The sequence below is a fragment of the Hippoglossus hippoglossus genome, chromosome 14 (assembly GCF_009819705.1).
Source record: "Hippoglossus hippoglossus isolate fHipHip1 chromosome 14, fHipHip1.pri, whole genome shotgun sequence".
NCBI classification, from domain to species: domain Eukaryota; kingdom Metazoa; phylum Chordata; class Actinopteri; order Pleuronectiformes; family Pleuronectidae; genus Hippoglossus; species Hippoglossus hippoglossus.
Window position 1 is genome coordinate 22,207,104 of NC_047164.1, and position 144,179 is coordinate 22,351,282.

Genomic DNA, 144,179 nt, shown 5'->3' on the forward strand with positions numbered 1-144,179 from the left:
GTACACCACTGTAAATATTGTAAGTTATAGTATCACTAAAGCTGTAGTATGTCATTTCCTGCACTTACCTATAAATAATACTGTGTTTGCACTTCTGTTTAGATATAAACTGCATTTCATTGGTGTTGTACTGGTACACTGCACAATGACATTAAAGTTAAATCTAATCTTATCTTTAGAGAAGCGGCCAAAACTCCCCCCACTAAAAGGAAGTCCTGCCCTGTACATATGTTCGTGACCTGAATATCTTTGAGTCTCTGGACTGTAGGTTGGACAAAACAAGCAACTTAAACGATTCCCCACCTCTGGTAATTGTGAAGATCACTTAACACTTTCATACAGTTTTTAAGAGCTAATGTCTAATTGAAAACAGTCTTTATTGCATCCTAACCACAGCAGCAGTGGTGCAGTCTCTAAAAGCTTGGGTTTTAAGTTTGAATGATGTAAAAGCTGTTAAGTCTTTTTGTATTTTCGTGTGATAGCACAGATTTCACGAACACCAGAGTTGACAGGGCTGGGGAGAAGGGAGTTTTTTTTAATTTTTTTAAAGCTGTCACAGTTTCTGCTGTCGAGAGAATGAAAAACAATTGACTGGTTGAAAGACAAGATGTTGCATCTTTCTTATTTGTCATCATTCGGCTTGCATTAAATAATTTATTTACCCTGCGTATTATCTTGCACTGGGGAAGACTTACAAGCGGGACAATGCTTCTGAAAGGAGATCATATATAAATCATCTGGTTGCATCAGTAACTTCTCTGATATGAGGTAACATTTGATTGATTTCTTTGGGGAAATCGTGTGAATGAAGCAGCCACAGAGACTATACTACTCAAGAAAAACTGGATTTAGATAATAAATACGAAATGAGGGGAACACAAGCTTGTCTTAAATAGAACGACCACAAATAAGTTGAAATGAATTTGTCATGTTGTGAGAGGCTATTACTGGAGCCTCCTCCCAGAGGAGCAGCAGGGCTCCGCATGCAGAGCTGGAGGTGGAGGATGTTTGTGGGATTTTAAAGTCTCTCTCACTGAATCACTGCATCATTAAAGAGGAATCGTGCTGAATCCAGAATGTTCAAATTATTTTAGTCAAGTGTCCTTTAATGACATTGGTCTTTTTTTAAATCTTCATCCACTCACTGAGAACATTGTCACAATCCCAGTCCCACACATTCCAAGCAGGAGTGGAGTGAGTGGATGGCAGTGACACGGTGATGCTCGAGCTGGAGGATCCCTCTCCTCCTCTTATTGCGCAGGATGATACTGCAGCTCCGCTACGGTTTCACACTCCAACCCACCTTGAAACGCTCCCCCCCCCCCCGGTGCTGCGTTCAAGTCCTGCAAGGAAAAATAAAAAAGAGGAGGCAAGAATCTTTCTACGAGTCAGAAGTTTGAGCAATTTTGTGGATAGATCCTGATTCCTCTGACTCATTCGACATTCAACACCTATAGTTGAGCATCAGTAGGATCTTTATTAAATGACAGGAGAGATTTTTTTTATCCTATTAACCAGGGTAACCACCTGTTGGATTTTACCATCTGTGGTTGAGAGTGTGGCATTGCTGTGATCACCTTTGAGCAGTAACAACTCATCCTTTAAAACTGACTCTTGTTTTTGTAATATGAAGTTTAGTCCTACCCGATCCCTGAGATACTTAAAGCTAGGGTTGGTAATCCTGGAAAAGTTGAGTAGGCTTCACTTTGAAAAAATGCAACTGATACATCCCACCCCTTACCATCAGCCCTCTGATCAAAGCTACACTACTGCTAGAAGCCGACTTTTGCGTGACTTGCTCGCTAACTTCTGGCTATCGTCTCTGCTTCAACAGTGTATGACTCTCTTGCTAAAGACTCCACTCATGTGCAGTGAGAGTATGGACAGCTTGCACACAGGCAGGCAGGTCGGTTAGTGAGGGAGAGGTACACCAGCCAATCATTTCATTCAAAAGTACAAAAAAGTGCTGCAGCGGCTACAAACACTGGCTTTTCTTCCAGACAATTTTTTTTATTGATAGCTATCGGACATGAAAAGGATTTCAACAAATAAGATAAAAACAGAATCAACTTACCAAACCTAACTTTGATATTAACTTTTAAAAGTTACCTTGTGACCACAACAGGTTTTATTTAATGATGTATGTAGGCTTTGCATTTAATGATCCCACTCTTATAATAAGTGATATAGATAACATAATGGCTGAATTTCTAATCGGTGTTGACAGTGGTGAATAAAATATTGAACTCAATTAGCCTCAGTTGTCTTTACTTGAGTATATGAGTTCATTACAATATGGATCTGTTAACAGAAGATTCTTGGTCTAACCTACATGCTGGCAGTCAAACCAAAAAGCACAAGTAAAATAGAGGGATTTCATATAAGTTATGTTTAGTTGTCCATTATCTGCATGAAATACAGACTGTGGATGTTCACCTGATCAGAACACAAGCAACAGGATGGCAACTACTAATTTAAAACATTAAACATCACAAGCCACAAACAATATTAAAGGTATAAAATTGTAGATGTGAAAAATTATGAAAAAACTATGAATTTACAAACCTAAATGAAAAGGAAAGACAAAGAAAACGGGAACTAATGAAAACACTAGGATCAGTAGTATTGATGACCTCTTCAAATGAACTCCTGCCCCATGATAAACTGCAGGAAGACTACAAACACAAAGTTTGTAGTTAAACCTGAGTTAACTGGCTGATTCAATGATTTGCCAATTGATGAATAAATCTGATAGGAAGATAAAGATAATCAATCATTCAAGTCTTAGTTGTGTAGCCCATATTCACAAATCACACTTTACCTCATAGGGCTAAACAAGATCAAATCAAATATATCACAACAATACAACAATATTTTCTTTAATATTATTGCTGTAACATTGATTTAAATAACAATACCTGTAAATCTATGTTGGTTAATAATTCAAAGCCGGTATTCTTGCTATCTGCAGCGAGTCATCGCACCGAAATCCTGTCTCTGAACTAAAGATGTGGAAAAACCTCCGAGTGTTTCCACATGTCCTGAACACACCACTCCCCGCTGGGAGAGCGGCGGCGCAGGTAGCCAATCCGCGGCCGTGACTCCCCCACGCTCACCAATGAGAGGAGCGCGGGGGCGGGACCCCGCGCGTGTCAGTTGGGTCCGCGGCGTCGTGTTCCCTCGTCCCATTGGCGCAGGTGAACCGACTCAGGATGCGAGCGGAGCGCGGAGGAGAGCGGGAGAGACAGGGGGACAGCGCCGATGGAAAAGTGTCCAGGGCTCGGGTAACAGCACCACGGCAGACCGGGCCGCTTCCGCTCGTCCTGGGCCACTGCAGGATGACAGCTTGACCGAAAGGGGCACTTTGAGATATGATGAGGTTTATTTCTGGCCGGCAATAGTACTATGATTTGGTATGTGGCCACTTTGATAGCAAGTGTATTCAGCACCCGAGGAACGGCCGCTCAAGGTGAGTCGAAGTGCAGCGCGTGTGTCTCCCGCTCAACTTTCCCCCTCGTCCCTCTCTCCTCTCCTCATCTCCGTTCCTCTGCCGGGCTAACTTTGGGTGTTTGCGTCAGGAAATGTCACTTTACGTGGTGAAGTTCACCATCACCGCACCTGAGTGGAGCCGGGCCGGCCGGTGACGTCATGCACGCACCGGCTGACCGCTCCGTGAATTATAAGAGAGCTTTAAGATAAAGAAGTGTTGTTTGATTTCCTCTGTGTAATGATGGACACGGGTGGTTTTCTCACACTGCGTCCGAGGCTTCACTGAGAGATGTCGCAGCCCGTCTGGGGTTCGCATCTCTCGGCCAGGATGCGAGAGTCTGCTGCCCCTGGAGCTCCAGGACATGTTGCCGGTGCAGGGGTGGAGGTGGTGTGCGCGTGTGCGTGTGTGCGTGCGTGTGCGTGTGCGTGTGTGTGTGTGTGTGTGCGTGTGTGTGTGTGTGTGTGTCAGCGAGCTGCTCTCCGGCTGCCAGTCTTCACTGAAACGTGGAGGCAGATGTGATTAGTATGGTGCGTTGGTGTGGATGTCATTAAAATGCAATGAGTGGATTAACCTCTTCCTGGGGAGCTGTCCTTGCTGGAGCCGAGTCACGACCGGCTGTGTCCGCTAGGGGGGGTGGGGGGTGGGGGGGGGGGATATTAATGGTGCATTTGATGCTCACTGGTGGATGCAGTGGTGCCTGGAGAAGTGGGCATACTCTTAATTTATGCCACAAACATTTTGCAAAGGTTAAACGTTGCGTGTTAAAAGGGACGTGTGAGACAACTCTGTCACAGTTTGTTCACCCCAAAATTGTCCATTTCCGATGTGGATGCAGATTTTGCATCAGTACTGTCCCACAGACCAGAGGGTGAGACAACTCCATGATGATGCATACTAAGTCGTCTATGGGCCAGTAGTTTCTTTTGTAAACTGTCACTTGGAACAGCTGATTTGCAACAGACAGTGTGCCACCATTATGAGATTAATATCATATGTCAAGGGGCTGTTTGCAAATATTACTGAATAAATATTGCAATTTTCAAATACTACTGTAAAAATGACTCCACTACATTTTCTTGATATGATTTACAAGGTTGTGCTGTTGAGAAGAGCTCAACCGTGGTTGGCGTGTTCACTTGAAGTTGTTAGAAGATGAAGCATCTCTGTCACCGTCAGCATCCTCCTCTCTGACGGGGTGGGGCACGTGGGAGACCGAGCACGCACCGCTGAGGGCCCTGAACTACCATTTCTACCTGTGCTGCTTACGGCACAAGGTCATTTCTTTTGTTTGAGTAGCGTGCTTCATGTTTGAATTTCAAAAATTTGGCAGCACACAACTGAATGATCCACATCAGAGGAGATTTCGAGTGAGCTCAAACTATGTTGTCAGGCCACATTGTCTTGCTGGTGAAAGTATGGTCATCACATAGCAAATATGTGTCAACAGCATCACTCATCAAATCTGGGTGGAATTCAGCAAGTACCTAAACACAGAAGAATCATCTTTGACTTTCCATAAATATTAACTTTTCATTTGGTCTTTAAAATCTCGGAAAATCGTCAAAAAATGAACTCACAAATTTCCCAATCTCAAGTTGCCTGTTTACATGTGGCATCTATTGCACGTCTGTCGTCCTGAGAGAGGGATCCCTCACTCTGAGCGTTCAATGTTTTTTCCCTAGTTATAACTTTTTTTGGGGTAGTTTCTCCTCACTCTGGTCAAGGGTCAAAGCAAAGGCAGAAGATTTGACACCTTGTTAAGCTCTATGAGGCAAATTGTGATTTGTGAATATGGGCGACACAAAGTCAATTGATTGATTACTTGATTGATGGTTTCTATGTTTGCACATCTGTCAAAGCCCAGTGGTTCAGATCGCTATCACAGAATTGAGAAAAAAAAAAGAACACTTAAACACGAAAGCGTAATATTCTGATGCTTGATGTTCAAATAATAGTAGAGCTACATGTATGTACCTATAAATGACATCATCTTCTAGAGAGTGAACAGTGGCTGACATTCAGTGCGTACTCATAGATGATGATGTCATCTATTGAGATGTGGGATGCATTTGCCGAGATGTGAGCAAGTAAAGCTGCAGCAGCATCACGCTGTACTCTTAATTAAAAAGAGAATTGAATCCCTCTCTACTTTATCCCTCTTTCTTCATCTCTTTCTACCACTCATCTTCAAGAGAGAGGTGAGGTGGAGGAAATCGGGACAGCGTCTGCGCCTCGGCATCACTGATGAGGTGATGAAGAAATGAGCTGTTGGTGATATAAACCTGTCATAGCGCGTTTTAACTTTTGACACAGGATCTCACTGGTTTATTTTTATAAATTTTTGTTGACGTCCCTCTGGCATGTGATTGGGCTCGGCAAGCAGTTATGCAACGCCTTGACTAAAGAGGATACACTGGAGCATCGTCTGAAAGGAAGGAGACTTGGGGAGATGTTTTTAAGCGGCTTCTCACCGTCTCCATGGCTAGGACGGCAGGCAGCTTGGCAGAAGCGGGCAGTCGTCTGGATGGCAGAGGAGGAGCGACTGCAGCCGGACTTGTTTGTGTTTTGTAGAGACTGTCCTTTCGGTCAGTCCAACTGGTTATGCATATGATCCCTGTCCTGTGCTTTAACACATCGGCGGAGCTCTCAATGCTCTGCAGCACTCAGGCGTGTGCACACAGACATGCAAACACAGACGAACACATCAGCCAGCAGAAGCCGCGCAGGGCGGCATCCTTCTGGCTGAGTGCTGCCGTCTCAAACTGGCAGCTGGCAAATGGCTCGATTTTTGCCAGTGATAACCCTGGACCAGAGCCAGACTGCCTCTCTTTCTGCCTGTCCCCCCCCACCCCCTCTCTGCTCTCCTCTCTTCCTTACCTTGTGTCATCCCTCCCTTCCTTCTCTCTCTTGTCCCATGTGACTCTGGTCCCTGTCACCCCCCTATCCTCCTCCTCACGTCCCTCCTCTCCTGCTCCGTCTTGTCGTCTTCCTCTTCCGCACACTCGGATGAACTTGCTTCCCTCCAGGTGTCAAATAGCCTCTCTCAGCATGGCTGGGTAGCCGAGGGATGGGAACATGGTGGGTTGTGCTAATGTAGGCTCAGGGCGCGCTCCACAGCAACCGTCTGTTGCCATACGCACACACACTTGTTACTCATACACATGCGAGCACATACAAAAACACACACACACACACACACACGTGCAGCCACCCCCTCAGGGAGCAGTGTGCCTTTAACCAGGATATGAACATATGCCCACTAACAGGCTGTCTGCCCCAGTCTACGTTGGACTAATTATGACTAAGCTGTGAGATAACTGCCACTTGGTTGCTCGATAAATACATATGCCACAACATGCCAAGAGGAGTGTGGACTGAGGGGGTGGAGAAGCAGTGGTTGTACATGTGATGGGCATGTTGTTTGGAGTGCAGACAGTGGACAAAAAGCAATGAAAAATGTTTTCATGCTAAAAGTTTCAAGACTGAAACCATTGAACCATCTTTCCACTATTGGGGGGGGTTCTTGTTTTACAGATCTAACATGCTTAGTTGACCTCTTTAGTGTTCATCTGGTAAGTTTTGTTTATTTAGGTTGGTGCAGATGCTGTCACGTCTGATCTGTGGTGTGGAGGAGTGCTGTATTCACACAATGTTGGCAGCATTAAAAGAACACATAACAAACTGGCTAGTGCTAAATTAGCTTCTTAAGTTGTTGTTACGTAGTGTATTTGTAACAGTTCAGTGCCAAGTGAAGCCAGATACAGTGTACATTCTTTGAAATGTGAAGATTGTATTAGTGCTAATGCAGTAGTGGTAACTAAGCAGTAACAAAGTAAATGTACTCAAGTAATGTGCTTAAGACATTGAGCTACTTGTACTTACCTTAGTATTGGCTTTTACTTCACTACATCTCAGAAGGAAATATTGTGCTTCTTGCTCCACTACAATTATTTGACAGCTTTGGTTACATTCAGATGTCAGTGAAAACCCTGTATTTCAAGATGCGTTAATGTTGAATGTTTGTGATAAACTGAAAGATCAAGTGTTCTTTTATGAATTTAGAACATTCTAAATCTAAAAGCCTGTGAATCAGCTGGAAAAGGATTTGTCACAAAGCTGAAAATAGCCCTCATGAGAAGTTGGTTCTCACACAGATATGATGATCTTAAACTACCCAACAGTATATAAAGTACTTCAAATAAGCTCAACCTTAAACATCTACAGCAGTAAAATGCAATGTACACATCAATGTGGCTGTAATATCAGTGTTTCCCTTAAATCCTCTGATCACTTTACATGTTAACAATAAACACCATCTCTAGTCAGAAGTTATTAGGACATGAAAAGTACTTGAAGTTTATTTTGTCTTTGTTTGATTTGCTCGAGAGTTTATGAGACATGTGTTTATGAGACATGTATTTTAAGACATTGAAAGGGGCGTCTAAACAAAAGGGGGAGCTGCTAAACAAATCCTAGAGGATCCTACAACAGATTAATTTTCGTAACCTTTCATACTTGAAGTACATTTAACTGAAAATAGTAAGTAGGCTTTTGGATGCAGGGATTTACTCACAGTGGAATATTTTTAAAGTGGGGAAATAGTACTTTGATAAAGGATCAGAATACTTCTCCCACCACTGAGTTGATGTTAGATTTCACCCTGATGTAACTTGCCATGTTGGTTGCATTGCAACCATTCTGCTTATAGTTTGTTAACATGCTTGTTAGTCCTTTCCATCTCCAATTAGATTTGAGGCTGATGTGAAGGACTTTTGCACTAGGCTGCTCATAGTTTGTGGTTCAAAGAGAACTTAGCATTGACTCTTGTGTTAAATCCATCTTTTGATTGCTCTTAACGAGATATTGTTCTCAAGGCTATTACCATGTTAACATCTATGCACAATAGCAGATGTTTGTGGAGATTTTCTATACAATGACATACAGTGAAAAGTTAACCCTTGTGTTGTCCCTGCTTCCCCCGGCTGTTGGCCCCCTCACATAGCCCACCACATATTAGCATGCACACGTAGGGCAATAGACAAGTGAGCAGCCCTTGCAGATGTATTTGTTACACCCGCGGCACACGGTGTGAGTTTTACAGTCCTTTTTCCTGGGGCATATCTGACAACTCTTCCTCTTACTCGCCCCGAGCGGGGCTGCTGCTAGGGCTATGGAGGAGGCCGGACACTCGGGTCGAGCGTCGTCGTCGTCGTCGTGGTCAAGAGCTCTCTGTGCGGCTCTCTTCCCTTGACCGCGAGCTCGGGCTTGTTCTTCCGAACCGTGCCGACCACGGTGATCTTCCTCTCCAGGAGCTGCCGCGCGACTTCGTTGGAGGCGAAGTAATTGTTGCACGTGACGTTACGACCGTGCAGTCCCTCCGTTACATCGAGCACTACCCGCAACCCCTGGTTCTGTTCTGGGCGTCCGCCGCTCGGCTTTCCGGTGTACACTTGCATCTTCCAAGCGTAGCTGGATTTTGCATCGCAGGCCACCCACGACTTGATCCCGTATTTCGCCGGCTTGCTGGGCATGTACTGTCGGAAAGGAGAGGAGAGCAGATGAGGACGAGGACTAGCAGCCGCTATCTAGCTATAGCTACATAACATAATAACATAACATAACATAATAATAATATTAAAAAAAACGAAAAAAGAAAACTAACCTCTGAACGGAACCAGTTGCCTGGCCATGGTCACTTCGGGCCCCGGGTTGTAGAGGTGCGGCAGCCGCGCCACCCACGCGTCCCAGACCTCTCACACGGCCGGCAATTTGTCCGTGGCTCATCTCGTGCGTTTCGTCTCGCGGTCGTCGAAGCGCAGCAGTCTGGAGTACATGTGGAAGAGTTTTAGGGGCATCGTGGCACGAAATATCGCCCGGCCGCTCTCGGTGTCCCACAGGCTGGCGGCGGCCTTGCCCCGGGACCTGTACACGCCCGCTAAGATCAGCAGCCCTACGTAGGCGCGCAGGTCGGTCTCGTCCATCCCTTTCCATTCGTTGCCGTATTCGGCGACCCTCCCGATTCGTCATCTCCAGGATGATGTTCTCTACCGTCGGCGTGACGAACAGGCGGAACGTCGAGGCTAGGTCACCGGCGCGGGACGTTGCATGCATCGTGGGGCCCGGGGGGACCCCGATGGGCGTAGCGGCGGCGCTTTGAGCCACAGCAGAGGAGGAGGAGGAGGAGGAGGAGGAGCAGCGGCCCTCCTCTCGGCCGTACGCCCTCGAGGACCATGTTATTTCCCCCATTTCTCTCTCTTTCCACGAGTCCCGTGGTGGTGGTGGTTGTTCCGTGGTCTTGTCCTTCTTCTTCTTCCAAGGATGACGAATCTGCAGCAGCATCACCCACTGGGTCGTCGGTCTGCTTCTCGGTCCGCTTCTCGGTCTTGCTCTTTCGCGTCCTCTTCGGGTTCAGAGGATTGTTGCTGGGAGAATAGCTGTCGGAGAACCTGTTCTCTGGTGAAACACGCTTGACGTGACATCGTGACCTGGTCAGGGAGAATGGCACACGGAGAATGGTTCACCGGCTTCTCTGTGGGTCTAATATACCCCCCGAGATTACAATTGGAATCAGGTGGGGGTCTAAATGACCCCACAGAGCAACACAGCGCCCTCTCTGGGGGTCTAAATGACCCCCCAGGAGAATCGAGAATGACAATTCATTCATCTCAATGACCCCAGGAGAATTGGATATTGACAATCCTTCGGTCACCCTAACCCTAACCCTGACCGGCCAGGGCTTGCGCACGCACGCACGCACGGACGCACGCACGCACGCACGCACGCACACACAGACACACACACACTCTGGGTCAATCCGACCCAGGAACAACACGAGGGTTAACTGAGGTGTCTTGAGGTCTGTCCGATTCTGATTTAATTTATAGTTCCTCGACTATATGTCAAGTTTGATGATAGAAGGGGTTAGGGTCAGGGTTAGGTTCAATCAATAAGTCAATTGGACTCATGGATTCGATTTTGGTGATCAAAGGTCACAGTGACCTTGTATAAATCTGGAAAAAACATTCTGTAGACAGAAACTGCACTGGCTGGTGGAAGCATACAACCGCAGTGCGGCCTTTATTATGTGCTGTCTCACAGGGTTGCTACCCGAGTATCAAACTGGTCCACTGACATCCTGAAATCGAATTGGAATGGATCATGATAATTTCGCAGCTCCTTAATCAGAAGATGAAATTCTCCTTGTTCCTGAAGTCTTCTCAGGATTGGAAAGACCCAATAGTTTTGCCTTTCTCTTTTCAAGTTGTGACAGGGCCACAATATCCTCCACACAGCCTGAGTAATAAAACGCATCGGTTGAAATGTGCAAGGTTTCTGTGTGTGATCAAACTTCAAAGACAGATTTAAATAGCTCACACGAAAATTCGTACTTGGTACGCAAAGATCTTTAGGGTTGGGTGATATGGTTATCACAATACACATTTTCGTATCAATTAATATTGACAATTATCACAATAAATGTCGATTTCATATTTACTTCAAGTTTAAAGTTTGATATTTGCAATGTATAGAAACAGGTGATGAAAATGGAAGGCAGCACAACAGTAGGGCAGCATGACTCGTATCTGTTGGCTGCTCTTATACTCTCAGCTCAGGTGTCTGGCTGACAGCACTGTCAGCATCCCGGCACGAGAGGCACTTCATGGTGTCGATTTCATATAAATGGGCTTTGACCAAGCTGCCAACTTTTACTTTGTCTGTGTGGGAATCTCATGATGACTAAAGACATTAAAGAGATAATGCACATTTAAATGTGTTTTTTGAGCTGTAAACTTAATTATATGACTGTTCTTTGATGAAATTCATATTGCTGGTTTTAATATCACATTTATTAACATATTTATTTAAAAAATCTACATTTATGTATTAAACACAGATCACAATGCCACCCAGTGTTTCAAAATGTCTTGGACCTTGCAGGGCCACTGCTTGAGTCAGCCATTTGGGACGTCTCTACATCATTACATTTATTTGAAAAAGTGAACACCCTCTAATAAAAGGAGGGCAGCCCCCTGTCACCAGCGACCACTAGTGAGTGGGAATCTTGAAAGCTTCAAGATTCCCACTCACTAGTGGTCGTTCATTTTCAAATCCATTCCAAAACTAAACCCCTAAACCAACACGCCATTCACCATTCAGAGACATCTCCCATACTCTCCTGCGCCTCTATGTCCTTACACACGGCTGCTTCAACCATGGCTCACACATGCACACTGTTTACACTGCTGTCTGAGACAGCTGATTGTGCCAGCAGTTCAAACTAGGGATGTCACCGGAACCGATACTTCGGTACCGAGCCGATGCCGAAATTCTAAAAATGTCAATTTTCACTTTTTACAGTACCATAGGTACCGAACAATATGACCCACCGCTGCAAGATTATTGCCACCACTGCTTCGGGATCGGAGCAGACACACATAACATGTCCAGTATCCTTGTACCGTGCTGTATTACTCTGCTGCATGTCCTCCCTCCTCACTCCCCCGTTGATCTGCGCTACACATTGAAAAAAGTCCAACACACACATTTCGAGACATAACATGACGCTCACAGCAAGGACATCAGGGTTAAAGTGACCGGAGCGACCCAAATTCATGATCCGACATCATCATTTAATAACTAAATACATGTAATTGTGTAAGTGTGAAATGTGACAGAGAAGAGGACACACACACACATGCAGACAGGAGAGAAATTCCTCCTGCGGATCGCAACGCAGTCTTTTAACTTCATTGTTGCAGAAGAAACGATGGCCCATTTATCCAGGAACATAAATATGAATTCAGCAGGTTTTTTAAAAGATCAGTTCTATGCTTGAGTGATTAGAAAGGAGCAGAGGAGCAGAATCAAGCTGGGTAATGCGCCTCATGTGGCATTGAGTGGGCAACAATGGCAGTTATATTCATTTAAAATTAAATCTACAACACCATAAAGTATACAACAAGTGAAAGAGTGTGGAGATTTTCTAAGGCAACTGTAAGAAAGGACATGAACCAGCAAGGCACAGACTCCAGACTATGCTTGTCCACTGGCAACAATGTGAATAACTTCAGGGGTAAGATATATAATGTATTGTTTGTGTGATTGCCATGAATTATGGTGGCAGCCGACAAGCACCAACTGTCCTCTGTCTTCTTGCTGCTGCATTGTAGTAGTTTGGCTTTTGCAGCTGATGCACTGCAATGATTCTTGCTGTTTTGGGTGTGTACCCTCATGGTTGAATGTACTTATTGGAAGTCGCTTTGGAAAAAGCGTCAGCTAAATGATATTTAATGCACCGCTGTTGTGCTTACATTGGAAATAGTGGAGGCATATAACCTCTTACTGTCTGAGGCTACATCCACAGTAAAACTTTTCTGTTATATGATGACGTTTTAAAATTAAAACATTTTCGCTCTGTATCATATGTTTTCTTCATCCATACTAACACACCTGAAAAAGCATTTCATACTGACCATGATATGACTGAGTGTGTCTGTGTAAACAGGAATCAGATTGTCTATTTGCAGGGGGTTGCTTCATTGCAGAAAATACTATATAATATGCATGTTACTGGAGTATTCCACAAAAGGGTACACCACAGAACTCAGTAAATAAAAAAACATAACAACACTAGAGGAGGTTAGCATAGGCTAAGGTTACCTCTGAAATCATGACAGAAAAAGTTGGTATGTGAGGCCCTGAAATTAGCAACGTTGTGGCAATGGTGAGTAAGTGCCCCTACACGCCCCCTACTCTTCATGTGCGTATTGCATCTTGCGGATACATAGCATTCATTTTGGAGGATATGGACAACCGACACACAGATGCAGGACACACAAGGAAGCCATTGCATATTCGGTTTTAAAACAAGTTCATCCCCGGCCAAAGTAAGATTATAATTTCACCGATGGTAGTTGAGTCATGAATGAGAATATGTTAGTGTGGATTTAGCCTGAAAGCACCTGTCTGCATTGTCTCCAGAAAATGGCTTTAGTAAGAATAGTTATACTCGACACTGAAATATATCTGTGTTAACACAGAATGTACGTTATACCTTGACCACAAACAGTAATTACATCCTTCGAAATGAAAAGCCATTAGGTTTATCGATGTGATCATGTTTTTGTTTGTGTTGATCCTCGAAACTGACAGGAAACGTATTGCATTGGCACCTCTGACCACCTGCTGCAGGTGAGTGATTGGATCCTGAATGCTTCTTGGCTACATTTACGTTTGCATATGTTTTTACTCAGACTACAGCCTCATTCTTGTCTGTTTGACTGAAAATGAGATTCATCTGGAGCTCTGAAGCTCCAGAAAACTTTTCAACTTGTGTTTGTGATTCAGCGATGCCATCTCCCAAGTCAGCCCATGTATATTTTTGGGTGAACTGTGTGTGTAAACGGAGCTGCCAAGGAACGCTGTTGCCTAATTATAATTATAATTAATTTCATTCCCAGAAACTTCCATTGTATCTCTGTTTTTTGATGATCCCTACAGTAGGATCACTTAATGAGTAAGTGGGTGGCTGCCTGGCAAAAACAAAGCTGCTGACCAAGAAAAGGGAGACTCATGTCTCATTAAGAGCATAGATTTAAATCCTGTGGGTGGACATTTTCTCACTGAATAACCTGTGTGTTGAGTGATCCCTGTCCTTTTCATTTAGAGTCTGGACTTTTTTTTGATCAGGATACCAATCGCTGCAATTAATAACCAAATTATCCATCATATTTAAACATATTCTGACGTTCCTTAACTTATGAGCACCACAGCTCGAACAACTATAAATATATAGCAAACAAGTCAAAATTGTCCAGCATCCTTAAAGAGAAGGTTAGATAATGATAGTACTGTGTGGAGTGTGTTGATCAGCCCCAGAGAAAGTATTAAGAACCTGAAAGTTACTGTACTTTACACTTATATTCTCCATTACAAGTAAAAGTCATTCATTGAAAACCCCAAAGTGTTTCCCATACAGAGCTATTTTATTGGGGAAACATCAAAGCATATTGCCGGAGGTGCTGCATGTATGAATGGGTGAATGTGAGTTGTACTGCAAAGCATTTTAGTCATTAAAACTATATATCCATTTACCATTATACACAATATTACAACCCTCAAATTCATACTTATGTACTAATGTAAATGTATATACTCTAGTTACATTAAGTTAAAGTAACAAGTATTCGTGGGCATTTTTTTTATTCTACACTAGTTTATGTTTATCTTCTACTTATTTTTTGTTGTATTTGATGAAAATTATCCTCCCTTTTCTCTAGCTTGGGTGCTACATTTAGCAAGATTTGCACTGTAAATAGCCTTTGAGACCTTCTCATCCACTTTGTTGCCCGAAGAGGCTATAAGTACCCAAAGTACTCACACTATACCAGCATCTTTTATCCACAGCAAATCTTTACAGTAAATGTTTTGAGCTATCGTGTTCTGTGCTGACACTAAAACGTTTCCTCAGAGAGACCACTCTTCTCTCCCATCAGTCTGACTTTAGATAAACAATTGCTTACTCAGCCCACTGGGCTGGTGGGACAAATTATTTTCATTATCCATTTTTCAGAAAATTTGACGAAAGCAGTCTTTCTATTTTCTCACAGTATTAATTGTCTGATGTATATAATGTCATAAAATAGTATAAAATGTCCATCCCTATGACATCTTTTGTTTAGAAAAGAGAGAAAAGTAGAAAATACTCATTAGAGAAGCTCAAACCAGGAAATAGTGGTTAAGTTAAATGGAATGGAATGGGCACTACTAAACTATACCTAGTGTAGAAGGGAGTATACCATATGATATGTAACGATAGTATTGTTTTGGGATTTGGTTATTAGTATGTTGTTGAGAAATGTAACCTACTGATATTATTTCAAAGTTTCATTTTCATTCAGGGTTTATATTGTTATTACTGCCTGGCCCTACTAGCCCTACATAAACAGTACCTGTAATGATGTTAATCACTGACTGCTAATAAACACAGTTACACTGGAGTGATGCAGCATCCAGTGCACACTTGGTCTAGAAACCTGTAGATTGAATGACAGGCTTGAATACATTTTTGAACAAGAATCACCATACAACTCTTTCTATAGGCTGTATGTAAAATCATTCATTTAAAAAAGCAAATAAAACTTTAAAATTTTAAGTGGAATTAATTACATGACACAACAGCATGTTTTCACATGTTGCAGTTCAATCCGCTGTGGACAGTTCCTGCTGCATGTACATGGGAAGCCTTCTCTTCCACTGAGCGTAATCAAAAGTAGCACCCTGTACTCCAGGGCAAATGGCACACTTCATTAAAGTCACCAACCTTTAGATGTCAATCAACCTGGTATTTGGGCCACGCAACAGTGACTGGCAGATGCAGTCAGACCCCCAAGCTGCCAGCAGCCTCCATTTTGGTTCAGTGAATCAGTCCATTGGGGGTGCTTGGCTGGATGAACGCATGGAAAAGATTATGAGCACGAGATGCTTCATGTGATTTTGATTGTTGTAGATCGCTGTCAATTATATATGAGCTGTCCACAGAGCTTCGATGCATTTCTATTCCACTCCAGCACACCCAGATACACAACTGTTTCCATTTACAACATGCATTTTTATGTTTGCCCGAGGTAGACAGACTGTTGAGAGCTCTAGCTGTCACTGCTGTCTACTAGTTGTTTCCATGTACCTGTTCCAGGGATGTTTCCATTCTATATGCCTTGAGAAGTGTATTGATAAGACTTGATTCTTTGACTCAATATTTGTAGTTACTGCTGATGATGCTAAAGTTCACTTGTAAATGTAACAGCTTATTTTGTTCCAGGCTTTTAGTTAGTAGCAAGTGTTGTACATTTGGATTTGTCTTCAACCATCACTGGGTTGTAACTTAATTCTTGGCAGGTGAAGACGGGGGTTGCATTATGTATTATTGCTCGTAACTTCCATTACATAACCACTCTTGAAAAGATCAGGGAGATATAGAGAAGGATGTTTGGGTCTACAGGTGTATTTCAGCATGGATAAAGACACTATCTCTCCAGTTGTCTCTTGGCTCACCTAAATGCAACTGCTCCGTTTTATCCAAAACTTCCTTCTTTAAAACTCCCTCACTGCTCCTCCTTCAGATCTGAGAGGGACTAAAATAGATTGTGGTAGTTACACAGATAAGTGTGTTTATGGTACACTGATCTTGATGAAGTGTTTGACTTGAAGCAGCCCTTGCAGCACAGCACTACAGGAGGGCATTGCTCTCTGGTATTTGTACTGAGCATACTGTGCCAGTGTAGCTGAGTCATCTTAAAACTGCCCAACTAGTAATTGCTGTCTGCTAAAGTCATGGTACACAAAATTGGCACATCATTGTAACCGTCATTGCATTGCAGTCTTGTAATGCCACTGCGATGTTTGTGTACAGAAGAAGATTCTACTTTAGTTTACCTTCAGCGGTATTAGTGCTGGAACATGAGTCACAGCTAAATGAAATGTGTTTTTCTGTTAAGGTGTGTATTTAACTATTAAAACTGGAGAAGATTATGGAAAAGAAGATATTGTCATTTTTACAGGTGGTTATTTTGTCTCTCTACTAGAGGTGACGAGCTGAGCTGACCCTGATGGTTGGTATCAGGGTCTATCTGGACACATTTTGATGAATTGTGTTAGCTAATATATAGCTGTTTAAGATCTTTCCACTGCATTCCATTGTTTTCAACCTGCTTGTGTTGTAGTGCTGCTCTCCTTTACCAAAGCTAGGCTCTACAGAGCAGCATCTCACTCTGTATGCAGGTAAAAATTATATTGTGAGAATGAAAATATATTTGGAGTTGAGACCCGTGGATTGGTCAAATACACGGTCAGATGCTGAATTCTCAGGAGTGATGATCATCACAGAAATAAATTGGTTGGCGACTACTCATTTTGACAATAAGTTGCTCAAACAAATGCTTTGACTTTTTCAAAAAAGTTCAAACATCTTTGACATGACATGCATTTATTCAAATATAAACGCACAAGTCAGATGATGATGAAAACTTGACGTTAAGCCACTTGTCAGTGGTGCCTCCTCCGCTGCCTCACTTGGGTGGAAAGCTAACAGGTGAGCTCTCAGATCGCATGGTACGAAGTCGACAAACAGCCTTCCCTGTGTTCATTACTTTGCCAACTGCAGATCTCCAAATACTTCCATTAGTCGCTTCGCAGGTGCTCTGGTGTCATGATTGTCTGCTCAGGGCGGTTTTGCACGCGAGCATCCTCCACTTTCGTAGTTAAACAACGTAACATTACTGTCTTACTTTACTGTAGGGTGAAGTTTTTATCAGGTGCATATATGCAGCTGCTTGTGGCACGCAGTTGGCCATATGGATAGACAGATGTAGACAGTAACTCAGTCCCTGATGGGCAGTCGAGGTTTTATTCTACTCAGTGACCAGGGAACTGTGAAAGACAGTTCAGAAGCATGGGGAATATTAATAAAGTTTCATGCTTGGTTGAAGGCTTAATTCCATTTATCACTGAAGGGGTGTTTAACACAATGAAGTAGAGATGCCTGTTGCTGCCACATCTCAGTCATCCAATTAAATAGCTGTGGATGATGTCGAGTTTGGGTGAAGAGTTGAGTCTGCTCTGACATTACTGTATCTGTCAAATCTCCTGTTCTCCCCTCTCAGCCTCCAATAATCCTGAGATCATGCAGCCATCAAGCCCTTGCGTGTCAGGTCTGGGCACTCTCATGAGGCTCGTCATACCCTTCAGCTATTTAACTTTAGTATTATGACATTAGCAATAAACCTTTGAAGTAAGCCTGACATTGTTTATAGACAATGTTAATGCATTCTGCTCCAAGTGTGTGTCTGCAGTCACATCCATCCAAAGGGCTTACAGGAAAGGCTTTCCTTGAGTTGACACTGTGTTCTTGAGCTCCTGCGTAGAGATCCCAGTGTCCACATCAGTTTGCTTCTTCACTGCTATGCTCATCCACTGCCAGTGTTACAGACATGGACACATGGACACTGGCGCTGTCAGATGGAGGAATCAGTTGATGGATGAGTGGCTAAAGTGTATTAATTTGACTAGACAGAGCAGTGTGGCTCACTTGTAGTTGGCAGAGTAAAGAAGTTGAAGTTGATGCTGTGTGTGTGATGTTTTTCTTAAAATTACCCTGATGTCAGACTGTGAGTGTGTGTTTTTAAAAGAGTGCTTCTGAAATATATTATTAATACCAGGGCTGCAGCTATCGATTATTTTAGTTCTCGAGTATTCTTTTGTTCATTTAAGAACGTATTTTTCCTTAAGCCTGAGTGGTATTTGTAAATCACATATCATAACAGAATGCTAAATATGAAGCAACATAGTTACTTTTTTTTATTGTTGTGAAGATGTAATGGTAACAAGTGGGTAATGCTGTGCAGTGAGTTACTCCCTGACATCATTACGCACTCAGCTGAGGCATAACGCATTTATGTACAAAATGCTATACCTTGTTAGAATGGATAAAAGCTCGGCAAAACACCCTTAACAACCATTTTCATCTAAACAAAACGAAATTCAAACACCAAGCAACTAAATCAGACAAAACACACAAACTGTACATGTCCACAAAGAGAGTATTGATGATCATGCTACTTCTTGCTAACAGCATAAGCTACTGTATAATATGAACGCCTACCCTATTAACTCCACAGAATTCAACAGTATCTTTCTAATCTTTGGACGACCAAAACTCACTGAACCAGCAGCCTAAAAAGAGCTAAAAACAGCCATGTACATAAATAATGTCTTACCTTTGCTCATTTCACAACATAAATTTCAATCCATAGGTTTGCTATAACAGGATACTGTACGGTCTCTGTCACTTTAGAATGATTCCTGGACAATATTTTTTGCATGTTTTAGTTTGAAATTTCCAAACTTTTGAAATGTCTCTTGGCTTTGCTCCTCGCTATTTTCTCAGATTTTATCCATCACACCATCTCAGGTCTTATTGTGTCACATAAGCATGTGACAGTGTACATGCATAGCATAAGCGAACTGTGCGACAGAAATTATGTTCAGTGGGAAACATGGTGACCACTGAGCTGTAGTCAGTTATTTGGATTAAACAAAGCTTTGATGCAAAAATTTGAGTTTTTCCAGTAATTTTTGCTGCCCAAACATATACCTATACTTTTTGTATATGGAGAGAATTTAATGCAGGCATATTTTTTTCATGAAGGTTTCCTGCTTACATACATCTTAGTTGCTCTGTCCTGAGCCGTATACTTTCTCTAAATACTGTACTCCATTACCCTCCAGCCAACCCCCACCCATGACCAACCTTCCTGAGCTGGCTGGCTTCCTCCCCTGTCTCATTTTACAGCCTGGCCGACCGATGCAGCACAGTCAGCTTCCTGCACACTGACTTCTCCAGACCCATTAAACATTCATTGAATAAGGCCATAAGATACCTCACCATGGCCTCTGCTGTGCTAGTTTAAATTCACCTCAAGAGCTTTACATCCTAACCATGATACTGCAAACCCAGAGACAAATCCAGGCAGGGCTGCATGTACAGTAAGAGAAGCAGTAGGAAATACATGCAGTAGACAAACTGATTGATCATGTTGGTTTATACTCAGTGTATGACACATGATCCCCTCCCTACTCTGTAGCAGCAGTGTTAGAGTAAATGGACTGATGCAACTTGCAGTGGATGCCACAGATAAATGCCAGTTTTGGTTAGCAGTAATTAGACCTAAAATAATAGATACATGGATTCACTTGGATGTTTTCTTTTCATGTGTCTGTACTTGCCGAGGGGGTGTAAGAGAAAATGTCAAAACAAATGAAACCACTAAACTGACTATGTCACCATATTTTAGGGCACATATCAGATGTTAAACTAATGTGAACTCAGCAGAAGCACTACAAATTAAATATGTTTCTAGTTCACTGAGACAAAACCATAATGCTGTATGTGAAAAATAATTGCTTTGGACATCTTTCTATTATTAGCTGGTCTGTGTACTCATTGCTATAGGGGGCACTTTGGTAGATAACTAGCAGATATCTTTCTGTGGAATAAGACTGCAAACTCAGTCTTAATAACATTACGTCAACTATAGGTTTCTGGACAAAGTAGTTCGAGATTTTACATCTTCTAATTAAAAAGGGCACAATATCTTTATTGATGCCCCAGAAAACCTATGAAAATATCAATGATACCAACATGCAACTATCAGAGTTAAAACATCTTTAGGTAAATGTTGCTAAAAACTGATTGCCTTTAAAGTAGCTATATTCTCATACCTGCATGCAAATATGTTAGTAACAACTTACTTAGTGTATCGCTGACATAAACTTCACATTTGTTCCCCAAATAGAAAAGACCCAGACCCATGATGCATTTATTCCCAATGCCTTTGTAATTCCCTAAAATATAGTAAATATCATATAGCAGCTTGAAGAGACGGTGTCTGTTTAATTTAGGAGTTTAGTTAGTTTAGTTTGTTTTAAAGGGGACATAGCATGCCCATTTTACCACAAGTTGATATGGTTCCTTGGGGTCTTAATGAAATGTCTGTAACATACTTTGGTCAAAATACCACAAGGATCATTTAAAACAGCACCCTTTTTACCCTGTATAAAACAGCCCTCCACAGAGTGACCTGTTTTGAGTGCCTGTTCCTTTAAATGCTAATGAGCCAGCTCCCCCCTCCCCCCTCTCCCCCCATGATTTTAAACGATATAAATTACATATTTTATATGATGTAAATTATCAAATATGCATCCCATACTTTGTATTCCCCTTCTGTTGTCCTGGAGTTTAAATTTTCCCAATTTTCCCAATCACATAATTAAATGTCCCCCTCTGCCCATCCACTACAAGCACACAAGCAGACAGACAGAGAGAGAAAGAGAGGGGTGGGGGGGGCTATGAAGACCATCATTTACCCCAGAACCCCGACATTCAACGGGTACAACAACAAGCGGAGAAAGCAGAATCGCGGGCTGACCTTATATATACAGTCTATGGGGCTGACCAGCGCGGAGAAATGCGCGTCCCGTGTGAACAGCCAGGCGGCTGCGCGCTTGAGAACGGCGCTGCGCTGCCTCGCAGCGGCGCTTCCGCGTCCGGTGTAAACCCGGCGTAACGAGTGTGGGGGCTCTGTGTTCAGAGAAGCATGGTGGACATAATGTATGCATGGGAATAGCTGTCATTAGGGCTGTACTGCTCATTGTGTAAGTACCAGAGTGCACTCATGCCATGTGAGCACATGCTTTATTTGTGGCTCATTTCAAAGTTTCTGTTATCACTGTGCTTATAGTGGCAAGTTTACATACATTAGTAAACTATAGACGATCACATGATTAAATGTTAGACTAATCTCTATAAGTCTAAGTTGGTGAGGGGGCAGAATCCTTCTGGTTTCTGTTACTAGTTTGACCAATCACATTTGAGCAGACTTCGGTTGCCTGCAGGTAAATAGTCTGTGCTGAGAGCAAAATACAGTAGTTGGAATCAGCAATTGTTGTTTTAATTTATCTGCATTCATTTGCAGATTGCTGTTAATAGAGATCAGCCAAAATGCTGGACTTGAAAGGGCTATGAAGAGTATCGCTGTAGATGTTGTCTATCAACTCCATTCTTGTGTGTCACATTGTTGGTTGGACAGTAGACAGTGCGTGGTGAAAGGAAGATGAAGTCTTGGCTCGGATTTACACTGTCTACAGAGGAAGCTCAAAAATATTGTCCTTTGCCCCCAGAGGCTAATACGTTGTAGCTGATGGGCTCCGACATTGATATTAGACTACATCTATATCTTTTGGCTCCGTATCTTTACACTACACCGGGCATGCATGTGTTGGCGTAAACAGGAAGACGTATGTGCAGCTGGACACCGGAATTGTGCCAGATTGCTTGAATAATAGCTTGACTCCTACGCATATAAATAGTCTGCAATGCTTGTAATTGATTATCCATGTTGTGTTCTACAAAGTAGTGGAGGCTAATGCCAGTTGTTTTCTTCCGGAGGGGAGTCATTTGATAGGAACCTGACGAATCAGTGTATGCTACAGCGTGACCAAAAAGACCCAATCAGCAAGCGGTTGTGAGTGCCTATGGCGCTGTTTGTAAACATCTCATTTTCTGCCTGTCCAGACTAAAAGCTGCTTTTAAACCAAGGCAGGGTGTAGCAGCATTTCCAAACTTCACTACTTTCGGAGTAGTGTGGATTGAATGCATTTTCAAACAAACATAGTAGTATGGAGGAAACCTTAGACTGATCTTCAGTAGTTGTACAAGTGTATGTAGGCAACTGCAACGATTTGGTTGTGTTGCTTGAAGACGTTTCCCCTCTCATCCAAGTGGCTACTTTAAGGTGGAATGTTTAATTTTGTGTTACTCAGTGCATGAGTTGACATTGTGAATCAATCACTACACCTCATAATGTTAATATGAACACTTTTATCTTTAAACTTTTTATTATTGACTCTTTTCAATGATAAACGCTTCAGGGATGGTTTGATGTAAAGCACTTTAAAATATTGTCCATTAATTTCAACTGGATAATTTCAACTGAATATAATTTTTTTTATTGCCTGGAGAAGAAAAGATGGCAGAGTGTTGTTCCAGTGTGTTCCAGCAACACTGCACCTAAGACTGTCAGGTCTCAATAGAGACATATTGGCGGAGCTGCATTGTATATCCCCCACCACCAGGTTGCTTTCTGTTAAGATTAGACTAGTATTTTGAAAATATTAAGTATCTGTGTCCTGTATCTGCCATGAACCCTGGGTTATAATCTCATCAGCATATTAATCTGTGTCTCCTATAGTTGTAAAAATTACTCTCCCTGCTTTTCTTCTTTTTGCCCCCTCTGTTAAATTATGAGCCCTCTGTCATAATTTTATCAGACAAATTTAAAGTTTGTTTATACTAGAGTTTATATATTTCATGGTTTCCTGTCATGTGGAGTTGCCTGATGTCCTTCTCACAACAATGACAGCCACACATTATCATCCAATAAGCAGCTGTAAAAAGTGAGTGTGGTTCCACTTACTGAACTGTCCCTCAACTAGTCAGAGACATGAAGAGGGATCCTCAGCCTTTTTCTTTGTCAGATCTCAATTGGACATTTGTTTATTGATTGTGGTTGGAAAACACAAGTCAGGTCCGAGGAGACAGATGGTGTCTAGGCAGAGTGATGGCTCATATAACTAGAGAGGGAGAGAGAGAGAAAGAGAGAGAGGGAGAGAGAGATTTATTTCAAAGCGAGTGTTCCCTCTGCTTTATGCCAGGTGTCAACTACACACCACCCAGGTTCAATGTCCTGGATTGTTGAAATGTCTCTTTTGAAAGCCACTGCTGACAAATTGTAGCTTCAGGGGCAGAGGTGCTGACATTAAGCAGGTGTACATGAGGACGCCTGCTGGGGGATATATTGTGTTTCAAAATTTATAGATTAGACATCATTCATCTGGTCTGAATAATATTTTAATACAAATTTGAATCTGTGACATCTCACAGGCATCAATCATGTTCTGTTAATGACTGCAGCCATTACGATAATATCATATTTAAACTTGAATCTGTTGACACTGACATTTGTCCGGCTTGGAGTTCACACTACTTTGTTGATGTGTTTTTCCTGTGGGTCAGTGGAACTGTTTGGACCACATTGGATGGGAATATTAAGCCTCAGACAGGAAGGGAGAAATCACCTCCTCTCATTTAATACATAATTTATACAGCATTATGAATGAGTTGCTCAGAGATACATAGGCCTGCTTTTGCAGAACCGAGCAGTATCAGTAGATGCAGTGCAGAAGTGTTGGTGTTATAACTTGAACATTACTAAATATTCTGGTTTTACAAGAGAAAATACTAGGGGCCCTTATCAAAAAGCAAGTTCAGCTTAGTCTGGCTCTCCATGGGTTACATGGCTTCACTGAGCCTAATAGGGTTGATCCTGGATTAATGAAGCTGGTTATCAACTCATTTCCAATACAGCTATGAGCATAATCATTTGAGAGAGGCCGGGTTCTCACTTATAAGCAACATTGTCAAAATTATGAGAGTTTAGTAAATCAGTCCCTCCTGGATTTTGTAGGCTTATTATGGGATTGTTGTGCCTTAAATTAATGATTTCACAGCAGCTTTTCAAAAAGTACATGATGTATGTTGCATTGCTTTTAGGCAATGAAGTTAAAATTGCAAAAGTAGTGTGTGTGTGTTTACATGGAGCAAAAGTTTAGCTTGACATGAAAAACTCAATCCTATCAGAAGTCTGGGAGCATTGGTTATGATAATGTGTTTTTGCTATTTGCAGCACAGAGGAAACAGAAGGCTCGCGCAATAAACATCATATAAGGTACAGCATCTGATATACTGTGTTATTCAGAGTATTCAGGGGAAATTGTTACATTAAATATGAACCGGTAACTAATGGGGTATCAGAGACCACCGAGGAGGTAATAGTATATATTAATGTATTGCAGAACAACAGAAAAGCAGGTCTGATCGCCGGACCCTGCTCTGTAATAGCAAACCAAGTTTGAAGGAAATATAGCAGGATTAATTATTAGTCCTTTTTAATAGTAATTTATCAAAATCACAGTTTATAAATTGATTATAGGATACCAATGTGACATCGTAAAACATAGGCAACCTGTGCGTGCAATTTGTAGACATTGTGTTGTAAGAGGAAGTCGTCCGGGCATACCATAGTGAGATTGTTTATATAGGTTTTATCTTGTTTAATGTAACTTAATGATAATATGTAACTAGTGGGTCAGCTCATCACCTGCTTGGACTCAAAACATGAATGACAGGCTTTATAGGCTGCAAGTCTTTCCCATGAAAATGCTGTTCAGCTCAGTGCTCATGCATGCTTTAATTATGTGAAAGAATGGAGCAGAGATAAATAAAGGGTTCACTATGGTCTAAATTATGTCATTGTCATGGCATGGTGAAATATGTAAATGATTCAGGAGGTAGAGAAGGTCATCCATTCACTGCAAGGTTGTTCGTTGTATTCCTCCAGTGTTGTGTTCAGTGTATGTTTGTCCACCATTGGTGTGTGTATTAATTAATGGGAGGTAAATTGTTCAGCATTTTAGATTTAAGAACTTTATAAATGTTAAACAATTTTCAAATTAACTTTTTAAATGTTTTGAATATACACTAAGGTCCAGTGGTAGCTCAGAGGTTGTTCCCCCTGTAAATATCTACTAGCTAATTAAATTAATCTAACTTTTATCACAGGGGTGACTCACAATTGGACCAAAATAGTCAAGTGATGTCTGCAGTTGGAAGTTTTAATAGTGTTAATGTTAATAGTGTTAGTTGTGTAATGAACATACTTAACATTTGTCAACTACAGTGGGTTGTGGTATTACACTTTTGCCATCATGTGTTTTTTTAATGGTTTTGGAAACGATTTCAGAATCATTACACCCCTATTACTTATACATAAGATTCTTCCATCGATATAAGAGCCAAAAGAGCCAACTATACTACTGCAGCAATGTCTATGCTTATAACAGTGCTGATACCTGTTGATGAGTCTAATAACTGCAAATCGCAAAGTAAATCCATGGTACATACACCAGATGCCAGAGCCACTTCCCTTTGCTTTTGACTGTGTTTGCAGGAGGATACACTGATACTATATGTGTCATGAAGGTCAAGAATAAATATCTATATCTCAAGTTTTGAATGGCGCCTCAAGACATTCTTGGACATGATAGAGATTGTGCTTTAAAGATGAGGGAAACACTGTATTTACACATATAAGTAGTGTTGTATCTGTATTAAGTTATGTAAGCTGGTGTAAACTGGACTGGTTTGATGCGACCTGTTCAAATAATCATTGTAAAGAACTATATTTGTGACCAGACTTTTGTGTTTATACAGTATGTTGCCTCAATATTTTATACTGGTCAGTGTTGTTAGACTCTCTGGCTAAGAGCATCTGGTAAATGCTACAAGTATAAATTTCAATTTGTAGATATTCCTGTCTTTAAAAAATATATTGTTGACTGCTATGACACACACAATTTTAATATAGATACCGGAAGTGGTGTTATCATGACCTGTTCCCATTTTCTTTAGAGGGAGAACAAGCAAGGCAAGCTAAAGCTTGTAATTCATGCTGGCAGCCCAACAGATGCAAAATATTTGTGGACATGATTTCCGACAACAATTCATTAGCACATAGTCAGCCCATAATGTGTAGCATTTATTCTTATTCATTTTCCCTCACATACCAAACCAGGCTTCACTCTGAGGTGCTCCAAGTGTCCGTCTCTGTGGCCGCCTAGAGTTTGAGGGTGTTTCCAACATCACAAATGAATTGTATATAGGGCGTAGATGTGCCACAGTGACACAACAGACTTAAACTTAAGTAATATTTATCAAAGATGTGTCTGCCGCAGTTATACAACATAACATAACTTATTTTACAGACAGAGAAATTATTGGTTAGTTAAAATAGTTTTTTTTTTACATGTTACTGACAGTCACAACGATGAACACTCAAACACTCCCAGTATTGAGAGTATTGTGAATATTGGCTATAGTTCATTGTCACCAAGTTTCGCTTGTTTGTATGTTAGCATTCTTGAACTTGATCGTCCGTTGATCCACCCTCAGTCATCTGACCTTAATTCCAGCCAGTCAGCAGGAGGTCAGACGCTCAAAAACATGTCTTTGTCCTCAGACATGACAGAATCCAAGACTCTTACTGTAGAGGTTCAAAAGTAGAAGCAACACTTTCTCTCTGGAATACAAGTCTTTCATTTTCAGATATAAAAACAAATTATATTTCTTATTACTGTTGGCTATGGAACAGTAGTCCCCAGGATTCATGTGCTAAAAAAAGTCTTACCCTATAAGTCAAGTAACTGGTGTAAGAAAATAGCAAACGTCTATAAAATGCATTTTTAAATATGTAAATGCTTCATAAATGGAGCACTGTTTCAATGTCAATGCAGACGTTACATTTCAAGATGCCCTTGTTTGCTTTTACTTCACCCTCTTATATACATTGTATGGTAACAATCATAAAAATGTATATAATGTCTGATTGTAACACAGCTCTGGCTGTCGGATTGACTCTGTTTTGTGAACCATCCACAGTTATACCATGTATTAATCTGTGACTACATCCAGTACATAAGATGATTAAGGTTCCCTGTGGAGACGATAGTATCCATCTGCGGCCTGAGAGGCTACAAGACACTCCCAGTAGAGAAATACCATTGGTCGTTTTTTATGCTGATGTCAAACATGGGTAATGTCAAACCCATTGCCAAACTGTCTACTAGGCGTTGCTGCACCTGTCACATTGAACAGGGCAAGACCTGCCTGCCAACAAATATAAGAAATGGGGGAGTTTTGGCTCTCCTGCATAAACATTTAATCAATTTAAAGGGTATATAATCTTACCTGGACTACAAAAAAGTTTTGTCTCTAATTACTTAGTATCTTGATGGTGGAGCTGTATGGCTAGATGCTGTAGAGAGGAGTGTGTATCAAAGTCCATCTACTCTAAAATACTGGCAGAAATCCAAATTGTGTCTCCTCAAGTACAAATAACATGTTACAAAATATAAATCAAGTAGTGATACTGTAAGTATATTATATAATAGCTATTTTAAAAAAAAAGAAAATATGAACTCACTTTTTAAAACACTAGCACTAATAAAAACAAACTAAATTGTAATATAAATAATAAAAAATACATTCAAATAAAGAATTCACAATACATCGAAATACATATTGAATCTGCTTTAATTTGTCAATAGATTACTATAGATTACTAATCTCTAATTTTGGCAAAACTATTTCACCCAATCAAGTCAATTGTTTGGGAAGGTTTGAAGTTCATCAGACTGTCTGAACTTAAGTCCTGGCTTCCACCTCTGAGTTGTGACACAAAAAAATCAGAATTTACCCCCGGGGAGAACACTGTGGATAAGCATCAGTGCCAGTAAAAGTGGGTCATCGAGAAGGACAGGATTATTGGACAAAATACTTGGTGGACATTCTGTTGACAGCAGCACTAGAATTGGTTGACCTGTCGTCTTGTTGTTTTACTGAGACAAAACAGATTCACCTTGACCTGTGGCTTTGATTGTTTGCATGAGCTTACAAATGGAAATTGCATCCAGGAATAAATGCATTAGAATATCAACTTTGTTGTCCAGATTACTAGCTACATTTTGCGGTGCAGCATTGTGAAGAGGACCAACATCATAACCTTTCTTTGCCTCAGTTCACATGATGCAGGAGGGATCAGATGCTGCACCCTGCAAAGATCTCTTTTGAATCCCAAACGATGAGAGATGCTCGCTTATAGGCAAGCAGAATTAGGTCAAGTCTCCCACCCTTTGGTGTAGTATTAGTGTTTTAAGCCAGGCTGGTGTATTTGAGGATTGCAGCTCAAGCTGACAAACACAAATGAGCAATACATTTTCCCTAAGCACACTGTTTAGGCAAAAATCTTTTTACTTTTTGGATGTAGCTTTCTGTTTTTCTGCTCATTTAAACTGAGTCTGTGCTTCAAACACGCCACCGTTCAGAATAAATTCATACTTGCTGCAGTTACCCAAATGGATTCCTTCTCCCTGCAAGAAGCATTTGCACAGTGAATATTCTGTAGTTTGCATGGTTTGCACATTTTGCTTTTTTGATCTAGAACTGTAATGTAGTTGTCTTTGATCCCACACAGGGGAATAGAAGCTCTTTACAGCCTCTTCGAATGCTTTTTGGATAGGAAACTATTTTGATGGTGTTTTTTCTAATTCCCTCTTTGGATTTAGAAATGCAGATTTCTTTTGTTATGCTCAGTCCTCTTACTAGTATTCTGTTTCAGTATGGGTGTGTATGTAGTGTCAATGTAATCAGCACAGTTATTTGCTATTGAGAGTTTTTCTTTCCCTGTGATGAGAATAAAATAAAATGTGGTGGCGCACACATATAAACGTGAGCATTTCTAATAAAGCAAATACACCTTAGATTCACTGTTTTCTATTTGACATGTTGCAACTGTGTGCTGTGAAAGGGTTTCTTTGTAGCCACTGCTTAACTGAGTCCCAAGATTTAAGCCTGGAGATTTTGGCAGCAGATGGTGGAGTTTAGAGGCCAAGCGACAGACAGAAAGAGGAAACGTTAGTTTGGTTCATGTCAGTCAGCTTTACATGCAAACTTGTCATAGCAAGGCTTGAGGGATCCCATTGTTTGACAGTCTGCTAGTTCATGAGACCTAAAGGGATAGTTCACTGAAAAAAGAAATTCTCTTATTATCTACTCACCACTATGCTGATGGAGGGGTGGGTGAATTGTTTGAGTCCTCAAAACACATTTTTTGAGTTTCAGGGGTAAACTTTGTTTCAGCAGAATCCGAAACAATTGAAGTCAATGGTGACTCCTTCTTCAGACGTAATAAAATCACAGAAAAAACATAACATGCCTCCATACGGCTCGGGTGGTGTCATCCAAGCGCCGCAAGCCCCAACATTTATATTTGACTCGAAACTATGTCATTTACACTGTGTTTTAAGCCTAAATGTACGCTGATATCTTCCTACGAGGTGCATTCACAGACCCTCAGACACACCATCGTGTGGCTGTGGCCGCTAGCTTAGCCACTTCCTGTGACCTTGTTTCTTATTTGCAAGAAAAAATAACTTTTGTGGAAATAAGGGTTCTGGCAGTTGGAGCCTGAAGGCAAAGAGGAAGTGCAGGTTTGCAGGAGCCAAATATGGCTGATCGATGAGCGGGGTTAGGAGACTAGTCAGCAGTGGCATGAGCAGCGCATGGGATGAAGTCTAGGATAAATAAACTATATATACTGTTGCGTTAGCATGCAAAAATACACTATTGTGTGTATCTGTTTTTTCTAACTAAGTTAAAAGTTGTCATTCAGCATGCAATTTCTATGCAGACTTCTTATAATGGTAATTTCCAATATATATATATACAAAGTGTTCACTGCTTAAAGGCTAGGTTTTTTTTCCATTGAAGCAGTACGAGTCATGTAGCTAACAGAGATGCAAAAGCTATGCTACATTATACCTGGTGACTTAGTTGTATATCTATCACAATCTTAACACATTTCAGTATAGCAAAGGGTTCTATGGATACTTCCAAAACATCTGTTTGTCAGATTTACTGGAAAAAACAAACAACATGTAAAAGAGTGTCCTCTGTGCTTGACGGCATCAGTCACACATACACCTGGGCATATCCTGATAATCCAGTTTTGCTAAAGCTTTTAAAACTGTTGTCTATTTGCCATGTGCAACTTGGTGTATTCTGTGAAATGCAGCTGCTGCATAACTCTGAGTTCAGAGGCCAAGTGACAAAAAGAAAAGCAGATGTTTTAGGAGACTAGACATTAGAGAGTAAGTCACTCACCTGCATAAACTTACCTTGAGTAGATTTGGTAAAGGGATTGATGCCGCCTTGCTGCTGTGTTGTGTTGGGACGTGACAGGTAAAATACATTTACACCGAGCAGTAAAGTTCAAAGACGTGTAGCTCAAAATGTTGTGGCCATTTGCTGTTTATTATATGCCTCTAATGCTCTGTGCACCCTCATGGCTTCGTGGGCTGGCTGTCAGCATTATTAATGCCTCCATTAATTTCACAGTGCTGACGTTTTATTACCACCACAATTTGAGTTCAACTTTGGAATAAGATACACAAAGACTAAGTGCAGGTGCAAGAATGATAGGCTGTATGATAATGCACCGGCCTTGCTATAGTCATCTATAATTGATGTTGCATTGTGTAAAAATCTCATTTATTTTTCATTTTTGGTTGGCACTTAGCAGAGTGGGCCAGTTGTCACTGCTAGACAGTGCCAGGAACGAGCTATGGGACCAGCTGAGACAAGGACAGGGGAAGCTTGTATATATGCTCGGTTTTAACTGCCAACACGGAGTGTCAGATTGAATAGTATGCTGGAGTGTGTTGTGCCATACTTGTATTGTTTATTCATTGCACTGACTGAATCTTCATGCACGGTATCATTTGTCACCTTGTTTAAATATAGAAAAGCAGTTTTCTGTCAGCGTTGAATGTAAAAATGAGTCATTCTATACTGTCATATACAATCTCATGTGTGGTCTATTATATTCTCATATATTTTCTAATATGCTGTTCTCAAAGAGAGCCACCGCTTATCTATGATACCTCACGGCCTGGAAGCAAATATCACTTGTAAATCACACTGGATTTTTAATTGCATTGTACTAGAACATCGTGAAGCTGAATTCGGTACACCATGAACACTCAAATATCACATTCTGTTCTTTTTTGTTTTAGAAAATGAGACAACATAAGTAGAAGTAAATGCCTGCCTCAAACTACCTGTCTCCATGTTGGAACTTTATTCTCCAACTTGTAAATTAAAGCTTATGGTGTAAAGTCAGACAGAAAACCAGTTATTATCGTGACTTGCTCCTCACAGTCTCTTGTCACGATCTAGGATAAGTGGGAGTTTTTTGTCAACCATTCAATATTGTAGCTGAGAGTTATTTAAATGACCCCGCCTTCAATGTCTCTTCGCTGTCATTGCAGCGCATGCCTTTCCGCTTCAACACTGTCCCATTGAGAACATGATCAAGGTCTGTCTCTAAGATGGCTGCAGTTGACGTATACATTTCAGTGACTGACAACACAGAACACTATAGATTAGTTCGAAAAGGGGGAGGAATCTTAGGAAATTTCACAAGTGGATTCATCTCCATCTTGATGTCACACATTTTAAATTTAAACATGAATATTTCAACCCCCCCCTCATTTGAACAAACGTTCAAATTTCAAATAAAGTCAGCCCTACAACTATTGATGTAGTATGAATCAGATGCATTAAACATCTATATTTTCCTGACTTGATTTAATTGGTAGTGCAGTACAGTATACTGATCTGATAGTGAGTTCAACTATCACACAAAAGAACCTTCCCTTTCTCTTCCTTCTTGCTAAGATTCTTGGTTGTGTTGTGTGTATGTGTGTGTGAGAGTGCACCTCAGTGATTATACCTTGTGATGGTGCCCTCCCCTGGGACTTTGATTGTCAATGAGCGAAACCCTTACGGAGAGGTGTGGGTGGCGGTGGAGGGGGAGAGAATCAGCTCTGCTTCTCCTCTCTGTCTTCTGCTCTCTCGCTCCCTCTCCATCTCATCAGATATAAACAGTGAAGTCATACCTTCCAAGGGGCCTGTTTTTGTGCTAGCTGCGATGATGTCACCAGCAACCAATCAACACGTAGCGCTGCCAGAGGTAGCATGTGTGCGTATGTGTGTGTGTAAAGGGGGGGGGCACCACTGGGAAAAGCACACTTGCTCGGTTATTATCTGGTTCTGCCAGCAAGCATGAGCGCACACATACACATCAAATGATGAATCCACAGGCTGCCTCTGATACACACAGCCTCTCAGTGATGTAACACTGTATATATACGGCAGATATTCTATTCCTGGTACCAGATGGAGCTGTAACAGATGTCAAGTTGGAATTAGAGATCCGTATTGTTAATCATGTGATCACAGATAGTCCATTATTGTGCACGATATTTCACAAGGTGACTGCAGTGTTCTGATGAAATGTTTAATGTGTGCTATGCCTTCAATCTCAGCTCAGCTGGCTCTTTTCTATGTACATCTGCAAGAGTTTTTATTATAATGGACGCACATTCACAGTCAAGACTAACCTTTCACAATTTGTTGCTTTTTTATATTGACCTCAGTTCAAGGTGACTAGAGGCTTTTCACTCTTTGCAGTGGATCTAAATATGCATTTAAAAGATCAGGCTGTCAAGTCAAGACACTGTTGAAAATGTACTGGTGGCCTTGAATAGTTTTTCAATTATGACAGCAGTGTGATTTGTTTGACTGCTCTACAGCGAGCATATTCTGGTAATTGCAAAATGGAGAAACTTCAAGTGTTGCTTTTGAAGCTCAGCAGAATGTCATTGTGTTTTTAAACCTTGTTCTTGCTGTTAAATGAAGCACTGCTCTGCTGGAGGAAATGTAGATGAAGACTGTATCACTGCCAATAGCCCCTGTTCATCTCGTTCTCACTGTTTCTTCAAGCACTTCTCGGCCATGTTTTATTGTACCATTCGATTTTTCCCCAGTGAAGAAAGAGGAATTGACATGGTGACCTTTGTATAATGGAAGTGTATGGTTGAATTCTGGATTAGATATTAATTTAGAAACATTTGCCTTTTATTTGTATTTAATTGTGGTAACATTCATATTATCAGAAAGAGTCAGTGAAGTATTGTGATGAATAATTTGGATAACAACCCCCCCCTTTAAAATCCAGTTGCCAAAACTTCAATATAACTTTCAGGCTCAATGTTTGTCCTGGAATATGATTAAAATTATGGTAAGTGTTTATTTGTCTGGAGGTCAATTTCCCATGTTGCACTGCATGAAAAAAAAACTGACTTAATCAGTTATTTGATTCAGTTTTGTTGTTCCTGAATCAATTTAGAATAATTTCTGCTCACATATTCCAATCAACAGTCATAGTTTTTAGATGAATAAAGTGTGATCAGTCTGCTCTTTTATATTTTTTACCTCTGCCAGGTAGGTTATGTTTTTGTTTTGTTAGCAGGATTATGCAAAAACTACCAGACAGATTACCATGAAACTTGGTGAAAGGATGGGGTATGGGTCAGGGAAGAAGTTGGTGCAGATAAGAGTAAAGGGCACATCCGGAAATTTAGTTTGACTTTTTCTGCAGCATTTCCTACTGAAGTAATTCCATCTAGGGCATTTAAACTGTATTGATGTTGCGTGCATGTGGCAAATACTGCTGCATACAAGCTTTACAATGCAGCAACTGAGCAAAACATCAGGTTAAAGATCTCTTATGTTATTATGACAAATTTTAACATTTTCAACATTATGAAACTGTTGCAGGACAAACTAGAATATGGCAGGTCTTCAGAGTCTAGATAATTATTGGGAAACACTGCTTTGACATAGCGAGATAGGGCACTAGCCTTGGCGGAGGTATGCACTCTCAGAGTGCCCTTCTAGTACTTTAAAATCCTTATGTTTATTAATTAACATGTCGAGGAAGAGTTCTTGACTCCTGCAGCAATGCAAATGAATCAGGCAGCTTGGGACCAATCGAGCAAACAGTCTGCTCCATGCAGTTTTGCAGTGACGATGTGTGTCACTAGGCAAGAGAAGGAGAAGATAACAGATCTCTTTTTGAGTTTTGTTCAGGTTTTGTTCACAGCAATCTCCACCAGCATTATTCTACAGTTGTGGCAGAAAACATAAGCAGCCCAGGTTGACCAATCTTGTGGTCCTCATGTGGTGTCGCTGAAGCTGCCATGGGGACAGAAGAGGCTGAAACTAAATCCACAGAACAACTATGACTACTGAGATGCTTGGATGAAGCTACCTGTTAAGACAAACGTGTGCATGTGTACTGAGGAGAACTGGTGCTGTTTTTAGGCAGAGGGGGGTCACTGCGAATCTTAATCATGTTTTAACAAAACTTCAGTTTTGTTCTGATGCCCAAACCTTTGCAAATAGGCATAATATAGTTATCTAGTTTTTAAACTCCCAAATATTAATTAAGTATCAATGCAGTATAGCTCAAGCTTTGCACCCACAGCCACTATAGGTATGGTATTTGTATAAATAAAGCTTCAGACTACCGCTGATCATTTTCCATAGCCTGGTCTCTAAATATTTTCTTCTGCCTCACCAGAGTGGTTTGATAGCACCATTACTAGGGAAGAGTTGTAGTGAATTTTTTCGTTCATTTTCCTGACCTCCGGACTAATAAATGATTTTAGTCCTTTTGGTCGGCCTCTAAATATATTGTTAATAGTTTCCAGACTCACATTTTTGCTGTGCTACAGAATATAACCCCGAAACTTGTGATTTGTCCCTTGTCTTAGTTGTTTGCTGATGAAATGGATGAAGTCTCATTGGTTACTGGTGCACACAACTTGACATCATGGTACACTGTTTGCTTTCACCAATGAGGGACCCGGCAGGCAGTAGGCTGTCATCTGTGTGCAGAAGAACCTATCTGCCTGCCTGGCTTCCTTACAGGTCAAAGAGGGATGAGCAGTGAATACATCTGATTAGCCGTATCGACTGGTAAAATGCTACCACACCAGGTTTCCGCTCATAAAGCCAAACTACATAGTAATTAGCCTGGGATCGATGTGGCTGTCCAGCAGCTAGCCTGCAGATGCACAGTTTCAGTGGGATTGCGCCAAGGAGTGAATTATTTTGGGGAAAGGTTAAACATAACATTACCTCTCATGTTTTTGTCTGCCCACATTCTGTCAGACCAACACGATGAAATGTGTCTGTCGAGATAGATCCCATGGATGTGTCTGAAAGTGCCGTTCACCAAGGCCGAACTCATTGGCCTTGGCTCTGTATTTGATTTGACACCAGTAGTCTTTGCTGTCATGATTGATGGAATTTGTGGCTTAGCACATTTGTGTTATCCCACACAGTCATTTTCTTGATAACTTTTCTGTTGATTTCTAAAGAAGGCTCATTTCTATGGAGATGAACAGATGGTTGTAGAAATAGTTTACTTTGAAAAGTTTGATGATGGATACCACTAACTTTCTGATTGCAAACTACACCCAGCTGCCGATTAGCCTAGTTTAGCATAAAGACTGTAAATAGAGGGAAAAAGCTAGCTTAAATTTTCCCCCAAAATTAAAAAATCCACATAGCATTACCTCTAAAGCTCACTTATTAACGCTTGGGGTCTTAAAAATGAATTTGCACGAATTCAACAGTTCTGTGTTATGTAGCGGTGTGTGAGGAGACTCCTGAGGCATCTGCACTACTGTGTGTTTTCTTATGTCTGTTCCACGAAACAGAACTAAACTCTGAGTAGAACTCAACAGAGCACAAAGGTGAAGATACAGCATTCAATGACTGACCGGAGTAAGAACCCTTTCAGTTAATATAGCAACAATATATAATATAATATATATTATTATAATATAATAATATGTTTGTATTATAATATAATACAAACTAATGAAATCATCCTTCTAAACCAGAAACCCGATTACCCCAATGATGCTTTCTGTATTTACCAGATCTGTTCCAGGGGTACATCTTTTTCTGAGCAACGATAACTTTAAGTCAGACTAAAGTACTGTACAGACATGAGCTAAGAATATGTGCGACTAATAATGTAGCCCTACTGCCAACAGTATTAACAGCCATAATGTATCTGTTATCTTATGTATTTGCAATGTGAATGTTTAGTATGCCTAATCCAAAACGTCATAGCATTGTTAATTAAATAACAGCCCATGACGTACAAAGTATAAACTAAAAAGAAATGGAGTGAGTGCAGGAGTGTTACCGACAGGCATGGTCGTCACAGTGGGGAGCTGGTGTCTGTACTTGTTTGGTAACTGCTCAGAGCCAAAAAACAGTCTAGCACATACCGCCCACGTTAAACAGCCAACTATCTTTAGTCCCCTTCCCAGTCCTTAAACCAAGCTAATACAGTGGAAACTGCTTACAGTGATCACATTTGTCCTGGGCCAAATTGATCAATTGATCACTAAGTAAGGATGAGTACTATAACCAATTGCATAGCTTCAGTATGATAATCCCAGAACTTGAGGGAAAGGTAACAGCATTTTTCATCCATATAAATGGTCGATCACTATTTCCAAGATCACTATATCCGGTTTCCACTGTATAGCTCACTGCTGGCAGTAGATTCATATGAACACACATGAACGTGGCATCAGTTTGAAGATCTAACTGTCCACCACAATTCAATAAGTATAATTTCACATCTATTACTTCAAGCAAAGCTCTTCTTTTAAACTGTATGGACTGGCCAATATTAGAAAACAAGTGTAGGTATTGTGATCACCACAAAGAAATAAGATTAGTAATTATCAAACCCTCTAACAATAACACAAAAAGAGTCACTTTGTTTTCACACACTTGATCTGAGTATGTAAAATCATCTTCATGCCTATACACAACTGTTCTTTCCTACTGTTTGTATTGTGGCTACAGGAATATTATACATAGGAATATTGTACTGGCTTTAATGTGAGTACGAGATTTATTCAACATTAAATATATATCCTTGTTGCTCAAGTTTCAAGGCTTAAAGTGGACTGTGAGTGTTGACTGGGCTGACCTGTGCATACTGTTTTACCAGGTGCCCACGGAGTGCGAGAGGAGCCCCAGTTTGTGACGGCACGTGCAGGAGAGAACGTCATCCTGGGATGCGACGTGTCCCACCCCCTGAACGGCCAGCCCTATGTGGTGGAGTGGTTCAAGTATGGAATGCCCATCCCCTTCTTCATCAATTTTCGCTTCTACCCTCCTCACGTGGACCCAGAGTATGCTGGTAAGATACTTACCACTGTCACATTCTGAAAAGCAACTTAATGTTTGGCTGAAAAGCAGCTCTCTCTTGTTAGAGGTGTTGCATGTGTAACCACACCCAACAGTGATGCTGCAAACCCCATTGGAGCAAAATTAGAAGTGAAACAAAACACATTTCAATTTATATTTGTTGCTCTTCAAGATCTCACTTTACTGAAGAAATGTGCTTTACTTACTGCCACTTCACTTTGGTGTTCTAGCTTCAGAATGATGTGCAAAAACGGCACCAAATTTTAGTATCATTTGTTTGACTAAAATCTGAGATGGCATTTTGTACCCACAAGCATGATTTCAGGATTCAGTATAAAATGTATACAAATGTGATGTGGAACGTGAAGGGTTAATGCACTACACACTGACAATGGACTTTTGTTCAGTAAATCAGTGGAAAAATTCTGTCCTTTTGAAATCAACAATATTTGAATCTTCGTGGATCCTGTAATTCTCAATGAGAGAAGAGGAGATATGTAATTTTCTGCCACTAGGGGTCTCTCAATCAAAATAATTACAAAACGCATCGTAAAGTAATGTGATCGTAATAAATATGTTTACTAACCAGTGTAGACAGCTCTAATGTGATGACATTTCCCCTTGGAGGCAGCAGCTTCTTCCACATCAGATTATTTTTCTATTGTGTTCAATGTGGACTTTTTGCTGGGGAGGTGAGTGGGATTTTCCCCTCGCCTGCTTATGATTTCCTTTCCTCTGATCACTGAACCTCAGGACTAAACCTTCCTTCTGTTATGCCTTTGATTCAAAGTGGTTGTATCATGCATTCATTCATTCATATCATAAATAATGTAATGAGAGTTGGAAGAGTCAGTTCTAGACATTTTGTATAATCAATCCAAAATAATAATTAGTTAAACTGCATCGCTCTACAGAGTGTAACATGATAACAAATAAATGATCATGAAAGATGATTTTGCTTTGTTTTTTACCTAAATCCATGGAATATATATGGCCATCAAACAAATACAGCTTCAGACAGACCTGCAAGTATCCTCTTTAACTTTTAATAGCCAATGGAAAATTATGAAAACATCCAATACTAATAAGTAACCAATAATAAGTAACTAATACGCAATAATAAATAATTTATAATAACCAACTAATAAGTGACAAACTGTATTCATATAGCAATACAATATAGTTGCAAAATAGACAAAACTTACTTAAAACAATACACTTTGTCATGTGTTGATCTATTTAAAAAAAAAAGTATAAGTTAATAATGAGCTATGGTAAAGAATAGTTTTTTGAAAGTGATTCAAAAGAAAATCCCGGGTGTCCTGATGTCCAGCAAAGTCTCTCTCACACCTGTTTAAACTTTAGATCTCTTGTTGTCATTCCAATAACAAGAGAAGCCTCTGGGGATCTGAGGAAGAGAATTACACGGTTTTATAACCAATTTTATAAGAAATGGCAGCTGTTGCCAGGTTGGCAGAATCGATCCAATATTGACTTGTTTCTTTGTTTCACTGAAAACCTTGAGATTTCTTCAAAATGTCTGCTGTTTATTTGCTACAATGTGAATTGCTGCATCGGTCTGAAACTAGCAACGACACTTGCTTATGCTTGGCAAAGCTTTGTAAGATAAAGCTTAAACAAGTATTCAGAGATTTCATAATTTTGATACAGGATCAATTAAATCTTGCAGTGATCAGATTGCCTCTCTCCACCCTTGTACTCACTGTTAAAGTCCCAAAACGTAACAGCAGAAACAGGAGGGAAAAATAACCCACTGAGCTGTGGCAGCATGAGTAGAGGAGGATATCACTTGTGGAGCAAGTGTCGACAGCAAACACACACACACACAGACACACTGTAAACAGTGTAATCCGATAATTTGTAAACTTTTCCAGCAACATTTAGGAAGGATTCCTAAAGCTTTTTAATCTATACAAGCTGTTTGTCACTAACCATAATCTCTATAACAGGATCCACTATATACTGAATCATTTTTGTAACAATGTGTCACAAGTTGAAAATATTAAAATATGGTCTTTCTTTGTAATTAAATAGCATGTACTAATCTCCATATCTGCTTGAAAGCCATCTGATTGATTTGTCACTGTCTGCATCAGATACAATGAAAGGTTTTTTCAACTGTTGTTTACACTTCTTATCCCGCCTGCCTCCTGCTGCAGGAAGAAAAATGATCTGACCGACTAGAAAATACAGAATATTTGTTCAATCTTTCTGCATCCCCACACACTTAGTCTTTATTTATTAGAGCACTGATCCCCTGACAGGACTGACTGTTACATTTTAGAAGCTATGGTCTGATCACATTAAAAAGACCAGTAGGATATGAATGAAATCCAAAGTCCCTGTCAAAGGCAATTTTATGATTGTCACTACCATGACAAAGATCCATAAATGTTCTTGTCAGACCGATATTGTGTAATAATATCAAATTATCAAATGTATCTGGGGGATCAGATATTATTTGCTGTTAGCATTACATGTTAGCATTCACTGACTAATACATGAAGTCACACACACCAAATTAGACACTTTAGTCACCAGTCAAATTCATCCTGAGGGAAACACGAATACACCAGTGCACCAAATGTCATGGGAGTGCATCTAGTAACTGTTGAGATACAAAATTACAAATGACAGTCTCACAGTATCACTAAAGTTCTAGTCAGATGGTCACCAAAGTCAGGAGGAGTCTGACTAAGTCATATAGGGTAGAATGACATTTCATTTAAGTCCTAGATTTTTTAGATGACACATTTCACATTCAAAGCTGCGCAGAAGCTCTTCATGTGAGGCAGGGATGGCAAACCTCCGGCAGACAATTTGATCTGGCCTGCAAGATAATTCTTAAAAATATACCTCATGACAGCAATAATTTTTCTCTGCAGTAAAAGAAAATAACAAAAAACAATCAGCGGGAAGACATGCCTCTGTGTTTTGTGTCATTGCTGAAGCAACCATGGGACTGTCAAGGAAAGTAGATGGGGAATGTCTGCTTTTCAACAGAAATGGAAAAATTATTAATTCGTTGTTGAAGTCAAGCCACTGTTCATAGTTTGTTTGGACACACTTACATGATGAAAAAGTCCAGTCTCAGCATCATTACAGCTGTAAACATTCAGATGCTAGGACCAGTGCTCTTGGTTAAATTTAATGCTAATCAGTGGAGTTGGGTGTTCAACAGACAGCAACCACAAGATCACATTCTAACAGAAATTGTTATGCAGGCGAGTAATTGCTGTCTTTGCAAGTCATGCTTGTCACTAGGAAAGGGGAAGATTTGTTTTAACAATATGTTTTTGGTTAAAGTCACCTGTGACTAGCATCATCATCATCACTACCAGTTGACATCAGATGCCCTTCCGAAGAGAAGCCATTCCAGCCATTTTATTAGAGAGGTTTGTGTCAGAACATAGTGAGAAGTGTGAGACCATTGTCAGGCCACCCCACTGTAATCCTAATAAGCCATACTGACAAAATGTAGAAATCAAAAACATTTTATAACATTTCGATAAAAGCATTCAGAATCTTTGTTGTGGAACTCCAAATTGTGGTCAGGTTTATCCTCTTTACTTTAAATTTGCTTGAGATGGGTCTAGATCTTGATTGAATTCTCTATGTGGCAAACTAAACTGATTGAAGATAGTTCAGAAACGTTCGTACCTGTAAGGTCCCACAATTTAAACTGCAGTGTCAGTACAAAAACAGGCCATGAGATCCAAGGAACTCTCTGTAGACCTCCCTGATAAAAATTGTAGTAAGGCATAGATCAGGGTAAGGGTCTAAACCATTTCTAAAGCTTTAGTGTTCCCAGGATCACAGTGGCCTCAATAATTGTGTAATGGAAAAAGTTTGGAATCACCAGACCCACTTCAGAGGTTTAGCTGTCCAGCAAAAGAAGCAGGACCTTTGTCAGGGAGGTGACTTAGAACGTCACAGTCACTATCAGAGCTTCAGGATCAGCAGAATTTCATCAATCAGATCATTGTGCTAGAGTTCCAAGTGAAGAGAGTGTGAATAAAATATATATTCTGGTCTGAAGATACAAACATTTGAATCTAAAGGCAAAACTCTTAACGTTGTGTCTAGTAAACACCAGGTACAGCATTTCACCTGGCAAATACCATATTCACTTAGTTACTTTTGTTATAGAGTATAGATCAGTGGGCAAATGTGGCAGTTTTATCAATTTACAATCTACAACGCAATAAGTCACTGTAAATAGTAAATAATGTTTCATGCCAAATATGTATTGCTGGTTTGTTCTTAAGTTTGGAAAGTATAACACACAATACTGCAGTTGCTACAAGTCAACTACAAACTGTTGACTCTCTGTATTCTTTTAGGATTTTTTTATTATTGAACCACCTCATCATTTGTGTTGATGTTCTTTATGTTTTTTACCCATGAAAAGCATTTTTTGGGTAGTTTTTCCTTACTCTCATGGTGAATTAAAGGCAGAAGATGTCGCATCATGTTATACCCATGAGATAAATTGTGATTTGTGAATATGGGCCATACAGATAAAATTTGATTGATTGATTGATTTTAAACTCTTGTTGCTTTCTTCAATCTCTTCATGTTTCATATCCCAGTGCTAAAAACACATCACTGTTATATCCTTTGGTGAGTCAGTGATTTATCTGTTTGTTTGAAATTGCAGTAGCCAGCTACTGAAATATCTGTAGCCACATGCAGACTGACACCAACCTCCCACTTTGGCCCATGCATTAAATCATGGAATAAAGTCACAGGTCATGGTCAGAGCTGCAGAGATATATAGAGACTTGCATTGTGCTCTCTTTAGATGTGCAGGGTTAATGAGTCAAGCCAACTACAGAAGCACTGTTTCCAAGATACCCATCTGCCCTGGGTTACAACTTAGCATTGTCTTATCTTTACAAAGAGGAGGAAGGAGAAACCCACTGTGAGAGGAAAAGACTAAAAACAGACTAAATATAAAACATTTCTCTGAAAAAGTCTAGAGAGGAAGAGGTATACATGCAGTAATAGTCATTCAGGAAGAAAGCTAGAGTGAAACTGGAACTTAAGGAACACATTACATTGTTGAATGTCCTCAATCATCGTGGAAGATCTTGCAGGCGGTCCAGAAGAATTGTGGAATTGAAAAAATAATGACATACCCCAGCAGACATTTTCTGATGGTCATGAATCTGCTTCAAAGCTAATATATTTGCCTTGAGTTTAAAATAGCGCTCCTATGAGACATCTCATGAAACCAGTACAGTCAAACATGCATTGTTCTGGGCTTGTACTTAAGAAGGAATTATTGATACAACACATTTGTTTGAACGTCTGTGCAGTTCACAGTATAAAAGTCACACTACCTTTGATGAGCACTTCAGCAGTGGTGGCATGTCAACCCACAACAAAAGCAACGTCCTCTTCTGTTATCACAGTTAATGTCAGTCATGAGTAGTAGAGCTCTGTGACAGGCTGCTATGTGTCAACTGAAAAAGCTGATATACTGTAGCTGAGACAAGACACGGGGCTACACTGATTGAACAGAACAAGGTTGGAGGAACAGCTGGACGTGTGTCATAATTACTGCAATGAACAAAAGTCCTGCTGACTGTGGCATTTACCTTAGGGCTACCGTTCTGTTCACTTGTTATATTATTTTGCAGACACAGCTCGGTCTGGGCAGTTAAACAGTGCACACTCAAGCTCTGAACTGGACAACCATTCAGAAAAGTTTGATTACATATGAATTGTATAACATCCAATATGGTAGACCCGTCAGTAGATTATATGGAATTTATTTAAAGCCTCTGCGGTGGCCACAGTCAGTGGCTTGAAGCTTTATATTTATGGGTTGTCCCTTTGTCCCATTGTTGCGAGCATCATATCTCAGGATCGCCTTGAGGGAACTTCTTCAAATTTGGTAAATATTAATTTGGACTTAGAATTTGGTCAAAGGTCAAGGTCACTGTTCCCTTACAAAACTTCTCAGGAACACCTTGCAGGAGTTTTTTTCAAATTTGTTGCACCATTGTTTGGATTCAAAGATTCACTGATTAGATTTTGGTGGTAGAATGGTTAAAGGTCAAGGTCATGTTGACCTCTTGTTCTTGTGAACGCTATATATCAAAATCATCCATAGGGAATTTTATTACATCTGGCACAAACATTCACTTGGACTTAAGGATGACCTGATTAGAATTTGGAGGTCAAAAGTCAAAGAGATCAAGGTCACTGTGATAGATTTTTACCTGGTGATTTCATAATCTTAAGAAAGCCTCAAGAGATTCCTTTAAAATGTGGCATACATCACATAGACTCAGATTAACTGGTTAGATTGGGATGGTCACAGTTTAATGTCACACTGGCCTTACCAGACATGTTTTTGGCATTCTGATCCTAAGTCTGGCTTTAGTGAATTTTTTTTAATTTTGATCAACATTAACTTTCAATGGGCATACGTAAAGGTCATGGTGGCCTCATATGAATCTGGAAAACATACAATTCTAGACTAAATGTGCCCTGGTTGGTAGAGGTGTAAAGGGCAGTAATAAGAGTTTAAAATCTGAAATCTGAAATAGAATTTTGACTGATAAAATTTGTTGATATGCATCTGTATGGTGAGGTGTTGTGAGCCTACGCCATCATATTCAATCACTGTAAGATGTTACATATTTGTGTTTGTGGTCGATCAGTAGGGGTGTAATGGTACCATGTATTGTATCCCAACTGAATATTTCTGGGATGGTCCTTTTGGTTCGGTACGCACGTGTAGCGAATGAATGCAGCGAGTCCACGTGCGGAACGTATTTGTGTGCATACGGGTCTCAAAACTCAGAGGGACAACTTTAGCGAAGGACCGGATGTGCTGTCGGCTTGTGGTCATAGCGACCGCAGACAAGCAGGAGTGTGAACACCCTCCCTCATCATTTAATTCTGCAGTGTGGGAACACTTCAGTTTCACAGTCAACTATAATGACAACGGACAAAGACAGGTGGATCATACAAAACCCAACATTGCCCAACTGCTATTGGATATGGAGCTGGTAGCACATCAAACATGCCGACTTCTTTGAAACGCATCACCAGTCTGATGTCCACTAAAATTAAGAATAACACTAACATTAGTGGGACAAGGAAAAAACTAGTTCCTTGTAAACCCAGCTCGCCGCGGCATTAAAGCTGCCGCTTGCAAATAATTAAGATGTCAAAGCAATAATAAGCGTGAGAGGTGTTTTTATTTTTTTGAATAAAAAAATAGGAAAATACATATATTTAATAATGATAAGACAATACAACAACAGTGCATTTTAAGTACAGTTAATTTTCTACATGCTGCACCTAATAGATATTTATTTTACTATGTTTAGTTATTTTACTTAAAAATTACTTACGTTAGAAAGACACAGCCATAGTTAACCAGGGTTGAATAAAAAGAAATAAAAAATCTGTTTAATGTGGTTAATAGAACTGTGGTTTATGTCCAAATACCAACAAAAAATGACATTCCCATCAGCCTCAGCTGCACTTTGTCTTTTGAACTTATGTTAGCTTGCTAACATGCTAATGAAAGATAGTGAATATAACAAGTTTAGGTGAAACTACTATTACATTTCTGCATTTGTAGAATCATCATGAAATATAAAGTTAGTATAAAATATTGAGATGACAATACAAGCTTAAACAACATACATTTTAAATGATAATAGTAACACGATCTGAGTTTGAATTGTTTTCTATTGCTACAAAGAGTAATAATGACATTTCATTGTTTTACATGGCAACCACCCTGATACAGTACCAACTTTAAGCTGGGGGGGATAAGTTGTTTTGTACAATGAGAGATTACACAGGCGCCTTCCAAGAGACTTATATGGGGCAGTGAAATAACCCCACTGAAGAATTATGTGCAATTTAACCTTTAACAGGGAAATTCCTCTGCTTGGTTTAATAATATCAAAGTGACACATTGTCACTGGTTTGAAAAAATTTACTTAATTCGCCCATTTTATCTGGAAATAGTCAATAAAATGTCTGTGCATCATCGAGTTTCCCGATAGAAATAAGATTAAATAAGATGGTCTGCCAGAGCTGGATTACATAGTGATGGCATCATCCCTGCTTCAGGTCTAAAAAGCCGGCTTTCATGATACGCTTTTCAGCCCCACTGAAGCCAACTGTATCTTTACAGTTATTTATGTCATGACATTTCTGCTCAAGTCTTCATTCTCAGAAGTGTTCATCTCTTTACTGCTGGGTTAATAGGCAGGTTAGCACAACAGTGGTAAAAGTTGAGTGGTCATTAACTAGCAGATCAAATAAAAATTAGATGATATATGTTCCGGAATTTAATCTGGATCACAAAACAGTAGATGAAGAAGAAAAGTATGCAAGAGGATGAAGCCCAGTGGGAAATTTAAGTGGAGTTCCTTCATATGTCCTTGGTCAAATAACATTTCAATGACCTTTAGATATGTTTGAGAACACAGGAACTGCTTGTGTATTCATATGGAGCTAAGGTTAAAGGATGAGGCTGATTTTACTTATTTTTTTTGTATTGTCAATGATTTCACACATCACGCCTGCTGTTGAAAAGGTTTCAATTATTGAATACAGAATAAAATTTGGGAATCCCTGTGTAGGCTATCTACTTAACAATTAATGATGTGTCATATTGCACGTACCATTACCATCCTAGCTTCAACCCACTTACCTTAAATCTTCTTCTTGTGGCTTTAAAGTAAGTGATAGTAGGATTAAAACTTGTACTTGTCAAATCCAAACTAGATACTACACTTCACTCCAGCTCCTGAAAATAGATTCAGCATTAGTAAACATTGCAGAACAGAGTGCATCATAGCACTGCTGGTGTTTTCACACGACACCAGAGATTTTCTACTATAATTGAGTAGGATGTGACCTTTGAAGTCACACAGCATTGAGGTCATGTCATCAGCTGGCAGTGAATATATGTACATCATTATCAATGCTGTGGTATATGATGGTGTTTGACATCGCAGTATGTGTTTCTGTTTCCTGGATGTAGATAAGAGAGTAGACAGAATTCTAAATGGTATCCTGCCTATTTGCCTAATTTATATTTTAAGTGTGCGTGAAAAGATCCTCAGTTTAAGGATTCCAGAAATACTGTGGCAGGTTATTATTGTCGAAGGTACATCTGAAACAAACACCTTATCTGGCGTTTAATTTAGTCCCGATCCGTCAAACATCAGTTTTTTAAATAATTGCTCAAAGTGACAAGTTGTCAACCGTTCAGCTGGCAGGATGAATCTCCATTCTGTACAGAAATGCAGCTGGTGTAACCCACCTTCAAGATATCTGATAAGATGAAATGATTTCCATCATGAGCTATTATTGATGATTGTGCACGGGGTAATGTGCAGAACACTTTACACAAAATAGAAAGAATGTGTTTTATGTTTAGGCTCTCCTGCACTTATCATGGTTCATTTAACATTATGTCAAACTAGGGATGTAAACACATATATTAAATACAAAAACATCTGAAGTTTTGACAGTAGAGAACTGTTATATTTTCAACTGATCTCACGCACACGTAGAGACAGTCATTAGGGACTCTTTCTAACTTAGTCTGTGTAGTATTGCTTGAGAAAAAATAGCAGCCAAAGCAGCAGGAGTTTCTAGGATGCACATATAACAAAATATAATCAGGCTATCAGTCTATTCCTAATAACTCAATAAGATTTTGCGAGATTCTTCCTCAAAAACCTTTCATTAGATGTGTTGTGCAGTGCAGGATAAGAAACTTTTTAATTGGACATATTTCGGCAGATATATTGCCATTAGAAAATATTAAGTTTTTAAAATTTTTACTTGTATGCAAAAACTTGTCGTCAATTATTAAATGTAGATTTTCAGGCAAAAATGGCATTTTATGCATTAAATTAAGTCTACAGCACCATAAAGTGGTGTAAAAAGTGAAGTAGTCCAAGTACTTGTGAAGCCACTGTAGAAAGTAGCAAAGCTCCAAGCTATTTCAAATATCTGTTTGGTATAGACAGATTTACACTGTCTCTTTGAATGCATCAAATCCAAACATCCAGTAAAGCAGGAGTGAGGGACATTTTTAGTCAATCCTTTAAATCTTTTTGACACCCTTTGAGGCCCATACTAAATCATTGGACACAAATATCACACTAAGGGCTGGGGCACACTTGAGGATAATTGGGCCAATTTTAGTCTTGATTCGCCCCTACTGACTATCTTGGGGGCGTTCCCAATAAGAGGCCACGTTTTTACAATATGTTAAGAGTTGAAAATTCTCTAGTGTACACTAGGCCTAACCTCTCTTATGTAATAGCTGGAGCTGCTTCTCTTTAGTGAGTTGTATGTTGTCAGATGGTAGTGATGATGATGCTTCTCACAGCTGGCTTTAGCCAAAACATTATGTTAAAACTAATCTTTAGCTTTATCCAAGAGCATTTGTCCTCTTAACCACTTCAACTGATTGTTTCCAACTGTAATAATGCCTAGATTGACCTTTTTCATCCTTGTGAGTGTTTCCCTGCAAAGTCAACACACTGATTTGTCTTCATTGACAAGATGAATAATTTTTCCATGTCTCTTGGAAAGCACCATATTACACATTTATTTTACTTTTACTTTTTTTTTTTGCCATGATGCTTGTCATGACACTTGAAATTAAACGAAAAATGTAAGTGTATGTTTTCTTCACCCTGACTGTGACCCTAACATCCTTCAGGGTTGTCTCTTCTGGCTGTAGTTGAGTTCTATATTGATTACTTTTATTGCAGAAGAAAAAGAATAAAGCTTTTGTATTTCTGATCCCCATCCCTAAAATAAAATGATAGGACAAATTGGTTAGTGTCACATTCTGTATGAACAATGGACAGTAAATGATCCAGATAGTATACAGTATATAGAGACACTTTGTAAAGATGGAGTCTCTGTCAAATCTCTTCCAGTCAGCCAATAGAAGAGAAATTCATGGTCCGAATCTGGACAATATAATCAGTTTTAAATACGGGCAAAGAATTGAGAAAAAACTACATTTAAGTGTCTGAGTAAGGCTTTGGGCCACCGTCAGCTTCAGTGTGTCTTGGCATTGATCCATACAGTTCTCCAAACTCCAACGCCATTCTCCCAAAAAGATACTCCCTCATTTAGTGTTTAGATAACACTGGTAGAAAAAATCGCCCACACGTGTTCAACTGGGCTGTGAAAACTACAGCATATGATTCACATCATTCATCAAACCATTCAGTGAGACCTTGTGCTCTACAGACAGGACCATTGTCATCCTGTTTCTCCACTCATTTTTCTGGTTTTTCCTTTAATTTGTCTCTCATCTGTATAAATAACAACTTAAGCAGACAAATATACAGTTATCTTCCAACTTACATAGGCTAGGGAACAAACACCACTTTGAATGGAACTGAGGCAGCCGACACTGCAGCTCCTACCTGTTTTGTCATGCTAAAGAGGAGATTTATGAAGGTGAACAAAAATGACACAGGAATACCCTCAAAATGGAGAGGAGAGGAGGGAGTGAGGGGATTAATGAGGGACAGCCAGGCTTTGATAATGCTGATGTTTTGAGCCAGCATGTGCTCCCTGAAAGCACTTTGTTTAGCCCTTATTGCCAGTTGCCATCTGTTATGATCTAGTTGCCAGATTGCCCAGAGCAACATCATCAATCCCCCTCTTTGAGCTTTTGATCTGTAAAAGTAAAAGCAGCTATTCCTGACTCTGCTCACCCAACGCCTTATCTGTTTTGACGGACTGTGACTCCAGTGTAACCTAGAGCGTTCACTGTTGTCATGTTGTCATGTTGGCCACTTCCCACTCCTCAAAGGAAGTAATGACCTGTCCTTGCCTCAATGCATCTCCAAAATAGAGCGCCACGCACAGAGATGAGGACGTCTTTAGTGACAGATTTCACTCTGCATTTACAGCTGCATTTTGTATCCTACTTTGATGTTGTGTTGTGCATCAACAGTGCTGCAGTGCCTCTGTCTAGAAACAGGTCTTATGGGCTGTCATGTTACCCTGAGACACCCACGCTAAGACACCACAGTGCGCTTTGTGATCCGTGCATATTTATATCTGAACTGTTCAAAGGTTGGTTCTCTGTTTAACATTCATCTGGTGTTTCTCTTCTCTCTTCTCTTTGTTCGTTGGCCTCTCACCTGTGTCTTCCTTCCCCTCATTAAATTCAATCCATCCGTCCTTCTCACCTCTGTGTTCCTTTGCTGCTGACACCACATCTGCGTCTCGTTTGGCTAGGCCGTGCCACACTGCACGGCAAGTCCTCCCTGCGGATAGAGAATGTGCGTTCAGACGACCAGGGCTGGTACGAGTGTAAGGTGCTGATGCTGGAACAGCAGTATGACACCTTCCACAACGGCAGCTGGGTGCATCTAACCGTCAATGGTAAGGACCATCAACCAATATTATCCAAACTGTTTGATTTAACATCAGACTTATAAAAGGAAAAGACAGTGGTGGAGAACCAGATGTGTGTGTGGTACATATGTGTGATTGATATGTGGTTACACAGGTATCCATCCTTTAATGGTAACATTTTGTTATCTTTATTCTGCAGGCAAGAGGATGACTTTAGTGATCATGATTATTAGTGCTGTTATTTGTGGCTAACAAAGATTCTTTTAAGGGCCCTGTCTGTTTTTGAGAAGTGCACTCTTGAAGAACCACACACACACACACACACACACACACACACACACACACACACACACACACACACACAGTTTGACAAACAACTGGGATTTTGAAGGTTAGGCTTTAATAATACAATTTCTTATGCACAAAATCATAAAATTTGATATTTTTAATTATAATATATTTAATAAATCATTCAATTTAAATCGATTTTTAACTGGCCAGAAAATGGACACATAAAACTGAACAACCAATGCAAAATCTGAAGGCGGAAAAATTGGGTTGGAAAAGCAGTGAAAAATAACAAAAATACCAAAATAACATTATTCACATCAAATGTTATTCAGATACAGATTAGACGTGTTATGTAAAACATAATAGTAGCTGTGTCTCAATTTAGCGGCCACATCCTTCATTGGCTGCATTAGTAGACTGATTGCGTCACAGTGGCGCGACTAGACTGTCCCAATTTGAAGAATTCTCCAAATGTGGCCGACAAATGTGTCCCTCCACCCCCGAGCTAAGCTAAGATGTTGTGGAAAGAAATAAAGCAAAGCATACAATTAAAAGCACAAATGTGCTGGTGCTGGCAGGGAAGATTCATACTAGAATCTGGTGTGTTTATTTGCTGTTGAGATCTCAGTCTGACTGAAGAGCCTGATTGCAGTAGCCAAACAGAAAATAGGGCAGACTGATAGAAACTGTTACCTGTTAAACAGATGGGACCAATTTAGGGCCTTAAATACCGAACATAGAAAGAGGGTGCCCTCACAGACACATCCTTCAGCTGCTGCACTGGCTGCATTTCTTCCAATCAATAGAGATTTAGGCTCTAACCAACTAATCCAGTCATTACCAATATCCCCCAAAATGTATGTTTTGCTGTAAGAGTTGAAGTAGCTGACTATCAATCACAACTCCTTTGCTGCATCTCTTTCTCCTTATGTCCTGTCATTTTGCAGCTATCGACAATAAATTATGAAAATTGCCAAAAACTAAATCCTTAACAATGATTATGTTATAACATGTCAAAAAAATTTCAGAGCCACGGGTAATGACTTGCATATTTTGACCAACTAACAGACCAAAAACCCAAATATATCAGGGTTTACAATGATTTAAAAGCAGCAAATCATCGCCCCTGAGAAGCTGGAACCAGCAACAGAACTTATGCTGTAGTAAAATTAGACAACTGCCCAAAATCAACAGTTATCATAGCAGAGTATAAAGCTTAATTCTGAGGATCAAACCTTTATACACAGTTACTGGACTAAGGATCAGTTGATAAAGTAAGAGGTCCCGAGTACATTTGGTCAAAGAACAACTCTGTAAACTCAACTGAGTTTGTGACTGACCCTGTCTTTGGACAAAGTCCCACACAAAAAGTAAACACACTCAGAACTCTCACAGAAAAATGTATTCTCAGCTTCACTTGGTACAGTAGCTCAAACATTCATAGAGTCACTTAATCAGGCGGCATGAGATGATGCCGGTTGCTGTGGTAACAGACACACCCAGACCCCACCTCCTCCTCGTGGTCACGGCACATTAGCTCAGTTTCATCAGCGTTGCTCTTGTTCCGTTTGACTCGGCCTCATCTCTCCTCTCTCTCCCAAAGGCCCTCAGGCTGCCTATTTTTTCTACTTCTGTCTTCATGTCCGTCTCTCTGCCACTGCTCCTCCTCTGTTGCCTTGTTGCCACATTAGCCGCAGCACTTTGATCAGCTCTGTATTAGTCACACCGTGGGGTTGTACAGGACACAGCTGACTGCATCGCTACTTCTACAAAAATGTTGAGATCAACTGTGGCCAGGGATGTATCAAAATATTGTCAATTAATGTGTATTTAGAAATAGCAAAACAAAAAACTAATTATCAAATTTTGAAGTCGAGAAGCCTCTGTGTGACTATACCTACATAACATAGGACTATTTAACCAGTGAGAACAGTAGATCTGCACTTATTCCAGTTTTGAAACATGATCCCCAAAGGAAGCTTCACAAACTTGATGTTCTCTACATCTTAATCACCATGTCCTCCCTGCTGCTGCTGCTGCTGCTGCTGCTGTTGAACAAGGAATATGTTTAATTGATGAGATAGTTGTGAAATGAAATACATTCTCATGTATTCGTGAGTTTCTAGTGTTTTTTCACTTAGATAAAGTCAAAGCAAGATGTCATTAAAGGTGACGCAAACAGCCAGTGTTGCTGGAGGTCAGTCTAATCCCACAAATGTCTCTCTTTATGTATGTGGAACGCGCCTATCGTGAAACGTTCTTTACATAGGCTTTACACTTGGCATGTGTACTGTTAACAGCTGGAGGAAGTGCAGTGTAGTTTTTCGCGATTCTGAAACGCGATACTGTCAAAAAATAATAAAATTTGAATTACTAGATGACCAGCGCTCTGTAGCGGTCCTTGGCGGCAGGGCAGTCTGTGACCAAGTTGAACGTGTCTTCTTCTACATCCTCGGATAAACTACAGCAGCGGCTGGAACTGGGTCAAACCGCGGGTCACAATCGCTGCCAGATCAGATCAATTTGTTATATTATTCACCATATCGGACCAACACAGACATTAATGGGTGTCGCGGGTGCTGATCTTTAGCATGGCAGCAACATTCATACAATCAATTCCTTTTTAGCAATTCACCTTCAAAGTTAAAACTCAACGTTCTGTTTGTAGCTGCAACGCTTACTATTGATCTGAAGTACAGAGCTTTTATTTTGAAAAGCTGTGTCGCCTCTGAAAATGAAAAAGATAACACTGTTTGAGTCAATCATATAAACTTACATATAAGCCACATACGTTACAGTAATAAAGCAAATTCTGTTTCATCTAATTAAAAAATTTAATCTCAATTGCAGATAAACCAGGTAAGATGAAAACATTTTCTAACTGCAATCCGCACCATAGACTGTTTATAAAAGGTTCTGCACACAACGTTCTGCACGCAAACAATGAAAAGTGACAGTATATTGTAGAACTGAGGAGGATTAACTAATGACAATCAATAATTCTGTAGTAGTGTCCGGAGCATAAACAAAGGCCTAGAAAACAGTCCATTCCAAACAGGTTTACAATGAGAACTGCACTAATATGAGAATAAACTGCTCAATGTAAAAAGTGGGAGCTAGCTTGGTTCATAAACAGTATCCTGGTGGTATATGTCGTGGAAGATTCACCTTTTCTGAGCAATTTGCACGTATGAAAGCAGCTGGTGGGAGCTGGTCGGTCATTCAACCGTCCGGCTTTTTGAGGTTCACATGGAGGACAGAAGGTGGCATGGGAGCGCTCTTTCCTGACAGCTCCTGCATTGAGCGATCACCTGACTCACTGACAGGGAAGGTGAGGATGCCGAAACCAATGAGGCTTGCAGGGTGAAATAAAGGTGAAAGGAGTCTTCCTCACCCTTGGATGGAGAGGCATACGGCAGTGAAGAGGTGCCAGGGTCAGGGGACCAGGGCTCCAGGGAGTCCCTGCTGTGCTTTACGGTTTGCTGATGTCATCCACATTCAGCTCCACAGGACAAAGAAAAACTTCCACCTGGCAGGAAGAAGCAGTCCAGGAAGGATGCCTATTTTTTGATGGCAGCAGTGGTGTGTTCTACACTATAGCATATCTACTGTTATGAGCTGGATGTTTGTCATAGCAGTCATTCTGGAGCTACACCGGCATGTACTTACAGCAGAACAGGATCCATCAGTGTCTGTAAAAATCCTTCAGGATTTACTCTTATCCAAATGAAGAAACTTAAGTCATCCAGTTCCTGACCAAACCAGTTCACACAAGGCAAATTTCAGCATTTTGCTGCATAGCAGAGTTTTAAATCTGTCTCTGGCGACATTTCTGGTCGTGATGGTGCGTCCACCAACAATGATTGGTTTACCAGAGCTGAAGAGGGGATCATCACAGTGATGCAGATGAAGTGGGCTACAGCAACAAGTATGCTGAACCTAATCAGAAAGTGTCAAAAAAGAGTTTCTTATTCTTCAGATAAAAAATAGGCTTTGCATCCAAATGGAAGGATTACTATGATCGACAGCAAAGACATAAGGACACATGTCATAAGCAGTGTTTGTGTAATAACTGTCCCTGACAGGAGGGGGAGACAAAGGTGCTACACTACAGGCTTAACTAAAAGAGTATATATATTTTATAAAAGATTTTTAACTTTTAGGCTTTTGATAAATACAGGCCCAGCTCCACTGTTTGACTGAGCAGAATATTCAGATTTTTTTTAAATCAGAAGACAAGTGTTCAAGCCTTCAAGTAAAATAGAGCTGAAAGAAATAGTGGGAGAAAAAACACATTTCTCCTTTCATGGGATTTAATGTGATCTCATCTACAGTTGATGAATCCACCCAATCCTCAGATCCACACATCCAAGTTTCCATAAACTCAGTGGATAATACATGTTGTGGCTGGCTGAAGATATTATGTAATCACGAGGACCATATAACATTGCTGTGCTTCGTTCATTGGTAAAGCTGTGAGGGCTTTCAATGCTTAACAAGGTGTTGCAGCACCATGTTTTAAAGTGTGGCTGTCACAGGAAGTTAAAGGTCCAGCAGTGAAGTCCTCCTATTTATAGTTCTCTCTTGTAATCCATAATTCCATATCCATAATAATTTGTCATAGTCAAACATTAACCAGCGATTACTCTTGGCATTATAGCCGTCAGCCTGGTACGAACTGAAGGGGTAGGTGATGCATATAGGTCCCGAGTAGACGCATATAGACTGTGGGTAAGATGTGCTATATCTCGCTCACTTTCCTCAACAAATTAACACTTATGTCTCATTCCTGTGAACTTACATCACCTGCAAACTCCTTCCAGAGTGTTTGTGGAGAACAGGATGAGCAGGAAGACAGGATGTGTTTGTTAGAGTGTGTAATTATTGTTCAAGCCATTTAATCAATGTACAATTTTTGATGAAACAGATACAAGGTCAGAATTGAGTAAGGTTTGTAACTAAATTAATACCTACCTTTTTCCCCCAAGTTATTGCAGCTGGTAGTAGGGCTGGACCAATAATTTCAATTACAATTTAAATTATGGCTTCCAACAATCATGAAAACCAAGTAAACAACGTAAAATAATTATTATCCCACATTTAATTTTGCAATGAGACTCCTGTTTTGTCTTGTCTGATGACGCCCAGGTCACACTGCCTGTGTGCGAGGCACAGCCTGTTCTTCTGAATGTCATGTCTGTTGTGTGTCTTCAGCAGGGCTGCAATGTGACTGGATTTCCTATACTAAAAGCCAGGCTATATACTTAATGAAATCCCAGTACACTACAGCGATGCAAAATTATTGCCGCCACTGCTTCAGGATTGGAAGACACACATGAACTCCCTCCCTGCTAAGTCGCTGACATGCGCTCACTTTACATGTTAACAGTAAACACCAACTCTAATCACACATGTACAGTACTTGAAGTTTACTTTGTGTTTGTTTGATTCACTCTACAGTTTATGAGACATGTGTTTCAACACACTGAACAAAAAGGCAAACCTTTTGCGACGTGACACGCACAGCCAGGACAGTAGGGTTAAAGTGACCGGAACGAGCCGGATTCATGAGCCGATACCATGGATTAATAACTTAATAAATGTGATCATCAGTTTGTGTGAAGAGCGACAGAGATGAGCAGTTCTTCCTTGCTCACTCAGGCAGTGTAGACATTGGTGCCGAAATGATTAATTTTTCTTTAAAGTTCAATAAATGTGTGATGTTTCCAAAGTCAAGGAGTAATTATGTTAAATAATCATAATTACAATATTCGAGATTATGATTTTTACCATAATCGAGCAGCCCTAGCTGGTAGACATATACAGTTTTTAGTTACCAAGCCGCTTAGAAAATGGATATGTATATGAAAATGAATAGATGAAAGTATGAAGAGGATCACGCTCACACAGTCCAGTGAGAAGTATCCTTTCTTTCTTCTTGGGACTTTACTGTCCACCTTTTCCTTCAAAGAAGATTACGACTCTCACTGTTACGCTGTCCCTCAGAGCGCAGCCCCCAATCCCGCCTGAGGTGATGCTAAATAAGCAAGGTTCATTTCTCCCAGGGCTGGTCTTCAAACACTACAGCCTGCCACCCCTGTATTCTGCTGCAGAACTCTGCAGTGCCTGAATGCTGCACAACAGCCCCACTCCCTCTTTCTCTTCGTCTCGCTCTCCCACTCTTTCAAACCCTTTTACCTCTGCTTGCCAAGCACGCACGCACACACACACACACACACACACACACACACACACACACACACACACACACACACACACACACACACACACACACACACACATGTTTGTACAGCTATGTTAGTTAGGACACTCATTGGCATAATGCATTCCCTAGCCCCCCACTCTAACACTAACCATCCAAACTAAATGCCTAACCCTATCCCTAAAACCAAGTCTCAAACCACAAACAGTCCATTAAAGGGGGGTCACAAAGTGAGCACCGGTCAAAACGTCCTCACTTTCCCAAAATGTCTTCACTCCGTAGGTTGTAGACTCAAACTGGCCCTCACAAAGATAGCTGGACAAGAGCACACACACACACACACACACACACAAAGGTTAAGGCGATAATATTGTCACTGTGCCCCCTCCCTGTTATGGTTTAAAAACAGATTTACACACACTGGCCTCAGCTTATCTCACACAGGATTAACAAACAACCCTAGTGTCCACACCACCATGCTTAAAATTGGTAATCTAAATAGCCTATTGACTTATAGTTAAATTTCATTCTTGTACTAATCTATGTCTTCATTGTTCACCACTCTGGTCAGTTCTGGTTCTTTTAAATGTGCTTTATGATAAAAAAAAACTTGACCGTACTTACACACCGTATATCTCAACCATAACAATCATTTAGCAGCAGCATTATTCAGGACTTTGGTGTATGGTGAATTGTAGATGCTTTTGTGCTACACCTGCACACATTTTGTATTTTGGTGATCTGACATGTTGCTGACTGTGGTGACAGAGAGAGGTACTGTGTGATACTGTGTGATACTGTGTCAGCATAGTGAAACAGATGCTCCAGGAACTAGCCTCTAGTCACTACCCCTTATTACTAATGTGTGACTTTGAAAGAAGAATCTTTTATCATCAACATGTCAATTTTCATGTATTTTTCTCTCGTAGTATTTCAAGCTTTTCAGGCTTTTCACATTCAGACATTGCATCTATGTGCAGCACTTTTTTTCTATGAGAACGATACAGCCATCAGGGGCAATTTGGGGTTGAGTATCTTGCCCAAGGACACTTTGGCATGCAGAAGGGGAAGACTAGGATCAAACCAACTACTTTCTGGTTAGAGGGTGACCCGCACTACCCCCCAAATTTTTAGATCTGTTGCATCAGTGGATTGGTTTTAAGTATTGCAGGAAGGAATAGTACATCCAGAAACAGCCACAGTGAGCTTTTAGATGGAAAGCTTCAACTCTGTTTTGGTTTGGTTTATGTCCAACATACACTGCTGTGGAAAAAACTGGCACAGTGTCGGCCCAAGCTTGGGCGGCCGTGGTTGCTCATGGCACAGCTACTCTATAAAATAACGACCAAAGGGAATACTGACTGCTCTTTTATTGTTTCTCAGTATAGTTGTGGGTCAACGGACAATAACAGTAAAAAGCTTGTAAGCTCTCAAAGTCAATGTAGGCGTGGGGGTGGCTCAGAGAGCACATCCTGTACCAGGGGCGTAATCAGCAGCAGATAGCTGTTAGCTGATTACTCCCCAGGTTTAAAAGGAAGCAGAGAGAGTGGTTGGTGCCTGGCTGTTGTTGGGAGACCCCAGTGGCAACGTCCCTTGCCACAGTGGTGCCCAACATGGGGTCCAACACAGCCAGTGAAGCACAGCTCCAGTCAGTGATGACTCTTACTCAGATGGTGAAAACGAATCACGTCCATGCAAAGGGAGCAGGCAGTGGCCAGCAGACAGCAGTGGGAGGCCCTCCAGGCACAGGCAGGGAGGCGGACCCAGCTGCGGGAGCAACTCTTGTGTCAGTCTGCCTCCTCCATCACCCTCCATTGGCATATCCCACCACGAGTTTACTGCTCCAGGTAAATCTGAGGCGTTCCTGCTCCTACTCCTGGTTCCCGGTTGGCGGTTAGGCCGACGCCTCCTTCTCCTCCGAACCCCAGTGGCAACCTCCCTTGCCACAGTCAATAAATATGTATTCATGTGACTGTTTTAACAGCCACAGAAACATCTTTCCTCAACATGTCTGTAAACACCCAAACAATCCTACAGTACTGCTCCTTCATTATTTATTTTCCAGGAGACCCAGGTCATTATTGATGCACAGTTTATGATCATACACAACTCGGGACATCATGTATGTTACATTATCAAACCAAACAGTTTGAGAGGCTTAGTAGAGAAGCAGCAGCTTCAGTGTTCCAAGTGTTTCTATAGAGGAGGCGTTCAGCCACAGTATTGAGACCAACACAACTCTTTTCGATAACTCACGCTGCAATCACATGTGAGATGGTTTAGATACTTGAGCCCTGAAAGCCTGACCAGGTATCATTTCCCCCTGATAACCTTCTGTGAGAAGTTTAAATTAGCAGTTTTCCTGGTGAATCTCTTCACTTTAAATATCTGAATTTTTTACCAGTGGTTTTGCCTTTGAAAGTCAGACTTATGCTGTAGAAGATAATCCTCTTGGCTCATGGTGAAAAACTTCCGACGAATATGTGAGCAAGTGACAATGACTTAACTTAGCAAATATCCAGTCTAATTGTAGTGGGGCCACAGGCAGCCTGACCCACCTGGTATCAAACATTCATTATCAAAGATTCTGGCCATGTCTACTGTTGTTTTTCAATTTGGCGCAGCTGTGGCTTTATCTGTATTCATATGCACACAACTGTTTGTAAAGATTAGCCAAATGTCGTCTGGACCTAAAACCTGTTAAGGGTGTATGGTGTATGAAAGACAGAGTCTTGGCCAGGATATCGGCTGTCTACACCAGAAGCCTCTAAATATTAGCTGTTGCTCTCAGAGGCTACTTCATCGTCAGATGATAGCCAATGGACTCCGAGATCGGTTGCCACTAACCAGAAGCTCGCTGGTTTGATCCCCTGCTCTTCCATTCTGCTTGATGAATTTACAACTATGTCAGTGATGTGACAGAGAAAGTGCTGCACAAAGATACACTATGAATATGTGAGTGAATGGGTTAAACTCTACTGTAAATCACAATTAAGAACTACTTTAAATAAAATATTCGTTCAGCCACTGACTTGAAGTTCAGAATAATGATAAATGACAGGAGCAACATAGTTTTTTTGGCTATGAAATTATGTATTATTTACTACATTTTCTTACTACAAAATATGTGGATTTGTTTCAGGGAGTGACATATAATGACATAGCTTATAAGCACAACACTCTGTGGAAGCTGGCTCTCAGTTATTGGGAGTTATGTGTCCTTGAACACATCACCAAGGAGAGTTATAAAAAGTAGTACAATGTAACTTTGGTAAAAGGTCAATGTGAGTAAGTTTTATGTTTCACTGCATGCTGAAAGCATTAAAGCCACAGTGATTAGTGTATGTCTCTGCACTGTGTATGTAATGGATGAATACAATAACATTTTAAAACAATTATCGAAATTTGAGCAGGAAATTCCAAAAACATTTGCTGTTTTCTTTCTTTCACATTTTAAACCAAATGAGCTATACAATAAATATCTGTGAACAGCTGCATGGACTGAGTCCTTCCTAGCTACAGTCTTTGGCGTGGCAAAGCGTTTAGTGTAGAATTAGCGCTATGGCCTGGCTTATGGATGCAGATGGAATGACATGTTAGCAATGGAGAGGCTACAGGATTACACATGTAAGCAGATCAGCCTCTGTCCTAAAGTGATTAGGTTGAGAATATCAAAACAGGAATTATGACCAAACAAAATCTGTATTGAATCACTGACAATATCAGTGTGGGCATATGTTTGTGTGTGCGTGTGTGTGTGTGCAGTGTCTGGGTTAAATGGGGGTGGGGAAGTCAGAAAAAACTGCTTATGGATGTTTTGTTAGGGAGATGTGCCAATTGTCTTGTATGATCATCCCTCCCCATAATCTATACAGCCTCTGAGCTAAAGAGGATTTTGAGAAATGGTTTTAGAAAATGCAGCATGCCTTGCACACCACCACTCCCTACTGCACATTCTGTTCACGTGTAAAGCCCTAAAAGGTGTAAGGTGTAAAACTTCTTTTACAGTTTATTTTGTTCAGAAGGATTAGTGATGAAATAGAAGACTTGAATTTATCAACCTTTGTCATATATACGTGTATTTCATTTCATTTCAGAAATAAAACTTTAATATTTCATGAACGTTTAGCTCAGTGTTTGAGATGTTTCATTGGTTTTATTTATTTATCTGTATATTCTTTCTTGTTGGCTACATGTCAGGTAACAGCACAGCAAAATCTCAATCCGTTTCTCTAAATTGCTCTATTATGGAAAAGATGACTCTATGAATACTGCAATATCACAATCTATGAAAATAAAATCATCCAGGCCTTTAGTTGTTACAGTAACAAATTTAAAACCACATGTATTTTATGAACCCTTACTGCAAACAAACATCATCAGTGATGCTACGACTGGGCTAGAAATGTGTTCAGGAGACAACACATGAAAATGTAACATAAATCTATAATTAAATTTGAATTTAAGGAGCACGCCTTTCCCCCCACACACTACCATGCATGTTTATCAAGTGCTTAAAGCATGACAGTTGATCACTCAGCTCTCTCACAGTCTCCAGGCAACCACAACACACTGATATAATATAAATAAATGCTTGTTGGGCATGTTAATGCAGCCGCGTTTAGCTACCAGTGCTGTTTTGGTGCATTTGTAGATTTTTGCCCAGGGCTTTGAAAGCACTGTGTAATGCTCACTCACTGGGAAAGACACTGAACCCCAAATTGCCCCTAACAGTGTATGAATGATGTAATAGAAAAAGTGCTGCATATAGAAGTGCTGCCTAAATGTATGTGTGAATGGGTGAATGTGACTTGTAGTGTAAAAGTTCTCAGTGATTGATAAGTTATATAAATACAGTCCGTTTACCTTAACAGAGATTCCTCATAGCTGATTGTCAAAAAATGTATAGTTCAAAGGAACGAGTGTGTTCAGAACTGCACTGTGTCATTGGCAGAGGACTTGTGTCTTTTAACAGTTGCCAACTGATCCAGTTTAAAATGTGTCAAAAATACAACATCTACAGAGAAATCCTTATTACCTACTGTTTCTTGTTCTCCCTGTGTGAATCCCTTTGAAGCATTACTCACATGTCCTTGTTCTCTTTCTCTCCAAATGTCTTCCTGTCCTCTGACCCCTCAGCACCCCCCACATTCACAGATACGCCACCTCAGTACGTAGAAGCCAAGGAGACCGGGAGCATCACTTTGACCTGCACGGCCTTTGGCAACCCCAAGCCCTCAGTCGGCTGGCTGCGGGAGGGCACTCTCTTGGTCAGCAGTGCCAAGTATAAGGTAGGCCTACGCCATGTTCAGACTGATAGTGATAATATTAATAATAAAATCATTATCATAACATTTCAACACAATATAAGATCATGAGTTTAGTTCATGATTTTCTAGACAGAGGACAAATGATTGTCATTATAATAACTTGCTTGCCTCATTCTAATTCAAACCCTTGCATTTTTTGGAGTATGATAAGCTCTCAAACTACACTTCAGAGATTGTATTAAGTACCTGAGGAAACGGGCCTGTCACCATTTGTCTTGATTCATATGTTCACCTATTTGGAAAGGTGATGGAAGTTCATTACAACTGCAGCGTAAGAGAGACCCTGCAGCAGGGGTGGCTCAGTGCACCCAACCACTGTGGTGTGGTTTGATCATTTGTTGATTTCTATTTACTTTTGGGGTAAAGTCAGTGATTCCATTGAGGATCAAGGCCTCCTGAATGCCATGATGGATGCTCAATACTCACTCTCTTTAAGCTCTGGCTTTGGTCTCCACCAACTCCTGAGAAAAGTGGCTGCTAAATGCTCCTCTGTGCTCACCAGCTGTTCTCTGATGTACGGTGTGTTGTTGCAGCATTTTTATTTCTGTTTGCTGCAGCGGGACATCATAATTACTGTCTTTGTCAGCATGAACAAAGCCTTTCATATACAGCGATGTGATCAGCTGTAGATATAGATATACCTGTGGCATCCTGGTGTGGTATGCCAGATGTTCTGTGGCTGACAAGAATGCTCTCCAGAGAGTCATCAAATCAGCACAGAAAATCACAAACACACAGCTACCTTCACTCCAGGACATTTACAGAACCCACTGTTTACCCTGGGGGCACAAACATCATAAAGAACCCATCCAACTCAGGCCACCACCTCTTCACTCTGCTGCCCTCTGGAAGGCACAACAGATCCATCAAGGCCCGCACTTCCAGACTCCTGAATACATTCTATCCAAGTGCCATCAAAGAACTGAGCTCTGTCAAATAACTGTTCACTGCATTCAAGTGCAGGCACCTCATTCACATGTCACTCTTCTCTGGGCGAGTGCACAAATACTGTTCATAGAACTACACAACGTCCTCATATATGTATGTTTAGATTTATTGTTTATATCCATCCCTGTTTTGTTTTTCATATTTGTAGACTGTATATAAATATGTGCCGAATCTGTTTGAAGATTCTGTTGCGTGTTTTATATATATTGCATGCATATCTCAGGGGGACACGCCAACTGTACAATGACAACAAAGGCATTCTATTCTATTCTATTATGTTCTATTTTATCCAACTTTTTGCATTTCCTCTAATGGAAACTTACATGTTGGATTCACTAATAATGATCTCTTAAAATAGGTGTCAACAGCTGTTTTTCTAGGGCACTACTGTGACTTTACTTCCAATCCGAATTAAATTCCCATACCCATCATCTAAAAGCTGGGAGCTCATCTCTTAAGGTTGACTTCTTCCTCTCTTGTCCATGATCTTCAGTACCCCTTTAAACTGAGTATTACTCTTTGGTTTTAGTCAGTGTGTGTTTATTGAGAAAAAAAGCACTTGTGTTGGTCGTTAATGCTGCACATCTACCACCTAATCCTGCGTATGAGCATGCAAATGTCTCCCCCACGTTAGATCAATTATTTAAACGACCGAGCTTTGTTCATAGTTGAGTTTTATACTGCAGCTGAATTTGTCTCAGGTTGCAGTTTTTCCTCATGCACTAGACTTCACAGGTGAACAAATGTAAAACCTTCAGATCTGCAACATCCTTTTATGTGAATAAATATAAAGATAGATTCAAATTGTCGCCGTGAAAACACATAGAACCCAGATTTTTGTTTTCTTAAAAAGAAAAATTGTTCAGTCACATTTGAAGTGAAAGCTGCTGCATCATGCTGTGCTCTCGTTGTCAGATGTCATGGTTTAATTGGACGAAGGGTTGAAAAATGAATTTACATTTTGAGCTGAGAGTATAAATCTTGTGAAGGGAAGTCAAAGCCTTTGTGTTTCCCATATGTTTCCCATAGATGTGCCTTTGTTTTTAAAAGCTTCTGCAAACTATCTGCCAGAATAGCTCTTCTTTTTGAGTCGGTTGACACAGCTAAGAAACATTCAGAGGAAGTGTTTGACATGACTGCTTTCCCAGGATTACATCACAGTTGTCATGTCTGAATCAAAACACACGTAGGAAAGTTTCAGTATGAAACAGGTGTTACTTGTAATAATTCCTCTTATTCACAGTGGACATGAAGTGATCCCTTATTGATGAATTTCTATTTGAGTGCTGTGTAAACAAAATCCATAGTTCTGGTTTTGAGCTAAAATGCATCCTATAGGTCATGACAGTTGAGGCTTCAGTTTGACAGGGTATCTTTGAAAGTTATATTCTTTATCTGTGCATATTTGTTGGTTGGTTGGTTTGTTTGTTAGCAAGATCACACAAAAACAGTTTTCCTCACAAATTGGCAGAAGGATGCAGTGTGGGTCAAGAAAGAACCCTTTACACTTTAATGCTGATCCAGGATTTGTTTTTTTCTTTAACTGTGCAAGATTGGGTGTCTTTTAGGGAATAATTAATGGATCTTGATGTTAAAAAATTAGGCTCTTTAAGAGAACTGATATCTATGAGTCTGTGGAATTTTAGTCCTTCTTTGTGCTTTGTGTAATATAGACTGTGGATTTTGACAGCCATGTTTGCCACTGTAAGCATGTTAAGATGGGGAAACATTTCACTATAAAAACAGTATTATTATGAGACATAAAATAGTGGTCCCTTCCTTCAAAAGCTGTGAAAAAAAATGGGTACATTTTTTGCCCATTAATCTACACTCAATAATCCATAATTGGATATGAAAACATGTTTTATATATATTTTTGCTAATTTATTACAATTCAGAAATTTACATCCCTCATTTACAAAAGTATTCAGACCCCATTATTCAGTACTTTGTAGAAGCCCCTTTGGCAGCAGTTAAAGCTCCAGGGCTTCTTGGTTAAGTTTCTACAATCCTTTCACACCTAGATTGGAGCAGTTTATCTCATGTTTACTGGCAGATCCTCTCAAGCTCTGTCAGACTGGATTTAAAGCGTCTGTGAGCTGCCATCTTTAGATCTCCACAGATGTTCTATGGGGTTTAACTCTGGGCATTGTGTAGGCCACACTGGGACAGTCACAGTATTGTCCTGAAGACACTCTCAGCTTTATGCTTTGGGTCCAGCTCAGGTTATGTGCCCATCTTATTCATCAGGTCCTTGATTGTAAAAATACACGGAATGTTTTTAAGTTGAGGTCTAAAAATATTCCAATATTGGTACATCTGTAGAACCGTCATCATGCTTGTCAGATCAGGTTGTAGTTTGGAGTCATGGGCCGATGCTTTTTATCTCCTCACTATTCTCTTTCCATCATTGTGATATAGTTCGATTTTTGTTTGATCAGTCCAGACCGATGTGTTTGCATCTTGTGCTGAATCCTCTGAGGTCTTCTCTTTCACTGACAAGGAAACAAGTCCGTCTACATCCAGGAGAGCTTTTCCCACTTTCTATGTAGTCATTAAGGAGTTTTTCTGCACTTTTGACTTCTCATTCACAGACTTTTGCTCCTCAGTTTGTTTATGTTTATTTATTCCAGTTTTCCTGTGTGCACCTGTTTTTAAAAAAATGTTTATATACAACTTATGGTTTCGGCAAACAAACAACCTTTATTTTCTCTCTCGGAAATTTTCAGTTTTTACTTACATCACCTCTTCACTCCTCAAACTTTGAACCATATCCTCTCTCGTGCAGGCACAAACACTGAAACACAGCAGAGCTGCTCGAGAAACAATTATTAGCGAAGTGTCCAATTACTTTTAATCCCTTACAATTTGGATTGTGTGACAGTTGGTGTTAGAAGGGCCACAGCTCACACAGTTATTTCTATACTGGTTTAAACATTCTCAAATTAAAGCTGAGCCTTGGCACTTAAATGTAATGTGTCCATTATTTTATTTCAGTCTGAATGTGGTGAAGCTCAGAGCGTGAAGAACAAAGGATGTTTATCTGTCCAAATAGTTACAGTCTGGACTGTAGAAAATGAAGTGTTTCACTCCAGTGCATCCTATATAAGACAAAATGATGACTGTACTTCACTGCTTTAGTTTAGTCATTTTACGGTCAGGAGTTTTATTTTATTCAAGACATCAAACCATAGATATTCACATTGGATTGTACAATTGGTGTTTCGCTTTCAGTATTACAGTAATGTTGGAAAGCATATTACTTAATAATGTTGAGCCAAATCCCAATCCTGTGGAAGACTATAAGCCCAGCATGTCTCTGAGATCTTCAGGAAGCAATCAGCTGGTAGTCCAAACAAAAGAAAATGATTTTAGTTACTGTGCAGCACACAGATAAAACCAGCTTCCTGCTGACCTTAAGTACAACCAAACATTCAAATTGTTCCCTGCAGGAGTGTGTTCTTCCATCTTTCATCTACCATGATGTTTAAAAAGATAGAAATATTTACATGTCTGTGTGTTTTATTTTAAAAACATTTATTCCCCTCTGTACACACTATATGTATAAATCCATATGTGACTCAGTTGATGAATCTTTAAAGATAATCTTTAGTGAAATGTTTGTTGTTCCTATTCAGGTGTCTGATGGGAGTTTGACGGTGCTATCCATCACTCGGGAGGATCGAGGAGCCTACACATGTCGAGCGTTCAGTCCCCAGGGAGAGGCCATTCACACCACACGGCTACTAGTCCAAGGTAGGAGCGTGTTCATGTGTAGCTGTGTCTTGATGTAAGAAGAGGGAAGCCATTTTTACAAGTTATTACGCCACAAACTCTTTTACTTTAAATCATGGTTTTATAAAAAGCTGTGATTTGATCTTGAGCAAAATAGTTCTTGGGAAAAACCGAATCTCATATACAATATTATCAGGCATTAAACGTGACATTGTTTAAGTAAAAAAAAAAGTAGAAAGCTTTGTCATGGAGCACAATTAATTCAGTTTTGATGATACATTTTACCCACATAATTCAAGGACAAGTGTGGGCTCTATCTGTGCACATAACTATGCTCTGTTGCTGTCTGCTGCACTGTTTGGTCTGGTATGATGGTGTAATGAAGGGTGAAAGGTTGAGTCATGGGTAGTCACAGTAAGATAAAAAAAATGGCGGCTAGATTGACATAACTCAAATGGCTTTGATTTTTGCATGAACCATGCCTTATATTTCTTATTTTCAAATTTTTTCATTATCATGTTTATGTCACATGCTCCCTGCATTTAGCCAATGTTTGCCTGTGCCCATGGATCAATGGAAATATAATTTTTACCTAATACACATAATTTTTTTAGGTTACCCATCTACCTGACACAGGACTCTACTCTCTACTCTCATCTATCCATTACACTATACTTTTTTCTCTACAAACATAGAAAATTCTGATTATTTGGTATGACCATACGCTCACTTAACTTGAGAATTATTTACTAAAAAGCCAGTTTTCCACACTGGTGTTTATGTTTAACTAAATAACATTATGTGGAAAAAGCAGTTGATATGAAATATCCAAAGCAAGAGAGATTTTTTTTCTGTGACATACAATATTTAAGTACCTATACTCCTCTAAATCATTGTCTAAAGTCAATCGTCAAATCCAAAATATTTAATATTCCCGCTTTTTTGTGGAGAGAAATGTAAGGGATAAAGGGTCCAAAAAGCATTCAGAGTCAAAGGTGTGTCAAGGGTGCAGACTTCAGCACTAAATATCACAGGTCTGATGGTGCTGCTGCACAATTAAATCACTCTATGGCATGCGCTAAAAATTTTATGCATGGCCTTTGAGGGATGAAGCAGGATGTGTTGTGGTTATGTGGAAGAAAAGCAGGATCAGCAAGTTGAGCAGGACTGGCTTTTGTAATTACCAATCACATCAGCTCTTCCCCTTTAAAAGGCAGCAGACAGTTAATGAGGCAGGAGGAGAGTCCAGGACAGCTTCATTTAAAATATCTGTTCTTCTCACAGAGGTGCACAGATAGTGGACAAATACACAGCACACCAAACATTACATACGAAATGCTAAGTAGGATTTTGGTGTCAGACGATGTTGTGCAGTTGTGTCGATAATCAAGAAGAATGGAGCGAATTTCTCGATGTGGTGTTTACCACTGATGTTGTGTAAAAGAAATCAATAAAATAAAGGTCTAAATAGCAGACCTATACACATGCAAAGACATGCTTTTTATATAGATCTACACCATAAACTTTATATAAAGATGGACAAATTCACTCCACTTCCTTAAATATCCTGGACTTAAGCGCTACCATCTAGTGCTTTTGATGGCATTTGGTCCTGCCCATACACATGCTCGACATATCTGGAGTCTGTCTCAGTTGTCAATCATGACTTTTCAATCTGTTTTTATTGCATCAAATAACTCAACATAAAATGAAAACCGAATTTACTGGAAAAATGAGCACTTCAACAAACATTAGTGTGTCCACACAACAATCCATAAAATAGAGGTAGAAAGATGGATAATATTGAGATGACAGTAGTTTAAGAAATTCCTAATGATAATTTACCAATTTATCTATTAAAGTAAGTAAAGTAAGGCTTTGTATGTAAATAGTTGCTGAAATGCAGATTAGCTTGCAACAATATCTAGTACATCAGCTGCTGTGGGCTGAATGCTAACATCAGCATGGTCACGTGGTCACAATATTTAGCAGGCATCTATGTAAGTGTGTTTAAATGTTTCGGATTAAACATATAGAACAGTTCACGTTGATGTTAAGGACCTTGTTAAGGCCTATGAGACAAACTGTAATTTGTGAATATGGGCTATACAATTAAAATTTGATTGATTGATGTGAATACCATTGATCAAATAAAAAAATAACAGTTCGGGGATCTTACAAGTTATTACAACACATCTGGAGGAAGTCATGTCTGCACCCTAATTTTGTGACAGTCATCCAGTAGTTTTGACATTTTGCTCCGTAACACAAATGTGAACATCACAGTGGCACTAGAGAAAGTCATGCGACACATAGGGTTCATCGTCTCTGGAACATGGATGTCTTTACTTAACTAAATGCTAATATATCCAATAGTATATATAATAGATATTTTAGTGTGGAGCTAAGTGAACCAGCTGACACCAACATTGCCAGCCCTATAAGCCAGGCTCCTATTATGGTTTCAATAGTTTTTAAGTGAAGGAGTGATTGTTTTGCTTATTGAAACCATGTTAAAGCCAAATATATCAAGAAGGTCATTAGTGTATGATGCAGCAGCAGCCTTGAGAGTGCCACTAAACCATGCTGAGATTAGTTTAGGGACCACTAAAAACTGCATTTTACATCAGGAACATTTAAGACTATCTGGAGCTTAACAATTGTGTTCGTACAATTGGGCAGTTTATTAGTGATTGGGGCCCAAAGAGAAAAAAAGAATCCAAGGATGGGGGAGCTTTTTGCCTTCAGCTCCAAATGAAATGTCAGCTTCTGTAACTAAAGCAATCTGTCTGTATCAGTACGCACTCAGCTACAAAATCAAGACACATTTAGCAAATGAATCATGTATTGTCTACAATGTGCCAGACCGTGCACACATCAGTGCTCAAAGTCACTCGTTTCTTTTTTTCCACGAAATAAACCCAGTATCAGATGTGATTCTGAGCAGCAACCTCAGATTTGATACACCTCACCAAAGAGGATAAATGATAAAGCAGCAAACATGGCATTCCAGGTCATGTCATTTAAAGATTATAGCCCCAGATGAACACAGCTCAGTGGTCATGACCTCATCTAAACTGAGTGAGCTGAGCCTCAATCTCAAATGAAATGTTTTCAGAGTTTTCACCTGACTGATTCCTATCGTTCTAGTGGAAAGTCAACAAAGTAGCAAAGGTCTATTATAGAAAGCTTAAGTCCTGACGTCACTGCTGGCCTACCCTCAGTTCCAATAACTCATCACAATCTCTCATTCAGATCTTTTGGTTCTGATCCTGATTCTGTTTTTTGTTGTTATTATTATTGAAACAAATGTAAGCGGAGTATTGAGGTTTTTAATACTCCTAGGAAACAAACTCGGCTGTTTATGAATGCGAGCTGTGTATCGATAATAACTTGGATCCAGAAAAAGGACAAATGGAGACTCAATTATATGACCTGATGGGATGGGCGATATGGCCCACAACAAATATCACGATCATTTTTGGGGTATATGGCGATACACAATATATATCTCGATATTTTGAAATCACTGTACAAATGTTAAATTCATAAAAGTCCACAGGAAGTGGCTAAGCTAGCGGACGTTAGGATTTCCGACGGTCCCTGAATGCACATCGTCAGAAGATATCAGTGAACATTAGGCTTAAAACACGGTGTAAATGACTCCGTTTCGAGTCGTATATAAATGTCAGGGCCTTCTGATCATTGAGCAGCTGTGGATCATAGAGGAAACTCTGAGTTTTCACTGTTTGTTTCTACTGTTCTTCAACACACACACACTTAAAACATTCACATAACAATTTATACTCGATGGACGCGATATAGTCCTTTTATACATTGCATGTGATACAAGCCGTGATACATTGAGTATATTCAATATATTGCCCACCCCTATCCTGATGCTACTTAAATATTCACACCGAATTTATACTGTGTTTGATTTTGGGCCCCAAAGGATGAATTCTGTTGACTTTACCACTAATGAAATTTGATAAGCTCCAGATTTCAATATCCCTCTTAGAATGAATTGTAATAGCTTTTTAATTTTAGGGTTTAAGGTAAAGCTTTCTTTATTGTCTCCCGTGGGAGAAATTTGTTTTTGGATTATGGGTGCTGCTGCATGCAGGGCATACCTTAATACCTGCAAAACTAATTATATGGGTATTTAGAGAGGATATAACTCTGCCATGCACTCCACTGCCCAATAGTCCCCTCATGAAATCACATTTAAATTCACTCGATCTTAGATTTTTGTTTGGAGCTGTAATTGCATACAGTCATAAATACGAGTCCCCTAAACATGCTGGATCGTTTTCATCAAGATCGAAAATGGGAAAATATCCTATCTTACAATGTTAAAGAAAGAGAAACAATAAACCTTGGATCCCCCCCCCTGATTGAATACGCATTAAAAATCAATGAGTTGTTTTCTGACCCATAGCACATCCTTATCAAGTTTCATGGTTCTGTGCAGTAGCTTTTGCGTTAGCATGCTCGCTAACAGTCAAACAAACAAACTTAGACGAAGATATAACCACCTTGGTGGAGGTGATAAAATTCCCATAAGCATCACCTGCATTTCCTGTGAACAAATGTTAGGATGCTAAGACAAAGGAAAGTATCATTAATAGAATACAAATATTAAAACTATACTTATAGGAACATATTCCTAAGCATAATAGAATATTGGTCCGCCTGCTTTCACTAAATCAGTGGTAGTTAAAAGCTAGATCATATCCTTGTCAGTTGCTTTCATTCATCAGAGCACAGACAGTGAACATGCTCGCAGAGATTGCATATTTCTTTCTGGGTACAAAGCCAGCACTGAGCAAGAGTGGTTGTTTGACCCGTCCTGTATAATTTACGGGTGAGACAGATTAATAGAGGCCCTCCTGGAAAGCCACTGAGCAGCAGATCAGCTAAGAGACTACAGTGCCAACAAATCTCCATCACTCAGCTGGTCCCAAATAGGGAGGGTTGGCACACACACACAGACACACAAACACACACACGCCCACTCAAACACCAACAACAGTCATCCAGCACAGGCCTGGTCCTGGTTGTCCTGCTAAGGGGCTGGCAGATGGAAATGTTGTGCCTGTTAAAGGATCAGGCTGTGGGCTACAGATCAGGACCAACATATGGGACTAACAGTTTGTATTTGCAACACTGGCTCAGCTCAGCCATACTCGTGTATCTGGGTGTTTGTTGCATGTATGAGTGTGAGTCTGTCTGTGGACTATAAGAGTTATGAACAAATTGGAAGAAATGTAAGAATAAGTGTACGTGCATTTGTGCGTGCTTGTGTGTGTGTGTGTGTGTGTGTGTGTGTGTGTGTGTGTGTGTGTGTGTGTGTGTGTGTGTGTGTGTGTGTGTGTGTGTGTTTGTGCATACATCACCAGGAGAAAGTTTGCACTTCAGAGGTTATTAAGTACGAGTCCCTTGGATCTGCTATCTCAAAGATGGATGTTGATGCAGGGTGTTTGTATTTCTATCTGACAGTCTGTGTAGTATTCAGAGTTTGGTGTTGAGGGGGTTCAGATGACAGAAATGTCAGAGAGAAGCAGTAAGTTACTGACATTGTATTGTTCTGTCTTGTTTCCTGCAAAGCACAGCTTCCAAGAACAAGCATTTGTACCAAAAATACGAAACGAAAACAAAAAATGGCTGTATGAGGTTGATGAGATTTGAAACCATGGATGAATATAAAATATGGTCATATTTTACAAGAAACAATACTGCCCCAGTAACAATTACATTTTTTGTTTGGTTTGTAAAAAGTGCAGTATTTTCCCTTTATTTTTATATAAATAGCATCATATTTACTAGTGCAGTGCCCGTCTGTTTGGAATGGGTTGTTTGCTTGGCCTGTGTCAGGAGCTACTTCAGAATTATTCTTTGTCATTGGTCCTCCTCAAACAATTCTACAATATGCTGTCAATTTATTGTTTGTGTGCTGGATGTGATGTGCAGAGCTTTTTATAAACAGTCTATGGCGATGATTGAAGTTAGAATATGTGTTCATCCTACCTGTTTTTTTTTATTTTCTCTATTACTGTTAATGTGGCTGTCGTATATGTATGTTTGCAAGTATGGATTTTTCAGAGGTCTGTTAAGCAACAGACACAATCTTCAGATCCAAGATCACAACTTTTCAAAATAGAAGCTCTGTAATTTGATGTAAAGCATGGCAGCCCCCCCCCCAAAAAACATTGGGCTTTTACTTTGTATAACTGCTAAAGAGGAAGTAATTCTATGAATGTTGCTGCCATGATGCAGATCAGCACCTAAAACTCATGTGAATGTTTGTGTCTCTGTCAGTCTGAAATAATTAAATAAAAAGAATCGAATCATCAAAATGATCTGGCAGTTTGACCCAGTTGCCGACCACTGCAATTTATCCAAGGCATGTTCAAGTCGGTCCACAGACTGAAGGCACGCTGCCCTACCCCCATTTACTGCTACCAAACGCTGGTCGTCAGTTTATTCAATTTGTATTAATATTAAACATATCATGTGCCTCAATTGCACCAAATCTGACACTGTATTTCCCTGGGCCAGTAGGTACACACTTGCCAAATGTGAAGCTGATAAGCTGAATGGTTCATGAGATATGTTCCAAATACAGACAGACAGATATTTGTAGAATTAGTAGATGTTGTGTTACTCGTCAGTTGCCAAAGTGAAACCTTGTCAGTGCTTTTTTTGACATGACATGTTTTGCCTGTCTTGTCAAAATAGCATCATTTTTACAAGCTCTTTTTTTCTTTGCAAAAATCTGAAATTGTGAAGTGGTAAATGGAGTAAAAGTATAACAAGTAAGGTCCCTCATCAGGTGCATTGACACATACTCCCTCTCACTGATATTTGATTGTTGCCATTTTCTCATCTGACATTTTATATTATGCCTATTTATATATATTTTATATATATTTTATATTTTATTTTATTTCTTCAAAGCAGGAATAGTCCTGCTTTGAAGAAATGAGAAAGGAGAAAGTCTTTATCTCAGACATGTTCAGGATTAGAGGATTAGACGTGTTCAGACGAGTCGACACAGCTGCCCAGCTGTTATCACTGTTAAAGGTGCTACTTATTTGTAGTGTATTCTATTTTGGGTGGCATTTCTGCATACTCTTGACACTTAAGTGTTGAGTGGGGCTCACAGATAGATTCAGCAGCTAGTGTGCGGTAAGTAGCAGAAAGCAGATTAAGGTAGAAAAAGATGTTTTTAGCCTCCAGACTAGCATTGTTAAAGATATGGTTAAGGTCAGATGTAGGAAATGACTACCAATCAAGGATCATGGTATAAATTTATCCAAGCGTGCAAGGAGGATTATCCATCTGGCACAGCAAGGATCACTCAATAAATTCCCATAATCCTTTATTAAGTGCAAAATAAGTATGTGGTATGACTTAGAGGCGTGTGACGACAAACTCAGAGTGAGTGTACTGGTGTTAATCCAGTATGTGTACATGGCCATAAATAGTACACATGACCCTTGTCCAGTATGGTAACTACTTCCTGTGTTGTATTTGTGACGTGTGTGAGTCTCCCACTGTGAGAGGAGATATCTGTGGGATGTCACACTGACCCATTTTCCTCCCCTTGTGGACAGTATGGCAATTTAGGTTTCAGGATAGTATAACTTTAAAGATCTGTCACATTCTACAGACAGTGAAAGCAATTTCTTCTATTTATTTTTGTGTTTTCATAAAGTGCTGTTTTAAGAACAAACTGACATCGACAATTTTATACAAGGAATACAATTCAAATGACACTTTTGGCACCATGCATTTCTAAATGCCCTAATGACTATGATTGTGCTTTTCTTCATCAGGCCCTCCGTTCATTGTGTCACCACCAGAGAACATCACAGTGAATATCTCGCAGGATGCCTTCTTCACCTGCATGGCGGAAGCCTACCCCCGCAACCTGACCTACACGTGGTTCTGGGAGGAGGACAACGTCTTCTTCAAGAAGTAAAGTTATGATAGGGTTTATAATCATCTGCCATATCATGTCAACCTGTCGGTTCCCTCTGTTTGCAAGCCTCTGTCAAGAGTTAGTGTTGGCTGTTGTTGTTTTTGTGGTGGGTATGCACTAGACACATATCATATAACTTTTATATTACATTTAAAAAAGCCATTTCTCAAAAGATTAAACCATTTTAGTATCTGCATCATAAAAAGACTCTAACCGTGAATATAACTTAACTAGAAGTACCACACTGTGGTTGTATGCCTCCACCAAACCAGTGCAGCTTCAGTCTACATACCTTTTTCCCCACATTCATGTGAGGTCACCTTAACCTATGACCTCTTTAAGTCCACGTGACAACTGATCAAAGTTTAAGGAAATTCCTGAAAGATACGCCTGGCGTCCACACTACTCCAGAGTTTTAGAGCAGCTAAAACAGAGATGTTTGAAAACACGGCTGGCCCCGTTTTAATTTGAAAACTCCTGGGCTGCATTAATGGTCAGGAATTGAGATGTTTAGGAAACGATGAAAAACGCAGTTTTCAAACAAAAAATACAGTAGTATGGATGTAGTCGTAGTCAGTATAGGCACTTTTCCCCACTGTTGCCAAAAGTGATTACATTTCCACTGTTGATGCTTGGATGCTTCAGACAGAGAAAATGCACTTGTCTATTTTGTTTTACTATAAAGTGCCCCACAGCCAGAAAAACTTGAAGTTAACTTAGGTTTATGATGCACATTCACAATGCATCAAGTTACATCAACGTCCGCTTCACTACACTCTTCTTCTGCTGAAGAACGTAGAGTACACAGGGATGGACCCAGCTATACAGCATATGTTGAACAAAGGGTAGCTTTTATTTAAATATATTTCTATTATGTATTTAGTCTAACAGATTGTAATCGTTTAATTTTTGCTGTACAAAGAGGTAACCTGGAAATTAGGCTCAGCAGGAAAACAAATGTCCCCACATGTCTTAAATGTTATTTTAGAACATAGTTATGGTGTTATATACTTAACAAGATCACTTAAAATTAAGTATTGGGATTTTTACATTTTATTTTAAGATAAACAATCAGATCTGGATAAATGTGCGGAAACATCTGGATGCTGCTTCGTGACCTCTCAGGTCTACATTATCATCAACAGTAGGGATGGGGTTCAGTAATCTTTTATACAATCTAAATCCAGTTCTAAATCTGCTTATACAATCTGAATCCTTTAAAATCCCTTATGGAATCATTTAGATAGTTAATTAGGTGGGAAAGGAAGACATCTCTTGTATTATTTTTACTCTTCTAATGTGCTGAAAGGCTAAAGGGACTTTACCACATATTTAATCTCTCTGTGGTGACATTCATTAACCCTGTCCTATATTATTTTGCCTTTGCACCTCACTGAGGGGCAATTAGTATGAATATTCCTTTATCTGTCAGAAACTCAACTACTGTAAATAATATGATAGATTTTGCTGCACATGTGATGAAGCCAGCTGAAGGTGAACTCACTGAACTGCCACAGGTCACAGAATCTGACAGGTCACAGAATAACCCGTCCAGTAGCTGGCCGAAGCATCTGCTCCTCTTACTTTAACTTGATAGATGATACACACTGTTCCAGAATACATTTGGTTAGTAACATGTCAACCACAGGAAAAACATAAAAGTAAAAAAGCAATTTGAAGATGTGATAAAATAAGGAGAGAAAAGATCACAGCCACCTAAAGTAAAGCGATTTAAATTAAACGTGTTCCACTGAAACTGTTGAGCTCATATTCTCTGGAAGGGAGACCCACCAGGCGCATATTCATAGAGCTGAGTAATTGATTCTTAATGCTTATCAGCTTGTATATTAGTCACACTATTTGACTGGAGACTTGTGTTTTTGAGAGAATGGGGTATAAAAATTAAACTTTCCACACTAAAGCATTTTGTCTCAGTGCCTCCAGACAGGGAGGCTGATAATTCTGCACTTTCCTCTAAAAAAAGACATTAGAGGTTATTTTAAAAAGTATTTATATTTAATGAATTATTTTCTCTTGCCTACTGCAGACAGTAATGTTAGTTATAACATATTTTGTGTCAGACCTAGGGCTGACAGGAGACGTCACACCTTGGTATTATCTAAAAGTGGGGTGGTTGTGGTTGTGCATTGTTCTACACAGGGCTGTGCTGTTCTTTGTGGAGTTTCAGTCATTATTTCAATACACCATATTGGACTGACACAGACATTCAAGTGTGTCATGGTTGCTGATCTTTCATGGCAGCCACATAAATTGAATTTATGTGGCTGCACTGCTTTGTATCAAGCTGAATTACAGAGCTTTTATTTTGAAAAGTTGTGAACTTGGGTCTATAGATTGTGTCAATTACAGACCTCTGAAATAGGTAACATGCAATGTATAAAAAAAATAACACCAGTTAAGAAAATCATTCAAACTTGTATATAAACCACACAAGTGAACAGTAATAAATCTTTTCAGTTTAATTTATGGAAAACATTGACTATAAAATCTCCATTGCAGCTAAACCAGGTAGGATGAAAACAAAGTTCTCTAACTTCACTCTGCACTATAGACTGTTTATTAAAAGCTCTGCACACAACATTCAGCACACAAACAATAAAAAAGTGACAGTATATTGTAGAACTGTCACTAGTGACAAGGAATATTTCTGAAGTAGCTCTGGAGCATTAACACAGGTCAGCCCATTCCAAACATGCATGTCTAGAGCAAGCACTACACTAGTTGTGATCAATTCATAATTGTTGTTATAGACTGCTAGACATAAAAACATGATATAAAAGTCAGTTAATTCATGTTCTTAATAAATATATGTACACATTATTGTCTCTACTTGTGTCAGTCTGACAAAGAAAAAAAACATTTATTCTTAGTGTTAAAACATCCTAAAGAGTCTTAAATTTACTTTGGTGAACAGTGGAAGTTTTCAGTTTTTTTTATAACTGTTTTAGTTAACACCTCTCTCAACTGTGGCCTCATTCTTGTTTAACAGATTATTTTTCTCTCATTAGTTTGTTTGAGAAGCAGCAATCGTGATCATCCTTGCAAATGCTCTCTGCTTAGATTTTTTTGCTTTTAAGGCTCGACTTTACAGTATCTTCAGTTAGCAGAGATACTGCTTTGTAAACAATATATCCTGTGGACAGTGACACATAAACAATGTTTACCAAATGTATTTGTCATGCCATATAGTCAGATCTGGAATGGCCAGTGAAGGGAGCAAAGTGAAGGAATGCAAAGTATCTGTTGCCTTGACTGCTCACCAATCAGACCTAAATCTCAGGGCTTACTCATAACCCATTCCAGCGGCCACTCTCCAAATAAAAACATGTAAAAGACAGACAGAAGCACTATCTTTTCACATCTGTGTGCCCGTTTGTTTTACTACTGTTAGTGGAAATCAACCTGCTGTACACATACATGTATATGTCATAGTTCTTGCATCAACAGCACTACTCTTTCTATAATTTCTTTCTTTGATATATAGTGGCGTTGAAGTAGAAAGTACTGCAGCATAAAATGTGAATACTCAAGTGACATAAATATACCTCAGAAATGACATTAGTACAGTACTTGAGTAAGTGTGCTCGTTACCATAAAAAATGGACGTCATAAAATAACTTATTTTACATTGACGGGCTATAACACAATTTAAGTGGATGTTTGAATGGTGCACTTGACGTTATTGTTCCAGAAACATGACTGTGATTAGTTTAGTTCTCCAGCAGCCTACACACCCACAAAAGTGTGCATGGTGTAGTGCACCTTTTGGATGAAACAGTTTAATTTTAATTTGATAAAATGTGTTGTTGAAAAACAAGCAGGCACTGTGCGTGACTCTACACCAAACATGAACCAGGATCTCTGTGATCCCCCTCCACTTTGCCAAACCAGAGCTGGATGAGTTACAGAGTCTGAAATATCTGCACCTGGCAGAGATATCATTTGCATTAATATCAGTTAATCTGCCAGTGGCACACTGGCATCATCTAATGATTTTCAGCTATACGGCAGTAACTAATAAGCAGGGGAATACGTGTTCCTATAATTTTCAGCTGCCTGTCAAGCCTGCAGACTCTGCAACCAAACAATCTGAATCATGAATCAAACTGTGTGCCGAACATCATTTATACCAAAGTCAGAGCGACACATCCACTGGGATGTGTGCAAAAAAGAGCAAGAAATCGTGGCTCTGGCCAAATATCTGTCATCATCTTCAAAGGAGTATTGCATCATGCTGCAGTGGCAGTATACATGTACATCTATCATAGATATTCTGCAGCAGATGACAAAAATGTGCTGAATTATTCTCTCAGAAAAAGTTTCACACTGTTTGCATCTTATTTTGAAATACAGCCACATGTTTTGCTCATTTCTGACCAGTGACTTGATGTGTACTGCTCCTCACACTGATGTGTCCCTTGTCTTTACTTTCACAGTGACTTAAAACGCAGAGTCAGTATTCTCATCGACGGCTCCCTCATCATCGCCCAAGTCAAGCCAGAGGATAATGGGAAATACACCTGTGCACCTAGCAACAGCCTGGGCCGACCACCGACTGCCTCTGCTTACTTAACAGTGCAATGTGAGTGTGCTGACTTTCTTCTTTATTGTTTTTTTATGGTTTGACATTATATCCACCACGAAGGTTGTGTTTTTGTCTGTTTGTCTGTTAGTTAGCAGGAGGACACAAATCTACTGGATGGATTAGGCTCCCATGAAACTTGGGGGAAGGATGTGGTATGGGCCAGGGAAGAACCCATCAAATTTAGGTGCAGATCCGGATCAGGGGGCAGGGAGTGAGATAGAGTGCTTCAACAATTTAATTGATTTGGCAGAGAATACTTCATGTATCCTAATGAAAAAGACCAGAAAAAGACCCAGACATGATTAGAGGACTGATATTTATGATTTTGTGCAATTTGGTGCAGATCCAAATAAAAATCTGGATCAAGTGAATTTAAATGTGGTTTCATAAGGAGACTGCCTTGGCAGAGGTATGCACTCTGCTGAGAGCCAATCTAGCTGCATGTGTTCTCTTCAGGGTCTATTATTTTGTCCAAGCTGAGGCCTTCTCTGTGTTATGAAAAAAAAAAGCAGTAGGAGAATCAGGATGGTCAAGAAATTACATTTCAGTTGTACTACATGTACCAGTTGAGAAATTCAAATAACCTTTACAGCCTTGTTTTTCGATTTTCTCATTCAGCTTTCCACTTTGTATGGTGTGGTTTTACATACACACATTCTCACTTTTTACAGTGGCCAATGCTCATTTGAGAAAAAAGTGTCTATCAGAATTTATAAACGTTTGAATTAAAATATGATGGTTCAAATCTCAACATATTGTCATTTTCTAGTCTTGATGACCACTCAAAGCTCTTTACTGTATAGTTTTTCCATTCATCTCACACACACACATCCATACAGCACATCTATGTGAAGCACCTTCTCATCACACATCAATCACACACAGCTGCCAAGAGCAATTTTGGGTTCAGTGTCTTGCCCAAGGACATTTCGGCAAGCAGAATGGAGACTAGGATCGAACCACCAACCTTCTGATTGGTGGATGACCGGCTTTCTATGAGCCACAGCAGCATTTGAATCAAAATGTGACGATAAGTATTTTGTTAGTCATGCATGTTCAGTGATGTAGAAAAACACAATGTAACGTTTGCAAGGGCTTTAAAACAAATGATAAAACATTATAATCAGTGACATTAAGATCAATATACACTGCCCTGTATCGATATCAGAATCATTCTGTGTAATCTGGCTGCCATTCCTGGTCCCACAAACATTAAGTTGTTAGTCTTCAAACTAAGCTTGGACAGGTCCAATAATATCTCTGTTGCAACATCAAAAGGCTTCTTTTCAGGAAAGTAGGACATCCTGGAGCACTCAAGGCTTTTTTGGGATGTATTAGTGCATGAGCTCTGTAAAAGATATCAGACATGTCTATCTTGACAAATTGCTTCAATTTTAATGGAACAGCCATTCAACAGCATGATGTGTGGGATGACCGATCTTTGTCTCTGTTGAGCAAAGACCTGACAATGGGAGTTTCTGTGCATTTGGTCTGAAGCATCATTGTTTCCTGTTAAATCTTCACCGCTCTGAAGTTGCATGTTTTTGGGGTGAAACTGTGTTCTATACATCCTCTGTTCTGTGGAATTATTCGGACTCACATCCAGTCTCATTCATATCCCAGACAAACCCCTAAAACCACCCAATCACGCCTTTGCTTTCTCAAATACACTTCTGTTTTCCACATGTTTGTTTTCTTCTTCCCTCTCTTCCCTCCCTATCTTCATTTCTAATCCATGTATATTCATGCAGCAGTCTCTCCCTCTGTCTTTATCACAGGTTACTCCCTTCTTCTTCTCTCCTCCCATTGAGCTATTGCTCTCTCCATCAGTCACTCCCAGCTGTAGAAACACTGGGCTCAGTGAATTTATCACAGGGAGGCAGAAGCGGGACCGGCTTTCAGATTCCAGCCTTGTCGACCGGTGACCGGCCTCAGTAGTCAAGGCAACAGACATTTTGCATTCCGTCGCGCTCCTGCCTCCTTCGATGGCTGTACGTTAGATTGCGTGGCGTGAGTGTGTGTGAGTGTGTGAGAGAGTGTGCTGAACAGAGGCAGGCAACACCAGTAGTGAGGGGGAGGGAGAAGTGAGAAGGGGGGGATTACATCATTGCTGTTAGAGAAGGGACTTTTCTCTGTCAGACTGCAGAGGGCTCTCTCTCTCTCTCTCTCTCTCTCTCTCTCTCTCTCTCTCTCTCTCTCTCTCTGTGTCTTTTTGCCCTATTCTTTCCTCTCAGCCTAATTTTCTCCTTTTGTCCCCTCTTCTTCTTTTCATCCCTTTCTCCCTGTCCTCGACATCAGCTCTTCTCTCCTTCTTTCGTGCCCTTTTTCTCCCTTTTGCCTCATCCTGCTTAAATCTCTCTCCCACACTTTCTGTCCTCCCTCTGTCTTTCTCCCTGAAGTGCTTGCCAGTGAATAAGTTCCCTGAAGCATTTTGCAGGGGGAACCAGCGTGTTGTGAGCGATAGCATTGTCTGAGGACTATTTTTAGAATCTTGGCTGATACTCTTGTCTGTGGTGCTCGTGGAGGCGCTCCTCTGGGCTCTTTGTGGCAGAGCGCTGGCTGGCCGGTGGTTAGGACTGCGGACAACAGCGGTTGTAGTTTAAACTTGTTCTGGCAACAGCGAGGTCAATCGATATCTCTCTCTGTCACTCTCTCGCTCTCTCTCAATCCCTCCATCTCACAATGTCACGCAATCATTCACTCACTCACTCTCTCATCTCTCCTTTGTAGTGCCAAACGAATGCCTTATGCCTTTGTCACTGCATTTCCAGCCACACCACCTCATTCTCCTCTCTTTTCCACCAGCTTCTCTAAGCCTTACGTCATCCAGTCACATCTCTCTCTCTCTCTCTCTCTCACCTGTCCTCTTTCCCACGCTCATGCTCAGCCTTGCTCGTCCTTTCTCTATCGCCCCGCTGATAGTGCTCTCCCCTCCTCCTCCTCCTCCTCTCACTCACCCACTCACACCCTTTTCTCCTCCTTATCACTCAGTGCCTGCTTTGAAGCTCTCCTCCTTGACCTCATTTAGGCACCACACAGTTCTCACCCCTCCTTACAATTCAGGGATTAAGGAGAAGTTTTAGCCTCTCCTCTTTTTTCCTCCTCTTAGCCCATTTCCTCCAGCTGGGGATGGATGGACTTTTTCTTGTGTGCCTGTGTTTTCCCAAAGGGTGTAGCTTGACCATATCAGATCTGAATTATTTAAGACTTGAGTTACACGGGGGAACAGGATATGTGAAGCAAATACAATCCAAACAAATCAGAGCTTATCTGACTACAGTGATTGATTGGAAATGGGGGCATAAAATAATCATTGATTAATTGTAATCGAGGTAAAAGTTTGAAATAATCATGATATTGATTTGAAGTCATATCGCTCAGCCCGTATATTAATACTATAAAGTTTTGATATTTTGTAACTGTTTCTCTCTAACTATACCACTTTCTTTTGAAATGTGATGTTACTGTTTCTTCCAGGCAGTGAACATGTTTTGTTTATCATAGAAGACAGTGAATCATGCACGAGACAGTTGTAAGGAGACTTGATCCTTGGTTTAAATCTTGTTTGGTTTACTATGTGTGTTGTCTGGTACACTCTGCTGCACATTTAATTTCAGCTGACAAATAAACCTGATGTGCTGGGATATGCTGTGTTTCTACAAACACACACAAATGCTGCTCTGAGACCGGCTGTGCTGCACATAAATTCATTTATCATGTTATGATGAGCCAACTTCCCATAAACTGTGCGATTTCCCAGTCTTTCCTAAGCAGCTATTATAATCACCAGGCACCAGACTTCCCAAGCTGCAAAGACATGATTAACCACTAGCTTTTCTTTCTGTGTTTTTGACTAGATCCTGCCCGCGTGGCAAACATGCCATCCGTCATCTACGTGGCCATTGGTTTGCCAGGCTTCATCCGCTGTCCTGTAGATGCCAACCCCCCTGTAACTCTAGTTAAGTGGAAGAAAGATAGCCTCCCTCTCCGGATAGATAAGGTGAGCTGGTAAAGTGCTGCACTTTGGTTCCGCTCACTTTACCCTGCCTCAGTCTGGAAACAACTGTGCCATTTCTGTTTTCCTCTCTTTAATTGAGGGAAAATGGAAGTTCCTCTGAGTTATTGACAGGATTAATTAGTTATTATTAGCCTGTATCAAATTTGTATACTTATATTGTTTTATGTTTTATACTTATGTACCCTACTTTTGTCCATAACATCCTCATCCACAGTACCCTGGTTGGAGCCAAATGGAGGATGGTAGCATCCGCGTGGCAGAGGTGACAGAGGACTCTCTCGGCACCTATACCTGCATGCCTTACAATGCCCTGGGATCCATGGGATGGTCCCCTCCTGCTCCCCTGGTGCTAAAGGTATGTGCATGGTCACTGTGCACTTATTGATCGAAATATACTTATTTATCCCAAATTAGCTCTTTTGCATCCAGGAGAAAGTGCTAACCCTAACCCCCCGTTTGGATGTTTCACACTGGACAGGACCCTCCCAAATTCTCAGTGGTTCCTGGAGGGGAGTACAGGCAGGAGGCTGGGAGAGAGCTGGGTATCCCCTGTGAGGCAGAGGGAGACCCCTTTCCCAACATCACATGGCGGAAGGTAAGACTCCCTCCTCACTCCTGCTCTGCTGTATATAATTTGGCCACCACATTTTTTTATAAATTTGTTTGTCAGTGGTTCATGTTGTTTAATATTATGTTCAGTGTTTTCCATTTAGAAGCCTTTATTTTTGATATCTGTGCCTGTACTGGGTGCTCAGACTTTAATTTCTCAAATTTCTAATTTGTCGATTTAATCACATTTTGATGATGTCTATAAAATAAGCCATCAATGGGAACATGTTCGCTTCTCTCAATTGTTTGCTTGATAATGAGGCATGTTTTATTTTGCTCTTTGATGAGGTTTTGTTTGTCGCCCTCTTATGAAATGAAATTTTATAAATCATTAGTCTGTATATTTCATACAATGAAGCAATAATATTGTAGTAGATTTGAGACTTAGTACTGTTAATATGGGCGGCTGTGGAGGTAAAACAAATGGGTTGGAAGTTAGATCTCTGGCTCCTGCAGTCCACATGCCGAAGTGTCCTTGGGCACTGAAAGCCCAAATTACCCCTGACAGCTGTGCCGGCAGTGTGAGTGGCGTGTGATAGAAAAAATGCTGTGTATAGAAGCGTGTGAATGACTTTAGGTCTAAGGTTGAGTGGTTGAAAGTGGAAAAGTGCTATACAAATACGCTCCATTTACCATTTAATTAAATTTTTAGTGGCTGGTGAACAGTGTGTTGACTGTGCCTTTCTTCACAATTTTTAAATTTTTCGTTGCATGTAACAACATTTTGTGCACCTCCTGCTGTCTCTCTTTCATTGACTGCCTCTTGTCTCTCTATGCCGTGGTGGACTGCAGGTAGGGAAGCCCAGCAAAAGCAAGCACAATGTTCTGCCCCGTGGCAGCTTACAGTTCAAGTCACTCACAAAGGAGGACCACGGGGAGTGGGAGTGTGTCGCCACCAACGTTGCCACGAGCATCACTGCCAGCACGCACGTCCAAGTCATAGGTACCCAACATGTGCATGAATGCACACATACTGAAGCTTACAGAAAAATACAATGTACAATATGTAAGACTCTCTTTATATAGAAAGTACAGTAATTGGCCAATGACTAAGCTCCATCCCCCTTGGTTACTGCTGCTCCGCCTGATTCTCATTTCTAACTGGCAATAGTCAATTTGCCTGCTGAAATTACAGCTATTACTGGCAGATTTCATTAGCTCTGGCTAACTAGCTAATTAAACTTATTAAACATCAGCTTCATGAATTTTTTGAAGACACTGTCTCTGGGTTATTTCATAGCATAATGTTTAAATATAAACACTGTCAAAGCATCTTAATGCACTTAATCAGCAACAGCAACATACAGTACGCGATGTTTGACAAAAGATGTTCGGGGTGGAGGGGTGGGGTTAATAATTAACAGTTAATTAACCTCATTTATTTAATAAGGAACATAAACATTCAAAACAAGCACCGAACAAATAGGAGCCACTAAGTTAGACTTGCAAAGATTAACGCAGACGTTTCTGGGAGCTGAGTCATTACTAAAAGTGTTGTGTGGTGCATGCATGTGTGAAGGATACACAGTGCACAGTGATTATATAACATATGGCAGAACCAGCAGAGGTGGTTCTCAGGGAGCTCGTAAATGTAGGTCGTGGGTGAAACACAAGATGCACTTTGTCATCAGGACACAGGATGATGAGGAAGGTGAGATGTTGGTGTGGAATCAGGGCCAGCAGGGAACCAAATCTACAGCTGAGATGTGATCAGCCCAGCACGTCTAAAGCTTAATGCAGTGCTGCATGCTATTTGCTTCTGACTTCCTGCTTATAGACATATAGCATCGCACTCCTCAAAAGGCCACAACGTGTCAGATTTACGTATCTGTCAGCAATAGCAAATAGCAAACAAAACAATTCTGTAATAATCATACAGATAATGATTAGATGGTGTATAGCAGTAACAGTAGTTGCATGCAACTGCTTGGTGTTGGATACTTTTGGACCAGAAGTGTTGTGTCTCAAAGAAAGCCCCTTTCTAGCAGATATAGGACAGTGAAAGCAGTGTGGGGAGACAACTCTATACACTCATTGTATTGCTCTGGCACCCTCAAACAAGCTATCCTGGAAGAAAATCATAAAGCATGAATTAGTAATGAAATGTTGAATGTCTAAAACATTGGAATGCATCTGGCCTTGTTTGCCTTGTTGTCAGTCTTTGTCCTTGCTGACCGCTGTACTTCCTCTCTGGATGTGAGCCACTTAAATCAGAGCAATGCTGTGGCTGTATTGAACTGGCTCCTAATTGTTTCCTGTTGCCTTGGCTCAGGCACAGTATCTGAATAATGGAAGTGGCGAGAGGGTTATCTTTTGCTTTATATCAAAACTTGATTTTTTCTTACATTATTTCCATTTGGCAGATAAAACCTTAAAAATGTAGAGTTATTGTACAACTTTTTAAAGATGTCTACCCACTACACTACTCTTGTTGAGGGTTAAGGGCAGAGGATGTCGCACCTTGTTATGGGCGATACAAATACAATTTGATTGATTGATTGATTGATTGATACTAATTCCACAATGTCTGTTTGTGTATTTGGAAAACATATCTCTTGAAAATATATATATCAAATTGACTTCACAATTTGCATGTGTATTGTAATTTGCCTGAGAAAGTGCAGTTCCAAGTTTGGTGCGATTTGGAAATGCAATACATTCAATATTAATAACATGTGAATAATCAGGCGATCAGCACTCTGCAGCAGTAAATGGGAGCATAGCAGTGTGCCTTCAGTCTGTAGAGCTACTAGAACATGTCTTCTCCTACGTCCTCAGACTACAACAGTGATCAGCTACTGGATAAAAAGCCCTGCACACAACATCCAGCACACAAACAATAAAAAAGTGACAGTATATTGTAGAGCTGTTTGAGGAGGACTCACTAATGACAAGGAAAATTCTGATGTATAGCTGCGGAGCATAGCAACAGGTCAAGTAAACAGCCTATTCCAAACAGCTGGGTTTGCAATGAGCACTGCACCAGTTATGCAAATATACCGTAAATCCCCTATTTTCGTCTTTACAGTTAAAAGTTTACTGGATGCTGAAAACTTTACTACATTACATTATACATGACTGTGTCCAGCTCACAATACATTTCTTTGATAAGTAAAATGAATGTAGTGTATCACAGCAGGACCCCTCAGTGACTAATGTGCCCTTTTAACAACACCTTTTCCTCTCTGCAGGCACAAGCCCCCATGCCCCCACCAGAATCCACGTGGTGGCATCCTCCACCTGGGCCAACGTGTCCTGGGAGGCGGGCTATGATGGAGGTTTCCCACAGACATTCTCAGTCTGGTATGGCCATGTGTGAGTCATCCCAGCATGCTTTGCTTCCTGCTTATTTTCCCTCTTCCAATACTTCCTCTGTTGTTTCGTAAAAAATGTCTTTTCCAGGGTTGTGTTCAGAACAGTTGTGAAAACGTAGAGATGGAAATACATGGCGATCCAGTGTGAGTGAGTTTTCATCTCTTACCTTGAAATTTCTGGAGGAACGTGTAAAAACAGCTGCAACTAAACTGAACATGACCCAAAGTTCCCTGTCCTACTGCTGTTGCTGCTGCTGCTGCTGCTGCTGCTGCTGCTGCTGCTGCTGCTTTGCTGCTGCTTGACTGGGTCTGGAATGTTTTGATGACTTAAGATTTTAACCATGGCAGGCGCAGGATCATTTGAATTGAACTGAACTGAAGGGATGCTTTACCCACACGCTAAACGGTGTGTGTAGAGCAAATAAAACATTAATCTCAAGCATAATTTAAAATGAAGTTTATAGGATGCTGTCATGCAATGCAACTAAGTGCTTATTAAAGTATCATGGCCTTGTACATTGCCGACTTTTTAATGGAGGTAGGTTCTCTAAATATTACATGCACATACGTCCTATTTGGTTTGTCTCAGCTGCAGATGCAACAACTGATCTTATAATCAGGCAAATTCTGAAATATACTCAATCAAAGAGAGAAAGACCGAAAGGATGGACCTAACATTAACATTCTGTGCTGCTCGTAAGTTTAAATTGTGTAGTAGATGAAACACACTGTAGGTTAGACACACAATCATATAACAACAATTTTTTTATAAGCTGTGAGTAGAATCATCACAAACGTATGAGACTAACCTGCAGGGCTCTTTCTTACATTTCAAGTCGTGTGTCTCTTTGATTTCAAATGAAGTTGACTTAACACAAACAGAGCTGATTGTATCATCCTACCTGCAACTGAGGAAATATTGGAAATGTGATCTTATCTCTATAAAACTGACAGTGCTGAAGGTGTGAGGTAAAGACTTCTGTCTAGTGGTGCACCGATGTATCGGCCGTATATCGGTATCGGTATCGGTAATAAACTTGACTTTCACCGATAACATTGGCCGATGTTCATTGGTATATTTTCTGCAGCCTGCCAATCTGGCATCCAGATTATGGTACACTGACGCCGGGTTTACACCGGGCGCTGAAGCGCCGCGCCGCGCCAAGGAAAGCCAGGCGCCTCCCATCCACCCCCCTGTTAAACCTTTGTGCGGTTCACATGGGCTGCGATGCGCCGCGCCGCGCCAGCGCCCTTCACCGATGGTTTCGGCGTGCGAGCGAGCGTATCGCGCCAGGAAACAGACTGAAAAATGATTTTAAACGATATAAATGACATATTTTATATGATATAAATGATCAAATATGCATCCCATACTTTGTATTCCCCTTCTGTTGTCCTGGAGTTTTAATTTTCCCAATTTTCCCAATCACATAATTAAATGTCCCCCTCTGCCCATCCACTACAGCCACACAAGCAGTCATATAGATAAAAAGAGAGAGGGGGGGCTAAATGCTTGCTTGGAGAATACGCCATTTACCCCCGACACCCGACATTGAACGGGTTACATACAACAACAAGCGGAGAATCGCGGGCTGACCGGCGCGGAGAAATGCGGGTCCGGTGTGCACATGCGCAACAGGTACTACATACAAACAGCAGAGACAATGTCGGCAGTGTCGGCTGTGTGGGATTTCTTCACTGTCTCAGAGAAAGATCGCCGTTTAGCAATTTGCAAGACATGTTCAGCCGACATTTCAAGAGGGGGTAATACCACCAAGGATTTCAACATGGCATCTAAAGTTACACTTGTCACTTTTTCTGTTTTTCATATTATTCAAGTAATAAACAAATATCGGTATCGGCTATCGGCTAGATTGTTGTTTTAAATATCGGTATCGGTATCGGCCAAGAATTTCCATATCGGTGCATCCCTACTTCTGTCATAATACATTTTATAGTTACACCTTATGATGGGTATCAGTATTGTGTTGCTGGGGGTGAAGAGCCAGTTTCCAAATGTTGTGTGAACCATTCTACCACAGAACAACAGAAAAGGATTGACCATGTTGCATATTATCATTTAAAACAGTACAAAGTGTATGTATGGCAATAATTTTTATTGGACATTTTAAGTTAAATTGTGACAAATGATGATTTTTCTTTATACTGAGCTATTCATCTGTCAAACTTAAACTAAATTGCATTAGTGTAACAAATTTAAGTTGAGGCATTATGAAGGGAAAAAACATAATACATTTAAACAGTGGATTAGACTGAAGCAACAGATACCAATTGTTGTGCTGAAACTTAAAAACTGTAGGTGAATCACCTCTTTGATTATTTGGCATGGTGCTGATATTTATATATTTCTAATAAATGACCTTAAAATGAAGTTATCTCGGTAGGTGATGTGCTACATGACAAGGACCCTTCAACATAAATATTTTTTAAGCAATAAAAAAACCTATCATTACTGTATGACTCTGTGCTTTTACTGTAGATTTGTAGCAGCCGTTGCATGTGTTACAGTTGTCTGCTGTTTCTGGTGGTCGGTTGCGGGTGACGCTGAATGTATGGCAACAGCGAACTGCAAAGCTGAGCAAAGCATGGGCTTACTTCCATCAAGTGAATGAAGTGAACTGTGAAAATTCATGGAAGAAATTATTTATTTCCTCATTATGTAATGCCACATCAGTGATGTTACTAGAACTGCTGCAAAAATTGTGTAACATTATGTTACATTGTAGTGTGTTAAAGTGTGTGATGATAATGATTGAACTAGAACATCAACATGAACGCAGCTTTTACCTGAATCTAAAAAAGAACAACAACCAACGAACTGCTGCTATCCTAATTTATTTATCTATTTCATTCCTGTCTGTCCCCTCACCTCTTGTCCTGACTCCTGTGCAGGATGAAGAGGGAGCATTTAGGTCCACATGACTGGCTTTCCATACCCGTGCCTGGAGGCCACGACTGGATGATGGTGCCTGGTTTGGAGCCAGAGACAACATACCAGTTCAGCGTCCTGGCCCAAAACAAGCTTGGTACAGGACCCTTCAGCGAGGTTGTCACTGTGAACACACTAGGTGAGTATACTCACCGCTGCTGCACCTGGACCAATCCATCCAATAATACAGTAGCTTTGGCAGCCATGCAGCTAGGATGGACCAAAGAGTAGCTGTGTCTCAGTTCAGGGCTGAATCCCTCAGAGGCTGCATTTGAAGGCTCCTTCACCCAGAAATGAATGTTCCAATGGGTGGATCCTTCCAGGCTCAACATATCTCAGGAGTCATTGTGCTTTGGTGACAAACAGTTTTCCAAAGAGGTAATGGCACCGCTAAACGACAACATGTCTAATGGTTGAGTATCAAGGTTCAATTCAACTAATCAACTAACAGTGCTACTACCTAACTTCAATAAAAGTGGATAAGCTGGTGACACCAATCAGGGAAAGCCTCTGTAGACCAGACTGTCTCATTTCGGTTTGGCCTTTGCGCTGTAGTCTGCGGGTAGACTGGGACCTCTGAAGGATGCAGCCCCTGAATTGAGACACAGTCAGGGTGTTCCTCGGAACCAAAGATAAACATACGTTTAAAGTGCTAAACTCAACATTTATTGTAACACCATGTTCCGAATTTGAAAGATAGTAAACTGTGTTTATCTCTCATAGTTCTAATTTGCATTATAATATTTTTCATATCAGTAATTTGAATAATAGACCACTTCATGAAAAAAATTCCACTTCGTTTGATGAACATAATGTTCCAGATAAGATTAGCGCTGCAGTGGTAGAGAAGTCATTTTAGAAACTACTGTGCTGTGAATGAAGTCTGGTGTTAGATGTGCTCAGTCCATGTAGAACCAGACTTAAGAATTCAGAGGACCATGCAAATGTTCATTATACCTTCATGTCTACAAATGTTTATTCCCGAAAATGTCACAGCACAAACAAACAAAAATACAAAACAGACATTTGTCAGTTTCAAAAAACGACTCAAACATCTTTTTAGACCTGACTAAATGCAATCAGTCAAAAATCCCTCCCACCTCTATTCACTACCTGAGTTCAGCTTTGTCCCCTTAAATGTGTCCTAGTAACTGAAATATGTAGAGCGTCCTTGGGTCTTTTGAAAGGCAGAGAGGAGGCAGTGAATGATTCTGCTTCAGTGATTGTTCTCTGACATACACCCTGTTAATCCTCCTATTAGACTATTAGACAGACCCAGTGAGTAATGAGTGAATTAATAAGGGAACATGTTCTGCCCCTAATAAGGTGCTTCATCTAAAAAATAAATCATATATTGTCAGGCTAAAGTGGTTTTAGGAAATCTCGGATGTTATATTTCAGATTTCTGGATGTTCCCTATATTTAAAGCTACAGACATGTATTGGTTTTTCTACTTCAAGCAAGATGTGACTGTGCCAAGCATTATCACAAACCTCAACTGTACAGTCATAAAATCTGATCAAATAATGATTCTGTTTGTTGAAAGGGAAAAAACAAACAAATTCAAACTTGACCAATGTTCTATACAAAAAAATAAATTTTTAACTCACATTGATGTAGATATTACATTAGCAGTATTCTTGATATTACTCAATGATATTATGATATTGCCATGAGATATAAAAGTGATGATATATATGTTACTAACAGGGACATCGTTGGACATTTACTCTGCTGAACTACCTGCTAACTACCCATCTGAAACTGATGCAAAAACACATTGCTCCCAGCTCCTTTTCAAAAATAGAAAAATGGTACAGAGTGTTGTTTCTCATCCACAAAACAATCTTTGACATAAATAACACCAGGGGGCAAAGAAAGAACATGAGTCAGGACTTCCTTTGTGTCACAGATTGAATGTGCTATACATTACTAAGTGACTGATGACAGTAGTTAGGCTGTGAAATCAACAGTGGCCAGTCCAGTAGTTCACTTGCTGCAGCTTGTTAAGACACAACAGTTAAAAAGTCATCCCTGTTATTTTAGCAGCACAGATAAGAGCTTTATTGCTGATTATCAGAAAATACAATGTAAGATAGATGTTGTAAAAGCTTTAACTGGGCATTGATTGAACCATTATGCATTATTAAAGGGACATTTATTAAGTGTAAATGAAGCTGTCACAGATTATTACTTAAAGATAAGTGACGTGCTGAAAATTGGGATTACTATTCACGCTGTGTCACCTTCTGTGTCAGAAGCAAAGACGACAAAGCTTTCAGCTCCTTCTCCCCCTCATGTGTGATAAAGAATGTGGAATATTAGAGCCATGCTGAACAAGAAGTCTGAGATTTTGAGAATTAAGTCATAAGATTATGAGAAAAAGTCATAATTTTAGGCTACATGTCATTTTACATGGTAAATGGTGATGCATTCAAATATTTGTCTGTATTAAAATGAAGAATACAGAGCATGCTGTTAAGTTATACTTAAGTATAGGTCTCACTAATAACAAAGTACTTTAAAATACTTCATCTTCTGTCACATCAGCCAAGACTTTGAAAAGATTATGTAAAAAACTGAGTCTACTCAGCCATAGAGTTTCAGGTTTACTTTTTCTAAATTTAAAATGGCAGGAAAAAACAGCAGCATAGAAAGTTTTAGCTGTGAATCCTGAACTGCATCAAAACAAAACAGAAGTGAGAAGAAACTGTATCATACATATCCCTCCAGGGTGATGAGCAGATACAAAGCAGTTTGTTGGTCAGAAGTGAACGGTGATGACAGTTGGAGTTGACATACGAGCTAGGATGATAAAATGTTTATGAAAGGGTCCTAAAGGATGCAAGGATGCAGAGATGAAGTGTGACTTTTACTCATGTTAGAGATGCATGCATTATAAAAGCTTCATCACATCTTGTATATGTCAGTGTCAAAGTGTAAAAGAGACTCACTTACTAACGCACACGTCTTCTCAACCCTAACATGCTCTTCCAGTATTTCCTATAAGTACCCCTGAACCATTGGTGCTGCTTACCCCACCACGGTGCCTCACAGCCAATCGCACGCAGCAGGGAGTCCTGCTCACCTGGATCCCCCCTGCCAATCACACAGCACCTATCCAGCATTATGTCATGGACTTTCGCCTGGGGGAGAGGTGGGAGGTCTTGGACGACAGCATTACTGCTGGGGAGACGGAGTTGCTTGCCCGAGACCTCATCCAGGTAAAAGACAGGAAAGGGACTGTACACTGTAACAATCACACAATACTAAACCCCAAATTGCCCCTGAAGGCTGTGCTGGCAGTGAATGATTGATGTATGAGAGAAAAAAGTGCTGCACATAGATGCACTGTATGAATGCGTGTGTGAATGAGTGAATGGCAAAAACCTGTATCGAAAAACTGGTCATTAAAGGTCCAGTGTGTAAGATTTAGGTGAAAGGGCTCTATTGGCAGAAATTGAAAATAAAATGATCCTAGTGATGTTTTCACTAGTATGTTCTCACCTAAATTGCACAAATTGCTGTTTCTTTCCCCTAGAATGGGCCCTTTATATTTAAATACTTTATATTTACATCAGGAGCGGGTCCTCTGTCTACAGAGGCCACCATGTTTTTTATAGTAGCCCAGACTGGACAAACTAAACACCTTTTTTATGACTTCTGAAGGCTACCATTAGGTTTTCCTTTATGCTTGGTCAGGGAGGGTTGAGGGGTTTTGCTACTTCTATGGTTCTCCATTATAATATGACTGTTGGGAAATTCGAGAGAGTTTTACTAGAATAAATCAGATTTTTTGTTTGTCTGTTACAGTACATGATTTATCAGAAAAAGAGTCCCCATCAGAATCCATTTTTTTTTCAGCCACGGTCGTACTCTCGTATCAACATAACTTTGTACTTTTAATTGCCCTTGTAGAGATCAGGGAAACACAGCTCCAACATCACAACATACATGGAGCACAAAGCACAAGCATCCATAGGATTTGTAAGTCATTTTAAACTCTTTTCAGAGATGAACTCTCCAGACGATGGGGTTTGGGCTTCGTCCAGAGCTTGTTTTTCACATGAGCATAAATTCTGCTGCAGAGGTCACGTTTTTGTTTCCAGCACATCATCCCTGTGTCACCAAAAAGATCTTGAATCTCATTGTCTTTCCAAGTTGACATCTTTGTTAAAAAAAAACAAGTCAGTCAGTTTGAACTGTACAGGAGGTTCCGTGGGTTTTGACTAATGACTGAGTTATGTTACTACTTAACAGGTCTGACCTCTGTTTTAGTTATTTGGTCACTGAGGAGCCTCAGATGTCATCAGACTAAAATGGAACATAACAACTACATTATTAAGTCAGCTGTCAGTCACAGGGCTGTCACATACACTCACATTCACACTGATGGCCTATTCAGAGTCAGCAGCTAACCTCACCTCCACTGGACTGTGGGAGGAAGCATGTGGAGGAAACCCACGCTCATTTTGGAAACACCACACACATCTCTGGCTCGCTGTTCCAACCAAGAGCGTCGTCCTCTAAATGACATGTACCCAGATCAGATTACGAATATGTTTAATAATGTGCTGCCATTTCCACCTTGGTTGTCATAGTAACCATGCCAGGATTCAAATGCTGACTTGTCTTACTTCCTGAACATCTCAATGGGTTTTAGTGAAGCTATGAAACTCTTCCATCTCTTTGCTTCTACCTCCACAGGCCATGTACTGAACCCCCAGCTGAACCATGAAAAGTAAATACACTGTCTCAGTATAAGTTATGAATACAATGTGCAACGTAAAGAACAATACATTTCCTAGAGCCATTTTCAGTACAGGAAAGGAAAAAAAAATCTCTATATCCTCAGTGATTTATGAGTTCTGACACAGTGCCTCTTTCTCAGCTTTTCACATCTTGCTCATGTCGGTTAATTCTCCTGCCATGACACGTTTGAGCTTCTTTCTTTAATCTAACCACCACTTTCAGCTCCATGCAGATGCTTTTATCTCTCCTTCCACTGCACAGCAAACACCCACACACACTCCTCCCCATCTCTCTCACCACACACACGCAAGCTTGTATAACTTTTCTGCCGCAAATTTCTCACCGCATCAGTGGAGGTCATTTCTCTAGGAGGGATCTTCTGTTTCGCTGTCACTGTGTGTGAATGTGTGCGAAAGAGGGCATGTAGTGTGATGTGTGCTATGACACACTCCTCCACTTTCAACTCCTCAATCTTTTCTGGCAGTGCTAAGCTCCGTCCACAGCATATGTATCAGGAGTTTTACGAGTGTTACAGCAGTAGTACAGCTAAGTGTTGCCCCCTGCTGAAGTTGAGGTTTTCTTCCTGCTTGATTTTTCCCTTCCTGCCCTTGAGCAAGACACGGAATCTCTACCATCTCTAGAGCTGCTGCTCTGTGGCTGCACGTCCAGCAGCACATCAATGAACAACAGGCTCTAAAAGCCTCAGTGTGTCTGTCCTTAATGATTTAATCAAAGGTGATTTATCCACATGAATCATTCACTATCACATTCACGGTTCATTCATTCTCTATGGAGATCCATATGGTTCTCATCAGTCTGTTCTCAACAAAGACTCTTGATACCTATTGATTATAACAGTAAAAAAATATTATAATTCTGAGGCTTTTTTTTAGATTAGAACATTTTCTATCCCTTATTCCTCTATTACTTTTTCCTCCAAAACAATACTCAACCGCTTTTATCATTGTTCTTCTGTAAAACTGTCAGACTGCTGTTACACAGCATTAAAAAAAGGATCCTAATCGATGCAGCAAAACAAGAGGATCTTTTTTATATTCATCACTTTCTTCTTCCTTATGCAGCGATCATTGAACTCACGATGGCTGACAGTTCAGACATTTGGGTTTGTTATGCTAGTATCAGCTAAAAATATCCTGGAGCCTCACACGGAGATTAGGAGCAGGCCACAAAGGTCTGTAAGATCACTCTTTCATATTTGTCAGACTTGTAGTTTTCAGAATATTCAAGTGACATTCACTGACAGACACCCTCTCTGGAGACATAAAAGGCGTTGTACTTTTTACGATGGTCTGATGAAACTGAGGCAGCAGAGGTTATGATTATTCAACTTTTTGTCCCTAGTATGGGGCGAGAACTGTTAGCATCTTCTCTAAACCCTCTTGGTAAATGGCCAGGTCATTTAAATTCTACAATGCAGGATTTCTGTTATAAATGTCAAATCCCAAATCCAATCCAAGATAATCCCGATGACATCGCTGTGACATAATCAGGGTTATTTTCTCAGATATTTTAATTCTCGTGCTGCTGCTATGATGTGTAAATTGACCTAAAACTTGGTAGTGAGCCCTTAAAAACCCCAATTTTGCAAATTCAGTTTACAGTAACTGATTCCATTGTGTCTTTTGTGTAGAAATGATCAGTTTTTAATTAATCTATTTTTGAGCTGTTAAGCCTTTAAAATCCAATAAGTTGTGGCACTAAAACTAAAGGGTAACTGTCAGACTGAGCTGCACTGTTCATTTACTGAGCCTTGGAGACTTGGGTGTCGTCCACTAACCAGAGGGTTTGTGGTTCATTCCCCAGCACCTCCAGTCTGCATTCTGAAGTGTGCTTGGGTAAGAGACTGAACACCAAATTCCCCTGATGACTTTGCTGACAGAAAATGTGTAATATGTGATGGAGAAGTATGCAGTATGAATGTGCACGTGAATGGGTGATTGCTACTTGTAGTGTAAAGCTCTTTGAGTGGTCGATAAGACTGGACAATTGCTTTATAAAGTGCTTCACAAATACATTCCATTTACCATTTAACTAGGTGATCTTTGGAGAATCCGACAGCCTGATCACACACTTTATTCTTGACACCACACATCCTGAAGGTTTACCTTGTCGTGGTTTAATTCCCTCTTCTTCTGCTTCCAGGAGGCGTGGTATGAGTTCCGTGTCATGGCCGTCATGGATGACATGATCAGCGAGCCCAGTAATGTAGTGGGAGTGTCCAGCACAGGTAAGCATATGCATGCTATAATTTCACATGTGGTTAATAAAAATACTAATATTTAATGTATAAACCCACATTCCTTATTATAAATGCATGAAAAATTACTAAGCAGCTGACACAAGATCATCTTCTGGTTGAAACTCTGCTCCTTGCCTTGACTTCAGAGGAGCTTTTCATGTTTGATTCCCAGGGTTGGAAATTAACCCAACAGCCTCTGGCTCTAACCTGCATCTATAACCTCAGGCCATCTCATTTCAGTCCTGAGGAGGGGCTGCAGATGTATTGCACACTCAGCAACTCCAACTTTACATTTTGCCCACCCAGCACAATGTAATGTGAGCGTGCTATACATGCACACTCCTTTGTAGCATCCTGAAAAGTATGACATCATCCTTCTGCCTGTCTCCCACAGATTGCATCGTTCTGCTCTGTGCTAATAAAAAAACAGAAGGATTCATTAAAGTCTTTTTTGTTGCAACACCCAAAGCCTGAATCTGAAATTAAACCCCTTAAAATAGGATGTTGCTCCCACTGCAGAGGTCACTGAGTACACATCAGCTGAGCATTTCTGGAGAAGATTTGATCAGAAGACTGCAGACCTCTAGAAGTACTCTGCTGCCCCCCACTGGTAAAGTTGAACAGCTGTGCAATGTGCAGCTCAAAGGCTCCTGCTCGATCCTCTGTTTCTGTCAGTGAATATCGTGCTAACATGATGTGGACACTTTTTCTTTTTCTCTTTCCTTTTTTTAATTGGCTGATCAGATTCCAGTATTGCTGGAGCTACAATACTTTTGATTTGCTGTGTCATGCTCCCCCGCAGGAAGCAGATACAACCCTTTAAACCTTTTTTTCACCTTTGGGCAACAAGCCTGTTCATCTGTGACTGCTCTTGTGGAACTATCACATCGTAGTGTTTTACACACCATGTACCAGGTTGGCTCAGATGGTGATTAAACTGTTATTTTACATTGTGATGCCAACTGCCTTTGTTTGTTGTTGTGTCAGTCAGGAGGAATAGGTTGAAGTTATTACTGAGTCTACTTCATCGTGATGTCTTCCATTAAAGTCAAACATGTATTGACCCTGATGTTTAAACTTCACACTGTGTGATGTATGTGTGAATCTGTTTTCACATTTATCTGATGAGGGACGGATGTTTCTCTGTGCTCAGCTCAAATCTCAGTTCAACACGTATAGTCCAAACTGATTTTGTGACATCAGTTAGTTTGCTAATCCTAGTCCAGTATGCAATTTACACAAATTTGTAAATTTATTTTGAGTGAGTACAATTCACCTGAAGCTACATTTCCATCATCCCAGTTTATTTTGGCAGTGAAACATGATCTGCCTCTGACTTTCTTTCTACACAGTAATATACAGATACTTTTGGAAAAATTCCTGGCTTCAGCTGTACCCTGCTGAAATCTCAAAGATGCAGTCCTAAAGGTCAGCTGCAAGATATTTGAATCTCATTGTAAACAGCAGGACTTTCGCTTTCATTTGCCGAAAGGTCCATGTGCAGGACCTTATCAATGATTGGATTAGTCTTCTGTTTCTGGTTAGAGAGTGAAGCTAAAGGCATTAAGGCTAGTGAGGAAACGGCAAAGGAGGCATACATGCACAACATCAGAATATCCTGATTCCTGATGATGTGAATTAAAAGCTCCAGGGTAACCTCATAGTAAATATCGCCCCAGTGTCAGAGCCAGAAAATGAATGTTGACACTAGCATTAATGTTGAGGAGCGCTATATCTGATGTCTAGTGAGAAAACTAGACTTTTAAATCTGTATCTTTACTGTTTGCTATATTAATAAAATGCTCCTGAATTCTTGCTGCATAAATACTTTATTTCTCTCGCCTCTGTCTGCCTACACGAATCCAACTGCAAACTGAAGTTTTTGTCTCTGACTGTTTCCTCCTCACATCACAGACTTCTTCCCTCCTCCAGAGATGGTGGAGGAGCGTGGACTGGCACGGCCTGTGGTGGCGGGCATTGTGGCCACCATCTGTTTCCTAGCAGCAGCTGTCCTGTTCAGTACAATGGCCGCCTGCTTCGTCAACAAACAGCGCCGGCGGAAGCTCAAGAGGAAAAGAGGTGAGGGGGGGGGATTAATGTCTCCATAATCTCTGAGCATATTTTTTAAATGTCACAAATATGATGAGAGGTTTCTCTCATTGTGTTGCATTTGGTTTGTCTTTACATTAGTTGGCTGCTTTGTCACTATCAGTTTTGAATACATTAATCGAAACCTTTAAGTGTGACACATTTAACTTGTGCTTAAAGGGCCCATATTGTGTAAAATACATTTTCTGGGCTTTTACTATCCGTAATTACTTGAAGGGGGTCAGTAGGTACCCTCAAAGTATGAAAACAGTCACTCCGCGGACTTTTTCACTCAGTCCATTCTAAGAAATAGGTTATCGAAACGTCTCGTTTCGTACTTCCTCCCCCGTATGATGTCATTCAGGATTGCACTCGTCTCTCAGCCCCACCCAGCAGGTACCAGTCCAGCCTCCGAACCCACCACCCCCGCTCCCCGTCACCTCCACCACCACCACCCCTCCACACCAAACGCGGCACCAAGCAGACATGTTGCTGAGCTAGCAGCTTGTTAGCTACCATAGGCTAACCACAACAAACAACACTGAAGATACACTGCAGCGTGGAGGGATGCAAGGAAGAGAATGTGTCCGTGCACATTCCTCCTAAGAACGTTACTGTTCGAGACCAGCGGTTACGCTTTATTTCTTCTGATGTGCCGTGTCGCTGTGCTCACTACGGAGTAACATAGATGTTACTCCGTATTGGAACTCCGTTGTGAAACTCCGTACTGTAGCTCGGGACGTTACTCCTACATTGGCCGACTGTCCTGCTAAAACTTGAACAAACATGAGGACGGTGTAACTTACAGTTCAGAAACATCCTGTTGTAACCGACTGTAAATATGTGGCTGGTCTTCTATAGATGCAAACATAACAACTGGACTTTCAGCTGTGTTTACAAGAGAGATCGTCAAATGCGCCAGAATGAGACCGGTGATAGGCCTGGTCGCGTGTCACTCAGTCGCCTGGCACTCTCAAGTGCAGTCAGCCAATCAGAGGAGGGGTCAAGAGGCAGGCGAAAACAGCCTGTTCTGTCTGCAGCTCCAGAGAGAGGCAGAAGAGAGGACATGGAAATACACATTGCAGCAGTTTTTTTGACCACTGATATATCATTTTAGGAGTATCAATACCTAAAATTAAATCCCAGAAAGGTGTAAAATATGGGCCGTTTGACTGATTTGTGTACATTTCCCCATAGCTTCACAACTAATCATATATTCTAACAGGAAAGATTCAGTAATTTTGACATAGAATGGAAGTTAAAGTGCCGCAATGTCGTTATATCTTATGTTTCTTGGTTGTTTGACTTCTTAATTTTGTTGCTGTTCTGTCCCGGGGCTTTGCAGCAACTTTGCAGCAGCATCACTTGTGTTTGGTAAAATCGAGTAATGTAAATGCCTTGGACATGTGTTATTTACATTTTATTTAAATAAATGTTATTTACTGTTAATAATGAGGTTCAGAGACTTAAAGGTCTGGTGTGCATTTACACTGCCTCTGCCAGGACAGAGGATGTAGCATGTATCATGAACAACTTTGTTTATTATGTATTTGTGCATTAGTGGCCTTTTTTTTTTATCTTTCAGACCCTCCTCTGTCCATAACCCATTGCAGAAAAAGTCTGGAAATTCCGTAAGTAACCACCATGCACACAACACACAACATATTTTACAGTATATTTCATTCCCTAGAGCAACATTGCACATTACTCAACAACAAAACCCTAATCAATGGGCACAACAGGTAGGATTCATTTTGCTCCCTGGTCAAGCATCACACCATCATAAATATTTACAATCATTCAAACAGTATTACATTCAGCAAAGCAAACAATATACACACTGTACTTTTGAACCATGGCATCTGTTGTAGCAGAATCACAGTAAAAATTGGGAGACTCCCTTCCATAAAAGGAAAATAGATACATGTATCTATCAGTCTCATACTCAGGAGTTAAAGCTCTCAATTCAGGGATCCTTGTCACTGCTTTGAAGCAATACACAGGACAGAGACCTGGAGAAAAAATGAGCATATATTTAGGGTAAATGTCAAGCGACCAAATCAATGAGACATAAAATAACTAGAGCTGTCAAACGGTTACAATTTTTAATCAGATTAATTACAGGGTAGCTATGATTAATCACGATTAATCACCATATCTAAATGTTTCTGTTGTGGGAACGGAAAGATATTTTTAGCATATATAGGATGGTTGAATAAAACTTTTTTCTTTTCTTTTTTAAATCAAACAAACAACCAAACCTTTACACAATTAAATGTGAATGTGAAATCTGAATCTGAGCCCATCTGTAGAAGCAGTGTTGAGCCAGTTCACGCTTAAAAAGAACGAGTTCCAAGTTCAGTTCATGCAGATGAAAATGAACTAGTTCACGTTCATAGTTCATTTTTTATTGGGATGATTTAGGTGACAAACGTACGGTCATGTGTTTGGTTATGAATCTATGGTGTCGGATCATGTCTGCGTGTCACTCCACTCATTTTAACACTGAGTCCTGACTGTGAGCCTCACGTCTCGTGTTGTACTGAGCACATGTTGACGTGTCATTTTCATGATGTTTAAATGCAGCCTCAGACTCTGGAGCAAATCAAACAAACACTAAGTTACTTCATGTGCTGATCAGGTCCTGATAACAGTGATGAGTGTTTATTAGTTCAAGTGAGAGCAGAGTGGAGGAGGACACAGAAACTCCAGCTCGGTACAAACCAACTGCAGCTTCTGCTCTGATCAGTGAGCAGCTGTGACCAGAGAAACTGTGTTTCACTGTTCTTCTACAAAGTCACTGACCGGTTGCTTAACGTGAACGAGCTATGATCTCACTGCGTGTGTCGCTCTGAGCAAGTGAGTGGGGGCTGGTATGGGTACATGGAGCGGGTCATTCTGCGCATGCGTTAATGCGCTAAAAAAATGTACACGTTAATTCCACAAATTAATCATCCCGCGTTAACGCGTTAATTTTGACAGCCCTAAAAATATCACGTTAATATCTGAATGAAAATGTACTTTTACATTGTTCTCTGGCTTTTCTGGCCACTTTTCATTGGATATGGAGCTATGATTTGAAGCAGTTCAGCACTGACTCAAAGTTCCCGAGCGAAGTGGCTTTTTCCTTGGTTGCAGCAAGGGCTGGTTTGGTAGCAGGGCTGCTAAGCTGACGGCCTTGTCCCAGTTTATTGAGCAGATCTCTTAAGGCTGATAATAATATAATAATACATTTTATTTATACAGCACCTTTCATACAAAAATATAGCTCAAAGTGTTTTACAATAAAATCAAAGATATGAATTAAGATAAATCAATAAGAACACATTAGCAATAAAACATATAGACTCAGGATTTGAAAAAAAACATAAATCTAGCAATAGGTATAAAAAGAAGTAAAATAAAAATAGAATAAAGACAATTGTGTTAAAAAAAGAAGATAAAAGTAATTAAAAGCAAGATCATAGAAATAGGTCTTGAGTTGTTTCTTAAAACTATCAACAGAAGTAGCTTGTCTGATGTGTGGTTGGAGTTTGTTCCGAACAAAGCTGTGTCCCCACACTTTTTATAGTTCGTATTTTGGATATTAAGTAAGCCCGGGGTAGACGATCTGAACGAACGGTTCAGAACATACGCTGATAAACAATCAGAAATGTATAAGGGTGCTGTACCCTTATACATTTTGTAAAATGTAAAATATTTGTAAAATCAATCCTCAGTGATACTGGAAGCCAGTTTAAAGACGCTAAAACCGGAGTAATGTGATATTTTTTCCTATTTCTCGGTATAACCCTGGCTTCTGAATTTTGTACAAACTGGAGTCGATCAATTGATTTTTTCGGTATTAAAGAGCATTACAGTGGTCCAGACAAGAAAGTATAAAAGCATGAGTCAGCTTTTTGGCATCTTACTCTTACAATGTTTCTTAAATGATAAGAGGCACTCTTTGTGACATTGTTTATGTGTGGATTAAAATCTTTTTCATGAGTCAAGTGTAACCCCCAGGTTCTTTACTTTTGATTTGTTTTGATGCGCCAGACTTCCAAGTTTGCTAATAATCTTTTGTCTCTGATCCTCACTACCGATTACAAGAATTTCTGTTTTATCTTCATTTAATTTGAGAAAATTGTTGCTCATCCATTGTTCGTCACTAGAGAGGCAATTTATAACTTGATTTGGAGCATCAGAGTCATCTGGCGCTACAGATAGATATAACTGAGTATCATCTGCATAACAATGATAGTTCACGCCCTGATCACTAATATTTTTTCCCGGTGGTAACATATATAAGCAAAAATAATAAAGGACCAAGAATAGAACCCTGTGGAATGCCAAGAAGGTTGTCATGCTTTCGTGAAACATGGTCATCTAGGCTAACAAAATATGTTCTGCCAGTAAGGTATGTTCTGAACCAGTTTAGAGCAGTGCCTTTGATACCAATCCAACTTTCCAGTCTGTGTAAAAGGATCTTGTGATCTACTGTGTGTGCAGCAGATACGTCGAGGAGCATCAGGACAGATGTATTTTTGTTATCTGCGCTCACTCAAAGGTTATTTATTATTCTCACCAGTGCTGTTTCGGTGCTGTAATCCTTTCTAAAACCAGACTGAAATCAGTCCAGTATATGGTTCTTATGTAGGAACTCATCCAGCTATTTAGATATGGCCTTTTCCAGAACTTTACCAAGGACAGGCATGTTGGAAATGGGTCTGTAGTTGTTCAGAATAGAGGAATCAGGATTATTTTTTTTAAGAAGGGGGCTAACCAGAGCTGTTTAAAGTGCATCTGGAAAGATACCTGTTTCTAGGAAGCAATTAAAAATGTCTAAAACCTTAAAATGATTTACTTTTTCATGTATAAATTTAATATCTGAACACAGATAGCATCTCTTAATGAGATATCCTGTATCATTTTTTATTGGGCCATCTATGGTCACATCAAAAAACAAACAATAGTGATCTGACAGGTTAGTATGATGAGGATCTGCTGTTGGTTCCTTGGTCATTTGTGGTCGAATTGTCTCGGCTTTCCTAAACTAGATTTGCTGAATAATCTTAAAAGTAATTTCATGGGTTGGATGACAAAACCTCCCAACTTCTACTGAGAAAGACTTATTAAAGTCATTAACAAAATAAAAACTTTGAAGAAATGAAGGAATACCAGTCTAGAAGAGGTTAGACAATACTTTTTCATGAGGTTTCATTAGCAATTACATAAAAACCTTAAAGGACAAAAACCAAAATGGAAAACCAAACTACAACACAAACTACAACTTTCATCCTAAACATCCACACACACCTTTCATTGTGTGTGTGGTGTGTGTGTGTGTGTGTGTGTGTGTTGTGTGTGTGTGTGTGTGTGTGTGTGTGTGTGTGTGTGTGTGTGTGTGTGTGTGTGTGTGTGTGTGTGTGTGTGTGTGTGTGTGTGTGTGTCTTTGTGTCTTTGACAGAGTTAGACACAAAGTCAGTTCTGATCAACTATATATTTGCAGATTTTTCTGTGTGGATTAAAATCTATGTTCTGTGGGAGTTTATCTTGTCTGTCCTCTTCCTGGGAGTCTTCCCGCCAAAAGGTTGTACAGCGAATTTGTGTCCCTTGTTCATTTTGTTATCATGTGAAGACATCATCCTCTCACGGTTAAAGAAGGTGTTTCTGTGTCTGTTTAATGATGATTCTGACACTTTAATTTAGAGGTGACAAGTTCACTTGACACATCCTTGGAGTTTCTGAAAAGCTTTTATTTTGTAACCCACTGTTCGTCTCCCTGTGATATTCAACAGATTTCTGAATTGTTTATTTGTAAAGCCAGCTGCAGTATTTACTTTGTCAAATGTTTCTGGACAACAGAGGTTAGTGACAGTTAGTAGTCTTTTGATAAAAACTCCATCTCATTATTTCTGTTGCTCTGTTCTTATGTGACCCGATATCAATCCAGCCACCATCATAAAGGTCTCTTCAGTTCCCTTAGTGGACATTTTTCACACCGGACATTTTTACATGTCATAGCAGAAAGACTACAGATGGCACTCATAACATGAATCATGCCAGTGAGGAAAAGCTCCCCTTTTTGCATATTTTAATCTAAAAGTTCAGGTGCTTTGTTGTGGCTCCTTCCTGTGCTCAGATACCACCTGTTTACTTATGAAGGACAGGATAAATGCTCAAATCCAGGTATAGGGCTTCTACAAAGTACTGATCGAAGGTCTGAATATGTCTTATTCAAGATTTCAGTCTTTGATTTAGTGTATTTGCAAAACATTTCTAAAAAATGCTTTCACATTGTTATTATTGGTTCCTGAGTGAAGATAATATATTCGTCGTAGTGTTAAAGGATAAATTTAGTGTCATTATAGATTTTTCCTCAAACAAATCCCATGTCAATGTCCTATGTGTGTGTCAAAGCCGTTAAAGGATGATATATCTTATTCCTCTGCCATAGAGCTCTTCTTTCTGTTAAAACATATTAATGAGCCACACTGATGCCCTGGGTGACATCTTTCTTATTTTGAGTTGATCTCAAATTTTCTGTTAACATCTTTAGACGGAAACATTTGGCTTGAGACTGAGAGCTAAAGACCAAGCAGTGGATTTTGAAATTAGTTTTTTGGTCTATCTGGTTTTGGTCTTTTGAAGACTTTTGTTGAAAGCCAGGAAATAAAGGCTACTGTCGGACTTAGCTTTGAAGTGTAGTGTTTTAAGATAAACCTTAAAAAACTGACAGTAAATGATGCTGCTGACTCCTTGCAGATGTGATCTGTAGAAACACTAATTCATTTGCTGAAAGTTACACAAACAGTGTCACATTTCATCTGTATGGTATCATTATAAGAGCAGAATAATTTAAAAGAATCTAGTATCACATAACATTTCTAAACAAAGCAAATTTGAAGCACCGCAAATATTAACTTGTTTGAATGATGTGTGCATTTCAAATACAGGTTTATTGTGTTGATGCTAGCATTGTTGTATTTAACATTCTAATACTTCAAGAGATACTACAAAGTGGTGCCACGGCTGTGTGGCTGTCATCAGCAAGCAATTTCAGGAAATGCATGTTTCCTTGATTTCTCTTCCCTCGCCGCTCTTCCACGTCCATGTCTTAAATAGGAGGAGCTAAAGAAAACAAAAGACACATTAAAACACAAGACAAACTTGAGCTGCATCCCATGATCTACACGTGTGTGTGTGTGATTTTGGCTGTATAACTTGAGACTCAATAAATGGATAGTTATGTATCTCAACATGCAATGGTCACATCTTTACTGATATTTCATGCATTAACCTCTTGTTGCTCCATGATAGCCTCTCTTGTCTCAAAGCTTTCTCTCTCTCCTCTCAGATTCCCTCTGAGTCAAAACAGCTCCATCACATTTCTGTCTTTTTCAGCCCATATTTACAATAATATCAAGCTCTTCTCTCTCATTTTCTGTTGCTTTGTTTTTATAAACATACCTCTCATTGACAGGCATCCTGTTTACGCCCATATTCTCCCTACTTCTCACTGTCTGATCTCCCACTTCTGCAGGAGTCCAATTAGCTTCATTCCCAGCATTGAGCCCTACTGGGAGGGGCTGGACGCAAGCAGGTACAGGCCACAACCTTCCAGTCCTCAGTGAGTGTGCCAGCCATTGTCCCCCTGTTCTTGCACACTGTATACACCCCATTGCACTCGGGTTCAGCCCCAGCCCCTCAGACTCCTGACCTGTCTGCATGCTTGTGGCTCAATGTCCCCACCAGGCAACAACAATACTGGTCGCGATCTTTCAGGAAAGGTCAAGGACCTTCATCATCAGAAGATGAGAGCTGAAAGAATAAAAAAAAAAAACCTTATCAATTTAAAAAATCCAACACCTTTATTCAGGAAATTAGGAGTCGGTCATCACAAATACAATCTTCAATTTCATGTCATAGCTTGACATTATCGGAAATTTAGACAATATAGGACTCTAAATGGAATTAGCTTAGCTTAACATTAAGTCCGGAAGCAAAAGAAAACAGGTAGCCATGGACTGAAGGGGATCACTGCAAGAAACATTTACCCTTAAAATTACAAGTTGTTAATGCACTTTCTATTGTTGTTAGAATTAAACAAATAAGATATGACAAATTATTTAGTATAATTGTAGCTTTTTGTGTGAGCCAGGCCAAATGTCCCCATGCTTCATCTGAGTCTTGGCAAAGAAAGATTGAAAAAAATGAACTATGACTGTAAATGAAAGAGATATTGCACAAAGAGATCATATTGGTGAACCACACTGTATGGTAATAATTAATTACAAACACTACAGGTAAAACATTCTTGCTATTCCATGGTGTAGACTGTATATTGCTGATTTTGTCAAGAGTTAATATCTAAATCTTCAAACATCTGTTTCCAGTTTAATAATTCTTTAGATATACGTTCAATGGCAGTATTATATATGCTATATATATAAAACATGTTGGCAAATCCACTTGCTTTGTGACAGTGTTGAATAAGAAGATGGAAGCTACAGCTAGCAGTCTGTTAGCCCAGCATAGCACAAATATTGGAAATAGGGCGAAACAGCCTAAAACCATCACCCTAGTAGCACATATAAAATGCTGATGTGCCGACATTACATGGCAGCTTTTGTATAAAATTAACAATATATAAATTGTTAATCAGTAAAAATGTGGTGCATGTCACTGTTGGGCGGAGCTGGACCAGCTGTCTCTCCCTGTTTCCAGTCTTGAGCAAGCTGTCTGCTGGATGTAGCTTTCTCTTTACAAAACAGTTTTAAGAGAATCTAACTGTCAGCAATAAAGTGAATAACTGAAGTGTACCTTTGCCCTTCTCCTTGTTTTCCTGCACATCTTATGCCTTGTGACTATTTTTGTGCTTTGAACTGCTTGTGACTGTGTCCCCACTGACTCCTTTAAATCACTATTCCACCTCCATGTGACCTGAAACACTTTGTTTCTCACACCCTTGAGTTGAAAGACTTCACCATCATTCCTTTCCTAGACACTGTCACAGTCACACATGTTCTTCACTTTGATCATCTGATAGAATATAAAAAGTCTTCTAATTGTTATTCTGCAGATTCACCTTCTAACAATAGCAACATCAGTGCGTACTGCCCCTTTGTCATTCTCTGTATGCTTATGGAAAACATTCAGCATTTTAATCTAACTGTATAATGATAGAGTCATTTTGAAAGACCTATATAACAGCATCAGTTATTGAATCTTCATTCATTGAACATGTACTGAGGCAGTAGTTACTGTGTTGCCTTTATTTGTGTTTTGTAATGTTACAAGAAGAGCATCAGTATTTCATACTGTGTGTCTATAGTACATGATGGGCAGATTCTGCTTTGCCTGTATTTTGTTATTTTGGCCACCATCTCAAATGGTTTTTAGGTTTAGTTTCTTAATGTAACCAATAGGAATGATGGTCAAATTTAAAATTAATAATGAAAAAAAGATTATATGAATTAAGTTGTATAAGCAGTCTTTGTAATTTCTAAAAGCAGATGTCAAGGTACTGGACCCTGGAAACAGTCCTTTAATATCTGTCATATGTAACAGTGGTTTTCATTGTCAACTTCCTACTAAATACTCCGTCATTATAGGGATTATACTGAGGGGTGGCTATGTGTTTCATTGGACCACGAAATAAAATGATTGTGGCTTCAAAGCAAATCAATGTTTCTTTTCCTCTTTCCTATTTAAAAACATTTTATAGTTAGTTATTACACGAACATCATATACAAATGGGAACTGAGCTTCATATTGTGTGATTAAAAGTGTGTTATGTCTTATCATATCCTCAAAAACAAGTTGCACAACTCCTGAACTTGAAAGCGTTTGATAGTGATGAGTCTGGTCAAGATGCTTGATATTATATATATTCTCAACCCTAAATCTGCATACAGGAAAAATGCAGTTGTCCAAACCAAATCATTTCATTTAGCTTTCATTATTGGACTACCTAAAATGTAACTTTTATCTAACATGTACTATAACTTTTCAGTTTGGTCAATGTCCAATCCACTAACATGGAGGAGGCAGGGTTTATGACCTGTTCTGTAGCCTGCCAGAAAGGTGTGATCAAGATGGGTTGGCTTCTCTTTTGGGGAGCTATCATATCTTTCATTTTTAAATACAGACTATGGTTTTGACACATATTGGTAGAACAGCTGCCATCACTTGAAGTAATGGTTGGCTATACTACTTTTCTGAAGATGTCTACTTAACTTTAAACACCAGACTGTTACATTGCTGTCAGTGTCAACTGACTCAACCGGGTTGTTGCAGTGTTGCTCAAATCCCAAGCTTGACTCGCAAATCAGTGTTTCCCACTAAGCTGATGGAGCCTTCCTTCCCATGCAACTGAGTCTGAGTCTGTCTTTTCTAACAGAATGGAGAGTGTGGCATTTTTGACATTTACTAAAATTTGTGCCACACACAGAGAGACACAAATCTCTTCGGTAGTCTTTGGTGAAAAAAACACAGTGTTGCTCACCATCAGCTTTTCTATATAAACACATGAAAATGTATTTAGTTTGAATGGTTTTTACCTAGAGGTTTTTCTGTGCTACTCTTACTGAATTGGGCAGAGCAAAGTTAGAAACATGTCATTGTAACTAATCAGGATTTTGCAACTGACTCACAGTCAGTCAGTTCACTGTCAATCTACTCGAATCAATTACATACCCAGTCTTGCAGCAGATTTGTTGAGTTTTTGATTGTAAATCTCTCAATAACTACAAAAGAAATGTTGTCAAATTAAATACACTGTAGTACAAAGCCATAACGATTAAAAATGTTTCGCTGTCAATATGCTTTTCTCTTAACATAGCGAGAGTGAAAGTTGTATCGAATATGCAGTACAATCACAATGACCTAACAGCTGTGTCAAAGAGCCTTGAGAGAAGGCATGAGTGTAGGTACCAACAAACCAGTTGGTTGTTTTCAGTTTTTCCCACTTTGTAAAGTAATTATTGAATTCATATTTTACATTAAACATTCACACTGATCAATTTAGTGTATCATAGAGAATGTCATATTCCGTCCATGTGTACACATCCCTGACTGAAGCATAGGTTAAGTTATCCAGTTTGTAAGAAAAACAGAGATTTACTCTTTGTAATTTCTTATTCATAATTCAATGTTTATTTTCAAGACAATGAAAATTCATAAAGTTAGTTTTGAACAGACTGAAAATTAACAGGCAACATATTTTGCAGGACAACTTTGTTAATGTATTATGATCAAGAAGGTGTTTCGAAGTACAACTCACCTACGCCTGGGCTTTTAAACCTTATATGCCTGGATGTGTTATCATTTTTATTCAAATGTAGCTGGACTTGTCTTCGGCTAATTCAGTGACATTGTAGAGCACTCATATAAAAGAAATAATCTCTTCTTTATTGTTTTTCGTAGGTCATCTTCAGGAAAGGTGAGCCCTGAGAGCATGCACTCTAAGGCATCTCTGTCAGAATCATCTGAGGATAGTCATGACCAGCGTGGGAAGAAACCACCCCCAAGTCCAGGGAAGAAGGAGGAATTGTCTTTATACATGAAGACCAAAAGAGCAATAACAAGCAAGAAGTACAGCATGAAGCATGAAGCTGAAGCAACAACACCCATTGAACTCATCAGTAGAGGCCCAGATGGACGATTCGTCATTGATCCCACTGATGCAGAAATGTCTGTTAAGCCCCGGCGAATTGAGGGCTTCCCTTTTGTGGAGGAATCAGACCTCTATCCTGAATTCCGACAGTCAGATGAAGAGAATGACGATCCCAGGCCTCTGCCACCAGTTATGGCCCCCCTTCGGCCACATCAGATTTCCCCCATCTCCAGTCAGGAATCCTATCTGCAACCTCCAGCCTACAGCCCTCGTTTCCACAGGCCCTTCGAAGGTATGACCATCATGGAGAGCAGTCGACTCCAGGCCACTGGGCAGATCCGAGGCTCTCTCCACCACAGGGCTTTCTATGGCTATCTCGGCCCTCCTGGGGATCATGAGCCCCCACCACCTTTTTACATGCCTGATACCAGCCCTCTCAGCTCTGTCATGTCCTCCCCTCCATATCTTGCTGAAGGTCCCTTTGGTCACCCAATGATTCCTGAAGAAATTGGGGAGGGTGATTTCTCACAATATGCTGTGTCTGGTTTCCCACTTCCTCTGACACTCACCTCTTCCTCTCGTTCACCGGAAATTTGGCAGGGGCTGGATTTCACCTTTGCAAGTCTGGAGGGACCCCAATTCATTTTCCCCCCTCATCACCCTTTGCAACTCCGCCACGATTCCCCATACCCTCCTCCACCTCATGTTCTTCCCCTTAGTGCTTTCCAGCCTTCCTCCCTCCCAATGCCCACTTATCCAGCCGTCCTGCCACTGGAGGCCCCAAAGAGCCACTCAAGGAGGTCTCCCAGTAGGGCCAAGCCTCATGGCTCCCCAGCCAAGCATTTAGCTATGCAAGAGGCACATTTAGGGCAGCTAAGACACACAAGCCACGGTATGGGTGTGCCAGTTTTGCCTTACACCGATCCAATGGCCCATATTATCCCGAGCACATTCAGTAGCCTGGACACACGATGGTTTGAAACCACCCCTCGTTTTAGTCCCAGACAGGCTCGTAGGATGGATTCTGGCATGCATCAGGTGGTTCTCCAGCCCTCTCGACTCTCACCACTTACACAAAGCCCATTTAGCTCTCATGAGGGCTCCCCAGAGATTGTAGTACGTCCCAGGCCACGTCCCAACATTGTCCAACCTCCTATACCCCCAGAGATGTCTGAGATTACCCTCCTCCCTCCTTCCACAGCCAGCTTCTCAAGGAGATCTTCCCCTTCCTCTTCACCTGCCCAAGGCCATGGTAGCAGGAGGGCAAGCCCCGGCTACCGTTCTCACATGGCCTTTGCCACCTCTGCAACCAGCTACCCACCTTCCCAGTCCCCGTCACCCCCTATGGAAAGCAGCAACATGTTTGGGCAGATGCCATCTCATAGGAGGACTGAGGAGGAGATCCTTCCATCTCAACCCTCTCCATCCCAGTTGTCAGCTTCAGGGTAGGTGCAATAGGCATGCAGAGAGGGATACAATTTTAGTCATCTGCTCCAACCCATAATGCTTTGATGTGTGAATTTGCTGTGGCATTTTGGTTACTGGAGTGCTGTTCAATATCCATCCCTTTTTTAAAGAATCATCTCTGTGGCAAATTACTTTGATAGTTTAGTTTTTGCTTTTTTCATTTGTTAACACTTTTATATGAAAAATGAAAACTCTATGGTTGAAGGAAAACCATTTTGCTGTGATGATTCATTGGATAAGCTCTGGAAGTTTTCAGTTCAGTTTCAATTTGGTCAATGCTGCTTTTCATGTCAGACCTCAAATGAGATATTCATCCACTGCATCTGTGAAGCATTGTTTCCGAAATTATCGCTTTGCAAGAATACATAGCATTTTCCAGTGAACACAAAAAATATAGATTGTGCAACAAATTGACTTGACATGAAAATGCATTTGCTTCACAGATTACATTTCAGACCTTTTGGGGCTACAATCAATCCAGATGAAAAATACTACTGTCATTGCAGTGTGTAATTTGTTTGGCACAAGCCCCTAAAAGCCTGGGAATCTGCAGATATCACCAGAGGGTCCCTGTTTTCCATCTGTATCATGCGTTACCTCGCTTTCACCTAACAGGAGGAATCCCATAATATTCATCCAACTGATTCCCCATAAAAAACAATCATTTTTATGTCTAGCTCCAAGCCTTTGAAGATGCCTTTATCATGCAGAGGGATGCTTTAAGAAGAGTCCATCTTGGCAGGCCCTGCGGCCCATCCTCGGCCTTAGTAACCTGACTGCATGACCAATTCTCCCTTGCCTTCAGATTTTTTCCTACCCTCCTTACCCTTCCCTTTCTGTAACCTTCCTCGCCCCAACCTCTTTAATTGCCCCCAGGACTCCCCCAGGTCTGACTACGAAGGAAAGGTTGTCGGGCAAAGTGTGTCACAGGGCCTGTCCGCTTCTCATGTACTGCAATGTTTCCATCATTATAAATTAGGGGCAGTATGGTGGTTCTTGATGGCTCCTGGAGTCTTACCTGCTTTGTTTTTGATTGATCTCAGCTATCTGGGCAGCGTTGTTGTGACCAGGTCCTCTACACCGCAATAGGTAAGGGTTGGATCCATGTCTGAAAGGGGGGGGTTAGCAGGTGGGACTTTTTTGATCACCTCGTCCTTTAAAGGGGAATACAAGACTTTGAGTCTTCGTTTCATTTGTTCCTTCCTTCAGACAACACGTGTAGTTCATTTCAGTTTATTCCTTTTTCCTTTTCTCAAAGTGGCTATATGCATTTTAAGTTCTGCAGTCCTCAGTACATTATGCATTCTAACTGATGCATATATCATCTATTAGTTAATTGATTAGGTCAGAGATGTATCACCAACATGATTTCATGCTTGAGTGGTTTGCTAACTGACCATACTCACATGCAACCTTTTATTCTGTTAACGACAATACATCAATACAGATTAATCTACCTCTGGTTGAAACATAAGTCGGAAAAAGCAATCTCATCAGACTCAAACCAGTTTAAAATACCTATTTATTTAAGTATTTATTTGTTTATTAGTTCACTGTTCTTAAAATCATCAACAAAGGTAGGTTACTGGTATGTAAAACATTTGCAGATATTACTGGTGCAAAAGCCTTTTGTGCAATGCCAAAATAGCCTATTGTTCAGCTGAATGCCTATTAAACTGAGATATAAAAAAAAAAAAACTTTTCAATTGTGTCGTATATGTCACAGGTTTGAAACAAGTTCAGGTCTCTACGGACTTCTCTATTGATTTAAACTAATGAAGCTGTTCCTTGTCACCCAGAGACTGGTAAAATAACCTGATGCCCAGTTAGCTAGTTGTAAGCAATTTCTGTCTCTGTTTTCCTCATTTAAACTTGAATCAGTGCAAAGAAAAAAAATCATGATCATGGACAAGACCTGTTTCCTCTTCTCTCCTGTGGTGACTTAAGATCCCCACTCCACTTGCTTCTGCTTTAGTTCACTATGTCTGCCTCCTTCCACCACACCAGCCCTGTGCAATCGGATTTGTTGCAGACTCACTTACTTTCTTTGACATACAACTACCCACTCATCTATCTGCTCCAAACAGCGTCTGTGGAATAGTGATCCTTCTTCCACCTCCACTGTTGAATTGCTAGTGGTTGACTTTCCCACCAACTTCACATCCAAAGCTAAGGTCATGGTGGTCAGACTAAGGACTTGTACATGTCAAGAATACAAGTCGAGTGAGTAAACCAACAGTCCCATATCATTTCATATATCCTAATGCTGCTTAGGGTGCAGCTCCTACTCATTATTTGGACCCAACATTCATCAAGATGTTAAACATACATCAAGCTCATCCAAAACTCCTGACATCCTCTTCCCTGAAGATGTACCAAGTACAGGCTTGGAAGACCAGCCTCACCTGCTCTTTGGCTATCGGCCAGTTGCTAGCAAATAGTCATGCTGAAGATTAAATTTATTGTTACACTAATTAATTCCTTTATAAAAACAAAACAATAGTGAAGTCCATCAGATGGCCACACACGTAGCCAAAGATTTTAATTTACATCCAGGCAATGTTGATTTTCATTATGAAAAAGCAGATATGCTTCTCTAAGGCATGACCATAACTTACATCTTGTGTCACTTTTTTACCACAAGGTTTGGCATACAGTGTATTTATGAAACAAATGTATCTTTAACTTTGTGAAAGCACCTTTAGCACTCTCCTCAAGCGTGACACATTCTGCCATTTATGTATTACAGATGCTTACTTTACTGTAATATGACACCAACTGAAAATATTTTGGACACCTATCTCCAAGAAATATTTTGTAAGATTGGCCTAATGATGTTACCTTAAGCTGTGTGTCCACTGGAAGCCATCATTTACAGCTCTTTGTTTGCATTAATAGTTCAGCTGAAATGCTGTTGCATGTTCCTGGCAGTGATACAAGCTTAGCATGGACAAAGATGTCAGCACATCCGTTTCAAGAAGTTACAAAAAAATGCACCAGATTCCTTGCAGGTTTTGAATAGCCACTAAGCAAGAGCAGAAGCTGTGACCAGCACTTTCCGCAAGCATCTGTTTAGCCCAAATCATTTAAAGAGTTCTGGTGGACACATGGCCTTAATATCCTTTATAAAGCATCTGTAGCATGAATCAAAGCATCTACTCGAAGTACAAGTCGAATTGCACTTGCAAGTTTGGACTGCAGAACAGTTCCAACTAACATATGAAGCAAGTGTCCTCCCAAAATGGCCCATGCACTTCTTTTTATCCCAAGGAACAAATATTTTGCCAAGGCCTTGCAGGCAGGGGCACACAGGGGAGGGATGGGGGCTGAAAACCCCCTTGTGTTTCAGTAAACTGCCCGATGAAGTGCTTTTGAATGTATTCCCCTTTAAAGTCGTGTTCCATGTGCAAACTGCCATGCATGCCATCGCTAAATATTGCTCTTCCGTTTCAAAAAAAGAAACAATTATATTGATAAATTCTTGTTACATTTGTTGTCCTAGTGCTTCGCTTTTCTTTGGCTTATTTTTCATTATGTGACTGTTCCCGAGTAGTCATTTTCCCCTCCCGCCATCTCTCCCCCTGTCAGCATGGTGAAGCCCATTGTAGACAGTATCCATGTCTATGAATACACATTGATGATGCTTTGTTGCTCAGCTGTGATTCTTCCCCTCTACTAATGAAATTCGGTTTCTCTCTGCAGCCACGGTGGGAAGATGGCCTCTCTGTAATGCTAATTGTTTTCTGTGCCTTGAGAGAACCGAGTGTCTGTTTGTGGCAGAAATCTGTGGGCTGCCAACTCATAAGTACCTCCATGAATGGGAGGGAGGTCGTAGGATGCAGTCATGAGCAGCTGACAAATATACACTTCACACCAAGGAAACATTTGCATCTGTTGTTTTCAGAGCTAGACAGATTTGTTTTCAAAAGACATATCCAATCTGCAAATATGTCATCAACTGAAAATACTTAGTTACATTTGTTCAAAATACTGGTCAATTTTGCCTCATTTCCCTCTGAAACCAACAGTGCAAGTCTTTGTAAATGTTGTACCTTCTCAAAAACGTTACTCACTGTCCTGATCTGCACTATGACACAAATCAGTGGTTTCAGGAATCATGTAATACGTCCTTTTCTTTAAAAATGGTTTGGATCAATTCCAGCAAAAATGCCATCGATATCCCTGAAGGGGCAATGAATTTGAAGGTGTATGATTTAATGTAACATCTGGATTTATGAACTTTATTCTTGAAACATTACATATTAATAGTTTACCTAAACATAAATGTTGGTAAATCCAGATGAGGTACAAGGCTGTGGCTATAGTAGAACTTATCACAATTGTTCCTGAAATCTTGAAAAAAGGTTTTGCTGGATTTCAGAGTACAGCTCTTTAAGTGTTCAACATTGATCCTGTGCGATGTGCTGCACCTGTGGCTAAGCACGAGTGGTGCAGGGGTTGTTGTTTTTTGCACTCCGTAGTGCAGAAACACAGTCCACTGACTAATTCTGGCCTGGAGTTACCTGTTTTCCCCTCTCTCTCTTCTTTATCCAGAAGACGTCGAGGTGCACTGAGTGGCCTTTCGGGGTCTGAGAGGATTGATGCACTGAGATACCAACGTATTAAAAAGACTAAAAAGATGACAATGAACAACAATAACTCCAAGAGCAGAAAAAAAGAAGGTTTGAACCCTTTTCTTTATGGCATTTTTTAAAACTAGCTTCATCACAATGGCTACAAAGAAATGTTTTTTTAACACGTTTTATTCTGCTTTTTGTTAACTACAATGGATGCATGTACCACGATTTATAGGGTCCGACAAAAGGGAAGCCACACATTGACATACACCAGAGATTTAAGTGACTAATTGCTTTACTGGGTTGAATCTGGTTTTCAGTTTAAACACTTGTACTCACTGATGTTGTTCAGTTTCTCTAAACTAAGCCGGCACATCACCATTTAAATGCTTTTCAGACACACAATAGTGAGTGAATTCATCACTTACATGGCTGAGCGTTCACTGCTGCCATTGTTGGTTCAGTGTTTCATTTAGTTTAGTACAGATGTAAGTCTATTGACCTTATGTATTCCAGTTTTGTAATTTTAGCTTCTACACCAGGAAGTGGGAATGTGCCACATTGTGTAAATTGACATCAGCTGCTTCTGATCAGGCTGTGCCGACATTTAGCTTTTATAATTGAATGTAGATTGTGAAGGGATGCTAATTAATGCTAATTCTGTTAGTTCTCCCGTACAGTACCAGGATCGTCTGGTTTTGTTTCTGTTATAACAGTCATGTGACTGATCAATGTGTGTTGATATTTGTGTTTTTCCTAATTGGATCAACAAGCAAACTCACTTATCAACAACAACCATCATTGTACAGATGAGTTAAGCATCTATGCTTTAGTGGTCTTTCACCATAAACGTATCAAGCTATTCTGCGCCGCGACACACAGTTAGCTAGCTGAGCTAGTTAGCTAGGTAACTTTTTTTATTTGCCATCTGTGGTGTCAGGTCATGTTAAGGTTAATGTGTGTTTGCTTTCATGAATTTAAAGTCGGCTCTGTGACCCATTCAGGACACTATATTTTGACTGATCTTAAGGGCATTTTCACATGTTCAAGTCCCAACTAAAGTTCAGGTCTTTGTTACATTGTTTACAATCAGTTAGTTTTGGTTTCAAATTGCAATGTAGGCAGTACACAAAAGGGTTTGTAAGACTATACATACTTACGTCTTGTTGTCATCACATACATCTTTGTTGGCTGCGTGTGTGACCTGCCATTCATCTCCTCTCCTCCAGGTGTCTCCACCTCTCAGACCCAGCAGGCCTACACCTCTCAGGTACTCCAGCCCGAAGAAGCTCTCTACCTCCGCAAGAAGAGGAAACGGCCCATCTTCCATGACCCATACACTCGCTTTTCTGCTCTGCTGTACCGCCGCCCAACTCGGGAGGACCAGAAAGCTATTTTGGCTAGCATGGACAACATAGACCTAGACCATGCCACTCTCCTCTGAAAGTCTTTAAGGACAAGGTCACAACCATGCAATACGCCCCCATTCCAAATTTACACTAGCTAATGATCAGTTGAAAAAACTAAAAAACCAACATGATCAAAAAGTCTTTGCAATTTATTATATATAAGGGGGAATAGCACAACATTTCCTTATTCAGTATATTCTGACTCAGCCCTTGGTCAGTTCAGTCTGCATGTGTAAGCATTTTAACTAATCTGTGATGACTTCAAATCATAAATCAGATCAAGAATTCCTTTCAATGACCAAACGTTTATTAATTTTGATCAATGATTTGCCAACAAAACTGCAGCAGTGGCCAATTAAACTAACATCACAGATTTAAGTGCTTGTTCAAAGTCTGGATTATTTTTGACTGACTGGGATGCAGAGGCACAAGAATGTTCTGTGTGAGCTAAATCAAGTGGTATTCCCCTTTAAAATGTGTTTAGACTAGCAATTCTTATCAAAATGATAGCTGCCAGTTTCCAAAGTTTTACTCCAGTGCAAAGGATTAATTCAAAAAGAGACAATATCATAATATAATATTCTATTTTCATTTAAACATTCAAACCTCCAGTGTTACAATGTCTTAATTTGAAATACTTCTCCAGGCTCGGGTCATGTTTCTTGTGCTGAGCCAATCCCCTCAAGGTCTCTGTTTACAGCACCTCCCAACGGATCTTCTCCGCCAGCAACGTCTCTTATCTGCCGAGAATTTCGCCTCAAACAATCTGGGTTTTCTCACTTACCAAGTATACCTCAAAGCACAGGACACGAGACCACACAACCACCAGGATCAGCCAGCAGAACAAACTAGCTTTTTGCATCTACATAGTCCTTATGGTTCTCTACTTGTGTTTCTTTGAGAAACGTTTTCTACTTTCCACTCATGTGCGTCTTCTAGTTTCTTAGACATACATACATGGCGTTTATTTACTTTATTTATCTTGCAGAAGAAAATTACATTAACTCATCTTTTCTGCAATGTTATAAATGATCAAGACGTGAAACAGAAATACAACACTGAGCTGCTTTACCTTCCTACAGGAGGAATTCTACTGATTCTCACTAGCTGTAAACCTCTTACTGAATAGATGTCATTCAGCAGTGAATCACACACACTTTCTCCAGGAGCTTCCATTTGCATTTCACACACAGGCACAGTAGAATTTGTAATTTAAAAAAATATATTTTTTAGCAAGATTATATTACTAAGAATATAAAACATAGAGAAAACTATCTGATTCAATCTAAAGTTATTCAGTTGCTCCATTTAACCAGACTTCAGCTCCATTTATCTGACTTTATCTCTTACATCTCTGAACAGTTTGCACTGGAGCAAAATCTTTCAATAGTCGAGTCTGTTCTTTCACATCTCCTTCTGTAGATTTTCTACTTTAGGTCATGTAGAGGCTCCAAATCCTATTCAGAAATCTATAATTCATGCCAAAAACAGTCTAAAGAAAAGAACTAATCATACTTATTGGAAGATAGGATTTTGTGCCATAGTATATGATATATAGTATTTTTTAAACATATTAGATGGCATAAAAACAATTGTTTGGCCTTAATCGAGCTTTTGGTTGGTTGACTGCTTCACTTGTGTCTAAGTTTTATTGCTATTACATTTTTTTTATTCGTGTGTTTGTACACATTTGCCTTTTTGGCCATTTTTTACTCATAGCCTTTTATATTTTGTTTCTTGTGTGTACTTGACATTTAACATGGAAATACTGAGAGTACAGCATGTGGCACTGGAGGCAACCCAACGTTTTTGTTGCAGATTTTCGGGAAAAAGCTGTTTTGTTTACTTGATGCTTTATTTTGAAAGATTCCAGTGATTGCCTGTACAACACACATAGACAATGTGGACTCTAACGGTCTAAAAACAAATTCTATCGGATAAGTAGAGGAATAGCCAGGAACTCTACACATTACTCATGCCGCAGCTCAGACAGTTTAAGAACTTAGTTTTACAACTGATTAGATATGAGAGAGAATTGTAACAAGTTCAGCTTGTGTTGCTGTCTTTTTCCCAAAGGGACTCGGTTTGTTCAGAGGGTAGATCTTGCGTTAACATGCGCGAGCCACTTATATGATCGGAAAGCTGTGGTGATGTGCACATTTGATTTAATTATTGGTTAATTTGTGTAATATTTTTATTTTTGATTCTGAGCATATTCTGACACCTCCAACATTATTTCCACAGTGAAAGCTTGCAGAAGGTGCAGTATTAGGGTCTCAAACATTCTGCCCTGATAGTCTACCGCTCCTCTCATCGTTTGAGTTTTAAAGTGCAGGACAAGTGAAGACGGGATTTACTTTTTTTAATAACATTTCATTTAATAAAACAGACCTTATCTGTTTAAAACTGAAACTTAAGTCCCCTGAGAGTAATTTATAAATGTCTGGAGAAAAGTGTCCCGACATGGCGACCCAACTACAGCGTCACAGAGGCATTGGTGTTGCTGTCGTAGTTAAAATAAACAACCATTTTATTAAAGAAGCTAGTGCCTTTATTAAGGATGGAAGAATTAGTGAGTCTACTAGGTTGCAGCATTTGCTGGCTATAATGGGGAAGTATTGCATCTGTGTCATTATATATTGTGGGAATAACTCTTAAATACAGTTAGTGTAACTAAAGTGAAGCCAGCGTCTCTGCTTCCAAAGATAACAAAGTCAGCATGAATGATTTCAGTGAGAATAAAGGGGCATGAAAAAGCACACGGATCACAGGTGCAAACCCACCACCCAACCAACTGCAACCTTTTGCTATTGAGAGCTTCTGCCCACCTCTGTCGATGCCATGGTGTTTGAAGGGCTGTGAACAAAAAGGTTGAGTTTGCCTGGAAAGAAGGAAAAGGAATAACCGTGTAAAACCGTACATACTGAAACATATCAGTGAAGCAGCCATCTCATCACAGTGGTGTCAGAGGCTCTTCGTGTGGCTTAAGGTGCAAAGCAAACAAGGAATCAATGCTATAGTGATGAGGGATTCTTCCATAAATTACAAATGCCACATATGTCATTGCTGTATTTGTATTTTTTTAATATACATAAAACAAAGAGAAGAGGCTGCACTACTGCCTCTATAAAACTACGAGTTTAGAAGTCACTTGTTGGAGTTCAGGTTGGATTGAAAATCACACTGAAAGAGAAACAGCGAGCTTCTAAAGGCCTTCATCATGGTATACCAATAGCAAAGTTAAAAAAACTGCAGGCACTGATGCATTGATGCATAATGTTCTTAAATTAAATTTGCCTGGTTGCTGTTTAATATCTACGTTTTTAGGAGCATTTTTAAGTTAGATGTAAGAAGAAGAGTTTCCTTTCAGAAGGTATGTAGATTGTTTTCCTGCAGACCTGATGTTGGTGTAGCTGTGAGACCTTTTAGTGGACTTCTGGAGGAAATGAACAATGACTGATGGCACTGGGTTTGTTTTATTTTTAAAGACAGGCTTTGTAATTTCTAGACCTGCATGACAGAAGGAACAGACGTCATTTCATACCACACTAAACGGTCGTTGAGATCAATTGCCAATTAATTTCCTAATTAGAATGATATTTGACTGAGGGACTTTGGCCCACTTGGGATATTTATCGATACTAGAAGAGCATTTCTGTCACATTCTTTTAAATTATGACTATTCTTTCTGGCAGAAATATAATGTAAGGGAATGGACCAATATTAGATTAGTATCCTTTCAGTTCTGAAACTTAAAGATTTTTAATCAACAATTTGATATCAAATCATAGCTTCTAATGCCCATACTGTACCAACATATTTCACCAATACCTACTCTCATGTTGTTGTTAATTTTTCAATATATCACATTCATTTTACTTGCAAAATCACTATTGATGCACTTTGCCAGTTTATCACAAAATATATTGTTCATGTTGAAAATATCCCACGTTTAAAAGAAACTAAAATTGACAGATTTTGAATAAATACCTAATTTATACAGAAAATTCTTTATTTAAATATATATAATAATTCAATATATTATAAAATTAGAAATTGCATTTCTTATTACAATTGGTCAATAATGTGTATGTAATTAAAGAGATTTCAGTTTGTAAATTGTTTATCTAGATGCTGTATTGATTTAGTTCAAAAAGCTAACAAATACATATATATAATTAGATTTTTCTTTCAAGGTCAGATTGGAGGGGGGAATTCTTCCTCACAGCACAATGCTTTAGTGGAAACAAACAGGATGAGCCTCTGCATCACCTCCCAAATGCTTTGGGAAAACCAACTGAACTAAATCACTGAAATGTACATTTGTTTCATCACGTTTCCACTGAATGTTGAGAGAGTTCCATGAAATCATCTGGACACCCAGTTAGAGAATATGCTAAAATTTTTAATTTCCAAGACAGCTCTTCAAATCAGCGGTGTGGGGGAAACTGTAGCTGTGTGCGGCTGCGCACTTGTTTCCTCACTGTGGGCTTTACTGAGACTTGTGTGAGGTGAGGACAGTGTGAGCTGGATGGGTGAGGCGAGGTCAGATCGGCCTCAGCAAAGACGTACTGTATACCTCTTAATGTGCCACAGACAGATGTCTCTGTACATACTGTACCTATCGTGTATATTGGAAGATATTATTTGCATGGTATGAACATTTGAATGCCACTGACAATGACAGTGATGTAATTACTCCCAGATTTTAAAGCAAAGCCAGTTAAAAAGCTTGTCTCACCTGAAAGTCAAAGTAAGCAGTAAAATATTTTACTGTTTTTTTCAGAAGTGCACTAAAGAAAAAATAATCAGCAACCAATTAATCAGACCCATCCACTGTACTCGTACTGTTGCTAATAACGCTGCTACACACAAGCACATTGTGCCATTACATCGGTGTAAGAGTGTAGAGGGAAACACCCAGGGTTGTCTCTAGATGATTAGGTAACTAGGTGCTAGTAGATTCACTCTTCACTTCTGTGATGTCTATAAATTGATATTTTTATTGTACCTGTCAGGTTAACACTTGCTCACAAACAGTTGTCTGGAGTAAAAAGAAATATTTTCAATTTTGATGATCTATTTGTCAAATTGTAGTCTCACTCGTGCTAAGTGCAGTACATCGATGTAACATTAGAAAATGATGGATTCTTGAATAGTGAAATATCCCGTCTCAGAATTATGATGGATTATAAACAGTTACTCAATGAGAATAACTCGTCATATTTACTGTAATAACTTTGTCCCCTACACATTCTAAAAGTGATGATTTATAGTCTATTGTACTGTACAAGACTGTCAAATAGCTCATATTTAAATAGTTTATGGTGTCTAAAGAAGTTTCACTCATTTAAAGAGAATTTATTTAAATATAAAACTCAGTACTGTATCACACTTGGCACTGGAGCCGAGACGAACTGGCTGTGGTGTCTTTAGATATTTTAAGACGTGTTGACACTGAGACTTTTCATCACATTGTTGAAGATATCTACATTTTTCACACTTTGAACCGGCTTTTTTATCATCACATAGCGTGGAGAATGTCTGGTGCTAACACCTTCTGCAAAATCAAAAGGTTTTAGTTTCTTACTTAATGGCAATGCACCTCTGTCCTGTAAGCTCGAAGTATACTTAAACCTGCCATTTAATTCTGTTTACTTTAAAAAATAAAGCAATGTATATTGAGCAAAGTTTAGCCCAAATTACTGGTGGTGTGGAGTTGAGTCATATTTTTGAGATAAGTGAGATGTGTGTAAAGATATAGACGTTTTGGTATTTTAATTCATGGTTAGACTGCTCACAATAATATGCTGACATTGAGGCCACAAACTGCAAGTTGATACAATTGCATAGTGCAGTGAAAAACGTGAAAAAGCAGGAGACTATGGATAAATTACACAATCATATTTGAACCTGTCAGAATTTAGAAGACTCCTTCAGTGCAGCTTCATTGCCAAGATCCTTTAAAAGAACAGAGGAAGGTGCATCGTCTACGAACTAAAGGCTGAACTACATGAGACACAAAAACCAGAGCTCAGTTTAGAAACGTCATCTTTTACTGAGAACCACCGCAGAAGAACACATTCAGGAAGAGACTTGATTCTAAACCTGAGAGCAAGATGGAGGAAAGTTGAGATCGCGAAATGACCAACTTTTGTCCAAACTGTGTAGAAAAACTTGAGTGTAGAAAAAGGCATTACATATTTGAGATTTTAAAAAAGTTTAGTAACACAGTGTAAATGATATCTCAAATAGGAATACCTTGTCATATATATTTTTTGTAGAAGAAAATATGATGCACATCATCTATATTGCAGATTGATTGGGAACTGAGTAGTGTAGGGTCTGCTTCAGTGACACATTATAACATGGTGTAACAGACCAATGTGTATACTGTATGTGTGAGTAACGGAAATCTATAAATGCTAGAAATTAGTTTAATAAATTAATAAATATGGAGAAAGTATATATATATATATATATAAACTACTTGTTTTCAAGAATGTATACGTCTATATTCTATAATTTTTTTATCCATCTGTTGCTTTATACTGTAGCAATGCAGAATCTTACAAAAAGTAGAGGAATATTACGTCTGTCTAAGTTTTTCAGCTGTGTATAAAAGAAAAAGAGAAAGGCTGTCACTGTATATCTCACTGTCTATTTCTCACAGACTCTCAGAGAAGGAGACAGCAAACTAGTTTTTATAGCAACCTCCATTTGGTGTGAATAGCAAATGTAATCTTTTTTAAATATATGTGGGCCATCACCTGATCACACTGAACATTTGTTCTGTAGGAGACCTATTTGATTTGTTTGGGTCTGTCACCAGGCTGTCTTCTGCCGTCACACATCCATCTTTTTCAACATGTTGTGGCATGAAAGGATGGTGAGAACCTGTTTTCCCCTACTATGGTGCTCCCTTGCCATGTGTATCACAGAGATATAGATATATATTCATCTGATTTACAGACTGTGCAGATAGAGAAGTTTGCAGTAAATATGTAACAGACACAGTGCTTCATGATGCTGCTTTGAACTGACACGAGGGGATTCAAATGTTTGCTTTTGGTTTGTTTTCGGTTATAAACAGAAGCATGTGCAAGTTAATGCGATGAGAGTTCTCCGGCCTTTGCACTTGTGAGTGGAGGTTGAGGATTGCAGCAGCTGCTTAAAGTCACACCGATTCAGTGCTGTACATTGCCAAAAATACATACATTCTGACAACTGGTGCTATTTGATAACATATGTGGTGCTTTATTTCTTCATTTCTTCATTTTAGGTTGATTGTTTCCTTGCTTCAGACAAAATGTAGCTACACAATCCTGTACTGTACTGTCGGCTGCTGTTTGCAGTGAGTCACCTGGTTCGGTCGTGTGCAACAGACAGTTTGCTCTTGACTGCTATTGTTTCAGGGAATACACAGATCAGATAGGACTTACATTTTGAGTGGCAAATTTTAAAGCAAGGAAAATTACTCGGACGTTAATTTGAATAAACATGTTTTAATGATTTTCTTGGGATTGAGTTTACAGTTTTGATTTTGGTTGAAATTCACAGTGCTTCAAAGTCTAATGTATGTATATTGTGTTTGGTGCTGAGTGATCCGATAAACTCACCATGACCTTTGATGCGGTATTCATCACAGAAATTTAAATCCTTTAGTCTTTCTATCAGGTCAAGTAAACATAGTAACGCCCCCTGCAGGTTCCCTCGTGTTGTCGGGAGTGAATATCCACTTCCAAGTTGCTAGGATCTCTGCAACCAAACTGCTCCAACACAAATATGATGATGCTTTGTTCGGCACCTGCAGTGTTACTATGTTTGCAGACCTGAGAAGGCATCTAGACATTGTCTCATGAAGATGCTTGTTAAACATTTGCTGCAGCCTCTATACATGGAAATGTTGTACAAGCTACATGAAGCTGATTATGTTATTTATGCTTTTTTTACATCACAAAATGCAATACAAGTGGAAGAAGAACAAAGTGAACTCATTGTCTCCTCTTAATTGTTCAGTCTTCCTGAGATGTGTAGAGCTTTTGAATTTGAGTTACAGATGTCATTTTAAGGGTTCTTTGACGTTTTGACCTCCTGGTAAACACCTACTCACAGGTGTAGACAACTCAGTACCTCAACATGTCTTCATGGACATCTTTAGCCCAGATGTGTAACTATTAAGTTTTTTAATGTTGACCATCTCTGAGAAGTCAGTACTCATGATGCTTTCTATATTTGTTGGCACAATCTCACACAAGAATGTATGGCTACTGTAATTCCTGCTCACCCCCACTCTTCCTAAAAATTGAGGCTTTTAAAGCAAGTAAATTGAACTGTCAGTTTTTTGTATTTCAGATGTCTTGGTATGCTTGTTGTAGTTGTATATTCATAATGGTGTATATTACATCAGTTTTTATTTATTAAAATGTTTAAATTTTCCTAACATGACTTTTCATGTTATTGAGCAAAATGGTCCTCATCATTTAATGCATAGATGCAGAGCGGATTTCTTGATCCTTTCATTCCATTTCTGTTCACATTGAATAGATCAGCAGATGGTGTTTTCTCATACAAATAATGCTACAATGACAAAATGTCAACTGATTGATTATTACACAGAACTGATTGGAAACCAGTGGATAGAAGGAGAAAGAAAATGCAGAGAAATAAAATACAACTATCGATTTAAAAACATGAGCTGCAAAGTGTGTTAAATGTAATAAAGTATACAGAAACAATGGTCAATGGTCCTAATGCCCATCAACATTAGATAAGTAAAAATAAGGCGTTAAGGAAAAGTTGTGATAAAGAATGATGACATGGATTCATGACGTTCCTCATCAGATAAAAAAAATGTATGTGTATCAAACAACCTGCAAACTGACTGACACGATCCACACTTGCAAACCAGCAAATATTAAACCTCATCATGTTAGTTAGCATTGTTACTTTAAGACGGACTCGGGTGTCTGCTACACAGTCATACATTATGAGATCATTTAACACACAGAGAATTCTGTTATCTGCAACCTAAGACCTAATGAGGTCATTTGATGAAATAAATTCCACACGACACAATTTGTGCATGAACTTTAATAAAGAATACTGTTTATTGTATTATAGTTATTTCTTCTATGGTGTTAGGTAAGGAGCTCAGCCCTGACATAGCTGGACCTGTTTGATCAGCCTTACACATCTTCAACAATATATATAAAGAATGAGAAAGATATATATATATATATATATCTTTATATATATATATATATATCTTTCTCATATATATATATATATATATATATACAGTATATATATATATCTTTGATTAAAAAAATCTAAAAATGATTACATCATGTTGTCACTGTATAGAGAATATAAATGCGGTGGTGTAGTGTTTTCCTAACTCCTTGTTGAAGTTAAGCCGGTTACTTTATTACTACATTTCCTGAAATATGACCATGTGAGCAGGGCCTGCATAGATCTCAACTGCAGAAGGTTACATCCCTTTATATGAGACTTTATTTCAAATTGCCTCTGTATAATCAGTGTAATGGGGCATATTTTTTGATCCATTCGCAGATCAAGAAACACACACACACACACCACAGTGAACTAGGTGCAGTGAAGTAGATTTACAATTACACTTTTTACCGTCAGTTCAATAAATAGTAAAAGTCAAACTACATGTTCAACAAACATATATAAACTGTCTTGTCTGACTTGTTATGTCTCACCTACTTTAACACAGGCTATTTAATGTACTGCATGGTTAGAGGTCTGAGGCGACTCAGATACAAGAAGAAAGTTGGGGGGGGGGGGGCTCTGTGGTTTCTTGGTTGCCATTGGTGCATGTGATACACATAAACATGGTCGGTGGTGTATGTTAGGAAGACCACCGACTTCCATCAAAACGTTTGCAAATCCTTGTTCTATGATGTGATTGTCTTCTTACATTGAAACAGGTTGGATTAGGTTCCACTTCCGTGTAGAAACAGAGCAACAGTGCATGTTGTAGCAACACTTCAAAAGTTGCTCTATACCACGGACCTGGCAACCCACTCTGCACCGGAGGCTCTTTCTCTCGCGAGATCACCGGTTGCTTAGCAACAGAAGTCAACAGCTGTGATCCGCCCGTGTTCTTCCTGAGAGGATTCACTAACTATTACTATAACTATACATCAGCTGTTCTACACGTATGATGGAGGTAACTTCTCTTTCTGACACTTATGTTAACAGCGTGCGGTTCATATGACGTTGTTTTTCTTGTCATAAAAATACGCTTCAACTTATTGGAATATGGTCAATGTGACGCCTGTTCACTCTTTGATCCACACGCTATGCAAAACCCCTTCTAATGCACAACATGGGTAAAAATGTCCCGTATTGATTTACTGTGTTATTTCATGCATGGCTGGATGTTTTTTTATATTCTTTTATAGCTTATTCTTCCTTCTTCATTGAGGAGAAAGCTCCTTTGATGACATACAAGATGCTTGGCCTATATCATCAAAGACATCTTCTCCCTTTAGGAGACACACCCACAGCTCCAGCCTGATCCTGGGGAACATAGTCTAGGTTCTCAGCATCAGATTTCAGAGTCAGAATCAAGACCAAGAATTGGCTCCTCATTCTCCTCATACTGTTGACAGTATCTCTATGACCATGTCAGACGTAAGTCTGAAATGATTGTGACCAGCTATACTTACACTCTGGATAAAGAAAATCAAAAGCATATTTTCAAATGCATATCAATCAGTGTATTAAGTATATACTGTTATATTTAGAGTTTTATTTTGTTGATCTAGCTATGGTTAGCTAGCCAGAAAAGAAGCTAGCTAGCTAAAAGCTACATACATACTGAATACATACTGAATACATTTAGTGAATACATACTGTGTGGGTCATTTTTGACCCATGTGTGTAAAAGTGATGTAGAAATACACAGTTTACGTTTGTTTATAAAGTAAGGAAGGAAAAAGGAAAATAATGATTTGTGGTAATCAAAAACAAGATATTTAATGAATACTTTGAATATTAAATGTTAAAATACATTTATTTAAAAAATATAGCAAAGAAACAACCAGGCGTTAAATAACACAGGAAATGAATACGGGTCATTTTTGACCCAGCATTGGATGGGTAGTGATACAAACAGGATGTGTAGCTGCTCTATTTGTGACTCTATTTGTAGCTGAACTGACTTGGTTTGAGTGGTTTATTATAGCAGAAGAAGCTCAACGAAATTTGTTTAACATACATTTTGAGACAAAATATAAAAAAGGGGTACGACAAAATTTTTTTCTAAAATGTCCAAATAAACTTTCATTCATTCATTCATTCAAAACCTTATTTTTAACATGAGGTTACTTTGATATAACATAAGGCTCCATGTTAAATGTGGTTTGTATGAGTGGAGTCTCTGTCTCACAGCTCATCTCTCCCATGCTGAGTGTGTGTCTCTGCTGTCCCTGCAGGAGACAGGACGGGGAGCAGAGGACCCTGCTGACTCTCTGGAGGAGTTCCAGATGGTTCTCAGTGAGCTGGTTGGGGACCAGAGCATGGACAGGATCAGGGTGGAGTACGAGAAGCTGATCCAGACTCTGAAGAAGTCAAGGGAGAATGAGAGGAGGCTGATGTCCAAATGCAGGGAGCTGAACGCTGAGATTGTGTCCAGCTCAACTAAAGTCGTAGCTGCCCTCAAACTGTCCCAAGAAGATGAGTCAACTATCAACTTACTAAAGAGGGTAAGCCTGCATGACCACAACCTGAGAGGCTACTGTAACGTATACCGTGGCTTATTTATTAGTTTAAGATTATTTCAAATACAGAGGTTATAAAAGTATAGAATTATAGGCTCGATCAAAAATACACATGATTAGGACCAATTGCACTATTTAAGATAAAACACAATAGTATTGTGATCATTTTTATCCAAACCAAACAGGACAACAGGACATTTCTAAGTCTCTCTTTTGTTCATAAACAATGACACAAAGGAATCCTGAATACACATATTCGTTCCACAACATAACTCCCATATATTTAATAGAAAACTGAACATAGTATATAAATAACACCTGTCTGGTTGGGTAATTATGGGATTTCTAAATATTAACAAAACTAAATCTAAAACTACGAGATAAATATGTTGTCTTACATTTCCTGGTAAAAAATGAACGCTCATATTTTATACTCAGATACATTTTGTGGCATAATCGAAAACAAAATCAACCTGTTCTCTGTGAAAGGGTTGACCAACACTCAGAAAACTTAAAAACTTGAATTGATTAATTCTGAACAAATTGTTATAAAAATTGTTTTACTTTGCTCAATGTCATAATTTCTGCAAATAATATGAAATGACATATTTTACATTTAATGACAACTTACTTGTCTGAAACCATACTAAGTAACTGAGAATGATTTAGTTTGAATTAAGTCCTGTTGAATGGATGTTCTATCATTTCTTCTCTGAACTCTGACTATATCAGTTCAATGAAAGTATTTACTAAAAAGTGTACTTTGCCCACACTGAAGGAGCTGGAAAAATCTTGGGAAATGATCAAGGCTACTCATGAGCAAGAGAAGAAGGATAAAGAGATCATCAGGAAACTAAAAGACGACATAGAAGACCTAACGACACATAGTGACGAACAAAACGGCTTCCCTACACAGCAGGAGCAGAAGTGAGCCATGTGTCATCCTTCCCACCCTCTTAATAACTTATTGTGTGAATACTGTGAAAGTGAATGGAACCTACTGCGATCTTCTTTTCAGTGATCTACTAAAAATGAACGAGGAGTTGACGAATGATCGGAATCAGCTGCTGACTTCTGTGGAGGGCCTGAGAGAAGAATTAAACAAGGCCACTGTCACCCAGCAGGAGACAGAGGCTCAGAGACAGAGTGCTATAGAGAACATGTCTCAGGTAAATATGGAGAAAAGACTCCGACAGGACACCGATTGACTTCTGATGTCATTCTAATTATATGACACGTTTAAATCAATGGTTGAGACCGAGTTTTTTATTCACAAATACATCAGAATTTGTGAAAACAGAGTCTACATGAAGAAAAATCAGATTTTAAATTATCATTAGAAAGTGTTTTTCACAGCGCTGTCACCACAGCGATGACTCTGCACATGGTCTTACTGTGTCCACATGAGGCATTGTGTCTATTGTTACAGTTTGCAGGCAAAGGGCAGGGCAGTTGAGAAGGTAGGAGATAGGTGGAATCATTGAATGCAGGCATAGAGTCTTAGAGGACAGGGAAAGTGTGAGTCTGGTAGGATGACAGGGCAGGCAATCTCAAAGTCCACATTTTAAAAAAGACAAAAGGAACAAAACAGGAACAGCAAACGTCAGGAAGTAAAACTGAAAGCATTAGGAAAACCATCAGAAACATGCAAAACCAGGAACATGAATAGAAACAAACATGGGTGGTGCAGACAAAGGACAAAAGACAGGGGGTAAAGCAAGAAACACACAAGGAAGAAGCTACAAAGTAAAATGGGAACTAATAAACTCAAAGTCCAAACAACTGAGATATAAGTTTGGATATAATGTGAGATATAATCAAAGTGGTATAAATCTAAATCGAAAAACCAAACACAAGGAAAGAACAAGGCTAAAGTCTACTAATACAAGGGTTTGACCTCTATATTATACCAAGAAAGTGAAATCAAATCCAGCTCTGAGTTTTTCTCTCTGTTTCTAAACCCAGCTCCAGCAGGAGCTCCTTGTACAACAGAACGAGATTTCCCGGGAAGTGAGGCTGAAGGAAAAGCAGGATAAGGAGGTGAAGCTGCTGCACGTCGACTTGGAGGCGAAGACGGCTGACATCAAAGCCCTAAATCTACAAGGTCAAAGATCCAAAGAGGAGCAGCTGAGACTGGAGCAGCAGCTGAAAGAGCTAAAGGTGAACAATGGAGTGGGATGCATACTCTTTACAGTGTCAAAAAACGATCTTATATAATATTTATCGTCTTAGTTGAAAATAAAGACAATTGTGCAGTTGTTATTATTGTTAAATGTTTTCTTCAATGCATACGGCATGTAAAGGGTTGATTTATACATATATATTTCTACATTTGTATTTTTGTACAGTGTGAATCCTAATGAGTATGTTCAAATACAAATATACAGATAGAATTACATTTAAATTGATCACAATAAGCCTCTAAATCAGCCTTGGTGCACCTTTGTATCAGTCGTGTCAGTGCATCATTTACTTTATAGGCTGGTTGACTACAACATACAGTGTGTGTAATAACATACACTTTGCTTACTGCACAGCAGAATGCAACGATCCCTTTTATCCCACGTCTCAATCCCCCTTGTGACTGTGCAGATCCTGAATGAGCGATCTACCAAGGAGCTGGAGCAGGTGCAGCTGAGGAACACCAAGCTGCAGCAGGAGTGTGAGAAGCTCTCGTCACTCAAAGACCATCTCTCGCTGGCTAATCTGCAGAACGCAAATGAGCTCAAGGTACACATCTGTCCACTGACTCACACACACACACACACACACACACACACACACACACACACACACACACACAATTTTAAATGTGAATGGAATAGAGTGGTGAAGTAACAGCAGTGATAGTGGGTTCACACCCAAAAAATCAAAAACTCTGATGCTTAATCACACAACATGGAAATATGACAGCATGGTTGTTCCCCCAGAGCTGGTTTTCCATTATACTTTGTCAGGTCACTGTGGTGAGTTTGGTAAACAGGTCCTAACAATATTTATTTGTTTTTTTAGGATGTTGTGTTTCTGCCCTATTAGGCCATTAGGGGGCGCTGCAGTGATATGTAGTGAGGAAGTCCGAAACGGGTCTACTGTGTTTTATTCTCCAAGAAATAAAAGTCAGCAAATAAGCGAAAAAAAAACAATATGTTTGTCTTGAGAATTTGGAATGAGTTCTCTGAAGGCTCTGGTCAGAGGGACAGACTAAGTGTGGACTGCTGCCCTCAGGAGAACACTGTATGTGATCCACTCTCCTTGCCTGACACCCTTTCTCCCTGTTGCGTTTGTGTAATTGATTAGATGAGAGAGGAGGAGGTGACTCAGATGCGTCAGGCGATTGCCAAACAGACAAAGATGAGAGAAGCCATCCAGAAGAACTTAAACCAAATGGAGGATCAGAAAGCTGACGTGGAAGTGCAGAGGGAGACACTGAGAGCTCAGATCGCTGGTCTGGAGAAAGGTAAGGGTTCTTGTCTTCCCCCCCCCCTCTGGGGTCCCAGTGGGTCCGTTCGTCACTGCAGCCCCACTTAGTCCCTATCAGCTCATCAGTGTCAGCTTTTAACTTTCTTTTCATGCTTTTGACATTCCTTGTGATTACAGAGAGTACAACACAAGGCGATGTTCAAATAGACAATAGGCTAATAATTAAAACCACCCAAATTTCCAAGAATAATCAATTTATATAAAATGGGTATGAACAAATGTTTCAAACCTTATTATGTTGTGGTTTCTCTGCACAGTATAGTGAGCTCTTTACATTTGTACCATATTACAGTTATTGGCTGTAATCACATACTGGATATACATTTCAAAGTTCTGCCAAAGTCATTATGTTCATTAGGATGCATCTTCACAGAGAACAAGAACTGAATTATTACTTGCACTGAAATCACTTTAAGAATGAATCTCTCTACAGCTTGTGTGAACAAGTGGAATAATGACGTTGACCAATAACTCAAGTATCAATAACCAACTGTACACACTGTATATGCATTTTAAGACGGTCCTGACTATTGTATATCTGTTAACTTGAGTACATATATAGGCTTGAAGGACTTCTTATATAATGGTATACATTGAACTGCAGATATTTTCTTCTGACGCCCTCAAACCATATCTGACGAGATTAATTAACAAACAAACAACTAAATACATGTAGGTAATACACTCATAGCAATCTACACATGGACACACAACATAAAGGTATAAAATATGTTCGTATTTTCATCATAATCATTTAAGTTTAGAATCCAGTATTTAGTCTGCATTAAAAATCCAGAGAATCAGTGAGGAGAAAATATTGGAGTTTGTCAATGGAAACTGTGTAAATAGACCACAGATAAGAGCTGCTGTTGTTTTGTAATAAATGCTAAATGGTCTGTATTTACATAGATATACATCTATGTGCAGCACTTTTTATATCACACATCATTCACACAATGCTGTTGTAGCTGTCGGGGGAAATTTAGGGTTCAGTGTCTTGCCCAAGGAAACTTTGGTGCGCAGAATCGAGGAGATGGGGATCAAACCACAGACCGTCTGGGTAGTGGACGACCCGCTCTATTTCCTAAGCCACAGCTAAAGACAGTCACCAGGGTTGGAGTTGGTATATAAGAACTAAAAATGCACCATTACATAGACCAATGCCATAGAGCTAATTGATAGTGATGGAGCTATTGTATCAGATCAGCTGACAGAAGAAGAAAAGATTCTAATCACAGACATGATTATGTATTTTCACTTACCTATATGTTTATGTTTATGTCCATCCATTTCTCTCACATTTAATGATCCCACTGTCTTAATTCAGACGTAAAAGTTAAGCCTCTTCTTTACATCGTAAAATGTTCTTCGATCTTCATGGAAAACCTTCGGTCTGCTAAATGACTGAAGTCACATTGTGGCAAACTCTTTTAGGAGAGAGCTTAGTTAGGAGAGAGCTAGGTTTTGGCTTTGATCATCAATACAAACTGTCTGCATCTTTCTCCTCGCAGACCTTGAATCTTCTCGAAAGCAAGTCGAAGCTGACAAGAAAGGCATAGACGAGCTGATCCGAGAGAGAGACATCATAAATAAGGTATATTTACCCTGTATTAGTTCTGAGCACACATTTCTCTCTTTTCTGTTCTACACTTGTGGATAATTAGTAGGAAGTAAACTACAGTTCCTGTTTCTCAATCAACTAAACCCTGTGTCAATGCCTCTCAAAGAGTTTCAAAACCAGAATGAAATGTTATGCTCCTTTGTGGTTGTTTCTCCATCAACAGAACATGATTAAAGCTGCACATTCGACTGAGAAACAGCAGAAGCTTGTGAAGCTCCTGGAGCAGGACAAGACGACGCTGGAACATGAGATCAATGGATACGGGCAGGAGGCCCATAAGCAGCGCAAGATCATCCACCAGCTGGAAAAAGAGCGAGACCGCTACATCAATGAGACCAGCAGCCTCACGCAGAAGGCAGGTTATGCAGAAGACCTAACTTCATGGATTTCATTGTTTGTCCTGATCTTTATTTTACAATATGTTTGGAAAAAAAACCTGCCTCCATCCTGAGCCTGTCTGCAACTCTCCCCCCTTCCACAGGTGCAACAAAAAATGGCTGATGTTGAAGTGAGAGAGTTGGAGATATTTGATTGGAAGAAGAAGGTGACTGAGGCAGAGTACAAGCTCAAACAGAAAGTGAACCTGCTGGATTCTATTGTGACTGAAAGGAACCTCTACAGCAAAAACCTCATCGAGGCTCAGGTACGAGTGATGAGTTCCTGTCAGCCATTATCTTCAGATCTGTAAAATCATCATCCAGTCAGTAGTGAGTCAGCTGCAGACTGCCAGTATGCAGTAATGTTTGGAGTGAGTTTTCATTTTTTGTAGTTTCTAGTGTTTATATTATGTATTTGCTGCAGTTTGAAAACTGGCTGTGGTCGAAAAAGTTAAAATAATGCTCTTTCATAACCACCATTTTTTGACCTTGATGGAAAACCTCATGAGGTCAAGGAAAGAGAGAAAATCCAACTCCACTTACACTTACACAAGATACTCACAGACTTTACGGTACAGTGATGAACTTTGTGCTGTGTGCCGACGGTTCAGGTAAAGTTTCCTGTCCAAAACAGAATGACACGTCCTAAGAAAAGATGTTTTCAGTTTAAACAGAGGGAACATTTAACCATCAGTTACTCACAGGATATAACAACAAAAGAGATTTGATTTGATCAAATCAATCATTATTTGTACAGCCCATATTCACAAATCACAATCTGTCTCATAGGGCTTAACAGGGTGCAACATCCTTTGTCCTTAACCCTCAGCAACAATAGGGGTGTCGCCGGTGAGCATAGGGTAGGGAACTAGTAATTAGGAAGCCACACAGTCTTTCAACCATGTGTGTGTATTTTTGTAGGTGCTGTCATGAGAACATGTTTTATTGTGGGTTTTTTGATTGTCGTGAGCTCGTTTTTAAACTTTGTGTTCCCGACCTTTTGTGTGTTTTTTATTCTTTGATAAAAAGGTGTTGATCGTACCTTCAAGGCAGACCTTGTTTTTGCATCACCACACTTTTTTGTTACTTGATCGCCAAGTATATTATATATATTTGTATTAGTTTGATTATGATATTGTGAACTAATTTGCTTGTTGTTCACTGTGACTCCTGACTGGAAAGATATGACAGAGAAGAAATCAGCTGTCTCTTTTTCTAAATTTGTGTAGGTCTACCCAGGTGCAACTTCAATGTTGCACTGCTTTAGATGTTGCTGCTTCAATGAATTGTGGGAGAGCATTTTCTCCTTTCCTTTCATAAAGGATGGTCTGGTGTTTCCTGTGCTAAAGGAAATAAGTTAGGAAGCATTGAAGCTCCTCTCTGTATCATTTAGAAAACGTCTGCATCTTTTCATTCGGTTAGGAACCTTCCTAAGTAAAATGCACCCAATGTCTCCCTCTGCTTCAGGAAGAGATTGCAGAGAACAAGGGGAAGATGAAGACCATGAGCAACCATATTGAACGGCTGAAAGACGAGATCACAGGGAAGGAGCTGGCCCTGGCCAAAGATCATCAGGAGCAAAGGCGCTTAGAGAAGGATAACGAGTCCCTCAAGGTATTACAGTGTGCCTCAGTGGTTCTTAGTCAAATCAAGCCATGGAAAAGTGGGTTTACACCTCCTGAGCAATACCAACACCTATTCCATGTATCTGTGTGTCCTGTTCCAGGTGGAGCTGCAGTTGATTAAGCTCCACCTTGAAGAAACAAAGCAGCATGTTGAGAGTCAGAAAACAGAGGAGCTAAAACTGCAGAAGATTATCGCTGATGCTGATGCTGAGCAAGTCCAACAGAAGAAACAGCTGGACCAGGTAAAGATGATGAAGGAGGTAGATGAATGACCAGCACAGGGACCACTGTCTAATGATCTAATGATATGTTGGTGAAATGTCTCTCTAGGTGATCCGAGAGCGGGACAGCCTGGGAAAACAGCTGCTACGACGCAACGAGGAGCGTGCCCTGCTCTATGAGAAGATCAGGATCCAGCAATCCATCCTCAGCAAGGGCGACTTCCACTACAACCAGTGCATGGACGACGTCCGTCTGCTCAACCTGGAGATCAAGAGGCTCCGGCGCAAGAAGAGCATCATGGACAAGACAGTCCCCCACACTAAGGACCTGAGGTAAGACAGGGCCTGGTCAGGATGAAAGGAGATGACAAGAACTTGGAATAGACAAGGAGAGGCAGGACGGGGGCCCTGCGCACAGAGAGCAGGATGGATGAACACTGAGCTAACCTTCAGAGTGTAGGTTAAAGGTGCTCTCAACCTACAGAACCTGACAGACTCTGCCCTCTTCATTCATTGTCTTACTTTTGAACTAATATTTCCAACAGACTTTTGCATTGTGAATGATGGACCTCTGGCTTGTTATTTTGCTGATATTTGTCCTGTTATTTGTTTTTCTTATAAGCAACAGGGCCTATTTCCATTAAGGCGGTTGTTTCATGATTGTATGAAGCTGTATAGAACTGCTGTGTGAAACCCCATGGACCTTTTCTTTTGCAGGCGAGAGATGTTCCACCTGCAGGGGGAGCTGCTCAGAGAGAGGACAAGAAACAGTGTCCTCGAGGAACAGCTGAAGCCCATAAATATTCACAGATGGAGGCGACTGGAGGTGAAGGACTTGTTGAGTGTCTGTGTGGGTTAGCTTAAAGCCATAGCAGCTTTAGCCTATTCCATTGGTTCCTCTTTGCCTCCCAGTATCATGAACAGAGTAGCAGAGTTAACCCCTCGACTCTCTCCTGCAGGGCAGTGACCCCGGCAAATATGAACTCATCCAGAAGATTCAGGCCTTACAGAGGAGACTTATTGCCAAGTCACAAGAGCTTGAGGAACATGAACTCCTACTACAGGTAAACAGTGGACACTCCTTCCTCAATGTGCAAACACAAGCACACACACACACACACACACCTGTTAGGTTAGTCTTTTATTTGAAAAATACCTTTTTGAACAAGCAGAGAAAAATATAAGTTTACCTTTATCAGTAAATGATAAAGCTGGTGACAGTCTTTTTTATTACTCTAAAAAAAAGACCAAAACCAAGACTGCACCAGTCTGTATACTGTGTATTCAAGTCATGAATAAATACTTTCACTTTTTACTTCCTAAAACAGCTGAGCACTGTAGTTTTTAACAACGGTTTCTCAAACAGAGGGACATAAAGCGTAAAACAGTTCTTGTTGGGGCCTATTTTCAGTGGTGGAATAATACACATTTGTTTTGTATGTGGGGTTTTAGTAAAAAATAAACTAGTGTTTATGTGTTGAGGTAATAAAGTAACATGTTATTCAGTTCAACAGTCCCACTCACTGGTGTGTGTAATAGTTTTTGGACATCGATGGAGCTCCATGACTTTGGATACACACACAATGGTTGTGAGGAGGATATATTCAAATACCTCTCCATGGGATTTGTTGACAAAAAAGAGAGGACATAAATATTTAATATAATGTGAACACTGTGCTACTTAGTCCACAACTTCAGATTGTGACTGGAGACTTGAACAGTGATTGCATTATTGTTCTCTTTCTACTCAAAAAAAAATATTTGTGTGTAACACTTAAAAATATCTGACTTTGGCTCTATTCAGTGATCGTATTATGAAAGACCAAAAGCACACCTAAGAATGGGAGAGCATTTAGGTTATATTTTTACTAGAATGTTTTAGGTCATTATTTAAGTTGTACTTCTTGTTGTAAACAAGTATGTATTTCTATACGACCTTAAAGCGGCAGAAGCAGGTAACAAATCCTGTGCAGAATGTAGACAGAGTGGGGGCAAGTGCACTTTGTCTCCTTTTCCTGTCTTATTTCTTCTTGTTTCCCCACCAAGGAAAAGGAGAAGCTGTATGTGGAGCTGAAGCAAATCATGGCTCGACATCCTGGTCCAGAGGCGGCTGAGCAGCTCCAGCAGTGTCAGTGGCTCCTCAGAGAGAGAACCACTAAGCTCAAGGTCCTCACTCACCATCATCTCACAGTCCAAGCATCCCTCTCTTCATTTGTGTTTTGCTTGTTGTGTTCCACTACTCCATGTCCTTCCCGAGTTAATGACTGTATGTCTGCGTCTGTCCCTCCATCTTTGTTTCCGTTAAAACTGTGTTTATCAAGCACACTCACTCTGTAAACGTCCACACACACTGAAAGTCATTTTATTGAAGTTTTAACCTATGAAGCCTTTTATTAGAATCCAAGCCACATGTTTTTTACGCATGTTTGTGTTGCTGAAGTTGGCTAAATACCTAGACATAATGCAAAGAGCGTGTTTCTCAAAGACTGTTGAATTATGTGTTATATTTCTTTCTGAATCCGCAGGTGTTGATAGCAGAGCTGAAGATGCTTGACTCAAAGATGAACGAGTACAAAAGTGAGAATCAGAGATTGGACAATGAGCTTGCGAACATCAAGAAGAAGTACCTCAGTCAGAAGAAGCTCCAGAGGTGAGCTGCTGCTTTGTTCTTTACATGTTGTCTCCGCGGTGAATCTGAGGGATGGGTGCAGACTGCTTGATTGTTGATGTTATGCAGGGCGCTTTTAATTGTGTCTCCTCAGTGAGCAGAGGACCTTGACCAAGGTGGAGCAGCTGGAACGTCTGCCCCAGCTGAGCAGCAAACCTCACTATACTGGAGGAGGCTTCAGGACTGACAACCCTGTGAGAAGATGAGCGATAATGTTACAGATTATTTCGTAATTCATCTATTTTAAACCTTTTTAATAATTTAAAATGATGAATTTTTTACAATAAAAGTGTGTATTAGTACAAAGCAACCAAAACCTTTCTGAACCAGATATTCAAAATATAGAAAGACTTGAAGAACGCATTGAGCCTCAGTCAGGTTCTTGTTCTGTCCAGGTTAAAACCATTATGTGAAAATGACTCTGTCTGACAAGTAGTAGTAATACGTTGTTCATGCCTGTGTCACATCCTGAGTAGACTTCCATTACTTTGGTTACTGCATGTATTTGACTTTATGGTGCAGATACTAATGTTTAACACAGTGTATCTTCAACACTCCAAACAGAGTATAAATAGCTCTGTTAAGCATAAGATAAGCATGAGTTATCCTTCTATCTTACATGTTAAATAAATAATCTCTAGAAACCAGTTCATTCATTGAGGCTTAACCGGACTTTGCAGGGTTGGAGAAACTTGTGAAATGTTTTTTTTTATTTTTTTTATATATTCTTTATTTTTTGACAGTTGTTTTCAAAAACATACATCAGCCCAAGGGCAATTTTCTTTCTTCTGCTGTCAATCTTTTTCAAAATTGGGTAACTTTGTACATTTTGGGAGAGGTATAGTGTGTACATGTAGACAATAAGCACAGATCAAAAGAGAAAAAACAAATAAGTGAATAAAAAACACCCCAAAAAAACAACAAAACAACAACAACAAAAAAACAAAACAACAACAACATGCTAGGGGGTGACTTGAGCGAGAATGGGATAGAGGTCGATGAGGCTTGCTAAATTAAGGCAACATTACAGGGTCATTCATTCAATACCTCCACAAAATCTGGCCTTAAGGGTTTTACATATCTCACCCATTTGTTCCATAATTGAATGAACACAGTTTTCCGAAGACGAAGGGAAAAAGTAATCCTTTCCATAACATAAATGTCATTTACTATATCTATCCACTCCTGTATCGTGGGGGGCCCAGGAAGCAGCCAGCGCCTTGTGAGCGCTTTTTTACAAGCGGTTATTAGTATGCCATATATTTATCTGGGCGCCTTGTTTGGGAATCAACATTTCCTAAAAATAATGTTGTAAATGGCAGGGGCAGGTCAGTATTAAGAATGCTTTTTAATGCTTTATGAAACTCTGCCCAGAAAGGTTTTATCACTGGACAATCCCAGAATATATGCCAGTGATTTGCTTCCCGAGACCCACATTGTCTCCAACATGTGGGCTCCCCTCCAGCAAAACGTGCTTTCTGCTTCGGTGTAATAAAGACACGAATAACACACTTCCACCCAAATTCCCGCCACACGTTAGAGTTGGTGCATTCCCACTGGAATTTACATACATCCAACCAGGCCTCATTTGATATTGAGAGGCCACCTTCTCTTTCCCATTTTTCTCTAACATATTCAGCAGTGTGGGATTTTTTTGTCATGAGGCCTTTGTAGAATCTAGAAATAACTCCTTTATTTTAATCATTTTGGTGGGCACCAAGAAATATTCTCAATATTGGGTCAGCAAGGTCTGTTCTGTTTCTAATGTTATGCTCAAAATAACTGCGTATCTGGAGGTACCTATAAAAATCTGATTTTTCAAGACAATATTTTTTCCTCAGGTGTTCAAAGTCCTTTAATTGCCCCTTTTCTGTAAGGGAATAGAATGTCGTTATACCTTTTCGAATCCAAAATTTAAATCTATAGTCAATTTCATTTGGCTTGAACCCAGGATCATAAGCACACCACTGAAGTATTTGTAGTTTATGATCCAGCTTATATTCTCCTTTAATTGTATTCCAGATTTTTAATTGGAATTTGATCCATGGATTTTGCACATTGTCTATGAGTTTTCCCAAATTTGTATGTGCCAATACTGCATGAATTGGGGGATCCTCCATGATGGAGAGTTCAATGTCTTTCCAGCTGGAACAAAAATTTGGGGTACATATGTTAATTAAGGGTTTAGTCTGGGCAGCGTAGAAATAATCCTTAAAATTAGGTAGACCCATTCCTCCTTGCTCCTTTGGGAGTTGTAGAGTTTTAAATTTAACCCTGGGTTTTTTCCCTTGCCAGATAAATCTTGAAATCATTTTATTCAGTTCGGAAAATTGTATTGAGGGAATTTCCGCTGGAAGTGCTTGAAATAGGAAGAGATATCGTGGGAGAATGTTCATTTTTACAGGTTCAGCAACTGAGGGAGCTGACTTCAATGAGTAAGAAGCTGATGTGCCAAAAAGCTGCAAAACATTATCAGGCAGCTTGTGCTCATAGCAAGCCTCACCAGACAGCCTTAGACCATATCGGACATACAGGATGGAGTTAAGGGTCTGCAAGGACATCCGATTTCTAAGTTTGCTTTTTACCACACTCATCTGGCTGAATAATCTCTCGACTTCAGCATTCGAGTGTGGCAAGGACAACACAGACACAGCAGCCATGGCAAGTTCCTGAAACGGGTTGATATCAGCTGCATCCCTAAACTTCCAAATCTCACTCCTTCAGCACTTTATGGACCCCATTGTTAAACCCTATCCCCAGGAGTTTCTCTTTTTTAAGACAACACTTCTCCAGGAAAGCCACAACAGCTCGGGCTATAGATCTGGCATCTCCTTCCTCCAACTCAACAAGCCCAAGAAATGTTGAGACAATTGTGTGTTTGGTGTCACGAAAGTACCTTATCACAACCCCCAGGTACTTAGAAACACTTATATCTGTGGACTCATCGAGGAGGAGGCTGAAACGCGGGTCACCCACATCTGCGACCAACTCTTTTAGAAAGTATGGTGCTAGAACACCATTAATCATTTCCGTGCACTTTGTCCTGTGCATTTTGAAGTGAGTAGCAGCCGTGGAGTCTGAGAAAGCAGCTTTACATGCTTCCCCAATGTGACCACATGCCTGCATGGAACTGTATTCAGCAATAGCTAATGCCATGGTGGCTTCAGCCTTTTTTGCAGAGTCAATTTTTTTACTCATTAATGGCAGCTTGCTTTGGGTGGAACTGTTATAAGGCTTTGCCTTTTGAGTATGTTTTTGAGTTGTCATGTGTTTTTTTATATCACAAAGTTTGGCGTAGCAATCAGCCTTACAATACAGGCAGTATGCCCGTGTATCATCTCCAATAAACGGCTTCAACCAGCCTTTGAATTCAGGGTTTGATTCCCACTCCTTTCTGTATTTTTGAGCGTACAGTTTAGACTGAGACATGATGAGCTAGCTAGCTAGCTAGATTTTTAGCTTATGTCACCGAGAGGCACACACACAGTGGACGAGGTGAGTAAGTGACTGAGGCTGTGTGAGTCAAATGCAGTGATTTATTTTATTGTGACAGTGAAGAAACATTGACGTTTACATCCCGCTCTGTAAGGCAGGGCGGGATCAGCAGCGGCTTTGCGCACGCGCAATTCATTTGCAGTCTGGAGGACGCGGAGCATGGCTCTCCTCTCTGCTCTGACTGCAGCTGGGACTGCTGCGAGAGGCTCCTGTGAGGCTGACCGCCTGTGAGTGCATTGGGACGGCGGAGGGGCTCACGGCAGCACCCGCTGCTCGGTGAGGACAGCAACTGCAGAACGATATGTGCTTTCACGTCAGAGTCTCCAATAACACCAGAAAAGTCGCTAGATTTGTCGCTAGTCGCTTTTGACAAAAAAAGTCGCCAAGAGGATTTGGAAAGTCGCCAGATTTAGCGAGAAAGTCGCCAAGTTGGCAACACTGGTGAAGACCTCCGGCGCGTCCATATAGGCGAACTAGGCGATTGCCAAGGGTGGCAC

General features: G+C 40.0%; 2 protein-coding genes across 7 annotated transcripts; both read left to right on the forward strand.

The window, feature by feature from the left end:
• Positions 1 to 3,173: 3,173 nt before the first annotated feature.
• On the forward strand, positions 3,174 to 119,542 carry LOC117774428 (protein turtle homolog B-like). 6 transcript variants are annotated; one of them, XM_034606848.1, is made up of 21 exons: positions 3,174 to 3,469; positions 37,669 to 37,860; positions 50,157 to 50,303; positions 61,930 to 62,081; positions 66,707 to 66,824; positions 74,645 to 74,786; positions 79,248 to 79,393; positions 83,254 to 83,396; positions 83,629 to 83,769; positions 83,893 to 84,009; positions 84,816 to 84,966; positions 87,215 to 87,338; positions 90,251 to 90,426; positions 93,285 to 93,511; positions 97,203 to 97,287; positions 99,214 to 99,378; positions 100,973 to 101,018; positions 106,913 to 106,999; positions 110,797 to 112,431; positions 117,008 to 117,135; positions 118,260 to 119,542. In XM_034606848.1, the coding sequence occupies exons 1-21, from the start codon at positions 3,406 to 3,408 to the stop codon at positions 118,472 to 118,474; spliced, it is 4,401 nt and encodes a 1,466-aa protein (XP_034462739.1). In that variant the 5' UTR covers positions 3,174 to 3,405; the 3' UTR covers positions 118,475 to 119,542. The 6 variants fall into 6 exon arrangements, with proteins under 6 accessions (XP_034462739.1, XP_034462741.1, XP_034462740.1 ...); XM_034606850.1 differs by having other exon boundaries at positions 106,913 to 106,972; XM_034606849.1 differs by having other exon boundaries at positions 87,215 to 87,326.
• An 8,870-nt stretch (positions 119,543 to 128,412) lies between these two features.
• cfap58 (cilia and flagella associated protein 58) lies at positions 128,413 to 140,480 on the forward strand. The gene is made up of 18 exons (XM_034607225.1): positions 128,413 to 128,640; positions 129,911 to 130,180; positions 130,974 to 131,122; positions 131,214 to 131,364; positions 132,161 to 132,355; positions 132,788 to 132,925; positions 133,493 to 133,652; positions 135,187 to 135,269; positions 135,460 to 135,651; positions 135,778 to 135,939; positions 137,141 to 137,287; positions 137,400 to 137,540; positions 137,629 to 137,852; positions 138,237 to 138,345; positions 138,479 to 138,583; positions 139,566 to 139,685; positions 140,045 to 140,169; positions 140,282 to 140,480. The coding sequence occupies exons 1-18, from the start codon at positions 128,632 to 128,634 to the stop codon at positions 140,391 to 140,393; spliced, it is 2,592 nt and encodes an 863-aa protein (XP_034463116.1). The 5' UTR covers positions 128,413 to 128,631; the 3' UTR covers positions 140,394 to 140,480.
• Positions 140,481 to 144,179: the final 3,699 nt, after the last annotated feature.

What these genes read in the sequence shown, in the direction of transcription:
- cfap58 (XM_034607225.1), top strand. An exon ending in CTATAGAGAACATGTCTCAG is followed by an intron (nt 131,365 to 132,160) that starts GTAAATATGGAG and finishes TTCTAAACCCAG; the next exon opens with CTCCAGCAGGAGCTCCTTGT. An exon ending in AGCAGCTGAAAGAGCTAAAG is followed by an intron (nt 132,356 to 132,787) that starts GTGAACAATGGA and finishes GTGACTGTGCAG; the next exon opens with ATCCTGAATGAGCGATCTAC.
- LOC117774428 (XM_034606848.1), top strand. Translation starts at nt 3,406, where the DNA reads ATGATTTGGTATGTGGCCACTTTGATAGCAAGTGTATTCAGCACCCGA. An exon ending in TCCCTCTCCGGATAGATAAG is followed by an intron (nt 83,397 to 83,628) that starts GTGAGCTGGTAA and finishes CCTCATCCACAG; the next exon opens with TACCCTGGTTGGAGCCAAAT. An exon ending in CCAACATCACATGGCGGAAG is followed by an intron (nt 84,010 to 84,815) that starts GTAAGACTCCCT and finishes GGTGGACTGCAG; the next exon opens with GTAGGGAAGCCCAGCAAAAG.